The 105,235-nt window shown below is 51.8% G+C and overlaps 8 protein-coding genes and 1 long non-coding RNA gene across 18 annotated transcripts; 5 read left to right on the top strand and 4 right to left on the bottom strand.

Annotated features, from left to right (window-relative positions):
* Positions 1 to 2,806: 2,806 nt before the first annotated feature.
* Positions 2,807 to 12,733, bottom strand: LOC116573395. Its single transcript, XR_004278773.1, has 3 exons — positions 12,315 to 12,733; positions 11,920 to 11,958; positions 2,807 to 2,817 (listed from the first exon to the last, which is right to left on the bottom strand). It is a non-coding gene; the product is annotated as an uncharacterized LOC116573395 (long non-coding RNA).
* Positions 12,712 to 21,273, top strand: ASF1B (anti-silencing function 1B histone chaperone). The gene is made up of 4 exons (XM_032313474.1): positions 12,712 to 13,173; positions 17,811 to 17,926; positions 19,504 to 19,680; positions 20,063 to 21,273. The coding sequence occupies exons 1-4, from the start codon at positions 13,065 to 13,067 to the stop codon at positions 20,267 to 20,269; spliced, it is 609 nt and encodes a 202-aa protein (XP_032169365.1). The 5' UTR covers positions 12,712 to 13,064; the 3' UTR covers positions 20,270 to 21,273.
* A 2,291-nt stretch (positions 21,274 to 23,564) lies between these two features.
* Positions 23,565 to 41,135, top strand: PRKACA (protein kinase cAMP-activated catalytic subunit alpha). Of its 3 annotated transcripts, none has more exons than XM_032313397.1 (10): positions 23,565 to 23,610; positions 31,043 to 31,104; positions 31,563 to 31,691; positions 34,505 to 34,603; positions 35,573 to 35,655; positions 36,416 to 36,542; positions 36,644 to 36,739; positions 36,834 to 36,956; positions 39,059 to 39,223; positions 39,623 to 41,135. In XM_032313397.1, exons 1-10 carry the CDS (start codon positions 23,565 to 23,567, stop codon positions 39,746 to 39,748), a joined length of 1,056 nt encoding a protein of 351 aa, XP_032169288.1. In that variant the 3' UTR covers positions 39,749 to 41,135. The 3 variants fall into 3 exon arrangements, with proteins under 3 accessions (XP_032169288.1, XP_032169302.1, XP_032169293.1); XM_032313411.1 differs by lacking the exon at positions 23,565 to 23,610 and adding an exon at positions 27,002 to 27,038 and having other exon boundaries at positions 39,623 to 39,748; XM_032313402.1 differs by lacking the exon at positions 23,565 to 23,610 and adding an exon at positions 30,693 to 30,747 and having other exon boundaries at positions 39,623 to 39,748.
* A 665-nt stretch (positions 41,136 to 41,800) lies between these two features.
* On the top strand, positions 41,801 to 45,323 carry SAMD1 (sterile alpha motif domain containing 1). 2 transcript variants are annotated; one of them, XM_032313373.1, is made up of 6 exons: positions 41,801 to 41,896; positions 42,260 to 43,368; positions 43,793 to 44,087; positions 44,179 to 44,275; positions 44,374 to 44,485; positions 44,588 to 45,323. In XM_032313373.1, the coding sequence occupies exons 2-6, from the start codon at positions 42,415 to 42,417 to the stop codon at positions 44,744 to 44,746; spliced, it is 1,617 nt and encodes a 538-aa protein (XP_032169264.1). In that variant the 5' UTR covers positions 41,801 to 41,896; positions 42,260 to 42,414; the 3' UTR covers positions 44,747 to 45,323. The 2 variants fall into 2 exon arrangements, with proteins under 2 accessions (XP_032169264.1, XP_032169260.1); XM_032313369.1 differs by having other exon boundaries at positions 41,822 to 43,368.
* A 1,030-nt stretch (positions 45,324 to 46,353) lies between these two features.
* C1H19orf67 (chromosome 1 C19orf67 homolog) lies at positions 46,354 to 49,557 on the top strand. 2 transcript variants are annotated; one of them, XM_032313392.1, is made up of 6 exons: positions 46,354 to 46,862; positions 47,546 to 47,687; positions 47,809 to 47,909; positions 47,997 to 48,182; positions 48,531 to 48,665; positions 49,123 to 49,557. In XM_032313392.1, exons 1-6 carry the CDS (start codon positions 46,528 to 46,530, stop codon positions 49,295 to 49,297), a joined length of 1,074 nt encoding a protein of 357 aa, XP_032169283.1. In that variant the 5' UTR covers positions 46,354 to 46,527; the 3' UTR covers positions 49,298 to 49,557. The 2 variants fall into 2 exon arrangements, with proteins under 2 accessions (XP_032169283.1, XP_032169276.1); XM_032313385.1 differs by having other exon boundaries at positions 47,543 to 47,687; positions 49,123 to 49,555.
* A 4,796-nt stretch (positions 49,558 to 54,353) lies between these two features.
* Positions 54,354 to 57,052, bottom strand: MISP3 (MISP family member 3). 3 transcript variants are annotated; one of them, XM_032313350.1, is made up of 4 exons: positions 56,857 to 57,052; positions 55,520 to 56,105; positions 55,008 to 55,081; positions 54,354 to 54,735 (listed from the first exon to the last, which is right to left on the bottom strand). In XM_032313350.1, exons 2-4 carry the CDS (start codon positions 56,085 to 56,087, stop codon positions 54,718 to 54,720), a joined length of 660 nt encoding a protein of 219 aa, XP_032169241.1. In that variant the 5' UTR covers positions 56,088 to 56,105; positions 56,857 to 57,052; the 3' UTR covers positions 54,354 to 54,717. The 3 variants fall into 3 exon arrangements, 1 of the variants encoding a protein (XP_032169241.1); XR_004278691.1 differs by lacking the exon at positions 56,857 to 57,052 and having other exon boundaries at positions 54,710 to 54,735; positions 55,008 to 55,229; positions 55,520 to 56,848; XR_004278693.1 differs by lacking the exon at positions 56,857 to 57,052 and having other exon boundaries at positions 54,710 to 54,735; positions 55,008 to 55,165; positions 55,520 to 56,848.
* Positions 57,053 to 64,096: 7,044 nt separating this feature from the next.
* PALM3 (paralemmin 3) lies at positions 64,097 to 72,552 on the top strand. Of its 2 annotated transcripts, XM_032313296.1 has the most exons (7): positions 64,099 to 64,309; positions 66,743 to 66,791; positions 67,843 to 67,923; positions 68,488 to 68,630; positions 68,758 to 68,842; positions 70,439 to 70,484; positions 70,599 to 72,552. In XM_032313296.1, the coding sequence occupies exons 1-7, from the start codon at positions 64,269 to 64,271 to the stop codon at positions 72,314 to 72,316; spliced, it is 2,163 nt and encodes a 720-aa protein (XP_032169187.1). In that variant the 5' UTR covers positions 64,099 to 64,268; the 3' UTR covers positions 72,317 to 72,552. The 2 variants fall into 2 exon arrangements, with proteins under 2 accessions (XP_032169181.1, XP_032169187.1); XM_032313290.1 differs by having other exon boundaries at positions 64,097 to 64,309; positions 70,439 to 72,552.
* On the bottom strand, positions 72,551 to 88,865 carry IL27RA (interleukin 27 receptor subunit alpha). 3 transcript variants are annotated; one of them, XM_032313310.1, is made up of 14 exons: positions 88,616 to 88,864; positions 88,029 to 88,146; positions 84,687 to 84,844; positions 84,438 to 84,595; positions 82,860 to 83,019; positions 82,685 to 82,758; positions 79,580 to 79,763; positions 79,297 to 79,485; positions 77,270 to 77,371; positions 77,036 to 77,194; positions 74,289 to 74,414; positions 73,813 to 73,906; positions 73,537 to 73,630; positions 72,551 to 73,410 (listed from the first exon to the last, which is right to left on the bottom strand). In XM_032313310.1, exons 1-14 carry the CDS (start codon positions 88,707 to 88,709, stop codon positions 73,156 to 73,158), a joined length of 1,965 nt encoding a protein of 654 aa, XP_032169201.1. In that variant the 5' UTR covers positions 88,710 to 88,864; the 3' UTR covers positions 72,551 to 73,155. The 3 variants fall into 3 exon arrangements, with proteins under 3 accessions (XP_032169201.1, XP_032169216.1, XP_032169210.1); XM_032313325.1 differs by lacking the exon at positions 74,289 to 74,414 and having other exon boundaries at positions 88,616 to 88,865; XM_032313319.1 differs by lacking the exon at positions 77,270 to 77,371 and having other exon boundaries at positions 88,616 to 88,865.
* Positions 88,866 to 89,046: 181 nt separating this feature from the next.
* Positions 89,047 to 91,580, bottom strand: RLN3 (relaxin 3). The gene is made up of 2 exons (XM_032313339.1): positions 91,353 to 91,580; positions 89,047 to 89,803 (listed from the first exon to the last, which is right to left on the bottom strand). Exons 1-2 carry the CDS (start codon positions 91,543 to 91,545, stop codon positions 89,589 to 89,591), a joined length of 408 nt encoding a protein of 135 aa, XP_032169230.1. The 5' UTR covers positions 91,546 to 91,580; the 3' UTR covers positions 89,047 to 89,588.
* Between the last annotated feature and the right edge of the window lie 13,655 nt (positions 91,581 to 105,235).

The following is a 105,235-nucleotide window of genomic DNA, read 5'->3' as shown; positions in this document are numbered from 1 at the left end:
TCTCCCTGGGCCAGGCCATGGACATGTCAAGTCTCAGAGAAGCCCTTCAAGCTGTATTTAGAGCAGAGCACAGGAACTGTATGCTGTGCCTGTCTCCTTCCAACAGCCATTACTAGACTCCCACACGTGGCTGGAATGGTGCATTTTTCTTTCTTTTTTTTAAGATTTTATTTATTTGAAAGACAGCATGCAAACGAAGGGGTAGGGGCAGAGAGGGAGAAGCAAACTCCCCACAGGGAGCAGGGAGCCTGACGCAGGGCTGAGGACTCAATCCCAGGCCCCTGGGGATCGTGACCTGAGCTGGAGGCAGAAGCTTACCCACTTAACCAAGCCACCCAGGCGCCCCTGCAATATTGCATTTTCAAACACAAGCTGGAATTGCAGCCTGTGTATTTCACATTCTCAAATATAGCTGCCAGTGTTCAGAGGAATGACTACTCAAACAGTGCGAGCATCTCTCTGCACACCTTCTCTGCCTTCAACATCTACATCCTGGATGCCATATTCCCCTAATTATCTTCCCACCTCTCCAGCCACTCATCTCCCCACTTAACATCAGCAAGCCCAGCTACCTGCACCCATTCCCTGGGAGATCTCGGCCTTGCAGCATGGTTTTAAATAACTATAAACTGATGGCTCCCAAACAGAGCTCCAGCTGGAACTTTTACTCGAGTTCCAAATTCATACACATCTAACTACCCACTCCACATTTCCCCCCAGGTGTCTGGTAGGACTTCAAACTTAACCTGTCCAAATCTGTCCCCCCACCTCCTCCCATAAGTTCCCCCAACTCAATTAATAGCAAGTCTATCCAGAGACTCAAGAATAATGCCCTTACAGGTTCCCTCTTACTTTATGTCCTTGTTCAACCCCAATCCAATCTGACAGTAAATGCAATGGTAGTTCTAACTTCAAATATCCACAGCAAACTAGTTTTTACCACCTTCGTTCAAGCCACTATTATCTCACCACTGCAACAGTCCCCTAACTAGTTCCCTTGTCTGTCCTTCAGGCTTTTCTCAACACAGAAACCAGAATGATCTTGGTAAGCATCTCATCCCTCCTCTGCTCAAAATTCTCCAGTACACTCCTCTCTTGCCTAGACAAAAGGCCAAGGTCAGCCCAACATCTTGCGATGACCTGTAACACTCTACAACATCAGATCTCATCCCCATGGCTCTCCTCTTTCCCTCCACTAGCTCTATGGGTTCCTCACTGTACACAAACACACAGGCAGCACTGACCTCAGAGCCTTTGCACTGGCCATTCCATAGCATTCATTTATTCTCCTGCAGGGCTTATGAAACTCAGTTTCCCAAGCCACTCCATTTAAACTATAACTGGCTACTCCAGAATCTCCTACCCCACACATCTTGCTTTTTTTTTTTCCCCCATAGCACTCCTATCTAGCAAACCAAGAGATTTTTGGCTTTCTTCTAGATCCCCAACTAGAATGTAAAGTAGAATGGTCTTTTTTTTTTTCCCTGCTGTTCCCCAGTGTCTAACATAGCATCAGACATACAGTAAGTGATCAATAAATATTTGTTAAAGGATGGAAAGCTGAAATGAGCATAAGACCCAAGTGAACCTGAGACAAGAGTTACAAATGATGGGAACTATGAATCTGCCACTTCCTCCACTGCTCTCAGTTCCCATGTGCCCCTCACTGTGCAATGCTGAGGTTTAATTTAGCAGGGTCCTGAAACCCAAGTTCAATATTTTGGCTGGTCCCCAACCCAAGAAAAGGCAACCTGTTCCTATGCTGGAAGAGGAGCTGATTCTCTGGACTTACTGAGAGACACTCTGTGAGCAAGAGTGGGGACTTTAAAGGATAATTAAATGTAACTATATATGATTTTAACTTCACGTTCTGATTTTGAAATCAAATCCCAGCATGAGAGTCTACAACATGACCAGCTCTTTCACCTCTATGTCTTCTACTATCCACAGCACTGCACACATCCTTTCCTGCTAGCACAATCCAGATCTGCTGTGCTGGATGCCTGTGATGCTCAGGTGGTAGCTAGGGGCACCTGTACATACTTGGGGCAACCGTTTGCACATGCCACCAACAGTAACACTTATGCTGAGATTTAGCACTTTAAAGTTCTTTCCTACATTTCATCTCATTTAATTATCACAAGGCATGTATTATTTTCCCTATTTATCAAATGAGGAAACTGAAGGTAGAGTGACTAACTGGCTAACTCAAGATTACTAGGCAATTAAAAGGGTCTGCACCCTGTAGGGGCTTTCCATGTCCCAATTCAAACCTTTCAATGACAAGATGAGGCAGGTATTAACTCCATTTTACAGCTGCAGAAGCGGAAGCCCAGGAAGGTTAGAGAATGTCCATACATTCTCTAACCTGGACCAGGCCTCCACCTTGGTCTTCTGATCCCAGGGGCTGCTTTCTAGGGAGGTCCGTACTCAGCTGCAATTGCCCGCTCCCCGTCACTGTTCACCCATCCCACATGGCACACAATAAAGGAGGCTATCTGGCTTCCTACACCAGAGATGCCCACTAACCAGGCCACACTCCCAACAGTCCCCATGTAGCTAGTATTAAGGCTGTCCAGAGTGGGAAGGCCTTAATGCAGAGCAAAAGAAGATTCTCTTCAGACTCCCAAAAGACTAAAGGCACTGGGGGCCTCTGTCCTTGAGAAAACCTCCTCTCCCCTATAAACTCCTGGAAAGGTCTGAGGGATCCAGGCTGAGGCTAGTCCTCCAACCCTACAACATCCACTGACTTATTCTGCCCTTTTCTTACCTGTTCAAACATCAGTCATGGAAACCAGCAGTGAAGACAGGCCCCTGCTGGCTTCTCCTTCTCCCATTTACATCATGTTCACTTCATCAGGACTCTCCTACCAAAGCCTACTGCTACTCTTTTCTATCTGTCCTGTCCCACTGTCTCCCACAGTCTTCCACCTCCATCTAAGCTGATCACACCTTCTCACAACTGAAGCCCTCACTGTAACCCAACGAGTCCTCTCCTGGGAATCATTCCTAAGGAGTCACACGTGCACATGAAGATTAAGCAGCATGAAGGTTCACTGTAGTCAGGCTTCTGAGAGTGAAACACAGTGAATAAAATTTCAGCACAGAACATCATTACATAAATCATGCACACAAATGCATGTAGCCATTGAAAACAATGAAGCAGAACATTAAATGACACAGAAATACATTCACAGGACTGTGTAAAAAGTCAGACATAAAAGACAGGTAAAGAATGACCCCACCTTTTTAAATATATACATATGCAAAAAGTGTATGTGTAGTTACACAAAACCGTGTGCATATGCATGCATGTGAACACATGTGTGTGTATACTGCAATTCTCTTAATCCCAAATAAACCCATTTTTGCTGGTAAACTGATAGTTTTGAGGTTAACATTACATATGTATATATATACACAGATAGAATATAAAGCTATACATCAGAATATTAATGGGGTAATTTTTACTTCCTTGCAATTCTCTATTTAAAAAATTATTTCTTTGAACATACTACTTTATTTTTACTTATTTTTTAAGAGAGAGAGAGAATGGGGGGACAGAGGGAGAGAGAGAATCTTAAACGGACTTCGTACTGAGCATACCTAACACAGGGCTTGATTTCACAACCCTGAGATCATGATCTGAGCTGAAATCAGGAGTCTGATTCTTAACTGACTGAGTCACCCCGGTCCCCCTGCCCATATATTACTTTTATAATAGGAAGAAGTATTTGTGTATCCTACTTTCTGTGGAATAACAAAAACCAAGAACAACAGTACCTCTGAAAGGATAAAGAACAAAGTGTTACAACTAGCCTTACAAAGGTTGGTTCTAATGTGGTAATATTTAAGACAATGTGGTGTTGGCATAGGAAGAGATAAACAGGCCTATGGAAGAGACCTGTGACTGGATGGAAACTTGCTCTAAACAGAGGCTACAAATCACTAGGGAAAGGATGGAATCAAACAGAGGCTCTCAAGGGTTTGGTCTTGGGATCCCTTTTAGATTCTTAAAAATTAATGAGCGGAGTTTGGGGTGACTAGGTGGACCACAGAAGATTTGGGGGACAGGAAAAACACTCTGAGACAGTAATGATGGCCATGTGTCACACATTTGTCCAAACCCATAGAATGTACAACACTAAGTGAACCCTAATGTAAACTACAGACTTTGGGTAATAATGATTTGTCAATCAATGACAAATAATTTGTCAATGTAGGTTCATCAGATATAACAAATGTACCACTCTGGTGAGGGATCTTAATGGTGGGGAAGGCTATGCATGACAGAAGGTGGGAAGGGGGCATATGGAAAATTTTGCTATGAACTTTAACTGCTCTTACAAAAATTATTTTTTAATGAAAAAGGAAAAACATTAACTCTTAAAAAAAAAAAAAAAGAAGAAGAAAGAAAGAAAGAAAACAACTAATGAGGGGCACCAGGGTGGCTCAATCTCTTAAGCCTCTGACTTCGGCTCAGGTCATGATTCCACAGTTCTGGGATCACGTCCCACATTGGGCTCCCCAGTCAGTGAGTAGTCTGTTTCCTCTTCCTCTGTCCCTATCCCTGCTCTGCTCTCTCAAATAAATAAATAAAATCTCTTAAAAAAAATTAATGAGGGGCGCCTGGGTGGCTCAGTGGGTTAAAGCCTCTGCTTTTGGCTCAGGTCGTGATCTCAGGGTCCTGGGATCGAGCCCTGCATCAGGCTCTCTGCTCGGCAGGGAGCCTGCTTCCCTCTCTCTCTCTGCCTGTCTCTCTGTCTACTTGCGATCTCTCTCTCTCTCTCTGTCAAATAAATAAATAAATAAAATTAATGAGGACCCTAAAGAGCTGTGGTTTAAAGGAATAGGGATGGGGCTACTGGGTGGCTCAGATGGTTAAACGTTTGCCTTTGGCTCAGGTCATGATCCCAGGGTCCTGGGATTGAGCCCCACATCGGGCTCCCTTCTTGGTTGGGAGCCTGCTTCTCCCTCTCCTCCTACTGCTCCCCCTGCTTGTGCTCTCTTGCTCTATCAAATAAATAAAATATTTTTAAAAATAAAAAAATACATGAAGGGATAAGAATTATATCTATGTATATTTACTAAATTAGAAAATAAAACTGATGATTTTTTAAATATTTAATTCAGCTAATAAATCCATTAGATGTTAACATAAATCACTTATTTCGGGAGAATAACTATATGTTTTTAAAAACAAAGTAGTGGGGCGTCTGGGTGGCTCAGTGGGTTAAGCCGCTGCCTTCGGCTCAGGTCATGATCTCAGGGTCCTGGGATCGAGTCCCGCATCGGGCTCTCTGCTCAGCAGGGAGCCTGCTTCCTCCTCTCTCTCTCTCTGCCTGCCTCTCTGCCTACTTGTGATCTCTCTCTGTCAAATAAATAAATAAAATCATTTAAAAAAATTTTAAAAATTAAAAATAAATAAATAAATAAGTAAGTAAAAACGAAGTAGTGAGGGGTGCCTGGGTGGCTCAGTTGCTTTGACGCTTGATTTCGGCTCAGGTTGTGGTCTCAGGGTCATGGGATTGAGTTCTGTGACGGCTCACACTCCATGCACAGTTTACTTGCAATTATCTCCTCTCCCTCTGTCCCTTCCCCCACCCCTCACATGTGCACATGCTCTCTCTCTTAAAAGATTTTTTTTTTCAATTTAAAAAAATTAAAACAAAACAAAGCAGTGAAAAGAATGGCTTTGTTTTACATTTTGTAAAGTCCCAATTGTCTGACTTAATAGAAGAGACCCGGATTCTCACACAAGCTTCTGCAATTAATCTGTTACAATATGCTGTCTTGATGGAAGTACATGAAGAAAATCCAGCAGCACACAGACAGATACACAACTGGAAGAAGGAGGAATGCTGTATCCTTTTCAGCTAATTGGAGATATTCTACTTTTTTATTTATACCACAACTCAAAAACTAGTAGTATGTTCAAGTTAGTTATAATGAAGAATATGAAACTGTATCAGTGAACTTTTCACACTGTTACACTGAAACCCATTGGTCTATTGGAAAATACTGATCTACTGAATTACTACATTTCATGATACAGTATTTTTAACCCACTGAGCCACCCAGGCGCCCCATGATACAGTATTTTTAATACCTTCTTGGTATCACCACTGATCTCCTCAGAAAAATCTTTAAATATTGAGAAGTTGTCAGGCTTGTGGCGAATAAAAGTTTTCTCAAAGACTATTTTGCTTGAAAGCTCGAATTTTATCATTGGCAACAAACCATCAGTTGTCCTCCAAGTGACCACCTCATTTCATTCATTCTGAGAGAACACCTGTCAAATATCCTAACTAAATAACTGCAGTCTCATCCTTTCAAGTAAAAATGGTGCTCCATGAAAAAAGTCACCAGTTCCACTTCAACTCGAACAACTGTACAAGTGCCTTACCTCAACTACCACCACTCTTCAGCACCCAATCGAGTGCTCTATGCAAACTTCCCATTTCTCCACACAGAACACTAGAAAGACTGGTTCGGGGCTAAGTTTTAATACCGATTACTACTTTTCACTGCTTCTTCAAGGACACTCTTAAATGGAACTGTTTTAACATTGAATGTGTAGCAACAGTGAGGCATACAATGACAACTACAACTACTGCGACTACTGTTTGGGGACACCGCATGGACTCCTGCTAAAGCACAAGCAGTTTTACCCAACCGTTGCTTTTTAACAGTAGAGTACAGGACTACACAGTGCAGATGAGAAATGCAAGCAACACTTTAGAATTATTATGAAAAGAGTTTATCTCCTGGATCCACAGGCGATCACATTTTGAAAACCACTTAATGGCTCAGTAAAAGAAACTGGGAGAACTGGTTTCCGTCTGGGAAAAACTAAATCACAGTCCTACTTCACTTCATACACAAAAATGAATTCCAAGTAGATTTTTTAAAAGCTAAATATGAAAAGTAAAACTTCCAGAAGAAAACATAATAGGATGGGGCACCTGGGTGGCGCAGTTGGTTGAGTGCCCAACCTTTAGTTTCAGCTCAGGTCGTGAACTTAGAGTCATGGGATCCAGCCCTGTGTTGGACTCTGTGCTCCGTGAGGAGTCTGCTTAAGATTCTCTCTCTCCGGGACGCCTGGGTGGCTCAGTGGGTTAAGCCGCTGCCTTCGGCTCAGGTCATGATCTCGGGGTCCTGGGATCGAGTCCCGCATTGGGCTCTCTGCTCAGCGGGGAGCCTGCTTCCTCCTCTTTCTCTGCCTGCCTCTCTGCCTACTTGTGATCTCTCTCTGTCAAATAAATAAATAAAATCTTAAAAAAAAAAAAAAGATTCTCTCTCTCCCTCTCCTCTGCCTCTCCCGCTTGTACTCTCGCTCCTTCTTTCTTTCTAGAAGAAATCTTTAAAAAACAAAGAAAGAAAACACAGTAGGATATCTTATCAACCTCAGGGTAAAATTTCTTAAGCAAAGCACAAAAAACACCAACTCTAAGTAGATCGATTACTCTGATGACATTACCATAATAACAATAAATCCTGAACATCAAACAACACCAAACAAATGAAAAGGCAGGTATCAGATGTAAAAAGAACTTCTGCACTAATTAAGATGAAGACAATGCCGCAGGAAAATGAGTAAAGATATGAAGAGGCAATTCACAGAAGACAAATGGTCAATAAATAGATACAAATAGCTGAACCTCACTACTAATCAGAAAAATGCTAACTGAAACCCCTCATGTACACCCATCAGAAAAACAAAAATGTAAAAATCTGACAGCACCAAGGGGCACCTGGGTGGCTCAGTTGGTTCTGTTGGCTTCGGCTCAGGTCATGATCCCAGAGTCCTGGGATCGAGTCCCACATGGGGCTCCCAACTCAATGGGGAGTCGTCTTCTCCCTCTGCCTGCTGCTCTCCCTGCTTGTGCTCACTCGCTCTTAAAAAAAAAAAAAAAAAAAAAATTCTGACAGTACCAAGTGTTGATAAGGTCACCGAGCAATAGCAACACTACTGGTGGAATAAGAACAGCAACCATCACATTGAAGAGCAAACTGGCAGTATCTAGAAAGGTGGATATTTCCATAACCCAGCATTTCAACTCCTAGATATGTATGCTAGGGAAACTCCTACATGTGTGCACAAGGAGACATATACAACAGGGACCGCTGAAGCCCTGTTTGTAACAGTAGAAAATGAGAAACCACCTAAATAACAAACAAGATGTAAATGGATAAGTAAATACTGTCCAAGGAAACTTGGAGGTGTTGCCTACTCACACTGTTTAATGTGGTAGCCACCAGCCACAGGTGCCTATTAAATGCATAAGATGTGACTAAGAGTGACTAGGGAATTGAAATTTCTATTTAATTTTCATTAACTGAAATCTAAATAGCCATATGTCGCTAATGGCTACCACATCAGACAGCATGGCTACAGCAGTAAAAATAAATGAATCAGAGTTACATACATGTAAATGTAGATACACTGCAAAAGCATTACATTAGACAAAAAAAAAAAAAAAAGTTTCAGAAGGCAATGGCTGAGACTAGAGTGCAGCAAGCGGGGTATATAGAGTGAATACTTCAGGAGGCACTCACCCTCAGGGTTGCACAGGGACAAGCTGGGCACTTGGGTGACCCCGAGAGTGAAAACCTCCTTAAATTTTGGGCCATAGATGCCTGGTTCACGTCACCTTGTAAGTATATATCCAGTATGTCACCATGTCAGGGGTCCCCAAGATCATCCCAGGTTCAGGGATTCACTAGGAGGACTCACAGGATTTAGCATAGAGCCTACACACAGCTATAGCTTCTTATAGTGAAATGGTAAAAAGCACAGTAAGGCAAGGGAAAAAGCACAGGGTGTGAAGTTGAGAGGAAACCAGGCACAAGATTTCAAGAATCTTCACCTAGTGAAGTCACAAGGGATGCACTTAGTTCCTATAGGAAAGTTGTAACCACACGTGTGAACTGTGGCCCACCAGGGAAGCTCATTAGAGACTCTGCCCAGGGTATTTACTGGGGACTGGTCAAGCACCAAAATTCCAGACCCCAGAAGGAAAGGAGTATTCAACATAAATTACATTATACAGTTTAAGTATCATGAGGCACTCAAAATTTACAGTATGACAGGAAACTTCATGAAATCCAAGTTCCTAGAGACCAGTCAAGGGCCAACCTTGCAAACAGGCCTTTCTAAAGACAGCAGTCTTGGGGCGCCTGGGTGGCTCAGTGGGTTAAGCCACTGCCTTCGGCTCAGGTCATGATCTCAGGGTTCTGGGATCGAGTCCCGCATCGGGTCTCTGCTCAGCAGGGAGCCTGCTTCCTCCTCTCTCTCTCTTTGCCTGCCTCTCTGCCTACTTGTGATCTCTCTCTGTCAAATAAATAAATAAAATCTTTAAAAAAATAAAAATAAAAAAAAAATAAAGACAGCAGTCTCATGCCTAGAATGGTAACTTTTTTGCATAGATTTCATTTATATAAAATTGTAAAACATGAAAATACTATATATTGTATATAAAGATGTACAAACATGCACAGAAGACAAACACCAAATCTAGGGTTGTGGTTACATTGGAGGAAAAAGGGAAAGGACTAGATTTGAGACAGGAGTACACAAGACCTTTCAACTGCATCTCTAATGTTTGACTCCTTAAGCTGGGTAATAGGTAAAAATGTATTTTGTTGTAGTATTTCTTCTACCTTTCCAAATAGGTGCGCACCTGAAATATAGTAGGAAGAATAAAGACATCTCCTGCGGCGCCTGGGTGGCTCAGTCGGTTAAGCATCTGCCTATGGCTCAGGTCATAATTCCAGGGTCCTGGGATCCAGCCCTGCATCTGGCTCCCTGCTGAGCCGGGAATCTGCTTCTCCCTCTCCCTGCTACTCCCCCTGCTTGTGTGCCCACATGCTCTCTCTCTCAAATAAATAAATAATCTTAACAACAACAAAAAAAGACTTATCTCCTTATTACTATATACTACTAATGGTTCATGTTATAGAGTGCTTTTCACATTCCAGGCACTATATTAAGCCCTTTATATCAACTTATTTTTTTAAATACACTCAGGTCAATGTGAGGCAGCAGAGATCTCTACCCTCAATCAGCTGTCAATCTACTGACCGATGATGAGAGATGAGCAGTCTAAAACCAAGTTAAGTACTACTAGATCTGAATGCTACTAAAACAGGATGATATGATTAGGGAAGGGCTGCTTTAAACTAGAGTGGTCCAGGAAGGCTTCTTTGAGGGGATATTTGAGTTGAACCATAAATGATGACAATGAGACAGCTATGCAATTGGCTAAAGACAGCACATTCTAGGCAGAGGGAACAGCAAGTGCAAAGCCCTGCAGCAGGAATAAACTTGGTATGTTGAAATACACTAAATAAAGCCAGCAAGGCTGGAGAGTGGTGACAAGAGGAAGGCTTGTAGATGAGGCCCCAAGAGGTCGGCTGAGGTTACCATGCAGGGCCTCCTAAGCCGCAGTAAAGATCTTAGGTTTCATTCTAAGTATGATAAGCTTTTGAAGGTTTTAAGCAGGGTAATGACATGATCTGGTTTATAACGGAAGATTATTCAGCCCGCTATATAGAGTACTCATTATAGATAGAGAGCCATTTTCTTCATTAGCACCAAAGACATAATGCTTGTGGCTGATGAGCTTCTCAGCGGGTACGAAAAGGTGGGGGGTGGGGGAAAGTTCCACAATGCAAAAAGAAAACTACGAAGTTGGAATGAATAAGTGTTTAATTAAATGTCTAGAAAACATCATAGCAACTTCATCATTAAATTGAGTATTCATATAAACAACTGAATTACATTTGGAAATAATTTGAAAATTAGATTTTTTCAGTTACAAAAATTTGCAAGTATGCCCAACGACTGCCAAGAAATCATAGCTGATCATAAATGGGGATTTTATTGCAGCCAAATCATCTCCAAGAAAAAACTGTCAATATTTTTAACCACAAACATTTTTTTAACTTAATGTGAAATGTAGATATACAAAAAGGAAAAAAATGCCTAGCATCAAGGGGCCTTACAATTGTACCAACACTACCGAGGTGGCTGGGTAAGAAATGCTAGTGGCTTGAATAGGTGCTGTTCAGGCCTATAGTCCATGAGTCTGAACAGTGACCAGAGGACCCTTGCAAAGCCTTCTCTGAGAAAAGCATATCTGAACGAAAAGACCTGAATGCCAAGAAGGTGCCAGCCATGCCAAGAGCGGGAGAAGAGGTTCTGGGTAGAGGTTCTGCGCTGGAAATGCCAGGTCAGATTTGTAAGGAACCAAAAGAGAATTTGGCCAAACGAAGCTGGGGAAGGGAGTATAGTAGGAAACAAAGCATGTAGAGTCTCTAACACGACTTTCTTATCCGGACAACAGAAAACCACACATTGAACAGTGGCTGATCCAAACTGTTTCACACCTACACCGTCCAGGAATACAGCAACCACTTGTCACAGGGGCTCATGAACACGTGCACGCAGTTCGTGCCCCGGCGGCACAGCACTTTCGCCGTCAGGGAATTCTAACTGATCAACGTTTACACTGAAAACCCGACAGGAAGTCGAGCTCCTGGAAAACTTGCCAAGTTGGGGACAGACGGCGTGGGCATGTGAACCTACATTTTCAACTCTCCATTTTATGAAATCTAAAAGCCAGGCCGACTCCTTCCGATGAAAATGGAGGTGCACCCGTAAAACGCATGGGATTTCGAAGCCTTGGTACTTAGTAGAAGAATGCAAGGTACCTCATTTGTATTTTTTATACCCATCGCATGGGGAAATAAGATCTTGGCTACACTGGGTTAAAGATAACATTAAGATTCGTTTCATCGGTTTTGTTACTTTTTTTTCTTTTTTTAAACGGGCTTACTAGAAAAGTGTGAAGAGAGAAATGGGGCTCGCGTTCATTTTCCACTGGTCGTGGGCAGGAAGCAGAGGATGGGTCCAACGCGTCTCCCAGGCAGGGCGCGACGGCGGTCTGACCCTGGCTACCGGGTGCAGAAAAGTCTCTAATTGTATTATGCAGTCACGAGTCAAGTCCGTGAGTTTTCCACCGTCCCGTTCACGCGGCGCGGAGACGTGGCCCAGGCTGCTGAGTGGCAGAGGCCGGACTTCAAGTCCCCATTACGGCGCTGTCCACCTGAAACCTCCCAGCGGCCCTCAAGCAGGAGAGAGCGGGATTCGAACCAGGCCCGACTCCCCGGGCCCGGGCCCCGGCCCCAGGGCGCCGCGTGAGCGCTGCTCCGTCTCCCCTCAGGAGTGTGACCAACGTTCACAACGGACTCCTCCGCCGCTGGGCCTGAGGAGCCCGGAGCCCTATAAAGAAGGTGCCGGCAACGCTCACCTGCTGACAGAGGCCAAGGCGGCAAACGCTCCTCCTCTCCCTCCTCACAATTCAAGCGCGCCGGCGGCCGACTTCCGCTCCTCTGCGGCGAATCCCTAGCTAAGTATTCGTCTCCTCCCGCCCCGCGACCAACCCAGCCAATCACCTCTCAGAAAATCTGCATCTGCCAGGCCGCACGCCTGCCTGCCAATCACCGCGGGCGCCAGCACCGCCCCTCCCGCCCTATTAAGCGGGTGCCGCGCGCCACCACTAGGCGGTTGGCGGCGCTGCCCTCGGCCCGGACGCGGCTCCCGGAAGGGCGGAGCGAAGCGCCGGCCCCGCCGGTGCGGGAACCTTTGGGATTGGTCGAGAGGAGCCCCGCGCTCTGCCTCCGCCCACCCCTGCCCTAGACATCCGAGTCGGAGACGCTGGGGATTGGTTCCCGTTGGGTCCCAAGAAGCCAAGAAATGGTTCCGCCTCCTTCGCGCATCCCGGAGAGGGAGCTCCCTGGATTGGCCCGAGGAGTCCCGGCGCGCGCCGACCCGCGCCCCAGGATTGGCTGAGGGTCTGCTCGCGCCGGCTGAGAGCGTTGACGGTGATTGGCCGGAGGGTGGGGCCGGCTATTTGAAGGAGGCGCGCGGACCAAATACGCACTTCAGTCGGCGGACAGAAGAGGCGGGAGCGGCTGTGGTAACGCTACCGCGCTGACCACAGAGGACTCAGGCGCGGGCTCGGCCCCAGCTGTGGCCTCTGCCGCAGTCCGGCAAGGCGATGGCCAAGGTTTCTGTGCTGAACGTGGCGGTGCTGGAGAATCCGAGCCCTTTCCACAGCCCCTTCCGGTTCGAGATCAGCTTCGAGTGCAGTGAGGCCCTGGCGGACGGTGAGGCTGGGCCTGTGTGGAGATTCCCCCCTCCCCCCGGCCAACCCCGACCTCCCGCGTGAAACAAGCCCTTCCAGCCCTGATCTTTCTCCTTCCCTTCCGTTCAGCCCCAGCCTTTTTGTGAGATTACCCCGGACACCCTGCGGCCAACCCGATCCCCTCCCCACGGTTACTCCCGTTTCCTGCGTGGAGACCACCATCCCGCTATTTTTTTTCTGTGGAACCCCTCCTGGGCACCTATTTCCTATGTAGAGACCCCAGTCTCCACGCTTTAACGTGCAGAGACCTTCAGTCACCCCGTGTTCCCCAGGCTACCTTCCTTTTTCCCCAGCGGAGCCCCTCCATCACCCTTTATCTCTGAAATCCCATTCCCCCGTGGTAAGACCTTACTCGCCCCGATCTCCCCATTTGTCTCCCAGTAATCCCCTACCCAACCTGCTGATATTTAAAACAACCCCACCCCCACTCACTTCTGATTGTTTTCTACCCCCAAAGCACATACCCTAGAACCTGGCTTCCCACCTCCTTAGCCTGTCCCCAATTTTCCATTCTTGGGCTCCACCTGGGGAGGCATGACAGGTTTCCAGCTCCGGTCCTTCAGGATAACTTGGTCTTCCCAGCTCCCGTTCCTTCTTCCTGTCTGCGCGCTTGGATAAACACATTCATATCTGAAGGGTGGCCTAACCAGGCAAGCATCACCCGGTTCCCACTGTCTGCCCACCAGGTCCAGCTGGCCTACTGCAGAAATTCTTTCAACCTTTTTGATGGTCTGACCCAGTCTGGGGGGGGCGGTGGGTCAGGCTGAACCATGACAGTCTCTGGCTTCAAACAGTCGGCTGGGAGGTCAGAACTTTTAGTGCATCTTTTCCAAGGTGCTTTCACAGATGTACTTATTCATCTGTGTGTTATAAAGGCAGACATGGCTCTCATCTCACAGATGAGAAGACAGGAACCACAAAGAATGAAAGACCTTTCAAGTAAAGGTCTATAAAAATCGAAAATCTAAGGTTGCCCGGGGACTCTTGGCATCACTTTCAGGAGGAAGTACCCCATTAGATTCTCCATGTGGTGGTTAAAGAAGAGGCAGCCTCTGAGGAGCTGGAGATTTGTGAGGTCATGGTGTGCTAACTAGCGCCTCTCAGTGGTAGGTGGGTGGTTTGTGGGGAAAAGCCAGCCACTTGGATTAGTTTGGGGTTGCCAGAATTCGAGATGTGTGTGCTTTTGGGCTGGGCCAATAGATCAGTCTCTCTCAGTTTCTCTCCCTTTTAAATTAAGGAATCTACTTGTGACTAACTATAGAATAAGCCCAGTTAAATCCTTTCTGGAACAAGGCAGGGTGTAAATAAATAATTAAAGTGTAGAATGACACTGTGGAATAAGAATTTAATTTTAAAGCCAGGAGGAAATGTAAGGAGCTAATAGGTTAAGGGATTCACAGTTCCCAGAAGGCAGGAGATCAGGTTTCAAACAGCCTGTTTGTGCTCCTTGCATTTAAAAAGGGTTGCATAGTCATTATCTAGTACGTCTATTCCTAGGAAAACCTCTGCCTGTTACTTTACTAATCTGTTTATAGACTCAGAGCAGGAAAGTCAAAAGTCAGCCCGCTGGTCATTATTTTTTAATAGAGAGAAATGGAATGACTTCCCCAAGGTCGTAGAAGTAGAAGTCTTGATGCTGGGTCTATAGAAGCACTGACACTAGAGTTTGTCTCTAAGTTGAGTCCAGAGTTCTCTACCTTGGCTATGACCTGGGAAAGAAAGATTTCATCCCTTATTTTAGAAGTGGAGCATAAATAAGACTGCCCATAGAATTTATTCCCACATTGGGACACTCTCAAAAGAGAATGAAGGGGTGCTATTATTAATTACACCCAGATAATAAAGCTTTTGCTCAGAGAAATCCAAGTCAGAAAGCAAACTCTGGCCTGGAAATCCAGACTCTGGTTCTATCCCTAAGGGTTGTCCATGACTTTGACCTGCCCCCTTGCTTTCTGCCTCTTCCTAGCCTTCTTCCCATGGAGCAGAAAGAATAAATTTCCTGCCTCCCAAACATGGAGGGGGCCTGGTTTTAGGAGTCTCTCAGATTCTGGAGAAATCTCAGTCTTGTTACCTTGACACTGGCAACTGAAGGTGCAACAAAAGACCCAACCCCCAATTAGTGGCTGGCTCTGTTTCCCAAAGGCTCCAAGCCCCTTTGGTTCTTTTTTCTTCTCAGCAACTGGAAATAGATGGTTCCAAGACTTCGGTCCACATTTAATACAGTAGGTGTGTTTTTCCTCTTGTATTGAGAAATTCAGCAGCAACTGTTTGAATAAGTCATGGAACCAGATGTTCTTTCCCACAGCTAACACTGTGGTCAAGCCAAGATTCATCTATATGATTCTGAACAAGGGCAAATAACAAACAGAAAGAAAGCCTACTAGATAGTTTTTGTTTTGTTTTAAGGCAGGAAATATTCTCCAACTAGTTCAAAACGATGAAGTTTTACATGCCTTTTATCAGGTTAGTTTTGGTTTTGTTTTCGTACCTAGTGGAGGAGCATGTTGTCAACTGTTAGACTGTGAAGTTAGGACATAAAGACAAAATTGAGTACTGTCAAGTTACCCTTGAAATTGCCTAAAAAGTTAGGTACACCATGACGCATGTGCAGCCGCCTCCTTCTAAAGGATGGTTATATTAAAAAATGGAGGGGTGACTGGGTGGCTCAGTTCAGCTCGGGTCATGATCTCAGGGTCCTGGGATCGAGCCTCGCATCAGGCTTTCTGCTTGGCAGGGAGCCTGTGTGCCAACCACCGCACCCCCCCCCCCCAGCCTCTCTGCCTACTTGTGATCTCTCTCTATCTCTGCGAAACAGATAAATAAAATCTTAAATAAATAAAAGTAAAAATAAGAAATGGAGCAACTTAAGTATGCTTCTCCTTAAAACGCCTAACAAGTTTAAGATGATCCAGGTTATAGGGCCTTATTTTCAAGTATCTGCTGCCTTCTGCAGATGACTTTATCATCTCCTCTAACCCCTTGAGTCAGTATTTCTCTATGGTCCTCAGTCATTTCTCAGGTTTCTTTTTGGCCTCTCTTGAGGGAGTCATTGTGGCCCATTTGCCTGGCTGCTGGCCCAGTGCATTTTCTTGGGGCAGCACCCACACCAGTCTTTGTTTAGGTTTTGCCAGTGGTACTGAATACCCAGTGCCTGTGACCCTCACGGGACCTGCTCTCCTTCAGTCTCCCTTTTATCTCGCCCCAGCAGATTAGTTAAATGCACACATATAGGACTCCCCGGCGGGGGTGGGGTGGGTGGGGGTGGGCAAGGCTGGGAGGAAAGCTACCAAAATAGAGAGCTATGTTAGAAAGGTAAAGATAGAGTCATCTTGGGTTTTGTTCATCCAAAAAAGAAACATGTTCTGTTTAGTCGTGTCATTCCTTGTCACAAAGGTAAATCAGTAAACTTAACTGGTCCCTGCAAATATTAAGAGACTGGGGGGTTTGAATCCCGGTGAGCTTTATGGTCACTATGCCACAGACCCGCTAGGGACCTTGAGTAGAAGGCCTAGGTGATGCTGCAATGGGAAAGGAAATCAGTGTATCGAGGAAGAGCATGGGGCTCAGGTGACAAACCTCCATAGCTGTGGCCCAGCATAGCAGTGTTTCCCCAGTTGGATGCTGTTGTGGGACACTGAACCAAGAAACAGGGCAACTTCAACAACAGTTTGCTTCCTGTGAAACTCATAGCTTGTGAAATTTCCGCCGGCTGCTGGAGCTGTAGGTTGTGTAATTTCAAAGAACCTAAAATAAGTTGCAGGTCTCCTGCCAAGGTCCCCTGTACTAGCGTGACCTTGCCCCTGATACACTTGGACCTTCTGCAAGAGGCAGCGGTCACCGGGAATTTCCTGTGCTTGCTGGGCAGGATCCTTAAGCACTTTTCCTTTCACCTTGCTGGAACCTACTCAGGGATGAGATTCCCCCTACTGGATGGGATATAAGCAAGTTGGGGTTCATAGGATCACCTACAATGCCACATTTGTTGACCAAGTCACTGTCCCCCAAACATCTGAGAGTAGGCATGAGTTGGTGCCGGAACTGGAAGACCTGGGGGCTGGCTGGCTCCCTCAGTGGCCTCATCTTCCCCCTCCTGCCTGCTGGCTCTCCTACTGGATTGGAATCTGCTGCCCTGCCCCAGTTGTCGAGGGATCTATTCAGTTCGGTGGCACCGGTCCCTGTGTGTGAAAGAGGATGCTGCTTCCTATCCCAGGACCCAGTGGGCAGGGCCCTGAAATGGCCCAATTCCCTGCTCTTCCCTCCTTAGCACGCCTCTGTCACGTGGCTCCTAATTCTACCTCTGCCATACGGTTCACCCTCAGGCTCTGAGATCTCTGAGTTTCCCCAGAGATGCAGAGTCAAGGTCGTCTGGCAAAGCTAGGCTCACGGGGAAAATTTCCCCATTAGAAGCAGAGTTTCATGCCCACTCCAATGTTCAGGCTTGTGATGCCTGGCACTCCGTCTCCAGCAGATGTCAGGTATTCTTGAGAATAAAAATCTTTCACTATATTAAGGATCTGTCTACAACTCACATGAGAAGACCTTTCCCTGCCTTCATGCTGCCCAGCTATTTAAAATCCTTAATTCCCCATATCCTTACAGATCTAGAGTGGAAGATCATTTATGTTGGCTCAGCTGAGAGTGAGGAGTTTGACCAAATCCTAGACTCCGTGCTAGTTGGGCCCGTCCCAGCAGGGAGACACATGTTCATCTTTCAGGTAAGAAAGACAAGGCCTGAGGCCTTGGCACCTGGAGACATCCGATTCTACCTGAGAGCATGCAGTGTGGTTCCAGGGTCAAAAGTTGAGGTTCAAATTCTGGCTCTGCTTTCAAGAACTCTCTGACCTCTCAGAAATACTTCATACGTTTCCCTTTTCTCCACTTCTGTGTCATAGTTGTCACCAGGAGCCACTGATTCATAGTTGATGCTCATTAGTCGTGGCAGTTACGTTCTATAAGGTCACTGCAAATGCTGCATTAGCTAATTCGTGAACACCACACCATTGCCCGTGGAAGAATACAGGGTTAGGTTCTTGCAAGTCCTATTGTCGGTATAGTATGTCAGTACATAATCTTATTTCGCGTGTTTATATTGAAAGACACCTTGTTTAGTATTGTTGGCTCATTCATATTGAACTCCCTGCCAATAGCACTCTAACTCATGCCTAAACAAAGCTTATCTAACACATACCTTCTCCATAAGGCTCATCATCACCTTGCACTAAGCACTATGCTTGCTGGCCATTCTGAACAGCAAGGTCACCAGGGCGCCTGGGTGGCACAGTTGGTTGTGCATCTGACTCTTGGTTTTGGCTCAGGTTATGATCTCAAGATCATGGGATCAAGCCCTGCACTGGGCTTTGTGTGGTGTCTGCTTGGGATACTCTTCCCTCTGCTCCTCCTCCACTTCCCCGTCTCGCTGGTCCTCTCTTTCTCTAAGATAAATAAATAAATATTTAAAAATAAATGAATAATTAAAGATACTAAAAGCCAAGGCTCTGCTCAGTCCTCACCTGCCTCCCACTCTGCTGCTCCCACCCCAGTCCAAACAACCTCATCCCATCCCCTAACACCTCACCCACCTGTATGTAACCAGGCCACCAGCAAGGCAAGCCCATCTGTTCCATTCCACAAGCAGGGCTGGCTTCCTGAGCATTCAGCCCATGCAGCCATACAGGGCCCAGCTGCTGGTCTAATAAATTCTGCTGTCGCTGGCTAGAATTCAGTAATTTGTGAATAAGGGATCCCATGTTTCATTAGGTATTGGTTTCATTTTGTACCAGTTATGTAGCTGGTCCTATCCATAACAACACACCCCAAATCTGTCTGCCTCTGTTCCTCTCCTTCCTGGTCTAAGATGCTCCAGGGTGACTACTGTTACCTGCCCAATCTCCCTGCTCACACAATGGCCCTCCTCCCATTATAACCTCACACCCTGCCGGTCTTTACAGACCACAAGAGTGATGCAGCACTTACCTCCTGCCAAACATTCCTTCTCTTCCCCAAGCCCTTAACTGGCCCAAAAGGTCCTGGGTGGCCAAGTAGCTCCCTGCCTTATCCTATGCCACCCTCCCCTCACCCACTAGACTCCTCAGCACCATTTACTTCCTTGTGGCACTTGTCACACTGAGCATTTTACAGGCATTTGCAGGATTGATTCTGTCTTCCCCACTCGATTAGAAACTCCCATTGGCAGAGACCATACTTCTGGCTCAGTAAATATGTGTTGCTTGAAAATCATTGTTAACTGGGGGAGGTGTGATCAATGCTAAGGCATGGGTTGTGTTTCCTCTAGGCTGACGCCCCCAACCCATCCCTCATTCCCGAGACTGATGCTGTGGGTGTGACCGTGGTCCTCATCACCTGCACCTACCATGGACAGGAATTCATCCGTGTGGGCTACTACGTCAACAACGAATACCCCAATCCCGAGCTGCGGGAGAACCCACCCGTGAAGCCAGACTTCTCTCAGGTGGGGCCTGTGTCTGCACTTCCTGCTTCAGACAGGCTGGCTCCTTTGCACCTGGGGGAGTTGAGTCATTGGAACTGGGAGCCAAGGTCGCTTCTTAAGGTTTTCAAGTCATGCTCAGATCTTCCAGCTCCAGACTAGAACAAGAGAGAGAAAGGTCTTTGTTTCTCAGAAGCACGCCTTGCAGAATTGAGATTAGATAGGTCTCAGCCCTAAGTCGTGGTATATAGGCGCTCCTTGGAGTTCTACCCATAGTTGTTGATGGTGATGGAATGAGTAAGCTCTATTCTTCCTGGCCTTGGGGCAGGGGCTGGGGGTGCCCCAGCTCCGTGGGAGTAATGACAAGGCATGCTGACAAGGCTTGACGTTCCTCTTTCTGCCCCAGCTCCAGAGGAACATCTTGGCCTCGAACCCCCGAGTGACCCGATTCCACATCAACTGGGACAACAACATGGACAGACTAGAGGCTATAGAGAACCAGGACCCTGCCCTGGGCTGTGGCCTCCCCTTCAGCTGTGCTCCTATCAAGGGCTTGGGTCTCCCTGGCTGCATCCCCAGCCTCCTTCCCGAGAATTCCATGGACTGCATCTAACTGCGGGAATCCAGGCCCTACCTGGGCCCAGCCAGGACTGCGGCCAGTCTCCTAGCACATCTGGAGAGGTGAACTTGGCCTCCTGGACAGTCCCATGGAGGCCATCTGGAGGGCTTTGAGGCTATCAACTATACCCAGGCCAGTCAGATGTGGCTCTGAGGAAGGAAGCAGGCCTCAGGTCTCTCCCAACCCTGACCCAGAAGGATCATCTTACCTCTACTGCCCAGGCCTGTAAGAAGCAGGTACTTCAGTTTTTAATTCTTCACGACTTGTGTCTTTTCTCTCTTCCACACACACTTTATAAATTCCACCTGCAGGCCTTTGCGCCACCATGCTTCTTTGAGTACCATTGACCCAAAGCTCTTCCCACAGACCTCCCTGGCCTGCCTTGAGGCTTTCTTGGTCAATCCCTGGCAAGGCTCGAGCCCTGTTGAGCCAAAGGCTCTGTCATTCCTGTCCTTCCCCAACATCTGAGCAAATCCACCCCACTTTTTGGAGTCACAGGCAAGAAATCTTCGTTAAAAGGTATGCTTGTACTCAATTTCTGTCCTTCTCCCAGGACAGTTTCTAGGTCTTTCTAATCCAACAGCCTCTGGAAAACTGTTCCTGCAGGGGTGTGCTCAGCTCATGCTGAGGAGTGATGATTGACTCTCCTCAGTCACAACCACCTTCCCATCATCTCCTAACTGGATCTGTCCTGCCCTGGAGGCTGCCATGGTGGGGAGATGGCATGTTGGAGGAGTCTGCTTTGCTCAGTCTGCCTCAGTGTTGGCATCAGGGCCCCTCTGCCTGCCTTGATCTACCCGCTGCGAAGACCTCGTGCTCTTACAGGCAAAGGAAACTGTAGGGACCCTGAAAACCTCTCCCCCCCCCCAACACCATACTTCCCGTGACACCCTGTTCCCTTGCTGCTACGTGGATGCTATTGTGATTGCAGTTTGTATATTAAAGGGTTTTTATATTAAATATTTTGGTTGATCTAAAAATAAAAAGCACTTATTCTAGACTGATTCTGCTTTTGTCTTAAGTGGGCTGAGGCAGATTTCATTTCTCCTCATAATATGGTGAGGGGGCTCTTGCCCCAGCCACTGGGCTGACTGCCCTTTGTCCCCTTGCTCAGCTCCTTACCCTAGTCTTAATTGGTTACATAATTGTACTCCAGACTGAGGTTCAGGGAGGGGTTTTTCTTTGTCAAAAGTTAAGCAACGCAGCTGTTCTGGATAGAGCATAACCAGTGATTTTTTAGACTTTGACCTTGACCCACGGAAAGAAATTAACATCATGCCCCAAGGACACACAAAGCAACACTTTTATTAAATTTTACTTAACCTTACTTTGTAACCACACAGCCCAGAGTAGACTGCTTTGGCCGGTGAGCCATTTCTCCATAATTCAGAGAAGTGCCCTGACTCTTCCCTCCTAGAAACTGGGAGACCTAGGAACATGGGTGCAGACAGCTGCTGGAAAGTGTGCGGACTGTATAGGTCGACCTATCGACCTATTGGCTTATAGACCTGAGACCAACTAGCTCCTGAGTGAAGATAGCTGATTCATCCGGCCCCCTGCTCCCCTTGGCAAGTTCTGTTTTGGGTCTTCTACTTAAGTGGTTCTCAACTGGGGGTGCTTTGCCTCCGGGGCACATTTAACAATGTCTGAGATCTGTTTTGGTGGAGGTGAGGGAAGTCCTACCCTCATCCAGTGGGTAGAGATGGGATACTGATAAAACACAGGCCCCTCCCTCACCCCCAACAAAGAATTACCCTGCCCCAAATGTCAGTAGCGTGGCCTCAGGCTGTGTTTTAAAAGGGCACCCCGGGGCGCCTGGGTGGCTCAGTGGGTTAAAGCCTCTGCCTTCAGCTCAGGTCATGATCCCAGGGTCCTGGGATCGAACCCCACATTGGGCTCTCTGCTTAGCAGGGAGCCTGCTTCCTCCTCTCTCTGCCTGCCTCTCTGCCTACTTGTGATCTCTGTCAAATAAATAAATAAAATCTTTTAAATAAATAAAATAATCAAAGGGCACCCAGGGGCACCTGGCTGGCTCTGCGTGGAGCATGGGACTCGATCTCCGGTTTGTAAACTGGAGCAGAACATTAGATGTAGAGATTACGTAAATTCTTTAAAAATGAAAATAAAAGGACACCCAGAAAAAAGAGTCATCTTATTGCTCAGGGAGGGCAGCTTCCCTTCGTGTTGCCCGAAAGGCATCCTCAGCCTGGCTGTGCCCCAGATTCCTCATCTGTAAAATGGGAGTGATGATAATAGTACCTCCGTGATAGGAGTGTGGTGCAATGTATTTAACAAGTGCCAGCTCCTACTACTGACGCGCACAAACCCAGGATAGGTCCCCAGCAAAGGGATGGCATAGAGCCCCCTGCCAACCACCCTTTACTCCCTGGGCGCAGCATCCTCCTGAAACTCTGGCTGTGGCTGGAGGAGACCTAGAAGGCTCCTCGGCCTGGACTCTGCTGTCCTGCGTCAGGCCTGATGAATGACGACTGCCGGCGGCCTGGCGACCTCTGACCCGAGGCGCCCGCCGCGCCCCTCCCCCACTGGCAGGTGGACGGCGGCTGCGCCGGGAGGGTGGTGGGGAGGCCCTGGCGCCAACCTTGGCTGGCCGGCGGCCGCTGCCGCACTGAGCGGAGGCGGGGGACTGCGGCGCGTACGGGGCCAGGCGGGCGCCCGCCTGGACCGCCTCCTGGGCCTCGGAGCGCGGCGCGGCCACCCGCCAGCTTCTGCCGCCCCGCCCGGCCGGCCCGAGCAGTAGGCAGCATCTCCGCCCCGCCCTCTCACCCCGGGATTGACACTGAATGTTCTGCGGGGGGTTTGCCGGACAGCGCGCCTCCGCCAATTGGCGACCTCGCTGGGCGGGCCACGGGTCCTGTCGCGAATCTTAGCCAGTCAGGTGCGCCGGCCCGCCCAGCTGAGGCCTCGCGAGCTCGCGAGTGGCCGGGCGTCCGCGGCGCGCGTCACGGAGCCGAGGGCCTATCGCAGCTCGGGAGGATTGAGGAGGACCAATGGGCGGCGGCGTGGCGCCGTCACTCAGAACAGCTTAGGCCAATGAGCGGCGGGCTGCGGGGGCGTCACGGACAGCAGCAGCGGACTTGGGCTGAGGTTCCCGGGCGGGCGGGCGCGGAGAGACGCGGGAAGCAGGGGCTGGGCGGGGGTCGCGGCGCCGCAGCTAGCGCAGCCAACCCGAGGGGCCGCCGCCGCCGCCCAGCGCGCTCCTGGGCCGCCGGCCGCCGCCAGCACCCGCCGCGCCGCAGCTCCGGGACCGGCCCCGGCCGCCGTCGCCGCGATGGGCAACGCCGCAGCCGCCAAGAAGGGCAGCGAGCAGGAGAGCGGTGAGTGCCCGGGCCATGACCCCGATCCCGGCCCCGCGCTGCCAGCCCCCGGCCTGTCCATCACCGCCTGGCCCCTCCCCCTACGCGCCCCCCTCTATTTCTCTCTGCTCATCCCCTCCCAGCGCCCCTTACCCCTGCCTGTCCAAGGTTTGGTCCCAGGGCCCGCAGAAGACCCCCGTAGGGGCCCCCTTGCCAAAGGCCACCCCCCACTGCAAAGACTGTGCCCCCCCCACCCAGCTGTCACTGCCAACCAAGGCACGTATGACCGCTGGGGCCCCACATGGGGCCTTGTCACCACCCCACCCCCTCCTTTCCTGCCCCCTCTTCCTAGATTCTAATCCCTCCACTTCCTCACTCACCTCTCCCACTGATGGAACTCACTGCCAGACCCCAACCCAGCTTTATGCCAGCTTAGGAGTGCTATAGGGTCTGCCTCCACCCCGCAGGGACCTTGGCCACTTAGTGACCACACCCCTCCCCCCTCCAGCCCCCGCCATCTTTCTCCTGCCCTTCCCCTTTTCACCTTATCACAGCCCCCTCCAAACCCACGCTGCCCCCCTTAAGCATTTCCCAGAGCCACCCCCAGCATTGTTTTTCCCTTCTGTGTCACTTGGCATGGGGGACAGGATCTTTCTGGGTCCCTCTGCCCCTCTCTCATCCTGTCACTCAGTCACTCTGCTTCTCTGCCTGTGTTCCCTCCTCCAAGCAAGCGTCTGTCCCTGACTGAGGTAGCAGACTGTTTATGAACCTAGAGAACTGCTTCAGTGCTTCCAAAGCCAAGTTTGAGCCCGTCTTGCTGGGATTCGTTGCATCTTCTTTCTTGGGTTTGGGGAGGGGGGTGAGGGGGGCGGCAACAGAGCTCCTTCCCATCTCCTGATATGCAGTGAGCTCTAGGCTTCTTGAAGTGCCCCTAAATAAATGGTCGTTTCACAACTGAGGCTCCGTCATTCACGCAGTCCCCAGGGCTTCTTCACCCTCTCCTGGCCCAGGATGAAAAGTGGGGTATGAAGTGTCTGGGTTTAGCAGGGCTCATTCAACTTGAGCTGGGATGGTGACAGAGGGGACTTGATGCATGACAGTTGGAGAGAGTAGCGACTGACATCTAATGACTTGCTTTGCCAAGGGACAAATAGATTCTGATCATTCCCAGGGCTCAGCCAGAGAGAGGCCTGTTTCCCCCTCAGCCCCCAAATTATGTTGGTGTTGGCCTTTTCCAGCCAGAGAGACTCTGTATCTGGAAATGCCTTCAGAAATGGCCTCAGCGCCTTCCTTCCTCAGTTCTCCCAGCTCTTAAATTGTCATCACTCCAGACCTATAGCTGGACCTGAGCTAGGACCCCCTTCCAGTTACCCAGAAATAGAGCTGAAAGAGAGGCCATGTCCAAATACGCCCTTCCCAATTTCTGATCTCAGACCCCAGCATCTGAGTTCTTTGAATGCCCCGTCCCAGAAGGATGCAGGCACAAAACCCAGGGAACTTTATTTCCACACGGATTCAAATGACAGAACTCAGAATCACCAAGCAGCCATGGAAAGGCCTAACATGTCACTGATGGGCGGGGGACAGGGAGGCAAGTGCCTGTAGCTGAGCACTTGATGACAGAGGAGCAGGTGGGTAGTGACCAAAAAAGGTCTGGGCATGAGCGTGGAGGGTACTAGGCAGAGGGGGAGGGGCTGGAACCCCCAGCAGGTGAGGCTGGCCGGGAGGTAGAAGGTGGAGGCAAATTGCTATATACTGCGGAAGCTCAGTTGAAAGTTGGGGAGATGACATTGTCCTGGAAAACTTTCAAGGCATATCAAACACATGCATAGTGGGGCAGAGAGCCACACAGGGAAAAGGATTCCGGAGGATCAGAGAGGCTCTGGAAGGAACCGCTAATTCACTAGGAGAGCAGGCAGGCCAGACACCCAGAAGTGGACTCTCATGATGAAACAGAGCTACTGTTTACTAGGCATCTAGGATGTGCCAGGCTAAATGGTCTTCGTAGATCAATTCGCTGGAATGATTCTCATAACAGTTTTCTCTAAATTTTCCAAACATGCTGTCTTGAGATTGACATAGATGATGTCAGAGATGCAGGATTTGCATCCAGATCCGCTTATCAGCTAAGTTCCTAGACCCCAGAATTTCCAGACCCAGACATTCTCAAGCTGCCTCATTGATTTTTATTCTATTCACTTATATTTTCTTAATTTAAAATAATAAATTTTTGACCCACTTTGGTTCAGATGTAAAGTTTGATCTGTTCTAAGCAATAATATAAATGAAATCAGGAGATTGTTCTGCTAGTCATGTTCTCTCTGGTACACATTAAAATACAAACTGGAAAAGTGAAACTTCCTAAAATCATTCTGTGCCCTGCCAGGGGGACCCATGTCACACTTCAGGAAATGCCCCCAAGCTGTACGTCCTTCCAGAGGCTTATAGGGGCTCTTAGAAAAGGAAATAGGATGAGAAAGGAAGCCCCTTTTTGCTTTGAAGCCCTGAGTCCAAAAGAATGAAATTAGACAAAATATGCCCTCTTGTCACCAGGGTGCAGTGGGGGTGGGGGTGGGGGCAGTAGCCAGGCCAGCCTGTAGGGGGCACCTGAATTTCATCTGCCGGTTGCTAGCCTGACCTGGGTCAGGAAAATGCCCAAGCCATAGGAGGCACCAGTCAGACATCCCTCAGCCCCCCAGGCTCCTGTCTCCATGGCAGGAGACGGTGTCAGTTTCCTCCCAGAAGAGCAGGGATCTAGAACAAGCCCTGAGGTGGGGTGGGAGACATCGTAACCCAAAGATGCCAAAGCCATTGGTAGGGGTCCGGGGAAGATGCTAAGGAGCATATTAAAAAGACCAAGCCCTGGACTCTGAGGAAGCTGGAGAACTAAGAGAAGGCTTCCCAAGAGGCCCAGGGACAGGCGGCCAAGTGGAGCTCAGGCCTTGGCTGGCCCTGGCCAAAGGCACCCCTGGGAGCTGGCCCACAGAAGGGGTGGGGCTGGCAAGAGGGAACCCCCCGATTCCCTTCCAGGTCCCAGGGACAAGCAGATCCAGGCTCTGGGAGAAGTGCCCCCAAGAGGCCCCTGGATGGGAAGAATGGCGGTCCTCTGACATCCCACAGAAGCCTATCTCAGAGCAGCAAGCGCCTTCTGTGCACTGGCAGTTGTATGGGTGCCCAAGAGGGTCCTGCCGAGTCAGCTTTTCCCTTAGCCCAGGAAGGAAGGCCTCCAGAACCTTGAGGGTCCTGTCTATCCCTCCGCTGCACCCACTGGTCCCTAAGTTGGGTTTCCCTTCCTCCCACCACCCCACAACTCCCTACCTCCCCTTACAGACAGAGTATTGGGGATGGGGCAGCCAAGCTGGTACAGCAGGTCTCATGAGCCTTCCCAGCCACCGTAGTCCTGGTGCCCTGAGAGGAAGACTGAGTGATGGCTTCCAACCCCAACGATGGTGAGGATGAGCCCTGTTACTATAGCAACTTCCCAGGCACTCTATGCCCCTCAAGCCAGGGAAGGGCTACAGTGGAGTTTCAGGAATAGGTAGAGAGGAAGAGTCTGTAGACCCTTGGCTGGCCCTGGAAACCCCTCCCTGACTAACCACCCTGAGCCTGGGGGCCTGGGGAAAAGAAGATGTATGGGCGGCCCTGTTCAGCCAAGGGGGGACGGTCCACCCAGAGTGGGGCCCAGCTCAATTTTAGAATATGTGCTGCCAAAGTGAGCACAGGGGGTTCCAGCTCAGACAAAGGCAGTGGGGTGGTCCAGCCCAGTGTGTGTTAAGTGTGTTAAGACTGGGGGTTGATTCAGCTCAGTGATGGAGTCCAGGTCATAATGGGTGATGGTTCAGTACAGAATGGGGGTCCATCTGGCTGGGGAGTGATCCAGTCCAGAAGAGGGGTCCCATTCATCCATGTCCCAAACAGGTTTCAGAGGGCTGAGTGTTGCTGGACTTGTTGTCCACAGCGTCTGAGGCTGGGCTCCTGCCTCCTGCTGTGGCCCTGGCTTTTGGACGGGTGTCTGAGGTTCCTTCTGTTAGCCCAAATAGAATCCAGACCAGAGTGGAGGCTGGGAACCACCCCTCCATCCCCCGTAGGAGACATGGCAAGGGTGCGGGTTTCATAAGCCAGCAGCTGGCTGGGTTTCCCTTCTCTGCCACTTCCTGTTGTCAGGAGGGGCCACGGGTGCTGGGCACTTTCAGAGAAGCTTCCACTGACCCTCCACTTTATTTGGGATGTGGAAAGAAGGAGGAAGATGGTCAAGGCTGCCTCCCCCTCCCCCCACTCCTAGGTTTAGTCTTTCGTTTCCGGTTGGACTTTTGTGGCTGAAAGCAGAGCCAAGCACAGGACAAGGTTTGACAGGCCAAGGACATCCCGCGATGTCAGTCCCCCTCTCTGCCCCCACACAGAAGCAAGATAAATCCAGATATACCCATTTTTCTCCTGGGGCAGCAGGAATTGGGGGCTCCAGATTCAAAGAGGACTTAGGGGAGGAGATAGGGTGGCTCTTGTGTCTGCCCCGCCCCCCCAATCACGCCTTTCTCTCCCATCCGCTCTTTCAGCTAATTAACTGGGCTCTGGGGCTCCTTTGGCCCCCCCAGGGAGCCCCTTGCTGCTGCCTGGGCCTGAATCTTAACTCCTTCCCCTCTGCCCAGTGAACACTGCCCTGGGCACATCCGGTGCCATCCGTTGGGTAGTTCAGCACCCACTGAGGAAGGCAGGACCTGGTGTCTTGAGAGCAGTGAAGTCCCTGGAACAGGAAGTTAGCTTTAGCACTCCACCCCTGGGGCAGCCAGGCCAGCCAGAAGGGACACCCTCAGGAGAATCTTCCCACTGCCTTCTGCCAAGGAGGGCCTTTGCGAACCCTGGCCAGCTGGGAGCAGGCACCTTTAAATGCTTCCCTGGCAACCAGCTCCTCCTCCCTGGTCCCCTGAGGCCCTCCAGAGGAAGCCAGCTCAGAGGCTTTGCGTATTCCTGGTTTCCCCGCAAAGGGAAGGTTCCAGGGAGAGCTCAGGGCAGCCTGGGATGGATGTGGGGTCAGGCAGTACCCAGGGCAGTGACTCGGAGACCACCTTCCAGCTGTGGCTGCAGCTGCTCCTCTGGGCCCACCTGACTATCCGCTTCCTGGGCTACCTGCACCGCACCTTCTGGGTACCTAAGCCGTAGCCAGCACCCTGAGCCTCCCTGGCCAGGGCTTGATGGGTCTCAGGTCACCCTATCCCTCTGCATCCCCCCATTGCACCCTCTGCTGGAAGAGGTAGGAAGCAGAGGTGAGTATGGGGGCTCCTGGCTGGGGTTCCCCACTTATTATCCCTCTTTATCTGCGCACTCCTGGCACCATCCCCTCCCTTCCCCACTGTGCCCAAACCTGGCAAGCCAGTGGCACCAGAGGGGACATAGTCTGGGCCCTTTAGTTCTTTGAGAGTCTAGAGAAGAGCTGTACTAGGACCAAGGCTCCCGTGGAGCCTCTCAGTGGGGAACCAGCAGACAGCCAGAGGCAGGCCCACTGAGTCAGGAAAAAGCAGAATATGGTAATTCTCAGGGATGGCTGAGAGCAAACGGGGAAGTAGGACCAGGCATTTTCCTGGATTCTTCCCACATCCCTTTCTTCGCCCTCTTGGGCAGGCAAAGGTACCCAAAGGTGATGGGTACCCTCTCCCCCACCACCTTCATTCAGAATTCAGTGTGTATGTTTGGAGGTTTTCAAGGAAGGTGTTCTGCTTCAGAAGAGATTGTGCAGGCAAAAGCATTGGACTTGGTGCAGCCCTCAGGCTCAGAGAGATCTCGAGCAGCGGACGGCCCAGCCAGGCACCAGCCTACGACTCGTGGCCGTTCCTTGACTGCCCCCTGGCTGCCCAGTCCCCCATGTGAGGGTTTTCCTGACTGACAGTCTCACCTCCATCTGCCACTCCTGCAACCCCATGGAAGGTTCATCCCTCCAAACACTGAGGCGAGTCTTGGGGACGGTGGGAGTGGCAGCCACCCCTGAGGCTGTGTGGAATTTCTGGCGCTATGTCTGGGTAGTCCAGGCAGGTGACAGACAAGGCCTGAGTGCAAGCCTACACAACCCCTCAGGGTAGCAGGTGTCGCAGGAACATCAGGAGGTAGAAGACAGCTTGGTCTGTGGGCCGCCCTCGTGCACTGCTATCCGGCAGCAGCGAAACACTGAGTCTTGTGGGCAGTGAGGTCCGGCAGGCCACTTCGGGCCTGGTCAGTCTTCCCATCTGTACAAGGAGAGGAACAGCAGGTCTGACCCATCACGGTAGGAATCAAGCACAGAAAGCATTCAGCAAAGGACTAGCACACCGGAAGGGTCCCTGAAGAGCGTGCCTGGCCCCAGGGGTAGTTACAAGGATGGGTCTGTAATGTGAGAATCCACCAGGCTGTACATTTAAAGTTTGAGAGGCCAGTGTACCCCACCCCAGTATTTCATACCTCAGTTTTCTTAAGTACTTAAGAGCAAGATCAGTAATTGCCATTTATGTGGCATTAACCCCATACCAGCCACTGTCCAACCCTTTTTGCCAAGGTTAATTCATTCATTCCTCACAACCACCCTACTAGGTCGTTACTAGTATTATCCCCACTTTCCAGTTGAGGAAAACTGAGGTCAGGTCAGTAGCCTAAGGTTGCACAGCTCATCAGAGACCAGACCGGGATTTGAACTTGATCTTGTCCCAGTGTTCCAGCCCTTAGCTGCTTTACTGGGCTCCTTCTCGGCTTTGGCAAGAAGGCCTTTTTTCCAGCCTCAGTTTCCTAGGGCTTTAAATGGGAAGGATGAATAAAAGGAAAGTTGGTAGGCGAACCAAGTGAGCAGGCGCATACACCAGGAGGTCTTCACTGTTAGCTGGATGGTGATGTTCACCTTGGGGTGCTGAAGGGCCCATAGGGTATGGGCATCGGGCAAGGCTCCCCTTGAACCAGCTCAGAGGAAGTTCCCCTGGACTGGCAAAGTCAGGAACTGGGCCAGCTGGGGGCCAAGGCAACAGCTGAGCCCCCCAAGGGCGCTTGCTACCCGAGCCCCAGAGGCCTCCACCCAGGGCCCAGCCTCCCCAGAGAAGGGGCTGGAGGAGCAGCCAAATCCCCAGGCTATAAATATCTTGGCTGGCGTCGGCCCTGGCCGTGGAATGTCGGTCAGAACTGGAGCGAGTGGGGGTGGGCTGGCCTGGGCGTCACTCTCTGTACCCCTAAGAGTAACCCCTGAGTCACCTTGCACCCCATTTGGGACGGAGTTGAGTCTGTATCCCACTTCTCTGAGTAAAGGCAGGCCCCAGCCCGGATCAGGGTCCCCCAAAGCTGCCCTCCAGCTCAGCCGGGGCACCTGAAGCTGCTGGGATAAGGCCAGTCTCTGGGCTGAGACAGCTACACCCCACTTTGCACAAATGAGCGTCTCCCCAGGAATGGCCTCGGCCCACCCCGACCAGATGGGGTTTCTAACCAATGCTCTCTCTTTTCCTTTCAGTGAAAGAGTTCTTAGCCAAAGCCAAAGAAGATTTTCTTAAAAAATGGGAAAATCCTGCTCAGGTAAGCACCTGGGATGCAGAGCCTTAGAGGGGAGAGCTGACGGGCCCCTACCCTCCAGCTATGTCCCTCTCACATGGTGAGGATTTTTCGGGCCCTGTGGAGGACTCCAGACCTGACTCCATTTGCCCCCTAGGTGCCAGTGGGGGCTCCTGGGCGGAGGCACCCAATCACCCACTGCCACGCATCTCCACCCCACCACCCCTTCCACCTGGTGGCCCCTGCCCCCCATGCAGCTGCCAGCAGTTCCTGGGCCCTGGGCCAGGGCCGGATCTGGCCCCTGCCACCCGCCTTAAGGAATGTGTCCTTCGCCATCTTGTTTTTCCGCCCCCTGTCCTCCCCCCGCCATCACTCCACCTGCTCCCCAGGGCCCCCTCTGCTGGTGGCAGAGGGAGCCCCGGACCTTGGCCTTGTCCCCACTCGGAGAGGGTCCCTGACCCTCGCAACCCCTCCTCCCACAGAATACAGCCCATTTGGATCAGTTTGAACGAATCAAGACCCTCGGCACAGGCTCCTTTGGGCGGGTGATGCTGGTGAAGCACAAGGAGACCGGGAACCACTTTGCCATGAAGATCCTCGACAAACAGAAGGTAAGCACGGCCCATCCCGGGGGCCACCGTCCACCCACCAGGCCTTCCTTCAGCCTGTTCCCACTGCCTGAGCAGTCTTCCTGTCTGTCATTCACCGTTTCCTGAGCCTTCTAATGTGCCAGACCCAAGGGCCAGAAGCACCCATGCTGCCTTCATGAAGCTTCCCCTCCAGACCAGCCTTTCTTTTTTTTTTTTTTTAAAGATTTTATTTATTTATTTGACAGACAGAGATCACAAGTAGGCAGAGAGGCAGACAGAGAGAGAGGAGGAAGTAGGCTCTCTGCTGAGCAAAGAGCCCGATGCGGGGCTCGATCCCAGGACCCCGGGATCATGACCTGAGCCGAAGGCAGAGGCCTCAAACCACTGAGCCACCCAGGTTCCCCAGACCAGCCTTTCATGGGAGCCCAGGCTGTGAACATGGGTTCAAACACCTACACTGTACCAAGGAAGCCAGAAGTCTTCCTGGGGAAAGTATTGTGTTTACACAGACCTTACTTCCTTCTTTCTTTCTTTCTTTTTACTTTATTTATTAGTGAGATAGCAAGAGAGAGCACAAGCAGGGGTGAGGGAGTGGAAGGAGCAGACAGAGAGGGAGAAGCAGACTCCCCGCTGAGCAGGGAGCGCAAGGTGGGGCTCCGTGCAGGGCTCCATCCCAGCACTCTGGAATCATGACCAGAGTCATCATGGCTTAACCAACTGAGCCACCCAGGTGCCCCACACAGACTTTTTTTTTTTTTAAAGATGCTATTTATTTATTCAAGACAGGGGGAGGGGGTAAAAGTGGGTAGGAGGGCCAGAGGGAGAGGAAGAAACAGACTCCCCACCGAGCAGGGATCCTGGTGCAGGACTTCGTCCCAAGACCCTGGGATCATGACCCGAGCCGAAGGCAGACGCTCAACTGATGGAGCCACCCAGGCACCCCATAGACCTTATTTCTGTAAATATTTTTGAGACCCTACTCTATGCCAGGCACTACCGTTGGGTAGCACTGTTTAACAGAAATGTAACATGAGGTGTATATGGTTTGGCTTTTTTTTTTTTTAAGATTTTATTTATTTATTTGACAGAGATCACAATTAGGCAGAGAGGCAGGCAGAGAGAGAGGAGGAAGCAGGCTCCCTGCTGAGCAGCAGAGAGCCTGATGCGGGGCTCGATCCCAGGACCCTAGGATCATGACCTGAGCCGAAGGCAGAGGCTTTAACCCATTGAGCCACCTAGGCGCCCTGTATATGCTTTTAAATTTTGTAGAATCCCCCCCTTTAAAAAGTGAGAAGAAACAGATAGAATTAATTTCAGAAATGTGCTCTACTTAAGCCAGTATATTTATAATATTAAAATTTCAATATATGTAACCAGTGCAAAAATACCATTAATGAGACATCTCTTTTTTTTTTTTTTTTTTTTACTGTATTAAGTCTTCAGAATCCAGCATGTATTTTACACTTACATCTCTGGTCAGATGTTCAGTTTTCACTAGAAAACAAGAAAAAGCAGAGAAGTTGGAAAAGCAAATTCACATAGCCCGCATTGTTCCAGTCGGGCTTAAAAGTCACCGAGTAACTGGCCTCAAGTGTCCCTTTTTAAATTTTCATTTTAGGGGCTCCTGGCTGGCTCAGTCATTAAGCATCTGCCTTTGGCTCAGGTCATGATCCCAAGGTCCTGGGGTTGAGCCCCACATGGGGCTACCTGGTCGGCAGGAAGCCTGCTTCTCCCTCTGCCTACCTCTCCCTCTGCTTGTGTTCCCTCTCTCGCTATGTCTCTCTCTGTCAAATAAATAAATAAAATCTTTAGAAAAAAAAAAATTTCAGGGACACCTGGGTGGTTCAGTCAGTTAGGCCGCTGCCTTCTGCTCAGGTCATGATCTCTGGGTCCTGGGATCGAGTCCCGAATCGGGCTCCTTGCTCAGTGGGGAGCCTGCTTCTCTCTCTGCCTCTGCCTGCCACTCTGTCTGTTTGTGCACGCGCACTCTCTCTCTCTCTCTCTCTCTCTGACAAATTAAAAAAAAAAATTTTTTTTTTTTTTTCATTTTAGAAACTTAAAATTTTAAACTCAGCTCACCAGGCACCTAGCCACATCTCAGGTGCTCAGCATCCAAACGTGGTAGTACAGACTCACCAGACAGTGCCCGTGTGGACCTGTAGCTCACAGCTGTGAGCAAAGCAGGAGGAGCCCTGTGGCACAGCAGATCAGAGCTGACCAAGGGGCCAGCCTGCCTGCAGGCAACATGCAGGCCTGACCCGGATTAGCAGTGGTTGACCTTGGGCAAGTCACGTCCCTTCTCTGTATCTGCCAAAATCCCATGCTCAGAGCACATGCCCCTCAGGGCTCTTGTCATTATGTGTGAGGCGCCTGCTGGGGACAGCTGAGGTAGAATGAGCCTGGGGTTTGAATGGCTGTGGGGAGGGTGCTCTGGATGCAGGCGAAGTGTTTCCAAACATCTCTTAGGTATCACTCCCGCTTGTCTTTTCGGTTTCAGCTTAGCTGCCCTTTCCTCCAGGAAGCCTTCTCTGACTCCCCCATCCCCCTGACCTTACCAGGCCTCTTATCTGGGTATCCACAGGCCCCAAGCTTCCCACACCATGGCTCTGACCCCTCTGGACCATGAGGCTTGGTGACGCGTGTTCTTGCCCTGAACCTGCCATGCAGGGACAGGCAGCCTCTGCCTTCTCAGTATGTCCTCACTGTGCCTCCAAGCCCAGGCTCTACAGGCTGTGGGCACTCAAAGGACCCAGCCCAGGTACCCCTACTTCTGGGCATGGGGGAGGAAGAGGAACTTCTCAGACCCTCTCTGCCCTCCCTTCCCACCCCTGCAGGTAGTGAAGCTGAAACAGATCGAGCACACCCTGAATGAGAAGCGTATCCTGCAGGCGGTCAACTTTCCGTTCCTCGTCAAACTCGAGTTCTCCTTCAAGGTGGGGTCCCGGGGACCGGAGCCCCTGCTAAGTGGTACAGCCTTGGGGCTCCCAGAGCTAGGATGGGGGCCGAGGGCAAGGCAGGCCTTGAAGGAGAAAGAAGGAGAGTCCCAGAGGAGGGCTGCTGGGAGCAGGAGTCAGCCTTTGACTCTGCTAGCCCCACATTCAGCTCCTGGGCCCACCAGCTTCTAGCCTGCGACCCTGGCTGACGTCCCTCCAAAGCAGCTCCCCGACACCCACCTGCAGCCCAAACTCCCCACGCAGCCTGGATTCAAACCCCGGTTCTGTGCACCTCCAGGCTGTGTAATGCTGGCGTGGGACCTCCCTGCCCTGAGTCTCAGTTTCCTTGTCTATAAAATGGGGATCACAACACTCCCCACCTGATGGGGTGGGCATGACCATTCTGAGCACAAAGTGAGTGCCCTCCATGAGCTATTTTGGGTGTTGTCCTAAGCTGTGACAACAAGATCTGGGAAAAGCTATTCAAGGCCTGAGACCCAGACAGACCCCCACGTGTGGCTTCAACCTCTGCTGCTACCTTCTTAAAATCTGTCATAATTTTTTTTTAACAAGGGGCTTCACATTTTTATTGTGGGGCCCCACAAATTCTGTAGCCCATCCTGGGCCCGTTTTACAGGTGACAAAACTGTAACCTCAAGCTTTGGGCAAGACAGTTTCAGACGTGAGACACCATGGAGTCCTCTCCTCAGCCCAGGCACGCTGGCTGGGGCCCTTACACCCCACCTCCCGGCCCTCACCTTCACCCCCTGTAAGCAGGATACCTGCTGCCCCTTCTTCTTCATGGGGCAGAAGGAAATGAGAGGGAAAGCTCAGGGAGAACAGCGCCTGGAACTCCAAATGGGCTTCATATGGGAGCCAAGATTATTGTTGTCCCCCTGTTTTGGAACACCACCACGTAAGGGCACCAGGCTTTCGGATGGGGCCCTGATCAGCCGCTGTTTCCCGTAGGACAACTCGAATTTATACATGGTCATGGAGTATGTGCCTGGCGGGGAGATGTTCTCCCACCTGCGGCGGATTGGAAGGTTCAGGTGAGCTGGCCAGGTGGGGTCGGGTGGGCCCACAGGTGTTGTCACATGACCGAGTCATCTGGCGGTGGGAAGTGGGCTCTCCAGATCTGTCCAGGTTCTTGTTGCCCCTGAGCTGAGGTTTCTCAGCCCCCACAAAACAGAAGTAACACAGTGACTTGGGGCTCCCTGTTTAAGTGGGCAGTTATAAAATTCATGCTATCTTTTTCCTTAGTTACATAGATAAGCACTTTACATACAACAGAACGTATAGGTGTTCAGTGTTTTGACAGTCACGTACACTTGTGAAACCACCACCCAAAATACCATAGAAAACATTTCCTTCACCCCAGAAAATTCCCTCGAAGCCCTTTCTTGGCAAATTGCCGCCCTGAAGAAAGCAGTTGTCCTTTCTGGTTTCAAACACCATAAATGTGTTTGGTCTGGGTTTGGACCGGATATAAATGGAAATCACACCGTTCACATTCTTCTGTGCCTTTTTTCTCTTGCTCACATAATCATCTTGACATCTAGCCACGTTGTTAACTGTATTCATCGCTTGTCCCAGTGGTGGCGGTGGGTGCGATCCCAGTGTGCGAAGCTTCCGCACTCTGGTTGTGTTCCTCTGTTGCTGGACATGCAGCTCTTCCCGTGTGGGGCCCTGTTCGAAGAAGTCTGCTCTGCTTATGTATTTGGGGCAGCTCTAGATCATTTGGCGGTGGGCAGGTCATGCTGGGCATAACCACCCACGCTCACCTGTCCTCTCCCCAATTGTCCCCACAAGTGAACCGCATGCCCGCTTCTACGCGGCCCAGATCGTCCTGACCTTCGAGTACCTGCACTCACTTGACCTCATCTACCGGGACCTGAAGCCGGAGAACCTCCTCATTGACCAGCAGGGCTACATCCAGGTGCCCACCAGGACGGGCAAGGGGCGGACCCAGGTGGCCTTGGGCTGGATCTTCCCTGTCCCTCCCCACTTCCTGGCAACAGCTCGTTCTTGTGCCCGCAGGTGACAGACTTCGGTTTCGCCAAGCGTGTAAAAGGCCGCACCTGGACCTTATGCGGGACCCCTGAGTACCTGGCCCCAGAGATCATCTTGAGCAAAGTAGGCACCTCCCTGTCCATCCCCCTGCCTTGAGGCCTGCTCTGCCTGCACCCCCTCCTTGCCCTCCTCACACCGTACACCCCTCTCACTCTAGGGCTACAACAAGGCTGTGGACTGGTGGGCCCTAGGGGTTCTCATCTACGAGATGGCCGCTGGCTACCCGCCCTTCTTCGCTGACCAGCCCATCCAGATCTATGAGAAGATTGTCTCTGGGAAGGTGAGGCCTGGATACGGGGGCTAAGCGCCCAGACAGACCGTTCCCCACCAGTTCTGCTCACCATGGAGCCCTGCATATAGTGTCAGAATAATCTAGAAGTTCATTAAGTTAGGCCAAGCAGTGAAGCTGGGTGCACCAGCCACACTAACAGGCCAGCACCTCACACAGCCTCCCCACCTAATCCTGGACCCATGCTGCTGATATTTCCAGAGCTTCCAGAACCCCAAGCCCCACCCAAACGCCTCCCCTGCCTGACCGGAAGCTCTGCTTGCCTCCAGTCATCCCACTGAGCATGAGTTTTCACAAGTTTCACAGCAGAAAAGCAACCATGTGCAGCTCCTGGGTGCCACTCGGGGCCCTTTAGGGTCACTTAGGGGAAGCGGCCCACGTCTTCTCTCCCAGATGCAGATTTGCTGACTCTTCGGAGTGCAGGTCGGGGCAGCAGAGCTGTCACAGAGCACAGATGTGCTCCCTGTCGCACAACACACCCCCCTTCGCTATACCCCAGCACTTGGAAGGAGTGATGAAGCTCAGGTGTGGAGAGCATCATCACAGGCCCCAAGGGCTTGGGACAGGGTGGGAACCCGACCTCTGCCCTCAGCTCACCACCTTGCTGGGAGAACTCAGCCATCCTTCCACCTGGCCCAGGAATTAGTAGAAGCAGGTCCCAGCTCAGCCTGAGGGCGTCAACCTGGCTCCAAGTCCCAGCTCAGCCACCCATTGACTTTGAAACCTCGGGCAAGTGCCTGTGCCCCTCTGAGCTTCACCTTACCATACGAGAACTGGGGAACCAGACACTTGCCTCTCTGAGAAAGAAACCAGCTGCAATGTGGGGTCACTAAAAAGGGAAAGACGAGGTGTGTGCCACCAGGCAGAAAAGAAATTGCAGGGAAAATGGCCCAGAGTGGGGGAAAAGAAAAAAAAAAACATAGGCAGTTCTGAGGAGGAAAGAGAAAATAAGCATAACTCCCTTCTTTGTAGCATTTTACAGTTCCCACGCACCCTGCGCAGTATTCTCTCCCTTGTGCAACTGGAGGCAGGGACAGGCCCAGAGAGGTTAAGGGCCATGGCCAAGGTCATACAGTGTGTAAGATGTAGACCAGTGCTAGAACTTAGTTCTTACGGCTGTAAATCCAGTAACTACTTGTGAACAAGACTGGGGAAGTTTCTGGAAGAGTTAAAGTGAGCCTTAAAGAATAAAAGAGTCTTAGCTATGGGGAGAGAGGGGGAAACAAAAACAGTCATTCCTCTCATAACCATGAATATTTCAGAAGCCCCCTGACCCTGGCAGAGCTGCCTTAGGAAGCAGTAGCTAAGAATGCAAGTTCTGAAGTCCAGCAGACCCAAGGTGAAAGCCCCCTTGTCCCACTCCTCTGTGTGACCCTAAACAAGCTGTTCAACACATCCGAGCCTCTCTCCTTTTCTCTGAAATGGGAACCATCGGAGCGTTTACCTTAGAGCAGCAGTTCCCAAGTGGCCCCCAGTCCAACAGCATCAGCATGGCCGAGGAACAGGCTAGGCACAGGTTCTCAGACCTCCTGAATCAAACTCCCATGGCCCCAACAAGCTTATTTTTTTTTTAAGTCTTTATTTATTTATTTGACAGACAAGAGATCACAAGTAGGCAGAGAGGCAGGCAGAGAGAGAAGGGGAAGCAGACTCCCCGCTGAGCAGAGAGCCCAATGCGGGTCTCAATCCCAGGACCCTGGGATCATGACCTGAGCCAAAGGCAAAGGCTTTAACCCACTGAGCCATCCAGGTGCCCCAAGATTTTATTTATTTGACAGAGATTGAGAGCACAAGCAGAGGGAGCAGCAGGTAGAAGGAAAGGGAGAAGCAGACCTCCTGCTGTGAGCAAGGAGCCCAACCTGGAGCTCAGTCCCAGGAACTTGGGATCATGAAATGAGCTGAAGGCAGTTGCTTAACTGACTGAGCCACCCAGGCACCCCCCAACACACACAAGCTTTTTTAATGGGATCCTAAAGCACATTCAATTTAAAGGTTCTCCACCCAGTAGGACTGTTAGGTGGCAAAGGCAGCATTCTGGGATTTCTCGACTCCAGGCAAGTCCCCCACCCTGTCCTTGTTAACCCCCTCTCCAGGTGCGGTTCCCATCCCACTTCAGCTCTGACCTGAAGGATCTGCTGCGGAACCTGCTGCAGGTGGACCTCACCAAACGCTTTGGGAACCTCAAGAATGGGGTTAACGATATCAAGAACCACAAGTGGTTTGCCACAACTGACTGGATCGCCATCTACCAGAGGAAGGTGGGCCACCTCCTTCCCCATGCCACCCCTCTTCCCAGCAGGTGCAGAGGGTTTTGAGAGGAGGCCTTGAGCCAGGGAGGGCAACCGGTGGAGAGATGGAAAGGGAAGTGACATCTGAAAATAGGCCACAGGCTCTGAGCCAGTCCAGCTGAGGGGACTAGCACTGGGGTCTAGAAGTGGGATCATTTGGCCACTCTGTGACCTTGAGCATGAGACATCCCTCTGGCGAGCTACCTATAATGAGATTCTTAGGTCATTAAGGTGAGTTGGCATCCTAATGTTAAGCTGAGACCTGGGTCATAGTAAATTATCTCATGAATGTTAGTCCATTTACATTTATTGTTGTAAGGATAATTATGTTGACTACTGAGGTCTGAGTGGTTCTTGACCCCTCTCCAGGTGGAAGCTCCCTTCATACCAAAGTTTAAAGGCCCTGGGGACACGAGTAATTTTGACGACTATGAGGAGGAAGAGATCCGAGTCTCCATCAATGAGAAGTGTGGCAAGGAGTTTACTGAGTTTTAGGGGTGTGCCTGTGCCCCCATGGGTTTTCTTTCTTTCTCTCTCTCTTTTTTTTTTTTTTTTTTTTTGGTGGGGGGGGTGGGAGGGTTGGATTGAACAGCCAGAAGGCCCCAGAGTTCCTTGCATCTAATTTCACCCCCACCCCACCCTCCAGGGTAGGGGGAGCAAGAAGCCAGATATTCAGAGGAATGGAAACACCAGCTGCTCTCCCTCAATCCCTCACCCTCCTGCGCCTCCCCACCGCTTTTGCCTTCCTCCTCCCCAGAAGCCCCTGACCCAGCCCACTTCTGCCTGTTTTAAATGAGTATCTATGTTCCAGTCAGACCAAGTCTTGCTGGTGTATTCAGGGACAGGGTGTGGAAAGAGGGCCCCAAACTTAACTCCATCCCCACCTCCCCAAACCACAGGCATCACCCACTAAGGGCAAATGAAGGAAAGGCCAGCCTTCTCTTCAGAGCAGTCATGCCTGGAAAGGAGAGATTTTAGTAACCTGTTGGGTGGGCTGCTTGCTAGAATTAAAAAAAAAAAAAAAAAAGTATAATCTTATTTAAGTTCCACCAGTGCCTCCCCACTTTCTTCCCCTACCTTTCCCATACTTCCCCCTTCCCAAATCCATTTTAACAAGGCTGGGAAGCAGACTGAATTTATAAAGGAAGGAGCTGGGGTCCAGACCTCCGCCCCAAGCTGCTAATCTCCTCTGCTCCTCTGTCCACCTCCCCCCTACCCTGGGGGTTCCCCTGGCAAGCCTGGAAGTAAGCCCCTGTCCCCTTCTGTCCCAACAGACCTTTCTTCACCTTTGGGCTTCGGCCAAGACCTAGAAAGCAGCTGCCCCCTCCCTGCCAAAAAGGAGTTGTCCCCCAAAAAGATAGAAGGGGAGCCCCAAGCCCAGATCTTTCCTCCCACCAGCAGTACCCCCAAACTCTGATTTTACTCTCAGCTAGATTTTAATGCCCAGCCTCCTCTCTGCTCAGTTGGGAAGGCAACCCCCGCAAAAGAAGGCAAAGCCCTCCTCCCGCTCTTGGCCCCGGGTTCAAGGCCAGGGTTGCTGGGGAGGGGCTGCCTGTTTTATTCACCCAGCAGCCTCCGCCCCCCTCCTCCCATCCTGGGCGCTCCTCCTCTGCTTAGCTGTCAGCTGTCCATCACCCTTTCTCCCCTACCAATTTGTGCTTTTTTCTCTCTTAAAAGTGGGGAACCACCCCATTCATCCCCATATTTGTCCCTCTCTTAACTTCTCCCCATCCAGGAGGAGCTCTCAGGCCTGGGGTGGGGCCCCGGGTGGGCACGGGGCAATTCAACCTGTGTGCTGCGAAGGACGCGACTTCCTCTTGAACAGTGTGCTGTTGTAAACATATTTGAAAACTATTACCAATAAAGTTTTGTTTAAAAAAAAGTGTCGTTAGTGTTCCCGACTTCGGTCACCCGCCCACATACCCCCAGGGGTTTGGAAAGAGAATTTCGGACCCCAACGTCCAGGCTGATCAGGATCTGGCCTAGAGTCCTTGTAAAACCGGGTTTGGCCAGAATTCAGCCACTACCCCGCCCCGCAGGAGAAGGGGGCGCCAAACTGCCCTTTGACCCTGGACTCGGGGTCCCCACTCTGCGGCGCGCCCCCTCGGCGTCCAGCCCTCGGCCGAGAGGGCGCTCTAGGGAGACGCTGGGGCCGGCGCGCCGGGAGGCCGAGCGGCGGCGGGGGCGGCCCTGGCGGGGGGGCGGGCAAAGGGTGGGGGAGACCGTGCGCGCCCCCTCCCCGCATCCTCGGCGCGGAGCGCAGGGCCAAGCGCGCCGTTGGGGCGCGGGGGCGGCGACAGTCCGAGGGTCCCCGTGGCGCCTGGCGAGCGCAGCTGCCCGGCCCGCGGGCGGCGAGTTCCCGGTAAGTGCGGTCCCGAGAGCGGAGCGCGCCGGGGAGGCGTGGAGAGGGGGGCTGGGCGCCGGGGACGTCTGGGTCCCGCGCCCAATGGCTGGAGGGCGGCCGAGCGCCGCCCGCCCGCCCCGCCCGCCCCCTCTCCCCTCCCCCCGGCGCTCCCCTCCCCCTCCCCCGCCCGCCGCTTTCCCCCGCCCCCGCCCCGGCGCCAACTCCACGGCGCCTCCTTAAAAAGCGCGCGGGAGTTGTAAGGGGGGGCCGGAGCGAGCCAGAGTGAGCGAGAGCGCAGGGTAAAGGGGGCGGGCGGGGGGCCCGGGCTCCACCTTAAAAGCGGGCGCGTGGGGGTGGGAGGGAGGAAGGCGGGCGGCGGGGAGGAGGGAGGGAGGGAAGGAAGGGGGGCCGGAGTGTCCCGGGCGCAGGGCGCGCGTGCGGCGGCGGCGGCGGCGGGGAGGGGCCGGCCGCGCCGCGCTCCCCTCCTCCCTCCTCGCATCCCCGGCCCCGCGCGCGCCCAGCAGAAGCGGGTCTGTGTGTGCGTGCGTGCGAGTGAGTGAGTGTGTGCATATTTTTTTCTCTCTTTTCTTTCTCTCTCACTGTTTTTTCTCTCTCGCGCTCCCTCTCTCTCGCTTTTTTTTTTTTTTTTTTTTTTTTCAAAGAAACAGCAGCGCCGCCGCCGCTCCGCCGAGGCGCTGCGCCCCCCGGGGGGGGAGGCGGAGGAGGCGGGCAGCGGCGGAGGGAGGGGAGCCGGGGAGGGGGGCGCCGCGCTGGGAGGGAGGCAGCGCGCACGGTGCAGCCGGGCCGGGCGGGAGGCATGGCGGGGCCCCCGGCCCTACCCCCGCCGGAGACGGCGGCGGCCGCCACCACGGCGGCCGCTGCCTCGTCGTCCGCCGCTTCCCCGCACTACCAAGAGTGGATCCTGGACACCATCGACTCGCTGCGCTCGCGCAAGGCGCGGCCGGACCTGGAGCGCATCTGCCGGATGGTGCGGCGGCGGCACGGCCCGGAGCCGGAGCGCACGCGCGCCGAGCTCGAGAAACTGATCCAGCAGCGCGCCGTGCTCCGGGTCAGCTACAAGGGGAGCATCTCGTACCGCAACGCGGCGCGCGTCCAGCCGCCCCGGCGCGGAGCCACCCCGCCGGCCCCGCCGCGCGCCCCCCGCGGGGGCCCCGCCGCCGCCGCCGCCGCGCCGCCGCCCACGCCCGCCCCGCCGCCACCGCCCGCGCCCGTCGCCGCCACCGCCCCGGCCCGGGCGCCCCGCGCGGCCGCCGCTGCCGCCGCCACAGCGCCCCCCTCGCCCGGCCCCGCGCAGCCGGGCCCCCGCGCGCAGCGGGCCGCGCCCCTGGCCGCGCCGCCGCCCGCGCCCGCCGCTCCTCCGGCAGTGGCGCCCCCGGCCGGCCCGCGCCGCGCCCCCCCGCCCGCCGTCGCCGCCCGGGAGCCGCCGCTGCCGCCGCCGCCACAGCCGCCGGCGCCGCCACAGCAGCAGCAGCCGCCGCCGCCGCAGCCACAGCAGCCGCCGGAGGGGGGCGCGGCGCGGGCCGGCGGCCCGGCACGGCCCGTGAGCCTGCGGGAAGTCGTGCGCTACCTCGGGGGCAGCGGCGGCGCCGGCGGCCGCCTGACCCGCGGCCGCGTGCAGGGGCTGCTGGAGGAAGAGGCGGCAGCGCGAGGCCGCCTGGAGCGCACCCGCCTCGGAGCGCTCGCGCTGCCCCGCGGGGACAGGCCCGGACGGGCGCCGCCGGCCGCCAGCGCCCGCGCGTCGCGGAGCAAGGTGAGCGCGCCGGGGAAGGGGGGGGTTGCCGCGCGGTAGGCAGGTGCGGGCGAAGTTGGTGGCGGGGCGCGAGTCCCGGGAGGAATCGGGCGGCGGGCGGCCCTGGCTTTTCGCGTCTTAACTGCGGGTTCGGCGCATGGTGACCTTGGCAAGTGACTTAATCTTGCCGAGCCTCAGTTTCCTCCGCTTGTAAAACGCGATTTAATAGCAGTAGCGACCCCTTGAGGTTGTTGAGCGAGTTTAGTGAGATTTGGCTACTGAGGGCTTTATTAACACAGAGCCTGGCACGGACTGAATGCGTAAAAGTTAGTCCGTGTTGATATTAAAGGAGGGTGTTAAGCACACCACCCGGTCCTGGATCCCAGGGACTGGGCCCAGGGCCAGAACAGCTACTAACCTTTCCTGCCTCTCTCCCCGGCACCAGAGAGGTGGAGAAGAGCGAGTGCTTGAGAAGGAAGAGGAGGAAGAAGACGAGGAAGAGGAGGATGACGAGGATGATGTGTCTGAGGGCTCAGAGGTGCCTGAGGGTGACCGTCCAGCAGGTGCCCAGCACCACCAGCTTAATGGCGAGCGAGGCCCTCAGAGTGCCAAGGAGAGGGTCAAGGAGTGGACACCCTGTGGACCCCACCAGGGCCAGGATGAAAGTCGGGGGCCGGCACCAGGCAGTGGTACCCGCCAAGTGTTCTCCATGGCAGCCATGAATAAGGAAGGGGGATCAGGTAAGGATCTCTCTGAGTTGGGAGGTATTGCCTGGTGGGGAGGAACTGAGCCCCAAGACAAAGCCACAGGCATATGTGTTTTCTTTCCCAGCCTCTGCTGCCACTGGGCCGGACTCCCCGTCCCCTGTGCCTTTGCCCCCAGGAAAACCAGCCCTACCAGGGGCCGATGGGACCCCCTTTGGCTGTCCGTAAGTTGGGGTATTTGAGACACGGGGGTGTGGCCTTCATAGGTGTAACAGAACGGGGGGAGTATCGCTTCTCACTGGTTCCCTCTGTTCTGACACAGCTCCGGGCGCAAAGAGAAGCCAGCTGACCCCGTGGAGTGGACCGTGATGGACGTGGTTGAGTACTTCACCGAGGCCGGCTTCCCAGAGCAGGCAACAGCTTTCCAAGAGCAGGCGAGTTCCCAGCCCTCGGTGTGCCCCTCTATTCCAGGGCCTCAGTGGGGGTCAGCTCTCACCCTGCTCTCACCCTGCTCGCTCTCTCTCTGTCCCACCCAGGAAATCGATGGCAAGTCTTTGCTGCTCATGCAGCGCACGGATGTGCTGACTGGCCTGTCCATCCGCCTGGGCCCAGCCCTGAAAATCTACGAGCACCACATCAAGGTGCTGCAGCAAGGCCACTTTGAGGATGACGACCCTGATGGCTTTCTAGGCTGAGCGCCCAGCCTCGCCCCAGCCCCAGCCCATTCCAGCCCCCATCTCACCCAAGACCCCCAGAGTCCAGGAGCTGGATGGGGACACTCTCAGCCCTCATAACAGATTCCAGTGAGGGGGCATTCCTCCCTATTCATCTCTTCCCTGTGTTTCCCCAGCATACACACATCTGGCCCCCAGCACATCCTATACTCCATGATAGAGGAGTGTGGGGTGAGACCGGGCCTGCTCATGTCACCCCAGGAGGCTAGCCCTCCCCTCAAGTCTAGGACATTTTTGAAAAAAACAAAAAAAAGAAAAAAAGAAAAACGGGGGCTTCCTATCTCCCCTAGATCCTCTTCAGTTCAGCCAGATGTTTCCTATATAAATGTTCTGTTCTGCCTATTCATTTTGGTGGGTGGCCTTTCCTCTCTCCCCCACCGCCCATGCCCCATCCCAGTCTGCCCCTGGGAACAGCTGGGGTGGGGTCTCTGGGTCTTCCCTAACCCTCTCCTTTCTTTCTGTTGGTTGTCGCTCCAGCTGGCTGTATTGCTTTTTAATATTGCACCGAAGGTTTTTTAAATAAAGTTTTAAAAAAAAATGCTAGTTCAATTTTATGAATGGAATGGGGGGAGGAGCTTGAAGAGCTATGGGCCTCCTGGGAGAGTCTAGGGTTCAGACAAAATTGTTTGAGGAGGAAGACAGGTAGTGTGTGGGGCTGCCTGACAGCCAGCTAAGATAGGAAGTGCTGCAGGAGAGCAGGAATATTTGCCTAGTTAGGTCACCTCCCCATGCTCAGAACAGTGCCCAGACACACAGTAGGTGCTCAAATATTTGTTGAGTGACCGGCAGCTAACTAGGCTTTATGAGCATTTTCTCGATTGTTCTCTCTGCAGCCCCATAGGCAGAAAGCTCATAAAACACCACTTTCTGGAAGAGGCAACTGGCTCAGCACAGCAAAGATGCTTGCTCAGGGTCCCAGGGGGTGGGGTCAGACACCTGTCTGAGTTCTTTACCCAGAGTCTTTTTAAGTGTAATTGATGTATTTGGCTTCCTAGCTGTATGTCTGTCAGCTTTGGCACACCACCAAGAATCTAGTTTCTAAGTGTTGGGGGCAGGGGTCTGTTCTGGACCCATGGTAGGGTCTCTAGGCCTCCCTGTCTGGGCCAATTAAAAGGAACGGAAGGGATGAGATCATGGGACCCGCACCTTGTTCCAAGTGAAGATTTTTAGTATTGTTACCAGTTGGAACAGCTACTGACATCACAAGTCCCTGCTAAGTTCAAATGCAGTTTTCCAACTCCATTAGAGTTTCTTTAAAAAAATATACAGATTCGGGGGCCAGAGTCAGACTCTACGCAGCAGGGGCGTCCTCCCTTCATGTACCTGCATCCCCGGTTTGGAGGCTCGATAAAGACCCCTCTTCCCTAGGAAGCCGCCTAGAAGAAAAGTGCTGGCACCCCCGGGCGGCACCCCAGGACGGGACCGCGCCAGCACCGGCCCAGGACGCCTCTTTATCTGGGCGCGTCCCCCAAGCCAGGTTCCGGGAGCGCGCATGTGCGCGGGGCCCCGCGGGCGCGCAGCGCCTACCGGAGAGGCGCGCCCCTCCCGCGTGTTGAAATTCAAACGAGGCGAACTCCCTCCTTGCGGCGCCGCGCGGGCGAAGAGGTCGAGGCAGGGGCGAGTTGGAGGGGGGCCGCATTCCCAGTCCCGGCAAGTCCGAGGTTCCCGGGGCGGGGTCGAACCCGCGGCCAACGTGAGCGGCGGAGACTTAAAGAGCTGCGGTCCTCGCCTGCGACCCTACGATGGCTACCGAGCAGTGGTTCGTGGAGCCGCTCCCCCCGGGCCCTGGGGAAACACCGCCCCCGGGCGACTTGGAACCTGGGGCGCAGCCCTGCGGAGACCCCTCCTGGTCGGCGTCCCCTGGCAGGCCTGGGAACCCCCCGGAGGCAGAACCGGAGGATGTCCAGGGGCAGCTGCCGGAGGCCTCTACGGCTACTCCTTCCCCCGAGCCCCTGGCCCCCGGCCCAGGCCCCGCCCCTCCTCGCCTACCCTTGGACACCATGTTCAGCCCCATCACCGAACAGCTCCGCTACCTGCTCAAGAAGGCAGATGATTTCCAGAGCTACTTGCTTTACAGGTGATTCTGGATGGGGTCCTAGGTCCTGAGAATGAGACTGAGGAGAGGGTAGTAGGTGGGCAACACACGCTAGGTTCCCAAACTCAAAAGCACCAGGAGCCAGCAACCGTAAATGAAGCTAGTTGATTGCGGATCCCATCTCGAAGAGTGATAAGAACTGTGTAGAAATTTGGGGTTAGGGAGTGCCTGCTATTAGGTGGCCCCCAATTCATGAGGACTTTTCTCCCAGTTTTTAACTGTTGGCTTACACTTTGAACTCTGGGCAGGCTAAACAAAACCAATCTGTGCCAGATTTGGCCCTGCTGGCTACCAGTGTGAGAGCCCCACCACGACCACCACCAAAGTATATAGCGTGATGCCCAACCCAGAGGGAAAGGGACTGAAATTCTTACATTTCAGTATCCATTGGAATTCTTGGGGAGGCTGTTTAAACCCTAAATTTCTGGGCTCCACCCTACAGGAAATTTTGAGTTAAAGTCAGTGGTAGAACTCAGGTGTCAGCATCTTAACAAGTGTTCCCAATTGTTTTGATGGAAATGGTCCTGAAAGATACTCTGAGAAAGGCCTGGCGCAGGCGGAATTTTTAATAGGGGGTCCAGGCCAGGGGTACAAGTCAGCAGTGAGTAGAATGGGAAATGGGGAGTGAGGGACCCCAGGCAAAGGCCCTCTTTTCCCTTTAGCAGGGACCGAGTACAGAAGGAACAGCTGGCAAAGGCCATGCCCACCTTCTTACAGATGTGTGAGCCCTACTTTCTCTACCTGGAGGCAGCTGCACGGAGTGTGCCCCCCATCTATGGAGCCCTGCAGGAGCTGGTCCGAAAGGGGGTGTGTGGAGCAGATTTCCTAGACCCTGTGCCCCTTTCTTCATCCCTCAGGAGTGGGAGAGGGTGGGGGAGGGCGATCCTGGTAGGCCAGCTAATCTCATTACACCCCTTCTTCCATGCAGCTGTTGGAGATCTCCCAACAGCTGACCCTGCGCCTGGAACAGCTGGTCCTCATGTATGCCTCCTTTGGGTTCGTGGACCTGGAGGATACGGACCCCCTAAGGTAAAAGGGTAGGACACAGGAATGGGGGTGGGGGGAGGGTGGAGTCCAGAGCCCAGCCTCACTCCCGACTCTCCCATTTCTTGCCAGCATCTCTTGTTTCTTCTGCGGGAGGTTCTCCATCAGCCCTTCTCACGAGGTGTCCATCTTCAGATACTGTGCCCCAGCCGCCTACACCGCCAGCCGCTTCCCCAGATACCTCTACAAGAAGATGCGTTGGAACCTGGAAGCCACCCCAGAGCCCAGCAGCGGGGAACAAGATTCCCATGTGGATTAGTGAGTCCCCTAATAGAACCAAAGTTCTCCTCTCTCTCCGCAGCATGCCAGTGTAGGCCTCTGGTGGCCACCACCACCAGAGCATGGAAAGCCAAGCAGGAAACCAAAGATCTTTGAAAGGCCATCCCCACCTTAAAAAAAAAAAAAAAAAAAAAAACCTCACTCTCCCATTAACATAAAAGTCCTCCTCTTAAAAGTAAGCTGACAGGAAGAAAAGGCCTCAGTGTTGAGCCACCTGAGAATTTGAGGGCAAATTCTGAGGAGTTCCACCTCCCCCCCAGAATCAAAGCCCTCAACAGAAGAAGGTAGGAAACTGTTCATTCTTAACTGATGCCCCTCCCCTCCCAGCTACTTCTTGTGCTATCGGGATACATGGGAAGACACAGGCAAGAGTCCAGCCAATTCGTGCCCCCAGATCCAGAAGCTGTGGTCCATTGGCCGGTGGGTGCCGCTTGGACCTCCCGACGATGACCTTTATTCATGGTAGGAGTTAGGGTGATGGCAAAGTGGGTTTGGGGCTTGGAGGGAGGGGCAGAACCCCACCAAAGACCAACTTCCCTCAATATTGGTTCCCTTGGTAATAAGGACAGTATTTTATTGTGCCCTGAAAAGTGCTTTATGCAGACTTGTGTAACAACCCATTGAGGTCTACACGTTAAGCACCATTTTACAAAGAAAACAGGTGCTCAGAGAGGTTAAGTTACCTGCCCAAGGACACACAGCTAGCTGGGTGATAGGCGAGGTCAGGGCTAGAGCTGTTCAGTCTCCCAGAGCCCTTACCCTAGGTTTCTCATCAACAAGGAAACCACTTTACCCCCAGGGTTTTTCCCACCCCCAGCTGAAACAAAGCAGCTTTCAGCTACAGCCTTTCACTTGAGGGGAGGGGCTCCCGAGAAGCAGGGGGGCGCTCACGTCTTGGCCTGTCTGTCCTGGCCCCCAGGATTTTGTGCCCGCAGCCGCCTGGGGACTACCAGCAGCTGCTGACCATCGGCTTTGAGGAGCCCTCGCACATGCTGGCCACCGACCTGCTGGTGCAGATCCTCACGGGCCAGGCAGGCCCGGCCCGGCCCCCGAGTGCGGCCGGGCCCGCGGCGTGGGCCGCGCAGGGGTCTTGAGCCTGGAGAGAGGGTATAAGCTGGAGCTTGACAGTTCCAAACTCCAGGAGAGGGAGCAGGGGAGGGGCTCACTCGTTCTCCCAGGGCACCTCGGCCTCGCCTTCCAAGGGGCCAGGCCGAGCTGGCGAGTGGGCACCGGGTCCGGCTCGGCCGCGGAGCCCTTCGTGTGGACACACCAGTTTTGCGTTAAATAAAAGAAAGAAAGAGGTCACAGGCTCAGCCTCCGCTCGCAGTGCCGCGCCCCACCCCTTGGGGCGAGGAGCCCCGCCCACTCGCGCGGCCTTCTGGGAAATGTAGTCTTTGAAACAAAACCAAAGTCCCTCGACTGGCGGACAAGCGCTCAAGGCATGCGCAGAGGCGCACATGAAGCTAAAAGGGAAGTAGCGGTGCCTGTCAACAACCGGAACCCAAAAAACCGCAAGTTTTGGGTAGCCGGGAAATTCAACACCCAATGGGGGAAGGGACCCCGGAGCCACGCCCACTGCCGTGTTTTGACCCGGAAGTGGCTTCTTTTTACCGAAAAGACTATATTTCCCGACGTGCCCCAGGAAAGGGCTCCGGGTGAGTTTCCGAAAGGCCAGAGTTAAATTTCTTCTTCCAGCTTTTGGGTAACGGAGTGGGCAGGTCGTCTTACTCGGCGGGGTGTCCCGGGCGCGGGCTGGTGGGAAAGCCGTAAGGAACTCCAACTTGGGATCTCTAAGCTTAACTCCGACCTTGGACAGGAAAAGAGACTCGGGTTGAGGTAAACTCACATATTCAAAGCTATAGCGGGCAAGTGGCGGGGCTATTGCAGCTGGTCCCTTGCGAGAGGAAGGGTGTCCTTCCTCACCCTGCTGTCACTCATCTGCGAGTTACCCCCTCATTTAAGGCATGCCTTTTCGTTCTCTGTAGCATTTTTGGAGTCAGGGGAAACCTAACCTTTAAGTTTTTGAGCAAAGCACTCACCTAAAACTCCCTGGCACATAGTAGTGTAAACCCCTATTTAAGATGACAAAAGCGGACGTGAGAGGTAAAGTGAGTCGTCCGGATTGGACACCAGAACCCTTCATCTTTGGGGGGTCACAGGGGGTACAATTTGACTTCATTAAGATTGTTTAGTCTGAATGAGTTCAAGGGGATTCTGAAACTCCCTAATACTTCTTTTTTTTTTTTAATATTTTATTTATCCATTGAGAGAGGGAGAGAGAGTGAGTGAGAGAAGGCATGAGAGGGGAGAAGGTCACAGGGAGATGCAAACTCTCCGCGGAGCTGGGAGCCCTATGCGGGACTTGATCCCGGGACTCGATCCCGGCACTCCGGAGGATCATGACCTGAGCCGAAGGCAGTTGCTCAACTAACTGAGCCACCCAGGCACCCACTAATACGGTTTTAAGTTAGTTCCTGTGACTTACACACTCACACACACACACTGTAAGCTCTTTAGCTTAGTCCATAGAAGTTTAAATTGAGCCACAAATGCGAGTCATATATGTAATTTCAAACCGCCTAGTAGCTACATTTTTTTAAAGATGAAGTTTAAAAAAAAACAGATAAATATTAGTGATTTTTATTTAACCCAATATATCCAAAATATTATTTCAACATATACTTAATGCAAGAAATTGAGATAGTTCCCCCTTTCAGTTAATAAGTATGTCCCTTAAGGCAAATCACAGGCCACTTAAGACTAAAGATTTCTGGGGGCGCCTGGGTAGTTCAGTGGATCAAAGCCTCTGCCTTTAGCTCAGGTCATGATCCCAGAGCCCTGGGATCAAGCTCCACATTGGGCTCTCTGCTTAGTAGGGAGCCTGCTTCCCCATCTCTCTCTGCCTGCCTCTCTGCCTACTTGTGATCTCTGTCTGTCAAACAAATAAATAAAATCTTTAAAAAAAAAAAAAAAAGACTAATGATTTCTGGCGCATGGTGGCAGTACTTGGAGAAGAATGAAACAGGTTTGATGTCCTGAATCCTGTTGCTTTTGAACTATCTATAACGTGATTCTCCACCTTTAGCATGGAATTGTTTGGAGGGTCTAATTTTTAAGTCTGGGTTGGGGGCCCAGAATGTGAGAAGTTCCCAAGCCATCCAGAGACTACTGGTCCAAATGCTACAGTTTGAGAACTGCTAGCCTACCTACATCTACCTACCTGATCGTTCTCACACTTGGCTCCATGTGGGAAACACCTGTAGAGCTTTAAAAAATACTGAAGCCAAGGTGCCCCTCAGATTCTGATTTGCTTGGTGTAAGGGTGCCTCAGCGGAGTCAGGGCAGGGAAGGTGGGGAACCCAGGTCCACACTTAAGTAGTGCTGTCAACTCTACAGGCTTAGTTCTTAGCAACCCTGCTGGGAATTAAGAATCTGCTCTGGGGGCGCCTGGGTGGTCCCTGCGTCTGGGATCTAGCCCCATATTGGGCTCCCTGCTAAGGTGGGGAGCCTGCTTCTCACTCTCCAGCTCCCCTGTGCTTGTGTTTCCTCTCTCTCTCTTTCTGTCATAAATAAATAAAATCTTTTTTCAAAGATTTTATTTATTTGACAGAAAGATCACAAGTAGGCAGAAAGGCAGGCATAGAGAGAGGGGTAAGTGGGCTCCTCACAGAGCAGAGAGCCTGATGTGGGGCTCGATCCCAGAACCCTAAGATCATGACCCACTGAGCCACCCAGGAGCCCCAATAAATAAAATCTTAAAAAAAAAAATCTGCTCTGGCTGTTTCCATTTCCCCCCTTGGCAGTGCTGGATCTTTGCTCTCTCAGCAGAGTCACCATCAAGTATGTGCTCAGTGTGCTGATGCCGGAATCAGGTGGTTCCTTTTTGGACTGAGCTTCTCGTGGGGTCCAATGCTGTGTGAGCATTCTTTCATTCTTAATTAGCTACTTGTCCTCCCTATGGAGAATCAAGCCTGTTGCTAGACCCAGGGCATCCATAGTTGGACAAGTTCAAGAGTTGAAACAGTGATTCTAAAACATTCCTGGGTCTTTTCTTGGTCTCAGGCCCCCCCTAAGAAGCCGGTACCCTAAAACCAAAGAATAAAAGTGCACAGATACAGTTATTCAAGTTAGGGTGTTCACAGACTCTCTTGAATTCCATCAAAGGGGGACTTGAACCCCTCAGCTTAGGAGAGAAATTAAGAAGGGCTTGCCAATTGAGAGCTACAGGCTCTATGGCAAACAGCTGCTACTTATTGCATCTCCTGTCCCTCACCCCCAATTTAAAAAGTTTTCTAGTTACTTTTTAAATATTTTATTTATTTGAGAGAAAGAAAGCGCAAGCAGGGGGAGTTGCAGAGGGAGAAGCAGGCTGCCAGCTGAGCAGGGAGTACTATGTGGGACTCAATCCCAGGACCCTGGGATCATGACCTGAGCCACCCAAGTGCCCCAAAAGTCACATTTAAAGTTCAGTAGATTTCTTTTTTTTTTTTTTTAAGATTTTATTTATTTGACAGAGACAGCGAGAGAGGGCATACAAGCAGGGGGAGTGGGAGAGGGAGAAGCAGGCACCCCACCCAGCAGGGAGCTAGAGGCAGCCAGATCACAGGACCCTGGGATCATGACCCCAGCCGAAGCAGACGCTGCTTAATGACTGAGCCACGCAGATGGCCCTCTCTTTTATTTATTTAATTTTTTTAAAGATTTTTTTATTTGTTTATTTGACAGAGAGAGACAGAGAGGTCACAAGTAGGCAGAGAGGCAGGCAGAGAGGCAGGCAGAGAGAGAGGGAGAAGCAGGCTCCCCGCCAAGGAGAGAGCCTGATGTGGGGCTCGATCCCAAGACCCTGGGATCATGACCTGGGCCGAAGGCAAAGGCTTAACCCACTGAGCCACCCAGGCGCCCCTCTCTCTTTTATTTTTTATTATTTTTTTTAAGATTTTTATTTATTTATTTGAGAGACAGTGAGAGAGAGCATGAGAGGCGAGAAGGTCAGAGGGAGAAGCAGACTCCCCATGGAGCTGGGAGCCTGACGCGGGACTCGATCCCGGGACTCCGGGACCGTGACCTGAGCCAAAGGCGGTTGCTTAACCAACTGAGCCACCCAGGTGCCCTCTCTTTTATTTTTTTAAAGATTTTATTTATTTGAGAGAGAGTGAGTGAATGCACAAGCAGAGGGGGAGGGCCAGGGGCAGAAGCAGACTCCCCTGCCAAGGGGGGAGGCAGACATGGAGCCCCATCTCCAGATTGCAGATTATAACCTGAACCCAAATCACATGCTTAACTGTCTGAGCCACCCTGACTCCCCTAGATTTCTCTTTTAAAGGCTTGGTTCCAGCGGCACCTGGGTGGCTCAGTGAATTAAGCCACTGCCTTCGGCTCAGGTCATGATCTCAGAGTCCTGGGATCGAGCCCCGTGTCGGGCTCTCTGCTCAGGCAGGGAGCCTGCTTCCCTTCCTCTCTCTCTGCCTGCCTCTCTGCCTACTTGTGATCTCTCTCTGTCAAATAAATAAATAAAATCTTTAAAAAAAAAAAAAAAGGCTTGGTTCCCTCCTCACTGCCCCCCCACCTTTTGGAAATCAGAAGCTCTGGTGCTGCTGAGTTCACTCATTGGTAGTACTGTTGATATGGAGGAACACTCATCTTCCCGTCGAAACAAAGCATTTTACAACACACCCCATTTCTCTCCTTAATATCTGTCTGGGATCTATAAGTCATGTGAAGTTTGCCATAGCTGGACAGATTATATATGGCCTTCTATACCCTGTTGAGACGCTTGTACCTATACCACCACCCCATTTTTTTGGGTAGCTATTGTTTACGTCCTCAGGGCAGGAACAACTTCTTATCACCTCTGTCTAGCCAGCGCCCAGCTCCGGGCATTCCGTTGGCACCAATAAATGTTGACGCTGTCTGGAAAAAGCGAGGGCTTGAGTTCATTCGTCCGAACGCCGCAGTTTGCGCATCTGCCGCCAGGGGGCACCAGGACTCGGCCAGGGCCGGGGGAGACCAGCAGCCCCAGAACTCGGCACTAAGGGAGCACGTTCTGTATTCTGGCCCGCGCCTCCTGCAGCTTTCTCCGGACTTCCTCTGCCGGGCGCGCTCCCGCCCCGGCCCAGACGAAGAAGACCCAGAGGAAAACAGCCTCAACTGCCCAGAAAGAAAGGGCTTTATTGGGGAGTGAGGATAGCCGAGGTGGAGACCCTGGTCTCCTAATTGCAAAGGCCGGAGGCAGAGACCAGCTCCATTTGCAGTTAGGCGGCGAAGGGCTGAACAGTTCCACTGGCGGTTTGAGAGTGGTAGTGTTCCCCAGTGGGGACTAACAGTTTTATAGAAGAGACTGCTCAATTTCACAAAGTCAGGTTCAAGGAAGGGCTGGTCGATTTCATCTTGTCCTGTGCAGACCCGCTGGCCTTCTTCCAGGCCTTCAGTGGATTCTGAGAGCACCTGGGCAGCCCTACCATTTTCCTCTGATGTACATGTTACGTCTGGCAGGGGGTCCCAGCCTGCTGGAACATCAAGTCTTCTGCTCCTCCTGGGGAGAGGACGCCAGACGGAAGGCTGACTTTAAAGGACCCGCGCACCGCAGGAAGGACACCCAGTCACAAGGTTGAGGCGGTTTGGGCCCTGGGACTACCGCATCCTGGTCATTCCCGGGCCGTGCCCAGAACTTTGTGCCCTAGCCTAGAGTGAGTTTCCGAAGGACGCGGGGGTGCACTTTTCCCTGGCCCAGCACCCTGGCGCCCGGGGTGAGGGGAGGAAAGAGCGACTAGCGCTTGAGGCAAGAGGAGAAAAGGGGGTTCCCACCTGCTCCAAGCCGCTCTCAGATGCCTTTCTGCGGGGAGGCCAGATCACCGCCAGCTTTCCGTCGCCGCTGCTCGCTGCGGGGGAAGGGGCGCTCAGCCGGGGTTGCCCCTCCTGTCACCAGCTGGAGGCTGCCAGGACCAAGGAGGCCGGCCGCGCCCCTTAAACACACAGGCGTTTACCCTCCTTCCCATGGAAACCTCCATTCTGAAAGGAGGGAGCAACCTGAGGGAGGAGGGAGGCGAACCCAGAGTGCGGAAGTGGCTCCAGGAGTGCCTGAACCCAAGGGTTCCAGGGAACCCGATAAAGACACCTAGAACCCCCCCTCCCTTCCTCACCAAGAGCCTAGTGAGGTGGATTCGGGAGTCGACCATCCCGAGTACAGGGTGGAGCGCAGGGCGTCTGGGAGCCTGAGGGGGTACCTTGAGGGCCAGAAGAGGGGCCACTGGAGTTGGGCAGTCGGTGAGGGTGGCTGGAGCCCTGACAGACCCCAGCGTCGGAGCGCGCGTGCTTACCCGTGAGGCTCGGCGCGGGCTCCTTGAACTCGGCGGTGCCGTAGACGCTGAGCCGCTGGCGCTGCAGCTCCCGCTCGCGCTCAAGCACCTCGCGCACCTCCTGCTCCAGCAACGACGGCGCGACCCGCGGCGGGGCGCGGGCCAGCACCGGGCACCGACCCTGCACCGCCAAGCGCGGCCGGCCTCCGGGATCCGGCAGCCCCTGCAGGTCCGCGCCGCCTTCAGCCGCCGGCAAGGAGCCGCGTCCCCCAGCGGCCTCAAAGAATCGCCGGAGCTCACCCAACGGCTGCGGCTGCGGCCCGGCGCGCTGCTCTGGGGCTGCGGGGCTCGCTAGCGCCGCCTGACGGTGGGCCTCCCGCTCGATATCTCGCTGCATCTGCGCGCCCGCCCGCGCGCGCTCCAAGGCGCGCGGGAGCGCGGGGCCGGGGCCGGGCAGGCTGAGCACTGGCCGCACGCGCAGCTCGACGAGTTCTCGGCCTGCGCGGCGAGGGCTCAGGCCTCGGCTCCGGCGCAGGCTCTCCTCGCGTTCGCAGCTGCGTCGTATTTCTCGTTCAATGGGCGTCTCCATGAGCGGCTCCTCGGGGCCCTGGTCGGGGGGGGGGGCGGTCTTCGGGAGCGGTAGAAAATGCTGCAGGGGGCCTTCGGAGTCTGACTCCGGGGACGAGGTCTCGGGATCCTGAAGAGGACAGTGCTTCGGGACCACCGCGCTTCGAGCTTCAGACGACTCGGGGTCGTGGTTGCCGGACCAGAGACTCCCAAAACCCTCAGCTGCAGACGGCCCGGGGCGTTCTGCGTCCAGCCCCGCTGATGGACCCGGGACTTCGCTCTCTTGCTCAGAGATCTCCGCGCCCTGCTCTAAAGGGGGCACGGAGACCTTGCCTCCCGGCCTGTGGACTTCGGCGTCCTGCTCTGGGGCAGGCCCCGGACTTCGCTGTCTGACCCGGGGGCCTCGAGGCCCCGCTCTTCGGATGAACCCAGGGCTCCGATCTCTGGCCCGGGGACCTCGGTGTCCAGGGCTGGGAGCAGCTCGGAAGGCTTAGTTTCCAGCGCCGGAGTTTTGATGCCCAGAGCTCGGACACTGCCCTGCGCGGCACCTGTGGCAGTCACCGCCCGCGGGTTCCAAGGCGTTGCCTACAGCGGCCGTTTCTCTGACCTGCCCCTGGCCTCTAAGAACGGCCCCCCCGGGCAGGGTCGGGCACCGCCCTCTGCAACTGAAGGGAAGATTACGGCCCCGCCCTCGGGGTGGAAAGGGGCGGGGCTCAGCAGGGTACCGCCTTTCCTGCGCTGACGCGCCTCAGGTCAGTTCAGGGTACCAGACTTCTTGTAAAAGGGCTTACCTGGACTCGGCTGCAAGTCTAGGTGCCGTTCGACTCTCGGGGCGCCACCGTGGCACCTTGTCGCTCCCACGTCCCCGGCATTCCCAGGAGGTCTGACCCCAGCCGTGCTCCTGGCTGGGTCGTTGAGCCACTGGCCCTCTGGTGCTGGTGTCCTCCAAAGCCATCTTTCCGGGACCTTGCTAGCCCCGCCCAGGCCGGCGGGCAGCAACGCCCCTGGCCTCTGGGCTGTCCATCCACATTCTACCCCTGCAGCCTACGGCTCAGACTGGAGGGGGCGCCAGGAGCCCTCTCTTGGCGCGCCCCAGGTTCCCTCCCCGTTTCTGGGCTCAGCGAGGCCTCTTCAGAGAGGTGTGCCTTGGGCCGCGTCACGCCCAGAGGCTGCTTTCCCCTCACCCCTCCTGGAAAAGTCCGCGAGGCGTCTGCGGCCAAGTGCACTTCCAGATTGAGGAGGGACGGACGCAACGCGCCCAGGGCTCAGCGGAGCAGCTGCGGTTGAAAGGCGGTCACCTTGGGCCCAGGCAGTTAGAAAGGCCCTGGAGAGGTATCCAAGCTTGCGGTATGGAGCAGCTCCCCGCCGCAGGGGCCAGATCCGTGGCGTTCAAGGGCAAGACCGACGCCCCCAAAGACATTTTCCACTCTCTTCCCCCAGGCCCTCTCCAGATCTGTCCTCTGGCCCTACTTCACCATTCTGGGTTGACCAGGAAGAAAGAATAGTTACCTAGAGAAAGAGGGGGGTGGGTGCTAAACAGCTTTGGGAACCTCCAACAATCCATATCTGATCACTCCTTCCCCCAGGTCTCTGCCTACCTTGATGACTCCCCTCCTTCCCACCCTCTCCTACCCTCTCCTGGATCCTAGTCTCCAGTTCCTCCCTCTAACCCTGTTGGCCCAACTGGAATTGGGCCTACATGGGTTCCATCCTGCGCAAAACCTAAGTAAGGTACCAGCCTTCTCCAAGGCCCAGTTCTCTCGTCTGTAAAATGGGGAAAGCAGTACCTACTCCCTTGGGAGGTGGTGAGGATTAAAGCTATACTTCTGGAAAGAGCTGTCTGTAGTGTTCTCTCCTCTTCATCACTTCCTGTTCCTCTTTGGCAGTGCTAACAAGGCTCCTGGTCCCACCATCCCACTGAGCCTTTTCAGTCCAAGGACACTGATGGACTTCATTTGCTGAATCCAGTCACTGGTTCCTCCCTGACTTCCTTTCCACTAGCTCCTTGGTCTCCAAGGACACCATCTTCTCCTGGTTTCCCTCCTATCTCGCAGGCATTTCTCTCTCTCTCTATCTTTAAGGATTTGACTTATTTACTTGAGAGAGCGAGAGCACAAGCAGGGGAGCAGCAGCAGGCAGAGGGAGAAGCAGGCTCTCTGCTGATCTAGGAGGCCAATGCAGGACTAATTCAGGATCCTGGGATCATTACCTGAGACAAAGGCAGACTCTTAACTGACTGAACCACCCAGGTATCCCCTCCCTGGCCTTTCAGGCTTCTGTTGCACCTGCATTATAGGTTTTCTTTCCCTCTGGTTTCCATGGAGTTGGCTGATGAGACAGACGGAAGTGCCTGTGTCCTTCCCCTTCTGGTAGCCACTCCACACAGCTCTGACCCCAAAGCCAAGGTATGGAAACAGCCCCTGGCTGTTACTAACCCAGATTGTCTTCTTCTTTTCCTTTTCTTTTTTTCTTTTTTTAAGTTTATTTATTTATTTAAGTAATCTCCACACCCAGTGTGCGGCTCGAACTCAACCCCGAGATCAAGGGTCATGGGCTTCGCTGGCTGAGCCAGTCAGGGGGGCCTCCGGACACCTTTATAAGCCAACTCTTTATCAAGCTCTCATCAGTTACTCAGTGTGAGCACACGATCTCTTTCCTCCCAGCACTCAACCCCTGACCAATCCCTACCTCATACTTTAAACGCCATCTCTGTGCTGGTGTCTCTCAAATTTATATCTCCATCTCTGACTTCTCCTCTGGGTTTTGGACTCCTCTCCAGCACTCTTAGTGTAGTAGGTGTCAAACTGAACACTTTTAAAAAACTGAACTTTCGGATCCCCCCAGGTCTCCTCACTATGTGTGGCAACTTACACAGTTTGTTTTTCATGCCCCAAACCTGGGAATCTACCTCAACCTCTCTCAGCCCTGCTCCAATCCATCCATATGTTGGATTGCTGTTGGATCTTCAGGCTCTGCCCCCAAAACATATTCTGAATTTGTCCACTTCTCTCCACCCTCACTTATCCCAGCCACTCCAGCGTCCCTCCAATGGCTCCCCATCACACTCAGAAGAAAAATTCAAATTCTCTCTTCGGACCCAGAAGGCCCTGCCCACTTCTCAGATCTCATTTTCTGACATTCTCTCCCTCACTCCTCCATTCCAGCCTTTGTGCTTCCCTCAACCCCCCCCCCCCCACAAGTGCACTCCTACCTCAGGGCCTTTGCACTTACTTGCCCTTTTCTCTGCTTGGAATGGCTCATCATATGGCTGGCTTCTGCTATGTGGGTCTCGACTCAAATATCACTTCTTTAGACAAATAGTCCCTGATCACCCTGCATCATACACAGCCCTTCTCCATAACCCTAAACCTGCTATTCTTTTTTTTTTTTTTTTAACTATTTATTTGACAGACAGAGATCTCAAGTAGGGGGAGAGGCAGGTAGAGAGAGAGAGAGAGGAGGAAGCAGACTCCCAGCTGAGCAGAGAACCTGATGAGGGGCTTGGTCTCAGGACCCTGGGATCATGACCTGAGCTGAAGGCAGAGGCTTTAACCCACTGAGTCACCCAGGTGCCCCTAATCCTGCTATTCTATACTCACCTTATACAGCAATTATCATTAATTGCCTTTATTTGTATATTATCTCTCTCCTCCCTACCACCGAAAGTGAGTTGTCTTACAGCATTTTCTGTTTGGTCACCCCTAGACCCAACTAACCCATGCCTAGCACAGTGGCTGATAAAAAACAGTTGCTTAAGGGCGCTTGGGTGGCTCAGTGGGTTGGGCCGCTGCCTTCGGCTCAGGTCATGATCTCAGGGTCCTGGGATCGAGTCCCGCATCGGGTTCTCTGCTCCGCGGGGAGCCTGCTTCCTCCTCTCTCTCTCTCTGCCTGCCTCTCTGCCTACTGGTGATCTCTCTGTGTCAAATGAATAAATAAAATCTTAAAAAAAAAAAAAAGAATTATTTAATGAGGGACGCCTGGGCGGCTCAGTTGGTTGAGCGGCTGCCTTCGGCTCAGGTCATGGTCCCGGCGTCCTGGGATCGAGTCCCGCATCGGGCTCCTTGCTCGGCGGGGAGCCTGCTTCTCCCTCTGCCTCTGCCTGCCATTCTGTCTGCCTGTGCTTGCTCTCTCTCCCTCTCTCCCTCTGATAAATAAATAAAATCTTAAAAAAAAAAAAAGAATTATTTAATGATACACACGAGGTGTCTACCCCAGTGCTGGGAATAAAGAAACAAATCAGACTTGGAAGGTGCAGTTGAGTTTGGGAGACAGACACAATGGTAAATAGAACAATCTTGCTTCATTGTGGAATACGGGACATGAATACAAAGGGAAGTCCACATACCATACATCTCAATATTTAACAGTTATAACATTAAATTACAAACAAATGAAGTATATTCTCAGAGCACCTGAGTGGTGCGGTCAGTTGAGCCTCCAACTCTTGATTTTGGCTCAGGTCATGATTTCAGAGTTGTGAGATCAAGCCCTACGTCAGCCTCTGTGTTCAGTAAGGAGACCACTTGGGATTCTCTCTCCCTCTCCCTCTGCCCCTCCCGCTTGTGTGCATTCTCTCTCTCTCTCTCTCTCAAATAAATAAATAGATCTCTTTAAAAGATACATTCTCGGGGCACCTGGGTGGCTTAGTCGTTAAGCATCTACCTTTGGTTCAGGTCATGATCCCAGGGTCCTGGGATCGAGCCCCACATTGGGCTCCTTGCTCAGCGGGAAACCTGCTTCTCTCCCTCTCCCACTCCCCCTGCTTGTATTCCCTCTCTCACTGTCTCTCTCTCTCTCTGTCAAATAAATAAATAAAATCTTTTTTTTTTTTAAGATACATTCTATCCTCCAAAAGACAGAAACAACCCACATGTCCATCAACAAATGAATAGATAAACAAAATGGGGGGTAGCTCCCCAAAATGGAATATTATTTGGGGGTGCCTGACTGGCTCTGTTAGTAGAGCATGTGATTCTTTTTTTTTTTTAAGTTTTATCCTTCCCCCTTTTATTATTATTATTATTTTTAAAGATTTTATTTATTTATTTGAGAGAGAGAGACGGTGAGAGAGAGCATGAGCGAGGAGAAGGTCAGAGGGAGAAGCAGACTCCCCATGCAGCTGGGAGCCCGATGCGGGACTCGATCCCGAGACTCTGGGACCATGACCCGAGCCGAAGGCACTCGTCCAACCAACTGAGCCACCCACGCGTCCCTATTATTATTATTTTTTTAAAGATTTTATTTATTTATTTGACAGAGAGAAATCACAAGTAGACAGAGAGGCAGACAGAGAGAGAGGAAGGGAAGCAGGCTCCCTGCTGAGCAGAGAGCCCAATGTGGGACTCGATCCCAGGACCCCGAGATCATGACCCGAGCCGAAGGCAGCGGCTTAACCCACTGAGCCACCCAGGCGCCCCAATTCTTTTTTTTTTTTTTTAATTTAATTCTTTGTCAGAGAGAGGGAGAGCACAAGCAGGGGGAGAGGCAGACAGAGGGAGAAGCAGGCTCCTTGCCAAACAAGGAGCTGGATGTGAGACTCAATCCCAAGACCCTGGGATCTCAACCGGACCAAAGGCAGATGCCCAATGGACTGAGCCACCCAGGCATCCCAAGCTTGCGACTCTTGATCTCAGGATTGTGAGTTCAAGCCCCGTGTTGGGTGTAGAAATGACTTAAAAAAATAAAATATTAAAGAAAAAAAAGGAATATCATTCAGTGATAAAAAGAATGAAACACTGACACACACTACGTTGTGGATGGATCTTAAAAACATTATGCTGAGTTGGGGCCCCTTGGTGGCTCAGTCAGTTGAGCATCTGCCTACCGCTCAGGTCATGATCCTAACCCAGTGTCCTGGGATTGAGTCCCACATTGGGCTTCCTGCTCAGCAGGAAGTCTGCTTTTCCCTCTCCCTCAGCCCCTCCCCCTGCTCCTGCTCTCTCTCGCTCTCCCTCTCTCTCTCTCAAATAAATTTTTTTTTTAAAGATTTTATTTATTTATTTGACAGACAGGGATCACAGGTAGGCAGAGAGGCAGTCAGAGAGAGAGAGGGGGAAGCAGGCTCCCTGCTGAGCAGAGAGCCCGATGCGGGGCTCGATCCCAGAACCCTGAGATCATGACCTGAGCCGAAGGCAGAGGCTTTAACCCACTGAGCCACCCAGGCGCCCCTCTCTCAAATAAATCTTAAAAAAAAAAAAAAAAAAAAAAAAAAAAAAAGCATTGTGCCGAGTGAAAGAAATCAGACATACAAAATACCACACAGTATATGATTCCATTTATATGAAATATCCAGAATAGGAGAATAGGTAAATCTACAGGGACAGATTGGTGGTTACCAGAGCCTGAGGGAAGGGGAATCAGAAGAGACTGTGAATGGGCATGGGGTCTCCTTCCAGGATGATGGAGATGTTCTGGCCCCAGAAGGGATGACTGCACAACACCGTGAGGGTACTAAATACCACTAATGGTAAATTTCATATGTATTTTACCATAATTAAAAGCCAATTTAAAAAGTGTGTTCTCTCCTCCTATCATGGCAAATGTACTTTCAGAATGACTTAGAAGGCCAGGTTCAAATGAAAACATTTTGAATCCCTAGGAGTCTTGTACTAGATCGTGGGGTGCCAGGAAACCCCAGGTCTCAGTCTGGCCCCCTTGACTTCCTGCCTTCAACTCTCTTCCGCATAGCAAAGAGCCTTGTGCCTGCACCTAGGGACCCTGTGCAGCCTGTCTAAGCTTGACCTTCACCCCTCTGCCAATGGCTGCCCTTGATGACTTGTCAGGCTGGAGGTAGGGGTAAGGTGCACCCTGGCTGCATGGACAGCATTTGAGAGGCACAGAGGCCTTATCGATGAGCTCAGGACCATTTGGACAGGGAATTCTGGGGTCTGAGTACCCCAAGTAAGATCTAAAAGAGGGAGGGGAGAGTTAGGTAGACACATTCCCTTTGTCACGTGGGGAAGGTCCAAGCTGGGTCAAAGTCCTTTCTCACTGAGGCTCAGGTCAAATTGCACAGCAGAGGGGGCACCTGGGTGGCTCAGTCAGTTAAGCATCTGCCTTGGGCTCCTGGGATCTTAAAAACATTATGCTGAGTTGGGGCGCTTGGGTGGCTCAGTCAGTTGAGCATCTGCCTTTAGCTCAGGTCCTGATCCTAATCCTGTGTCCTGGGATTGAGTCTCACATTGGACTCCCTGCTCAGTGGGAAGCCTGCTTCTCCCTCTCCCAGGCCCCCCTGCTGATATTCCCTCTCTCACTGTGTCCGCTGTGTCTGTCTCTGTCAAATAAATTAATAAAATCTTTAAAGAAAATTATACCGCAGGACCAGGACTGTGATGGGGGAAGGACTGGGAAAAGAGTCTGGAAAGTAGGAGATGATTTCCCCAAATGGAAAAGGGTAAATGAGGCATGCTGTTTCCTGAGAAACGGGGTGCTGGACCTTTAAGAAGAGGATAGGTAGGACAGAACAGGAACCCTGAAGATTTGTGTAGGAAGTGTTCTGGACCTTTCTCACCACTGCTCTACCCCTAACTCTTAAAACCTCTAAAGGGTGTCAGGGTCCTGGAGGCCACTTGGTCTAATTCTCCCGTTTCACAAAGGGCAAACCACGTCCTAGAAACCTGGGGCAAGTCAACCACAGTTACCCAGGGGCCAGGCCTGCTGGTTCCCATAGTGCTCAGCCTCTGGTCTCCAGAAACCCTTAGCCTGATCAGACCCTCCCTTCCCACCCCAAAGCCAGGGTCCAAGAAGGGGCGATTAGTCATTTATAAGAGTATCCCACATGTGTGATGTGCCACGCTGGTGACCCTTGGTGGGCAGCTGGACTTAAGGCATCTGGGGTGCCAGGGACAGGTGTCGTCCTCTGGAGGGGGTAAGTGACTCCCCATTCTCACCCACACCCTGCACCATGCATGTGAGAGGGTGTTTGCTTCGAGCCAGCCAAGTGCAGCAAGGAGGCCAGTGGCTGGTAAATAATTTATCAGGACAGCTGATAGTACCTCCCCAGAACTGCCCGCCAGCCCCCAGCCCCCCTCGCGCCTCGTGCTTGCGTCTCCTGCCTCCTGGCCCAAACCAGCTGGACCAGCTCTCCCAGTGCCCTCCTGCAGCCCCCCCTTCCCACCAGCCAAGTCACAGCATCCAGGGACCTTCAGGCAAACGGGTGGTGGGTCCTGATCCTGGAGACCTGAAGGTGGGCTTCTGGGCAGAGATGGCCCTGCAGAGCCAGATGTGGTCTCCAGCCACACCCATGTAAGTGTCCGGGGTCGGGGGTGGGGGTGGCTGGTGGGCAGGGTCTGAGAGGGGTTCCTTGGAGGACACTGGCCTTTCCGGGGGCGGGGGGGAGGTGAGAGCTCCAGCCTGGCCTCTCTAAGGGCCCTAGGGGGAATGGAGAGAGGTGGCCGAACCCGCAGGCTCTTCATGTCCCCCTCCGCAGAGAATCAGGTGGGAAATGTGGACCCCCACCTCCTTTTTCCAGAGATTTTCTGCAGGCAGTCTTCAAGCTCAAAGTCCAGCCTGGGGGTGGGGCTATGACTGAGGGGGACAGTGGCGGGAAATACCAGGGTCCCTCACTCCCATGTTCTGCCTCGAGAAACATCCCTCAGTGTCCCAGGTGGGAAGAATTGCTTGAGATATAACAGAAAAAGTTAACAGCTCCTAAACTGGGAAAGATGATGGCAAAATCGAAACCTTAGTTCCTTAGTGAAATGGCCACCAGCTGTTCCTGGTGACAAAAGGCCACGGCCACGAACACTGTTCGTATAGAGTTGGAGATGAACACTATCAAACTGGGTGCGCAGAGGATTTTAATATTCAAGGTTTGAGGTCATTTTAAAGTAAGAGGGGGGAGGGGCTCCAGAGGTTTGTTAAGAGTTCTGGGTAAGCGTTTCCCCCAGGGACCCCAATTTGGTTGCTCACTCTTTTGGGTCCCCCGTTGCATTATTCACCAACTACAAACCTGGTTGCTTAGCAATGGGAACCCGATCTCCACACACCTCCCCCCCAGCAAGGAAGAGGCAGGGAGATTACATCTTGGGAATGGGACAGCAGAGGGGGGAAGTTTAGTCCTCCCCCAAGGGCAAACTTATTAGCAGGGGGCCTGGGCTCCCTTTGGGATACCCTATTAAGCATGACATTAGCCCCCTAGGTCAACTGAAGTCGGGAACCCTCAGGCTGATCTCTAGCCTCGTGGCTGCCAAGAAGAGGGTGCCTAGACCCCTCTTACCTGCAGTGTTTCTAGTGTTTTGGGCCTGAGACCCCTGAGTTCTGATCACCTGATTCAGTGATCTTAGATGAGTCTTTTCACCACTTCTTGGAGCCTCAGTTTCCCCATCCATAAAATAGGGACAATGGTACTATTGCCTCCCAGGATCACTGGGAAGATTAAATGAATTGCTAGAGGCAAAGCATTTAACAGCACCTGGCACACTGTACGTGCTGGCTAATCATGGTTGGCTGGTTTTATTCTCAGAATAGCAACTCAGCGAAGAGTGGACTAGTGTCTCAAGATCAGGGCAGGGAGGGAGAGGCAGAGGTGACTGTGGGAGTCTATCAGAAACCCTCTAGAGCCCTTAGAGCACTATAGGTAGTAAGCCCTGCATTATTATGTCTTCATGGTGTGGCCAGGGAGGATTTGGGGGGCCCCAGCAGAGTTTGGGCAATGTAGCTAATGCTCACCAATAGAGTTAGTGCTCAAATTAATAAATGTTTGAGGGCTTGTCCCGTGCCATCCCCCCAGGGCTACATATCAGGGACAACAGGTAAATAGATAGATCCTTCCAGATATTGTCCTGTGAAGCCCATTCACATAGTGGGCACTTAACGCACATCTGTGTATAGGTTCATGTGACAAGGACTGTCCCACAGAAGGGGTGGCTCTGTAGGCTGGGAAGCAGGAATCCTGGGGTCCTCCATGGAGGTCAGTGATAGGGTGAGCTCAGGTTAAACCTTAAACACCAAGACCCCTCTGCCTCCTCCCAGCTCAGAGTCCAGTGCTAGGCTACATGACCTGGTAACCTTTGCTCCCAGGGAGGGGAGTTGGCAGGTAGCTCCAGAGCAACCATGGCAATGGCATGTGGGATGCCACTTTTCTCCCCAGATTCCCTCATCCCCCAGGGCTGAAGGTATCTTAGGTAGGAGCCGAGAGGTCTGGAGAAGGTGTGGAATTGGAAAGAGACACACAGCATGTTAGGGGCCTGGCAGGATTTGAGAGTGTCTGTAGGACAGCCTTGGACTGGTTCTTATAATTAACCATAAACATTATTAATCACGGGAATTACTAACATTATTAATAATAAATGACACTACTGTTTTTGGAACACTATGTCCTGTTTTTTCCTGCATGGATATTTCCTTGCAAGGGCACCTCTCTGCAAGGTGAGAATCAAGCTATCCCAGCCTATTTTACAGATGAGGAAACTGAGGCTCAGAGAGAAGATATCAGGCCTAGGAAGAGCGTTAGTTTAACTTGTCTTGGTCTCTGCTCTCCCCCCCCACCCTCCAAAGAACCCCTGAGCTCTCCCCCAACTCCTTTCAGTTGCAAAGGGGAAATAGAGGAAAATGCGGGCTTCGGTTGGTTTCCAAGCAACTCACGGATCTTGGCTCAGAGAGGGGCATTCAGGAGGTGGCCAGATGCGGGCCTGGCCCTGGGAGACCCCCTCCGCAGTCTCTGCCTTTTCCCCACAGGCCCATGGCCGAGAGCTCCCTCTACCGGCAGCGGCTAGAGGTCATCGCTGTAAGTGAAGCCCTCCTACTGCACTCCACCCGGCGTCCTGGGCCCTCCTACTCTTGTCCCAGGTCTCTTCCTCAACTCTCTCTCAATCTGGGAAGCAGGCTTGACGCTGTGAAGTGTGTGTACGTGGTGGGGAGGGCGGGAAGGCACCCTCAGCTCCAGCCCTGCCCAGGGCACCCCACCTAAATCCTCAGGCCACTCCCTCTGCTCCCTAGTTCGTCTGTCTGGCCACCCCCACCCCCAGAATGGTGAGGCCGTGTACCCCACACTCCCAGAATCCACATCCGATGCTCCATTTTGAACCCCTGTCTCCCAAACACCCCATGTCTGAACCCCATCTCTTAGACCCTCATCTCTGGATCCTCATCTCTCTAGATCCCATCCCTGTGAACCCCCATCTTATTAATCCCTATGTCTCTGATCTCCCTCTTCTGCACCTCATCTTTCTGGACCCCATCTCTACACCCTGGTCTCTCTGAACCCCCATCCTCTGACACCCATATCTGTACCACATCCCTCTGAACCCCCATCCCACTAACTCCCATCTCTCAGCCCTTGATTTCTGCATTTCCATCTCTCCGGACCCCATCTCTACGCCCCTGTCTCTCTGGACACTCACGACGGCACCTCTCCGGAACCCCCATCGCACAGTCTCCTCCCTCTGATATCGACATCTGGACCCCCATTTCTCTGGGCCCCTTTCTCTGTAACTCCATATCTCGGACCCTCACAGCCTGGTCCCCCTTGTAGATCTCCATTCCAAGGCCCCGTCCCCATCCCCTTCCACAGACCCCCCATTCCGCGCGGGCTAGGCCTCCGCAGCATCCCGGGCGCGGCCGGCCCCGCCCCCGCCGCCCCGCCCCCACCCGCTGCTGAGTCAGCGCCTCCGCAGCCCCCTCCCAGCCCGGGGCCCCGACGTGCGCTCCGCGGCCCCGCCCGGCTCGCAGCCCCGGGAGCCCCGGGAACCCCCGCGAGCCCCGCGGAGGAGGGAAGGCGTTAAGGGAGGCGGCGGCCCCGCCCGGCCCGCGGGCAGCTCCCGGTCCTCTGTGCGCAGGAGAAGCGGCGGCTGCAGGAGGAGATCTGCGCCGCGCGCCGGGAGCTGGAAGAGGAGAAACTCCGCGTGGAGCGGCTCAAGGTTGGGGGCGGGCAGGGGCGCCTGCCCAGCCTGGGCAATAAAGTGGGGGTGCCTATGAGAGTCAGTTTGGGGGGGAATCATAGGAGCCTGTGTCCAATTTGGGGGAGCAATTGGGAGCATGGGTTCCAGCTTGGGGGGGGGGGGGAGGCATTCTTCCTCAGCCTGGGAGGGTAGGTGGCGGTGGTGGTGATGGGGACATTTGCACCACCTTTGGGGGCAGAGTATGGGAACAGTGAAGGTGTTTGCCCATCGTGGGTATAGGGAGGGGCCAAAAGTGATTTCACCTCTGGGGGCGCCTGTCCCATGCTGGAAGGGGTGGGGAAATGATGGGTGTTTTGTTTTAGGCTGGAAGAGCTATGGGCTGGTAGTGGGGGTGTCTGTCCCACCTGGCAATATTGGGGGTGCACAGTGAAGGCATGTATCATATTCCCACCCTGAAGGAGAAATATCTGCCCCATTCCGGGTGGTTTTGGGCAATAAGAACTCTTCTCTACCTCGGGGATTAGGAGGGTACGGGACATGGGGTGGGGTAGTCGTTATGCACAGCTACCTTCCCATGCCCAGAGGAAGTCTCTCCGGGAGCGCTGGCTAATGGATGGGGCGGCTGAGGGGACGGAGCGGCCCGAGGACTCCACCTCGAAAGACCCCCAGTCACCGGAGGGCCAGGCTCAGGCCCGAATCCGGAACTTGGAAGACAGCTTGTTCACGTGAGTCAAGCCCCTGCCAGCCAGGCTAGGCCAGGTCCCCAGGTCCACCCCAAGGAGGCGGCAAAGGGTGTGTGGGGGTAGCATTGAGCCTGGGGTCCTGGCTCCCAGCAGCTCCTCTCTTCCTCAGACTCCAGTCCCAGCTGCAGCTGTTGCAGAGTGCGTCCACAGGTGCCCAGCACAAGCCCTCAGGGAGGCCCACCTGGCGCAGACAGGTGAGGGGCTGGGGAGCCAATGGGTGGCGGGGAGGCAGCCAGCAGGGACAAAAGCACGATTTCTCCAACGGCAGTTTAACCACGGAGTCCTCTGCTATTGCTCAGCTCTGTGGTCTTGGACAAGTCGCATTTCTTGCTCCAGCCTCAGTTTCCCTATGTCCAAAATGAGAACAGCAGCAGCATAGGGCGGGAGGAGGTGAGGGGGAGGGTCAAGAAGATCATGGCTTTGTACTAGGAACAGGCCCGAGGAAGAATTCTGCCATAGGATTGCTCTTAAGGCCAGAACAAGGAATGGGGTGAGAAAAAGCGCGGGGGGGGGGGGCAGTGCTCATGGAATGTGGCCTCAGAGTGGGAAGTGGGTCACCATGAGATGCTCTTGTAATTGGAGGCATCCACACGGGCTTTCGTTTTAGCAGCACTTTTATTAAGATACGCTTTGCATGCATGCTACGCAACACACAGGCTTTTGACAACCTTACATTAAAATCTGGATCTCTGGGTTGTCCCCGAAGTCCAAAGATCTGCCAACATTTGTGCCTGGCCATAGGGAAGAGCAGGGGCCACAACCTCTGGCTCTTCCTGGTGCCTTAGCTTAGCTCCCAGATGCCTGTTTCAGAGCACAGAGGGAGAAGCAGACTTGTTTATGGATGTGGGAAGCAGCACTTGTTAGGTTTTAAACACTGGCTGGGAGTTCCTTGCCAGAGAGGCGCAAGAAAGGATTCCTGGCCCACGGGAGCTCACCATCCAAGAGTCTGTGATGGGGGGAGCCCTGGGCAGGGGAGGAGCACGGAGGAATCCCCTGAGTAAGGTTGGGGGTTCAGGGAAGGCCTCCTGGAGGCAGTGCCATATATATGGAATCTGAGTGGGACCACCAGGCAAGAGTGGAAAGGGAATTCCAGGCAGAGGAAACAGCCCACATAAAGGCCTGGAGGCCGGAAAGGGAATAAGATCAGAGAACTATGAGGAGATCCCTGGGGCTTGGCTGCCCCCCCACTCCCCTCCCTGAGCCCATTTTCATACTTTCTCACTGTCCCTCCCCACCCTGCCCCACTCCAGCTATGCTGAGCCTCTTTTGCAGTCCTTGAACTTGTGTAGCTCATTGCAGCCCCAGAGCTTTTGCACCTGCTTTCTCCTCTGCTTGGAATGCCCTTATGTACCTCTTGAGTTAAGGCTGTCTCCTCCTGCCCTTTGGGTCTCTCGCTGTTCAGTGTCACTTCCTTGAGAGCCCCTCCTCCTGCTTATTTTTTTTCTGCCATAGTCTTTCTCACTCCCTGGCATTACATATTTGTTTTTGTTTATACTTTACCCCCCTGGAATGTAAGTCCCCCAAGCAAAAGGCTTAAGTGTCCCTTGTCCACGGCAATCTCAGTAGGTGACAGAGTAGGTCCCTAATACACAGCTATTGGCTCACAGACACAGTATTGACAAGCACCTACTGCGTGTGAGGCCCTGGACCAGTGAGGAAGGCTGAGGGTTTGATCCTGAATGTGATGGCGGGGTAGGGGGGGTGCATTGAGGGTGTTTTGAGCAGGGGAGGGTACCCGCGTGCAGGTACAGACACGGGCTGGCCTGACCTTGTCTCTGCCATCCCTGCAGGGTCACCGACCTCTCTCCCAGCCTACGGTGGAGGCAGGTCCCACAGGTGGGTGTTTGTGCTCCAGGTCTGGGGGTCCCAAGAAGAGGGGTCTGAATCTAGGGGGCCACAATCTCACTCTGTCGCCCCGTTTCTTCTCCTTTCCTCCTGTCACTCCCCAAGACCACGCTGATCTGAACAAGAGAGCCTCCCTACCAGCTGGACCAGTGGACACGTCTTCAGAGTCCCCCTCAGAGGCCCGAGATGAGGCTGTCAGGGCTCCGTCAGCCCTGAGGCTGTTCCCTGGGGCAGCAGGGGCCTCCTCAGAAGCCAATGGCCCCTGCCCTGGACTCAGCCCCCCTCCAGAGCAGGAGCCTAGTCAGGCGCTGGCAGCCTCCAAGGGGGGCGTGGACGAGGCCAAAGCGGGTGTGGTGAAGGTGGTATGGGAGGGGCTGAGGGCCACGGAGGACTGTGCCACGGCGGCCACGGGCCCAGAGCTAGAGGCTAAGGTAGAGGAGATGGTGCTGGAGGCCATTGGGGACAGGCAGGAAGCTAGCTGCCCAGAGCTCCCCTCCTGGGTGAAGGAGGACAGGGGCATTGTGGAGGTGGTCTGGGAGGGGGTGGGAGGGCCAGACAGTGGGGACTCAGAGGCCACAGGGGAGCTGGGCGGGGGCCAGAAGGCTGCGCAGGCCAGCTCACCGAGGCTTCTTCAGGTGACACTAGAAGGAGCAGCTCCTGGAGAAGGTGTTCCCAGGGGCAGCCCTGATGGGCCAGGGGGCTCTGGAGGAGAGGAGGGGTCTTTCATTTGGGTGGAGAGGGTGACCCTCAGCGAGGACTGGGAGGAGCTGGGGGTGGAGCGATTGGAAGGGCCCAGGATGTGGGGACAGGGGGGAGGTCCTGAGAGTCCACTGGGGGCAGAGAGGGGGACAGGGGAGGAAGCTGGGGAGGCAGGGAGTGGCCAAGCAGAGGAACCAGTGGGCGGAGGAAAGGAGTGGAGTGAGGAGAAGGCAGGGACGGAGGAGGAAGGAGCAGACATGTCTGTGATGGCGGACAGGGAAGGAAGCAAGGACTCCTTGGAAGCAGAGAGGAGGGGGCGTGAGGACAAGCTGGGGACAGAAAGGGAAGCAGCTGAGGAACTGTTGTCAGTAGCAAGAGAGGCAGTTGAGGGACCTTTGAGGGCAGAGAGGGAAAGAGGCGAGGAGCCACTGCAAGTAGAGCTGAAAAATGCAGAAGAGCCAGAGGCAGAGAAGGAAGACGAGGAACCATTGGGAGTAGAGCAGAGAGGAGAGGAGGAAAAGCTAGAGGTGACTGAAGAACCAGGCGCGTTGGAAAGAAAGGAAGGCGAGGAGTCACCGAAGGTAGAGAGAACCGGAGGTGAGGCGCCACTGGAGGCCGAGAAAGAAGGCGAGGAGTCACCGGAGGCTGAGAGAGGGGGAGATGAGGCGCCACTGGAGGCTGAGAAGACCGAAGCAGTCAAGGAAGATCTGAGTCTGGAAGAGCAGAGAGAGTCTGAGGGTGGACAGGAATGTCAGGCAGAGGAGGTGAGTGAGGCAGGGGCTCCCGTGGGGGCCAAGGAAGAGTCAAGGCCAGAAGAGGAAGATCCACAGCCCCAGGAGAAGCAGGAAGGCTCCCTGGAGGAGGGATCTGTAAGGCCCCAAACCCCTGCTGAGGGTCAGGGCCCCTCGGGGGACACCACCCCCCTCCTGGCAGAGACCCCAGCCCCAGAGCAGCCTGCGGAGTGCCAGCCACTGCTTCGGGCGCAAGGGCCTCGGGCCAACCCCAGTGCCCGGCCTGTGCCCACCTATGCACCTGCCCGGCAGCCCGAGCCGTCTGCCCCTCCCGAGGGCGAAGAGGCAAGCGGGCCTAAGCAAAAGACGTGCCAGTGTTGTGCGGTCATGTGAGCCCACGCCCTCCACCCCATGTCCGGCTCCTCTCACAGCTACCTCGGCCTCTCGGCATCCAGCAGCGGGTCCCCGGCGCAGACAGGGCGCCACCGGGCTGGCTGGGCCACCTGGGAGCCAGCTGGCCCGCACGTCACCTCCTCCCGGGCTTCTGGACGCTTCCCACTGCCTGTGACCCTGGCCCCCTTCTACGACAAAGCCTTTATACTTGAAAATAAAACGTTCAAGCATCCGGACAGTCTGAGCGTGTGTGCTCTTGGCACGGATCCCCCTCACCACCTCCCGGGGGGAGAGAGCAAGGGCTTCACTCCCGCTGGCGTCAGGGAGTCGGTGTGAGCAGACATGGCTGCCGGACACAGTGCCCCAGCTACGGGAGCTACAAAAACATACAAGGGTGTTTCTCTGGGTGGCTTGGAGTCACACAGTCACACAGTCACTTGGAACGGAGGTTCCTTTCCTCTTCGTGGTCCACCTTCTCCCGTACAGTTAAGGCGGGATGGCGGGCACGCGCGTGTCCAGCTCATGGGCAAGGGTGAGTGTGGAAGAGCCCAGACCCCGTTGGGCCTCGTCTGGGCATCAGCCCGCGGCACTCCTGCCCGCAGTCCGTCGGCGGGAACTCCATCCGGGGCTGCGCATGGCTGCAGGTGGGACAGCGGGGACGCCCAGCTGCCGTTTCTGTTAACAGCAGCAGGACAGATCTGGGGAGGCAGCTGCCACTCGATTTCACACACGTTCCTTTGCTCCCTCCTCCATCCATATACTCCCCAGAGGGCCAGACCCTCCCTCTGTAGGGGTCCTTCAACCTGTTCTTCCTGGCTAGGTGTCCTCAGGCAAGTGACTCAGCCTCTCTGAGCCTCAGTGTCTTCGTCTGTCAAATGGGCACCCCTCTCCTGGCCTGGGCTGGGTTCAGGCCGGAATTTGGGAACTGGGGGTGGGCCCAGAAGGCCCAGCTCCTCGGGGGTGGGCAGGAAGTGTTTCTCATAGCCAGAGCCCAGCTGGGTGGAGGTCTGGGGGGGTTCCATAACCGGGAGCGGCTCCATCTCCTCCACTTTCAGGATGGGCAAGTCCCTGGGGGGCTGAGCCTGAGGCACCTCCTGGAAAGAAAAGAGACAGGGATTCTGTGTCCCCATTCTCCCCGGCCTGCTCCCACCCACTCCCCGCTGACCCCCTCATTCGCCAACCTCCCAGACGGCCCAGACAAGCCAGGCTTTTCCGCTCACCTCCACGTGGGGCTGGCCACAATTGCTATTGGCCGGATCAGGAATCTTCTCCCAGACCCAGCGGGGCAGTACCTTGTGCCGAAGGTGGAGGCACCTGGGAAGCAGGTAAGAGGGCAGAGAACCTAAGTGACCTGATACCCAGGCCCAGTCTGCAGCACCCAGGAATATCCGCAGAACCCTGAGGCGCTCCCTTACCGCTTGCCCCCCACCAAAGCTTAGCTAGTGTCCAACTGTCCTCCCCACCTGGGCAAAGACCCACATGTCTGACAGCCTCACCTTCTAGATGTGGCCAGGCTCACACCACAGCCGGTCAGGAGCAAGCCCCACAGGAGAAAGACACCCGGCAGAACTTTCCACTTCAGGCTGTTATCTGAGGCAGAGGGGCAGAACATTTGGATACCAGGGATGGGAGAGGGATCAGGAAAGGAGCACACATGGGGCCGGGTTTGGGTGCCGGAGGCAGGTAAAGGAGTGGGGCTTATGAGTGGGTAGGGGCTAAGGGTGGGGGAGATCTTGGGGTGGGAGTGGGGCTTGTGAATAAAACAGTCACGGGTGAAAGGTCAAGGTCAGGGATGGGTGAAAGGGTCAGAGACACACTGCTTGATAATCCAACGTATTTAGTAGGATCCGAATACCCCTGAGGCATCATCAGTAACAACCCCCAAGTCAAAAGGTTGCTCACTCACTGAAACCCCTATCTCCTTGAAACTGAGCAGGGCCCCTCCTATGGCAGTCCCACCCCTCCCCCCTACCTGGTAGGTGAAGCCGGAGGCTGGGACCTGGTGGCCCCTGTCCTGCGTTGGTGGATGCGGTCACCCACAGCTCACAAGGACCCCAGGGAAGGTCAGGCAGGGTGATGTTCCGGGTGCTGCGGCTCACTGAAGGACACACCCAGAGAGGTTGGGGAGGCAGTCAAATCCTACCTCAGGGCCTTTGCATGTGCTTCCTCTGTCTGCAACACTCTCCCCAGATATCCACATTGCTCCCACCTTCAGGTCTTTGCTCAAATTTCACCTCCTCAGTGAGGACTTCCCTGACCATTAGAAAGTTCACTCCACAAGGGCTGTATTCCCAGCACCTAGATCAGTGGCTGGCACACAGAAAGCCCTCAAAAATGATATATATTCAAATAAATAAAAGAAAGAATGAGCATCCTATTGCCCATATGCACATGGGCAATCTCCAGTGAATGGAGATTCTCTGTAGGTGGGGAGAAGCACACCTCGCAGAACTATATCTGTTTACTTATTTTTACTAAATGGTGCTTTTTTGCTTTTAAGCCAAAAGAGGGGTAGCTTTTCGGTTCGTTGTAGGATTATGGGAGACATGAACACTGATTGGGCTCTACTGCCATAGAAAGATGTCCAAAAAAAAAAAAAAAAACCAACAACAACAAAAAAGAAAGATGTTCAAGTTAAATCATCAGGGGAAAAAAAGAAAGTTGCAAAACATCACAGTCATAAGAGATTCCGAGGCCAAACTATAGTCTTTAACACTGTCATCTTTTTAAAATAATAATCCAGGGGCACCTGGGTGTGATTAAGCATCCAACTTTTGATTTTGGCCCAGGTCATGATCTCAGGGTCCTCAGACTGAGCCCTGCATTGGGCTCCACACTAGGCATGGAACCTGATTAAGAGTCTTTCTTCCTCTACCTCCTTTCTCCCTCTCTCCCTCCCAAAATGATAATGATAGGGGCACCTGGGTGGCTCAGTGGGTTAAAGCCTCTGCCTTTGGCTCAGGTCATGATCCCAGGGTCCTGGGATTGAGCCCCCGCATTGGGCTCTTTGCTCAGCGGGGACCCTGCCTCCCTCCCTCTGCCTATCTCTCTGCCTACTTGTGATCTCTCTCTGTCAAATAAATAAATAATATCTTTAAAAAAATGATAATGCTAATAATAATATTAAATGTATATATATTTAATAATCTAGATATGTATAAACATTTTAATCTAAAAAATTTTAAAATGGGGCAGCTGGGTGGCTCAGTCAGTTAAGCATCAGACTTTGGCTCAGGTCATGATCTCAGGATCCTAGGATTAGAGCCCCGAGGCAGGCAGCAGGGTGTCTGCTTCTCTCCCTCTGTTCCTTCCCCCAACTCATGGACACACACACACTCTCTCAAAAAAATAAATAAAATCCTAAAAAAAATAGAAAAACAAAAATTTTATTCTAATGATCCATACATACTTTTGTAATGTGCAATCATGGCAAAGTAATTATGTTAAAAAATAGGCTTTATCAGAGACAAATGCCAAAGCACTGATGTAATGAGGGGTAAAATGACACTGAAGACTCTAGAAAAAAAAGTGCAGGGGATAGAATGAAAGCAGGTTGGCAGGAAGTAGTTTGTTGACACCTGTGGGCACACCAGGGTTTATTATACTAGTCTCTCTACTTTGGTGTGTGCTAGAATTTTCTATAATACAAAGTTTAAAATCTTCAAAGATAGGGCGCCTGGGTGGTTCAGTGTGTTAAAGCCTCTGCCTTTGGCTCAGGTCATGATCTCAGGTTCCTGGGCTCAAGCCCCACATTGAGCCCCACATCAGTCTCTCTACTCAGCAGGGAGTCTGCTTCCCCCTCTCTCTCTGCCTGCTTCTCTGCCCACTTGTAATCTCTGTCCGTCAAATTAAAAAAAGAAAAGAAAAAAGAACACAACTCCTATCTCAGTGTTAATAGATACATGGAAAAATCTGGAAGCTGCATTATCAGTGTCAACAAAATTATGAGAATGCTGGTATTTTTTTTTTAAGATTTATATATTTATTTATTTGAGAGAGAGACAGACAGAGCATGGTGGGGGGGTGGGGGGGATCCCAAGTAGGCTTCCTCCCAAGTGGGGAGCCCAACGTGGGGCTTGATCCTGTGACTCTGAGATCATGACCTGAGCGAGATCAAGAGTTGGTTGTGCAACCGACTGAGCCACCCAGGTGCCCCGAGAATGCTGATATTCTCAATGACATATTCCTTTAATGTGTCAGCTATGGCAATAAGCACAGATAACTTTTATAATTAGGAACAAAAAAAGGGAATAACAATATTTCTAAAAAGGAATATGCGTTCGGAGTAAAAATGTAGCCTATACCCAAAGGTATGAAAAAGAAAAGTCATACATAATCCTGTGATCCTGTTGACATTGTGGGCAATTTGTTTTCACATTTGTGCCTCTGCTTTGCACAATGCCAGGTTTATTTTACAAAAATGGAACCATCTCATGGAGTTGTGTCATCTTTTTATCTTTTTCATTTAATGAACATGACAGGCATCTTTCAATATCAATAAATATAGATCAGAGACTTCATTTTTAATGGTCAAATGACAGTCCATTATGTTGATAGCCACAAGGGTTATTGTCCACTAGGGAACAGACGACATCACAAATTTTCCCAGGCGCTGAGAGGGAACCAAAGGGGCCAATCGGGGGATGAGGGCGGGGTAGACTGATGGGTGGGTCTTGGGGGCGGGGCTAGGAGCCGGGGGCAGGAGGCGGTGAAACTCACCATTCATGCAGACAGTAGGCTTGGTCCCGCTCTGTACATACACAGTGTAGTGCGTGAGATGGCCCCGGAGTTGATGTCTTGGGACCTCTCCCCAGGCTATGGCAGGGGTCCCTGGAGGGGCATCCTGGAGTCGCCAAAGCACCGGCCCAGCTAGGGGCACTGGGGAGAAAGCCAGTGGGTCAAGGCCAGCTAGAGTTCCAGGGGGTCACTCCATTCTCCAGCTCCACCACTTACCCAGTTCCTCTCTGAACCTCCAGACTGAGGGGGCAGGGGCCACGCCCCAAGGAGAGACTGCTGTCACTGTGATTCGGTAGGGGACCCCTCCTTCAAAATTCCCTGGTTGGTGGAGGAGAAAGACAGAGTTGGCTCTCCCTCCCCTACTCATTTTCTACTCGGTAGACGTCTTCATTTGGGTCTCCTGGAAAATTCGTTGAGATAAATATTTGGGTAACAGTAATTGTTCTGGGTGGTAACCCCACAGAATGCCAACAGGGCAGCTGGGAAGTGAAATAGGGAAAGAAAGGCCGCCAGTAAATGAGAACAAGTTCGCAATGCAGGCATTGGAAGCGCAATCCCGCTGGCGACCTCTGGGAGGCAGCAGAGAGCAGATTGCCGGAAAGTGAGGCGAACCAAGGAGGGAGGAAGCTGGGATATTTATCCACCAACACTTTGTAATTGGTGAAGGGCTGCCTCTGGGGCGACTTAATTCACCAGCACTTCCAGACTGCTTCTCAGATAGGCAAAATTCTTCAGTGACCAGAGAAAGCCTTCAAGCCAGGAAAGACGGGTACCAGAGGCTGGGAGATGCTCAAACACCAGGCTATGGGTGGGGCCTGCACACCACCCATCATGGTGGGTGAGGGTCCTGAGGTCCCTTCACAAAACCTACTGCTGCTGCCTGGCCTTCCCCAAATGGGAAATTTCCAGAATCAGAGCTCCTCCTTCCTAAATGTTTCACTCAATACCTTTCCATGCTCTCCCAAGTCCTTTACACCAAGGATGGGCTCCCCAATGCCACACCCCAGCCCAGAACTCACTGTAAGCCCCCAGACCCGAGTAGCCAACAGCCCCATGGACACCTCCATTTGGATGAACATCTCCAACACAATGTATCCAAACGGATCCCCAAAATTCTGCCCCAGGACCTCCAATCAGAACCTGCCTGCTTATTTCCCTTCCTCAATTCCTACCCGGTATGGCCCTCACCCCTTCCCTGATCCATTCCCCCTGAGAGCAGGCAGAGATCACCCGTAAGCAACAGAGTCAGGGCATATCCCTCCTCTGCTCAGAACTCTCCATGGTTCCTACCTCACACAGAGCAAAAGCCCAAGTCCCTCCTGTGGATGTACTTGTTTTGTTATTGTTTGTTTCACTGGGCTGCTCACTCCACAAGAAAGTCAGCTCCATGAGGATGGGGATGTTGCTTCGAGAGTGAGTGGTGTGACGGTTCAGGCCTTGCACAATTTGCACAATTTGTACAACTGCACCTCCCCACCCTCATCTCCTCCCGCTCTCCCCCTCACTCATTCCACTCCAGCCATGCAGGCCTCCCCACTGTTCTAACACATCAGGCACTTTCCTGTCTCTGGGCCTTTGCACTGCCTGTTCCCTCTTGCTTTTCCCTCAGACTTCCTCATAGCTCCCCCTCTCTCCTCCTTCAGGTCTTGGTTCAAATGCTGCTTTTCCAGGAAGGCCTTTTCTAAAAACCTTTCTTTCTAAAATAGCAACCTCCCTCCTTCCCTTTTCCCTGTTTTATTCTTTTTCCCCCCAATTACATTATGGATGTACTTGTTTTGTTATTGTTTGTTTCACTGGGCTGCTCACTCCACAAGAAAGTCAGCTCCATGAGGATGGGGATGTTGCTTCGAGAGTGAGTGGTGTGACGGTTCAGGGCCTGGCTTGAGGGGCCTGAGTATGTGGTTCAAATCCTGGTTCTACCATCTATTTGCTGTGTGGCCTCGGGTCAGTTGCTTCACCTCCCTTGGCCTTTTTCTTCATTTCTACCTTGAGCAGGATAATAACAGAAACTTACTTTATAAGGAAGTTTGAATACTTTAATGCTGCTGGTAATTGCCAATAGGCAGCAGCTGCTGTCACTGCACACCAGTGTCTAGAACATGGCCAGGCACACAGTGAGTGGTCAGTGAACACTGCTTGCAGAAATTAATGATATTTTAACCACAACACTCCCTCTTGTAGGTCCACGAATCAGTCTGCTGGACAGGAGCTGGGATGGAAGCCTAGGTGTCCCACAGCCTCACCTGGCAACAGAGCACTGAGGTTCTCAGGGGGGAGCCGGATCCAGCGGAGGTGCTCCAGGCGGTCCCCGTCTTGAACCCAGTCCACCACGTGCTCCTGCAACTCCCCAGACCCCCGCTGCCAAGTCACCAGCAGCCCTGTGCTGCCCGCAATGCTGCTGACCACCACGCCTCGGGGGGCGAGATCTGGACCTAGATGGGGGTTGGAGAAGTCTTGGCTGTTCTCTCAGGAAGTCCCCGCCTCCCTCTCCAGGGCACCGCTCTGAGGAAATTCACAGCCTCTTACCCAGGCAGGCCAAAGAAAGGTTGGTAAGAGGCTCCCAGCTCGTGGCATTGATGGCAGACACCCCAACCCACTCGGCCAGGGCGGGGACGAAGGAGCTACAGCAGGGAGCCGTCTTCTGGATCAGCTCCTGGCCTTCAGCCTGGAACCAAACTTTATAGCTCATCTGCACGCAGTGCCCCGGGTCCTGGGGGATGAGAGGAAGAAGGGGTTAGGATCTCCCATCTACCAGATCCACATCCTGTATATCTCAGTGAGGGCCACCTCACAAACCAGTCAGTGGAATATTTCTGTTGGCTCCACTTTACAGATGAAGAAACTAAGTCTCGGGGAGCTCAGTGGCAAGGGTGACATTAGAATACAGTTCCAGGACCCACACTAGGGCGAACTGAGTAAGACGCTCCCCTTGGATGCAAAAGTTAAAGGGGAGGTTACCAAAAACCCAGTAACCAAGAAAAATTATATTTTAATCAATCAAAATCAAGGGCAAAGAACCCACGACAAACTAAATTTCAAGATCTGAAGTACAGACAGGATCTGACCCTGCCCTTATATGAGTCTGCCTTGCTTGCCTCATCCTAGTCTGTGTCCTGTGCAATTCTTTGGGATTTCAAAATTCCTACTGTTGTATAGAGGAAAAACTTTCGTAGATGATTATCCTGTCTAATAATGTTAACTGATCCTAGAACCAAACTCCTTTTGATATACTAAGACAAAATCTTTGTGGGCGGGGGGGGGGACCCTGGTTTTAATGCTCACTGAATTTTTAAATATTCAGAATAGGGGCACCTGGGTGGCTCAGTGGGTTAAAGCCTCTGCCTTTGGCTCAGGTCATGAGGCCAGGGTCCTGGGATAGAGCCCTGAATCAGGGTCCTGGGATCGAGCCCCAGGGTCTCTGCTCAGTAGGGAGCCTGCTTCCCTTCCTCTCTCTCTGCCTGCCTCTCTGCCTACCTGTGATCTCTGTCTGTCAAATAAAAAAAATAAAACAAAATCAGGGGCGCCTGGGTGGCTCAGTGGGTTAAGCCTCTGCCTTCAGCTCAGGTCATGGTCTCAGGGCCCTAGGATCGAGCCCCACATCGGGCTCTCTGCTCAGCAGGGAGCCTGCTTCCCTTCCTCTCTGCCTGCTGCTCTGCCTACTTGTGATCTCTCTCTCTCAAAAAAAAAAAAAAAAAAAATCATTAAAAAAAAGATCTCCTGTCTCAATAAATATGATCTATAAAAAAAAAGTACTCAGAATACATGGGGACTTTCTAGGCAGTTTTTATGATCAATTCGCAGCACAATCTCTGTTCTTTTTTTTAAAGATTTTATTTATTTGACAGAGACACAGTGAGAGAGGGAACACTAGCGGGGGAGTGGAAGAAGGAGAAGCAGGCTTCCCGCCAAGCACGGAGCCCAGTGCGGGGTTCGATCCCAGGACCCCGGGACCATGAGCTGAGCCAGAGGCAGACGCTTAACGACTGAACCACCCGGGCATGCCACAATCTGGTGTTTTTTTTTTTTTTTTAAAGATTTTATTTATTTATTTGAGAGAGAGAGACAGTGAGAGAGAGCATGAGCGAGGAGAAGGTCAGAGGGAGAAGCAGACTCCCCATGGAGCTGGGAGCCCGATGCGGGACTCGATCCCGGGACTCCGGGATCATGACCTGAGCCGAAGGCAGTTGTCCAACCAACTGAGCCACCCAGGCATCCCCACAATCTGTTTTCTAATTAGAAAATTCTTTAATGTGCCCTGCATCACCTCACGCCTTTGAAATCCCTGGAAACTGGATCTATGGCCTGACATGTGCTCAACTTTGGTAAATATCCTAATTATATATGGAAGAAAGGCATATTCTGACGTTTCCTATGTAAGTCCATTAGGCTGTTTGTTAATCACCTGTTCAAGTATTCTAGATCTTCACTTGTTTTCCATCTATTATGAAATCCCTGATGGGGTATATTAAAATCTCCCACAACGGTTGTGGATTCATGTATTTCTCCTTGTAGTTCTGTCAATTTTTGCTAAATGTATTTTAAAGCCATATTATTAGGTACATACAGATTTAGTGTTCCTCTCACATTGCTGGGCTGCATAATTGCCATATGCAGTTACTTTATTTTCCCTTTCTCTTCCACAGAATATTACAATTAGAACACTTTATTACATATTCATTAAGACACGAGAAAAATGGGTTATCTATGTATTTCATTTCAGCATAGTGAAGGGGTGTTAACAAAGTATGTGTTATGACAAAGACACTGAGGCTGTGAATTGGTGTGAGTCTCAGCTCTGCCACTAACCAGTTGTGTCTGAAGCAACCTCTCTGTGTCTCTCTTTTTTTTTTTAAGATTTTATTTGACACAGAGAGAGAGATCACAAGTAGGCAGAGGAGCAGGCAGAGAGAGACGGGGAAGCAGGTTCCCCGCTGAGCAGGGAACCCAATGTGGGGCTCGATCCCAGGACCCCGAGATCATGACCTGAGCCTAAGGCAGAGGCTTAACCCACTGAGCCACTCAGGCGCCCCAGTGTGTCTCATTTTTCTTATCTGTAAAGTCAGTTAATATAAAGGAGCATGGAGGCTAGAACCTGGCACATAGTAAGAGGTCTGTGTTACATGTGGTTAAAATTAATATTAGAATGTGAGGCCCAAGAGGGTATGGGCTCTGTTGTTTTGTTCCTTGCCATTATTTACTGTGAGCCAGGGCCTAGCAATGCCTGGAACATAGCAGATGCTCAACGGATTTGGATCAGTGAGGACGGCTGCATCATTGTCTATCATCTCCTAATGTCATTCTGACACTAGCATTCAAGCCCTGGCACACTGTGTTGTATTTTATGGAGCTGAGCCTAGTCTGGCTTTCAAACCTCTGCACCTGCTGTTCCCCCCTGCTTGGAACATCTGTACACACCTTCATGTCTCAGCGCAGATCTCCCAGAAGCAGCTGACATGGGTGGAGGCTAGCTCTGTGCCCAGCACTATGCCAGGGCCTCTCTGAGCATCCCTTCCTTGGAGCCTTGGAGCAATCTCAAGAAGGCGGCACTGGAACCGCCGTCTTGTTTACACTGGTGTTATCTGGGGTTTCCTGATGCGTGCAGAAAGAATGGAACCCCTCTCCATAGCTCACCTTCCACAGAAGCAGGGGTTCCTGTCTGCCTGGTGTCCCACAGAGGTTCCCAGATATCCATACATCTTTTGGAGCTGTCAAGGATGAGGAAAGGGGGTACAAATCAGAGGGGCCTAGGGGTACATACTGCCAGGAGGGAAGACGAGGTTACAGGGGCAAGCCTGGAGATCCTCACCAGAGGGCAGTGTCTGGAAGAACAAAGCGGGGCTCCACTCGCTCCAAAGATTTTCTTCTTTTTCCATTCGGCAGCGGCCCCGCACCTCATAGCCAGTGGCCAGCTCCAGGTCCTGAATCTCAACAGGTGCCAGGGGAATGGACTTCAATTCCGGCTCCAGCTGGGGGATAGAGAGGAAAGAGCAATGAAGCCGAGGACTGAGTTGAGAGTACTTGACCCGATATGTCAGTCAGCAGACTCCAACTAGCCTGCTTTGTTCCAAACCCTGGGGTTCTCAGGACACAGAGCTTTTGTATTTGAAATTGGGACCATCCCAGGCAAGAAGAAGAGACAAACTAGCCACCCTATGGGTCATGTATAGCAGTAGGTAGTAAATTTTATCATTATCCCCATTTTACAGTTGAGGAAAACTGAGGCCCAGAGAGGGGAAGTGACTTGCCCAAGGCCACAAAGCAGATGAATGCTGGAGCTGAGAGTCATAATCGGGCAGTCAGATTCCAAAGCCTGTATCTCGGCATTTCTCTGAATTGCATGAATAATCACAGTGACAACTGTCTTCCACATGGCAAAGTTTTGCAGCTGAGACTATTAGTTATCCCTAATATTCATTCTCACCCTTTTTCCTTTGGAAATGGAAGCTCTGAATATCAGCTGGAAACGCAGCTGTCAAGAGTAAGGACTCCATTTCCCAGCCTCCCTTACAATCAGGTGAGACCATGTGACTGTGCTCTGGCCAATGAGATATGAGAGGAAATGATCCTGGTAACTTCTGGGTTGTACTAAGTACAGGGGCTGGTCCCCCAACTCCTTCTGGGGTCTCCTTGCTCTAAAGTTCTCTTCCATTTTTCTTGCTGTGTGAGCTTGCTAAGGTGCTTAACTTCTCTGAGGTTGGCTCCCCCAGCTATGAAATAAAAATCTTACAAGCATCTACTATAGGGGCGCCTGGCGGGCTCAGTCAGTGGAGTATGCGACTCTTGGTCTTGGCGTCCTGAGTTTGAGCCCCATGGGTGGGGCAGAGCTTACTTAAAATAAACAAAAATTAACATACAAATAAATAAATAAAAGCATCTACTATAAAGGGAGGTGGGGAGGGACTCATCAAGATAATCCATGCAATTAGCTTGGGACCTGATGTATACCAGGTGCTCAGAAATGTCAGCTGCCTTTATTCATTATTTTGAGGTGTTTAAACTAAACCTTGCTCCTTATCTGTAAAATGGGTAGGTATAAAATGCACCCACTTCAAAGAGTTCTTGGAAGGGTTTCATAATTTTAAGGTTAATGTAAGCTATTGGAGAACTTCTATTCATTCACAACAATGTTTGAGGACGTTTACGGAGTTTCTCAAAAATTCCAAGTGGAATTTGGGATCGGGACTGCATGGAATTTTAGATTATTTGGTGGTGGGGGTGATTTTTTTAGCTGAACAAGATGCACGTACAGGCCTTTTGTGTGAGATGTGGACAGATCCTAAGGGCAAGTAAGGAACAGGTCCTGGGCTGGGTTTCTGATTTGGGGATAATGTCCTGGGCCCTGCCTGGAAGACAGTGAGGAAAACGGGGGGCCCTTGACACTCACCAGGGTCCAGGCCGTCCCCTGGCATCTTCGATAGTAGAACTGGCAGGCCATGACATTATGGGGTGGCCACACAGGTGGGGCCCAATGGACAGTGGCCTCCAGGGGCTCATCCTCTGAAAAGTCCACGTCAGGGTACAGCCTGGGTGCATCTGGCTTCACTGAGGAAGGGGAGGCCAGGTGCATTAAGCCAGGACTTCAGGGACCACCCACCCCACATAGAGCACACCCCCCCCACATCCCGCCGATTACTTCGGGTTTCCAGATTCACGAAGACTGGGGGCCAGAGAGGCTGGCCTGCCTTGGTACCCCAGACAAGCAGTTCATCAGACATGGTCAGCTGTTCCCTCGGAATGGTCACCCAGCTCTGCCCGGCGGGCACTGGCACGGTCCACGTTCTTTTGGAATGGCTGTGAGGAGAGATGTGGGGATGACGGGGTGTGGGGTATATCGGTGTGGGGCCAGAGCCATAATGATAACTCCTCTCCCTGGGTTCAAATCCCAGCTCTGCCACTTCAGAACTGTGTGACCTTGAACAACTGACTTGACTTCTCTGTGCCTGTGTCCTCATCTACAAAACGAGGGTAATAGCAGGACCTGCTGAAGGGCTGGAGAGCGAGGGCAATCGATGAGACAATAAAAGGAATGTGTTTAAAACCGCACTGGCTGCCCAGTACATGTCATGCGAGCGTTGCTTACTGTCTTCATTGGCACCTGCTTATAAGTACGCCATTTGCCCTTACGCAACTATCCAGTCAGCAGATACATACTGACAGGCCCTCTCATAGAAGCTGGGAACAGAGCTACGACCAAGGCTGGAGCTGCTCTTCCTGTGTGGGAGGCAGAATCCCTAACGTATGTAACGGATGATAACATCATCAGGCCGGTGAGGAATGAGTGCTGTTTCAGGTCAGAGATCTCTCAGATGAGACTTTTGTACAAAGGCCTGAAGGTCATGAGGGCGGAGCCATGCAGTACCTGGGGGAAAGCATTTCAGGAAAAAGCAGCCTTCCGGAGTGCAAAGGCCTTGAGGTACACTCACGACTGTGTTTGAGGAACAGCAAGGAGGAGGCCCGCACGGCAGGAGTGGAATGAGTGAGGGGGAGAGTGGGAGGAGGCGAGGGCAGCGAGGCGAAAGGCAAACTGCAAGGCCTAGCAGGCCACAGGAAAGACTGGGGTTTTTACCCCAGTGAGGTGGGACCCCTGGAGGGCCGGAAGCAAAGCAGAGATGGGCTCTGAAGCGGATGTTCACGGGCGCCCCCTGGCGGCTGTGGCGAAGAACAGACTGTGGGCTGGAAGGTGCAGGCCAGGGGCCCCAGGAGAGGTGACTGACCACATGGCCCAGGTTAGCCATAGTGGATGGGGGCTGGACCAGGGTGGGTGGACCAGGGCCTGTCAGCGAGTCAGATTCTGGATGATGTAGAAGGTGGAACTAGCAAGGCTTGCTGACAGACCAGATGCGGGTGACAGTGAGCGGTGTTTAGGATATCCTGACGGATTAGATTTCAAAAGTTCAGAACAAGGCCTTCATAAAACAGCAGTAACAACAAAAACGCAGGTGCTGGTGCAGATGTGGAGAAACTGCAGCCATGGTACACTGCTGGAGGGAATACAAAATGTCACAGCTGCCGCAGAAAACAGTTTGGCAGTTCCTCAAAAAGTTAAACACAGAATTGCTATAGGACCCAGCAATTTCACTCCTAGGCACAGACCCCAAAGAATCGAAAAACAGGAACTCAAGAACTTGGCCATGCATGTTCATAACAGTGCGAGTCACAATCACCAAAAGATGAAAGCAAACCAAATATCTACCAACAGATGAGTGGATACCCGACATGTGATAGATCCATACAGTGGAGTCTCACTTAGCCATAAAAAAGGAAGGGTGTTCTGATTCCTGCTACTATGTGGCTGGACTTCAAAAACATACTAAGTGGAAGAAGCCACACATGAAAGGCCACATTTCTTATAATTCCATTTATAGGAAATGTTCAGAACAGGCAAATCCATAGAGACAGAAATCAGGGTGGTGCTTGTCAGGGGCTGGTAGGGGGCAGGGGGAGGAGGATGAGGAGTGGCTGCTAATGGGGATGGAACTTCCTTTTGGGGTGATGAGAATGTTCTGGAACTAGACAGAGGAGGTTGTTGCACAACACTGTGAATGTACCAAACGCCACTGAATTGTTCATTGTTTGTTTGGGTTTTTAATATTTTATTTATTTATCTGCCACAGAGAGAAAGGAAGAGAGCATGAGCAGGGGGAGGGGTAGAGGGAGAGGTAGAAGCAGACTCCCAGCTGAGCAGGGAGCCCGACATGGAGCTTGAGCCCAGGATGCCAGGATCATGACCTGAGCAGAAGGCAGACGCTTAACCAACTGAGCCACCCGGGCGCCCCCTGAACTGTTCATTTAAAAATGGGTTAGCTTTATGTGATGTGGATCTATCTCATTAAGAAAGGGGGAGGCCTTCTCCGACTCCTCTACCCTACACTATTTAAAACTAGGCCCCTCTGGAACGGAATGGCTGTGATGATTGCACAACAATGTGAATGTATTTGATGCCACTGAACTGAACACTAAAAATGGTTGAGAAAAAAGATGGTAAATTTTATGAGTATTTTACCATCATTAAAAACAAACAAACAAGGGGCACCTGGATGGCTTAGTCTGTTGAGTGTCTGCCTTAGGCTTGGGTCATGATCCCAGGGTCCTGCATTGGGCCCCTGCTTCTCCCTCTGCCTGCAGCTCCCCCTGCTTGGGCGCTCTCTCTCTCTCTCTGACAAATATATAGATAAAATCTATTTTTAAAACTCCCCAAAAACAAAAAACAAAAACCAGGTGCCTGGCTGGCTCAGTTGGTCAAGCGTCTGCCTTTGGCTCAGGTCATGATCCCAGGGTTCTGGAATTGAGCCCTGCATGGGGCTCCCTGCTCAGTGGGGAGCCTGCTTCTCTCTCTCCCTCTGTGTGCTTGCTCACCCTCTATTTCTCTCTCTCTCTCAAATAAATAAATAAATAAATAAAAACCACCCCACCCACCCCACTGTGGTTCCCACCTTTCAATGCCCCTTTTACTCCTCCCTCAAGTAGCCACATGTGAAATAAATTCGAGTTTGCAGCTGTGCTTCATCATGAGGGAACCTAGGTCTCCGCTTGACTCCATGAGGGCCAGGTTCCACGAGGGACAGGCTTTCTGACTGCCTCTTTCATTGCTGCATCCCTGGCACCAGACCAAATTACCTTTCTATACCCTCAGAGAAGTTAGGTTACTTGCCTAAGGTCACACAGCAATAAAAAAAAAAAAACACCTTCTAATTATTAAGCAATTTCTCTTTGCTGATGCCTAATTCATTGAACCCTCTGAACCAACGCTGGGAGGCAGGTTTCTTTATCATCATCTTTTGACGGGGGTGGGGGGGGGAGCGGTCGGTGACTGGTCTAGGGTCACACAAGGAAATGCTGAAACCTTGAATCAAGGGCTTGAGAGGGGGAGGACTACGGAGCAGAACTATTGGGGTCCTCTCAACCCGAGTATGCTAGGACCTGAGCGGCCACCCTCTAAAGCGTCAGTTTCCCCACGTCAGCCGGTTGTACTCACTACTTCTGGCTCTGGAGGTGCAGCGTGGAGGGTGCTCCGAGGTCCCCAAGAGCTTCCCACGAGCAGTTCAGATCGCCCAAGGGTCCAACTCCAAAGCACTGCAGTGGCCCAGGGCTGTCTGGAGAGGGAGGCGGGGGTGGGGGTGGGGGCGCGCAGGGAGTCCGAGGGAAAGGGCTCAATTCCCCCATCCTGCACATCCCAGAACCTGAATTTCCCCCGACTTCTGCCAATTGTGCAGGGCGATCCGGGGGTCCCTTCCCGGAGAGAGCAGCAGGAAGGGGGCGATGGATACCCCTCCCCAGTCTTTGGGCATAACTCCTCCCCTCCCTCTGCCAGCCACATCCTGTTACCACCCCTAGAGCCTCCACCCCACCCGTGGGCCTCGGGCTCCCAACTCGCGGCCGACCCCCCACCCTCGACCCCGTTCGCCAACTCGTCTCTCCGCCCGGTCCCTGCCCGGGGAGGTGCAGAGGGGCATCTGGCCCTCCGGGGTTCGTTCCGCAAACTTGCGGTGCACGCGGAGGCTCGGCGCTCTCGCGGCGATCGCGGCGGCAGGGCGCCTGACACGAGCTCGCTTCACAACTCACCCCGGGACCGAGTCCGGTGGGCCAGCAGCAACAGCAGGGGCAGCAGCACCAGCTTCGGCCGCGGCCCGAAGAGGGGGGCCAGGGGCCCCCGCATGGCGCCCCACCGCGCCCCCGAGTCCTGCCCGGCCCTGCCCGGCCCAGCGCGGCCGCGCCGCCCGCCTGGCTCTCCCGCCCCACGAGCGAGCGGCGAAGGGAAGCGTCGCTCAGCTCCCAGCCGCCTCCGCACCTTGCACTCCGGGACCCCGCCCCTTCCCTCCGAGGCGGAAAGTCCCCCGCCGCGCAGGCTGCGGCCGCGGAAGGGGAGGGGGGACGGCCCGGGGCTCGCTGCAGGGCGCCGCCGAGCACTGCCGAGACGAGCGCGGCATCCTCCCTCCCCGTGACACACACAGGCACGCCGCCGCAAAGTCCTTTGGAACTTTTATTTTGGGGGTTGAAGAAGGTTCTGATCCGTCCTCCCACCCAGACTCCCACCCCAGGATGTGAAGGAACCCAGGGCTCCCACCACCAGCTCTAGGGTCTCCAGCCTGAGAACCCCAGCCCGTGGACGGGAGGGGTAGGAAGGCAGGGTGAAAGGAGTGGGCATCGGCTGGGATCTGGAGCAGGAGCATAATTTGCTCTGGTCAGAAGACGGTGGCCACAGTTGGGGCAAGAGAATCAGTGTGGGCAAAGGTCTGGATGGGGGTAGGTCGGTTGGGGTAGAGTCGGGGCACCACAGCAGCAGAGAACAGTGCAGGCTAGGCAAAGAGGTGATATGGCCTGGGGAGAGGTCAGGGGTCAGGGTCAGAGGTTCCCATTTGGCCAGGTAGGTGCAGTTTGCTCAGGGTCAGGATAGGCTGGTCAAAGGTCAGGGTCATTTAGGGGTGACTGTGTCCAAGTGCAAGCACCTGACCTGACTTGCTGATGAATGAATGCATGAGAGGCCAGAGGTGGGTGCCCTGCTGGACCCAGGGCCCCTGGCCGCCCGGTCTCTGGTCTAGCAGAGGCTGCTGATGTCACTCTTACTGCACCCCCACTTGCAGCAGCTGCTGGAGAGACCTGCCACGACATCGCGGCCACCGCGCAGAGCCCCCGGAGCTCCCTGCCAGCCGGGTTCGCTCCCATAGAAAGCCAGGGGGTTCTTGGTCCGGGCCAACCACTCGCTGGAGGCTACTGCCTCATCCCCCTCACTGTCTGTGTCCGAGTCTGCATCTGGGAAGCGGGAAGATGAAAAGAGTTAGTGCTTGGGACTCAGCTTCTGTCAAACGCACAGTCTGGCTGGCCTAGCTACTTGGATTCTTGTGATGCAGCCTCACAGCCAAAAGTTTTATTCTATTCAGGCCTGGGTTCCAGGTTTGATGGGCAAATTATTCAACCTCACCGAGTTTGCCTTTCCTCTCTTGCCATTTCTCTTCTCCTACTCTTTATTTATTGAGAAACTGATGGTTAAGAACATATGTTTTGGGGGGCACCTGCATGGCTCCCATCGGTTAAGCATCCAGCTCTTGATTCTGGCTCAGGTCATGATCTCAGGGTCATGGGTCAAGCCTCACTCGGTGACGTGGGGAGTCTCCTTGAGGATTCTGTCTCTCCCTCCAGATCTGCCCCTCCCCCCAACTCAGGCTAGTTCTCTCTCTCTCTCTAAGATCAATAAATAAATCTAAATTTAAAAAATAATAAAATGGGGCGCTTAAAAAAAAAAAAAAGAACGTGTGTTTGGGAGCAGAGCTAAGCACCCATCCAGTCTCTCTGAGTTACAATCCTGAGCAAATGAATTTACTTCTCTGACTCTCGGTTCCCTCTGCAAAGTGGGGGTAGTAGTAACTCCTGTCTTCTAGAGTTTTATATGGAGTAGATGAGATCATTAGTACCCATGGAAAAGCCTCGAACAGTGTCTGGCATATGAGAAGCACTCAAAAATAGCACTGATCATTTATTGAGCACCTACTGTGTGCCAGACACAACTTTAAAGGATTTAGTGGATTAACTCCTTTATTCCTCACAACCCCATGAGGTGGGTGCAGCTGTTACCATCCCCAGTTTCCAGACGAGAACCCCGAGACACCATCTGGTGGACTATCTTAACACAAGAAAACCCAGCTATGAAGTTGTAGGGCTGTTACTTGAACCCAGGCAGTGTGTCTTCCAGCTCCTGCCCCTCATGAAACAAGGCCCCCCGCCCCCCGCTTGAGCTCTGACGGAGACCCCCCACCCGGTTTAGATGGTGTCCGAATCTGCTTTGGACTCAGTGTCGTCACTTAACCATCCTGGGAGATTTACAGACTGTGCCTCCTATTTTCAGATAAAAGGGGCTCCGAGAAGGTAATCAACTCGTTAGGAGAGTCACCTGCTAGGTGGCAAAATCTGGCCTTGAGTAGCCCCCTGCTATCTTCCTCAGAGGCTAGAAGGCACTTCTATGTGGGTTTCTAAATGGCGTCTCACCTCACACCCCCATCCCCCATCCTAGGAGTTGTGCAAGCAGCAGCCTTCTTCCTTAAGGTAGGCTCACACTGGGCAGGTGCTCCAGAAATAGCAGCGAGTTCTGTGATGACTAGAGGGTGTGGATGGCTTGCCTCCCCGATCCCAGCTCCACTAACTGGCTCCCCTCACCTCTGCCCAGCTTTGAGGCCTGGGCAAGTTTCCCCAGTTGCATGTAGTAGGACAGGACCCTTCTGCCCCGTCCCTGGCTCTTTGGACCATCCCGTGTTCCATCCACTGTCCACCCACCCGCTGCCCCCACACCCTCCCTTCGCAGCCTCACCTGTAGCTTCAGAGGCCAGGATGTCCGACCGTCTCCACCGGGAGCCCCCGCAGGTGAAGATGACTGCCCGGATGAATTCCCTGCCGCAGAGCTTCACCCCGTAGGGCGATGCTCGGGCCTCAGACGTCAGCCACAGCTCCCCAGCCAGCACCCACACAGTTAGCAGCAGCAGCAGCAGCGGGCGCTTGGCCATGCTGGACAGGACACCTGTGACTCTGGGGCACAGCGAGGCACTTCCCTGGGTGTCTGTGTCTTTGCTGCCTCCTGGCCCCCCAATTTATACATCCTGGCTCCCCCCACCCGTCATGGAGAAGGCAAGTGACCTCCTTTATCTCCTTCAGCAGAGGGGATGCGGGCATGGCCCCCCCCACCCCGACCTTTCCCGTTTCCAGGACCGAGCGATAACCTTTAACCATGGATGGAGTGACGTGGTCCAGCTCACTGTCATCTTCAACGGAGAGGGCGAGAAGGTCTCAGTTCAGCAGAGACCAGGAATTCAGACCCCACCACACTGGAAGACAGGACACAGCCAGACACCCCCCCCCCCCCATAGGGCAAGACCTCCTCTATGAATAATATCAACAATGATAATGAGCATTTCCAAAGTATGGGCTGTGCTGCAAGGCCAGGCACCTCTCAAAGTATTTTATATCTACTCGATTCTCCCAATAACCTCTGATATGGTTCTCAAATTTGAGCAAGCCTCATAATCTCCTGGAGGGCTTGTTAAAACCCTATTTTAAAAGAGGGCTTTAACCTCTTGGGCCCTATTTACAGAGCATCTGAGAATCTGCATTTGCAACACATATCCAGTCCTTGCTTGTGCTGTGGTGGTCCAGAAACCATGCTTTTGAGAGCCACTGGACTCGGAGATTAGGATTAAGATTATTCCCATATTACAGGCAAGGAAACCGAGGCACAGAGTGGTGCTAGAAGGTGCCCAGGCTCAGCTAGTAAAGAGGGCAGGCAGTGGAGATGCAGATTCCAAAAGAGCCATCTGGCTCCAGAATCCATGCCCTCTAATGGAAAGTTTTAAGGATTAAAAAATACTATTATGGAGACAGAGTTTCAATTTTGCAAGATGAAAAGAGTTCTAGAGATGGATGGTGAATGTGCTTGATGTCACTGGGTTTTAAAAATGGTTAAGATGGCAAATTTTATGTGTATTTCTACCACAATTAAAAAATAATAATTTTGGGGTGCCTGGGTGGCTCAATTGTTAAGCATCTGCCTTCGGCTCAGGTCATGATCCTAGGGTCTGGGATTAGAGCCCTGCATTGGGCTCCCTGCTCAGTGAAGCCTGCTTTTACCTCTCTCTATGCCCTTGCTTGTGTTCCCTCCCTTGCTGTGTCTCTCTTTGTCAAATAAATAAATAAAATCTTTTTAAAAAAAAATTTAAAAATGATAATAATAATTTTTAAATGCTTAATTAATATACATAGAGAAGCTGTGATGTGCTGGGAAACGTTTACAACTGGGTTCTCCAGACCAAAAAAAAAAAAAAGACCCTGATTTGTAGCAGTTGTTGATTTCTGGTCAGTTTCAAGCTATCAATGGGATGTCAGTGTGGTCACCAAAGTCCTGAAAAGTTAACCATCAGTTCTCACAGGTTGGAGTCAGCTGGCTCCAGGACACCACAAGAACGTAAAATTTAAGGAATCATAAACAGGACACCCACGATAGCATCACTCAGGTCCGGAAGTAGGAAGTGTCCAGGAGCATAGATACCCCCTGCTGTGTATCCTCTCTGCTCACAACCCCGCCCTCTCCCCAGAGGTAGCCACCATCCTGCCATCAGTCATCACTACTTTGCTTTTCGGTACAATTCTAACACTCACAGGGGGGTGTTACCTGAGACAGATAGTTCTTTGTTTCTTTTTCTTTCCTTTTTTGATTTCCTTTTGTAGTCTAACAATTTGAACTTTTTTTTTTTTTTTTTTTTTTTTTTTAATATTTTATTTATTTATTTGTCAGAGAGAGAGCAAGTGAGAGAGCAAGCACAGGCAGACAGAGTGGAAGGCAGAGTCAGAGGAAGAAGCAGGCTCCCTGCAGAGCAAGGAGCCCGATGTGGGACTCGATCCCAGGACGCTGGGATCATGACCTGAGCCGAAGGCAGCTGCTTAACCAACTGAGCCACCCAGGCATCCCACAATTTGAACTTTTGATCAAAGTGGGACTACACCTAAGGAAAAATGCACCCATCATAAGGGGACACCTGGAGGAATTTTCACAAACCAAACAGACTTTGAAACCATGACTCGGGGCCAGAAAACATTTCCAGCCTCCCACCAAGACAGAGGAATTAATCTTGACCTTTTGGAAAGGGAGCATTTTAGAAGAATTTGTGGACATAGGTTAAAAGTGTAGTAATTGAGAAATGTTTGGGATGAAACATTTTAAGGCTATGAGAAGATTCTGTTTCCTTTAATTTTATTATTTTTTAAAGATTTTTAAAAATTGATGTATTTGACACAGAGAGAGAGAGAGAAAAAGAGAGATCACAAGTAGGCAGAGAGGCTGGCAACGAGAGAGGGGGAGCAGGCTCCCCGCTGAGCAGAGAGCCTGATGCGGGGCTCCATCCCAGGACCCTGGGATCATGACCTGAGCCAAAGGCAGAGGCTTTAACCCACTGAGCCACCCAGGTGCCCCTATTTTATTATTTTTTAAAGAGTTAATTTTTTTTTTCTTTTAAGAGAGAGAGAGTTCACAGGCACAGTGGGGAGGGAGGAGGCACAGAGGTTGAGGGAGGGAGAGAGGACCCCAAGCAGATTCCCCGATGAGTGGGAACCTGACACATCTGGATCCCACAACCCTAAGATCATGAGCTGAGCTGAAATCAAGAAGCAGACCTTTAACGTACTTCCCCACCCAGGCATCCCAATCCCACTTCCATTTAAAGTCTACCCACTGATTTTAGCATTCTGAGGGGATCGTGTGTATAGAAATTATTCCCATGGTGTCCGTTTTGTTTATTAGTAATTTTCCATTGCCCCATTCCTTCTACATGTACCATTATTTATGATTTGGACTTCTGGAAGGAAGAGATGTTCTGTCTCCAGTTATTTGTTTATCCAGTTATTTATTTATGCCAGTATGGACTTGTAAACAGTTATTGTATCCTTTGGATTATAATGCAACACTATTGTTATTTATTTTGTTGCCCAAATTGTTCCAGCTGTGGCCACTGGGAGCTCTTTCAATTGTCCCTTGCTCTAAGCATTTCATTTCATGCAATGTCCTTTTGACATGACTCCACAGTATTTGTCTGATTTTGTTTTTTAGATTTTTAGTGCTTCTTATTGTCTGGCACAATGAGAAATATGGGGCTTGCCTTGTGTTTTCCCTGTCCCAGTCCTAGCTAGAATCAGCCACTTTCCCAAAGAGTCTGGATTCCCTTTATTGGAGAATGGCACTGAAAAGTCAAGATTGGGGTGCTGGCTGTGCTCATCAATACTGGGGATGGGGGATGGGGTGGGCAGGGCATTGTTTCTAGGTCCTCTGAGCTAATAGTGTTCTTTTTTTTTTTTAAATATTGGGGTGGGGAGCTCCTGGGTGGCTCAGTTAGTTAAGCATCTGCCTTCAGCTCAGGTCCTGATCATGGGATCTTGGGATCAAGTCCTGCATCAGGTTTCCTGTTCAGCGGGGAGTCTGCTCCTCTCTCTCTCTCTCTCTGCTCCTCCCTCCCCTGGCCTGTGCTCTCTCCTCTCTCAATCACTTGCTCTCTCAATTGAATAAACAAAATATATATTTTTAAAAATATTTTATTTATTTATTTGACAGAGATCAGAAGTAGGCAGAGAAGCAGGCAGAGAGAGAGAGGAGGAAGCAGGCTCCCTGCCTAGCAGAGAGCCCAACGTGGGGCTCAATCCCAGGACCCTAGGATCACGACCGGAGCCAAAGGCAGAGGCCCCAACCCACTGAGCCACCCAGGCACCCCAATAAATAAAATATTTTTTTAAAGATTTTATTTATTTATCAGAGAGAGAGAGGGGAAGAGAGCGAGCACAGGCAGACAAAATGGCAGGCAGAGGCAGAGGGAGAAGCAGGCTCCCTGCCGAGCAAGGAGCCCGATGTGGGACTCGATCCCAGGACGCTGGGATCATGACCTGAGCCGAAGGCAGCTGCTTAACCAACTGAGCCACCCAGGCGTCCCAATAAATAAAATATTTTAAAAAATAAAAATAAGGGACGTCTGGGTGGCTCAGTTGCCTTCTGCTCAGGTTGTAATCTCAGGGTCCTGGGACTGAGTCCCATGTCCCATTCCTTGGTCAGCAGGGATTCTGCTTCTCCCTCTACCTGCCACTCCCCCTGCTTGTGCTCACTCTCTCTGACAAATAAATAAATGAAACCTTTAAAAAAATAAAAATAATAAAAATACTGGGGTAAGGGCACCTGGGTGGCTCAGTGGATTAAGTGTCTAACTCTTGGTTTAAGTTCAGGTCATGATTTCAGGGTCATGAGATAGAGCCCCACTTTGGGGAGTTCAGCAAGGAGTCTGCTTGTCCCTCTCCCTCTGCTTCTCCCCCTGCTTGTGCATGCTCTTTCTCTCAAATAAATAAAATCTAAATAAAATAAAATATTGGGGTAAAATTCCTATACATAAAATTAACCACTTCAGTGCTATTTGTACGCATGTGTTTATTTTTTTATTTGACAGAGAGAGATCACAAGTAGGCAGAGAGGCAGGCAGAGAGAGAGAGGGAAGCAGGCCCCCTGCTGAGCAGAGAGCCCGATGCAGGACTTGATCCCGGGCCCCTGAGATCATGACCTGAGCTGAAGGCAGCAGCTTAACCCACTGAGCCACCCAGGTGCCCTGTATGCATGTGTTTATAGCAGCACTATTCACAACAGCCAGAAAGCAGAAATGACCCAAATTCCCATCAACAGATGAGTGGGTAAACCAGATGTGGTAGACCCACACAATGGAATATGTGTCAGTTATGACAAGGAGTGAAGTTCTTGTTTTTAAAAAATATTTTATTAATTTACTTGACAGAGAGAGCACAAGCCAAGAGAGAAGCAGGCTTCCCACTGAGGAGGGACCCCTATGTGGGGCTCAATGATTATGACCTGAACTGAAGGCAATCGCTTAACCAACTAAGCCATCCAGGTCCCCCTAAAAGGAATAACGTTCTGATAATGTTGTTTTTTAAAAAAGATTTTAAAAGATTTTATTTTAGTATTTGACAGACAGAGATCAGAAGTAGGCAGAGAGGCAGGCAGAGGGAGAGGAGGAAGCAGGCTCCCTGCTGAGCAGAGAGCCCAATGCGGGGCTCGATCCCAGGACCCTGAGATCATGACCTGAGGTGAAGGCAGAGGCTTTAACCCACTGAGCCACCCCGATGCCCCCTGATAATGTTGTAATGTGGATGAACCCTGAAAACAGTACATCTAGTGAAAGAAGCCAGAGCCAGAAGGTCCCATATTACATGATTCCGTTGATCTAAAATGACCCAAAACAGGCACATCCATAGAGACAGAAAGCCCACTGGTGGTTGCCGGTGGAGCTTGGGAGGAGGACAGAATGGGGAGTAATCACCACTGGGTATAACTTGGGGGGGTGAAGATGTTTTGGACAGAGGTAGTGTGGGTACAACATCGTGAATATACTCTACGTGACCGAATTGTTCGCTTTAACACAGTTAATTTTATGTTATCAATTTCAGCCCAACTTAAACAAACAACAGTAGGGGCTCTGGCGATGAGCTGCGCTGGGCTCTAACTCCATCTTTGCCTCTTTCCTGCTGGGTGACCACAGGCAAGTCACTTAACCTCTCTCTCCCTTGGTTTTCTCACTTGTTAAGGAGGAAAGAATCAATGAGACCATCTTAAAACCCTCTGTGACAGGCAGTAAGTGCTGTTTAAATGTCATTTCTACCTGACACGTACCCTTTGGATTCGAAGTTTATTCCATTGTCCTTTTCTTTATGACAAACTCCTGGCCTCGTCTGCCCTTTGTGGTGTCTTGGGCCAAGGCGATGCGCCAGAAGGCAGGAGTCATATCTGATCGTACTGCTTTGAAAGGGCTGATGAATAATAGACTCCCCTCCACCTCCTCTTCTCCTGGCGACCCTCCAGAGATGTACCCTCCTGCCCTTTTCTCCATATCCCCAGTGCCTAGCTCACAGGCTGGGAAAGGTCACGCCAGGAAGTAATGGCGGCTTGTCTGATTGTGACGGACTGGCCCAGAATGGGAAGGCTGTTTTGTGCCTCACACAGAGTCCGAGTTTTGAGCCCAATAGAGCTGCATTCAAATTCCAGCTCCCAGGGGGCCTGGGTGGCTCAGTGGGTTAAGCCTGTTGCCTTTGTCTCGGGTCACGATCTCAGGGTCCTGGGATCGAATCCCGCATCGGGCTCTCTGCTCAACAGGAAGCCTGCTTCCTCCTCTCTCTGCCTGCCTCTCTGCCTACTTGTGATCTCTGTCAAATAAATAAATAAAATCTTAAAAAGAAATTCCAGGGGCACCTAGGTGGCTCAGTGGGTTAAAGCCTCTGCTTTTGGCTCAGGTCATGATCCCAGGGTCCTGGGTTCAAGCCAGGCATCGGGCTCTCTGCTCAGCAGGGAGCCTGTTTCCCCTCCTCTCTCTCTGCCTGCCTCTCTGCCTACTTGTGATCTCTCTCTGTCAAATAAATAAATAAAATCTTTAAAAAAAAATTCCAGTTCCCCTGTGACCTTGAGCCAGGCATGACACCTCTCTGAGTTCATTGGGAAGATGGAGTTAATAAGCATATGTCCTTCATGGGCCTGTTCGGGGACTTCGGTGACATTTTGCAAAGCGCTCAGCTCCACGCATAGCACACACTGAAATGCAGTGGATTGCATGTGACCCGCAGAAAGATAGCTCTGTCTGCTCACCCTCGGGAACTTGAAACATGATATTATTTGGGAAAAGGGTCTTTGCATATGTAATTAAGGACTTAGAGATGAGATCCTCCCGGATTATCAGGTTGGACCCTAAATCCAAGGACAGGTGCTGAAGACAAACAGAAGAGACAAGGCCATGGGAAGACAGAGGCAGAGATTGGAATGATGTACATGAAGAAGCCAAGTCATGTCGGGAGCCACCAGAGGCTGGAAGAGACATGAAAGGATCTTGCCCTAGAGATGGAGGGAGCATGGCCTTGCTAACAGCTTGATTTCAGACTTCCAGGCTCTAGAACTGTAAGAGAATAAATTTCTGTTTTTGTAAGCCACCCAATACAGTGGCAAACTGTAACAGCAGCTGTAGGAAACTAATACATAAGAATCGGGGGGTGCCTGGGTGGCTCAGTCGGTGGAACATCTGCCTTTGGCTCAAGTTATGATGTCGGGGTCCTGGGATTGAGCCCTGCACTGGGCTCCCTGCCCAGTGGGGAGTCTGTTTCTCTCTCTCCCTCCGTACTCAGGCTCATGCTCTCTCTCTCATGCTCTCGCTATCCCAAATAAATGGATAAAATCTTAAAAAAAAAAAAGAAGAAGAATCCAGAAATGTTATATGCTCCCAATATTATTATTATTATTTTCATCATCATTGTTTTCAGTCAGCATAAAAATGCACCCAACTTTTACTAATCCCAAACAAAGCCACTCTCTCCAAAGTTCTTAACTAATCCTATTTCTGAATGGTCAGTATATTCTGGTGCATCAAGAAACAAAAAGTGTGGGGCTCCTGGGTGGCTTAGTCATTAATCGTCTGCCTTAGGCTCAGGTCATGATCCCAGAGTCCTGGGATCAAGCCCGGCACTAGGCTCCCTGCTTGGCGGGAAGCCTGCTTCTCCCTCTCCCAGTTCCTCTGCTCGTGTTCCTACTCTCGCTGTATCTCTCTCTGTCAGATAAACAAAATCTTAAAAAGAAAAAAAAAAGAAACAAAAAGTATAAGAATGTTTATGCTGCAGTATCTCCTTCCCAATCTCAGACCCTTCCTTTCCCCTCCAGGTAACCCACTGCTCTTGATTTCCTGAGTATCTTTCTTTCCTTCTTCTTCTTAAAAAAAAAAAAAATTATTTATTTATTTATATTAATAAATTATTTTTTTAAATATATTTATCTGACAGAGAAAAAGAACACAAGCAGGAGGAGAAGCAAAGGGAGAGGGACACACTGACTCCCCACTGAGCAGGGAGCCCCACACAGGACTTGATCCCAGGACCCTGAGATCATGACATGAGCTTAGGTCAGATGCTTAACTAACTGAGCCACCCAGGGGTTCCAGATTTATTTGTTTATTTATTTATTTTTTAAGATTTTATTTATTTATTTGAGAGAGAGAGATCACAAGTAGGCAGAGAGGCAGGCAGAGAGAGAGGGGGAAGCAGTCTCCCTGCTCAGCGGGGACTTGATCCCAGGACCCCGAGATCATGACCTGAGCCGAAGGCAGAGGCTTACCCCACTGAGCCACGCAGGGGTCCCTGATTTATTTATTTTAGAGAGACAGAGACAGAGTGCTCATGTGGAGGGAGAGGCAGAAGGAAAGGGAGAGAGAGAATTCTCAAGCAGACTCCTTGTTGAGCTCGAAGCCAGATGTGGGGCTCAGTCCCCAAACCCCGAGATCATTATCTGGGCTGAATTCAAGAGTCAGCTGCTTAACCAACTGGGCTATCCAGGCACCTCCTGAGTATCTTTTCAGAATTTCTGTGCACCTGTACAAACAAATATGAATATAGGTTCTTATCCGCCCCCTACACACACACCTGTCTTTACATAAAAGGGAGCATTTAAAATTGTTTATTGTTGTAAAATATGCATAACATAAAATATATCACTTTAACCCATTTTAAGAGTCTCATTCAGCAGCATTAAATACAACACATGTATAGTGTGCAGCCGTCACCACCATCCATCTTCAGAGCTCTTCATCTTCCCAAACTGAAACTCTGTCCCCACTAAATACTAACTCCCCATTTCCCCCACACTTCTGCTCAGCCCCTGATGCCCACCATCCACCCTTTCTGTCTCTGGATTTGCCTATTCTATTTCCCTTGTGTAAGTAGACTCATACGGTATTTGTCCTTTAGTGTCTGTCTTCTTGCAGTTAGGACAATGTTTTCGAGTTCATCCACGTGCAATTTCAATCCAAGGTAGCTTGCTTCACACACTCTGCTACACCTGGCTTCCCCCACCCCCTGGCCACTTAATAAATGCAGGAGATCTCCTCTTATCAAAATTCTCTTCAGGGGCACCTGGATGGCTCAGTCAGTTCAGCATCCAACCCTTGATTTTGGCTCAGGTCATGAGCTTAGGGTTGTACCTATGTCGGTACTCAGTACCTTTTGGCTCAGTACCTGAGCTTAGGGTTGTACCTGGTTGTACCCTGTATCTGGGTCCACGCTGGTCCTACTTAAGATTCTCTCTCTTCCTCTCCCTCTGCTCCTCCCAGACTTTAAAAAAAATAAATAAATAAAACTCTCTCTGTACACTTTGTTATTTTTCTACAGCTACATAGTATTCTGCTGTGTGGATGCCCCCTCGTTAATTTCACTCCCAGAGATGGACATTTTCCCATCCATTTGTTTTTAAGCTAACACTGCAGTGAAAAACTTTGTAGACACATCAGTGCACACATATGCGAGTGTATCAGTGGAAAAATTCCCCAGTGTGAGATTTCGGGCTTGAAGAATATATGTATTTGTGCTTTTTAAAAATCTCATTTATTTTTTATTTTTACTTATTAAAAAATTTTATCTATCTATTTCAGGGAGACAGAGAGAGAAAATGTGGCGGTGGGGGGGTCAGAGGGAGAAGCAGACTCCCCATTGAGCATGGAGCCAGATGCGGGGCTTGATCTGGAACCCCAGGACCACAGCCTGAGCCAAAGGCAGATGCTTAACCAACTGAGCCACTCAGGAGCACTGTGCTTTTTTTTTTTTTTTTTTTTTTTTAAGATTTATTTATTTATTTGAGAGAGTGAGAGCAAGGGGAGGGGTAGAGGCAGAGAGAGAATCTCAACCAGACCCCCTGCTGACCTTGGAGCCCAAAGTGGGGCTCGACCTCATGACCCTGAGAGCATGACCTGAGCTGAAATCAAGAGTCCAAGGCTTTACTGACTGAGCCATTCAGTCGCCCCTGTGCATTTGTACTTTTTATAGACATTTCAAATTTTCCCTTTGGGGGATAGATTAATTCACACTCCCTCTGGCAACTAATGAGACTTTTGTTTCTCTATAGCCTCCTTGACAGAATGTATCAACCTTTGGATTTTTGCCAGTATAAAGGATGGAAAATGGTATGTCAGAACGGAGAATATTTACATTTCTCTTCCACAAGTGGCGTGGAACATATTCCATATGTTCCAGAACTATTATAATGTTCTCTTTCCTCTCTGGCCACCTTCTTTATCCATTATTTTTTGGGTTGTTGATCTTTTTCTTCTTGATTTCGAGGGGTTCTTTATATATGAAGGAGATTTACTGTCTGGTTGTAAAATGCATTGTAAATATTTTTCCCAATTTGCCCTTTCTCCAAACTTTTATATTAATTAACACTAACATTTTTTAAGGATTTGATGGGTGCCTGGTTTTGTGCTAGGTGTTTTAAACACACTATCTCATTTCAACCTTATGACATCATTTTTCATCTCTAAATACCATAGCATGCCCTTCTGGAAAATAAGGACATTTACACAAAGACAAATGTACAATCATTATTCACTATCGTCTTACACCACACACATATTCAAGTTTTCCTGGGTCTCTGAAACATCTTTTCAGGATTGATTTAGAGCAGCCCAGGTCAATAGAACTTTCTACAATCATGGGAGTGTTCTATATCTGTGCTTTCCAACATGGTAGCCACAGGGAACATGTGGTTATTGGGTGCTTGAAATGAGTTCGGGAGGAATAAGGAACTAAATTGTTCATGGCGTTTTTACTTTAGTTACTTTTAGTTTTAATAACCACATGGAAAATCATAGGTCAATATCCCTGGTGAATACAGGTGCAAAGATCCTCACCAAAATATTAGTGAACCAAACTCAACAATACATTTAAAGGATCACACACCATGAATAAGAGGGATTTATTCCAGGGAAGCTAGAATGGCTCAGTATCTGCAAATCATGTGATACACCACATTAACAAAATGATAAAAGTCATATGATCATCTCTATAGATGCAGAAAAGCATTTGACAAAATTCAATATATTTTCATGATGAAAACTCTCAACAGACTGGGCATAGAGGGAAAATAGCTCAACATGATAAAGGCCATCTTTGACAAGCCCACAGCAGACATCATACTCACTGGTGGAAACACTGGAAGCTTTTCTTCTAACATAGGAACAAGAGAAGGGTACCTGTTGCCATCACTTTTATTCAACACAGTACTGGAAATGTTAGCCAGAGCAATTTGGCAAGAGAGGGAGGGTGCTTCTCATGGTGGCCAGGATACTGCCCAGTATCCCATGATGCAGAGGACAGTCCCTCGCCACAAAGAGCAGTTTAGCCCTGGAAAATCCCCACTCTTTTCCGGGACTGACTTATTGAAGAGACCCCCCCACCCTCTGCTCTGGATTTATCTGTTGCTTCCTGATGTTTTCTTTTGCTTTTTTTTTTTTTTGTTGTTGTTGTTGGTTTTGTCTTAAGATTTTATTTATCTTAGAGGAGCAGGGAGGGGCAGAGGGAGAGGGATGAATAGTCTCAAACTCCTTGCTGAGCTCAGAGCCAGACAAGGGGCTTGATCCCATGACCCCCAGATCACGACCAGAACCAAAACCAAGAGTCAGATGCCCTATAGACTGAGCCACCCAGGGACCCCTGATGTGGACATTTGTCTCTATTCTTTCCATTTTGTGCAAACTGGATGTTAGGTTGAGAGACTTAATCAGAGTCAGGTTTAACATTTTGGCAAGATGTGTCATAGGGGAAACTGTGAACTTACTTCTGAGGCCACAGGTCCCTTTCCTGTGGTGCAGAGCTTCATTGCAACTAACGCTGGTGACAGTCTGGCTTCCGTGATGAAGTCCACTCTTCTACATCCAGCAAGCCACCCGGCACCCGGTGCGTGTTTTGTTCCCTATCATTCCTTCACCTGACCCTTTATAATGCCCACTGATGATCACTGCCAAAATCAATTATTTCCTCAACTTTTGCAAAATGGTGATTTTTCTTTTAAAAAATTATTTATTTATTTATTGGGGCGCCTGGGTGGCTCAGTGGGTTAAAGCTTCTGCCTTCGGCTCAGGTCATGATCCCGGGGTCCTGGGATCGAGCCCTGCATCGGGCTCTCTGCTTGGCAGGGGGCCTGCTTCCCTTGCTCTCTCTCTGCCTACTTGTGATTTCTGTCTGTTGAATAAATAAAATCTTAAAAATATATATATTTTTATTTATGACAAAAATAGCGAGAGGGGGAACACAAGCACGAGAGAGCTGGAGAGAGAGAAGCAGACTCCCCACCAAGCAGGGAGCCCGATGTGGGGCTCAATCCCAGGACCCTGGAATCACGACTCCAGCCAAAGGCAGACACTTAACCAACTGAGTCACCCAGGTGCTCCAGAAAATGGGGATTTTTCTAATTCTCCCATTCCTCCTAAATTTTTAAGCTGGCATTCTTCTTGGGCTGTTAGTGACCACTACAGCTAACACCGGGGAGGCAAGACCATCCTTAATCCCTTACTTTTAAGTACCAGTGTGTCTGAGGGGCGTTGGTCAAACAGCACTTCCAATAGTATAATGTGTGTAGTACGTGTTTTTAACTTTCAAATTGGAGCATAACGTACATAAAGTGCACAGATTTTTTTATGATTTTATTTGTATTTACTTGAGAAAGAGTGCGAGCAAGGGGAGGAGCAGAGGGAGAGGGACAGGCACATTCCACACTGAGTGCAGAGTCCTTCACAGAGCCTGATTTCACGACCCTGAGATCATGACCTGAGCTGAAATCAAAAGTCGGATGCTTAACTCACTGAGCCACCCAGGTGCCCCAAGTACATGGTCTTTGAATGGAGAGCTCAGGGCATCTTTATATACCCATGCAAGTACTATCAGATTAAAAAAAAAAAATTAGAACATTTCTAGCCCACACTGTCTTCCCTGCCACAAAGGCTTATGAATATTTGTGATTGAAGAAATAATTTTCAGGCTTGGCTGTGCCCACTTTGGGGCTTAGGGATGCCAGAAAGGTGGGGAAATGGGGGGGAGGTGGAAATAGGGCTTCTAGTCCCCATTCCCCATAGGACTGGCCCTGCGACTTCCACCTGTCGCACAGCAGCTGCAGGGCTGAGTGACTCGCTCTGCCAGCTCGTTTTTATCCTGGACACCTTATGCCTGGAAGTTTCATGAATTCTTGGGGGAACTTGTCAGGGCTGGGGCTCAGCCAGTGTTTCCAGGCAGGTTGGGACTGCTGCTGCATCGCTTCTTCCTTCGAGGTTCATATCCAGGGGCATGAAAGCACATTGGAAAGTCCCAGAAAAGGAGACAGGCTGTCTGGGCTCTGCTGCCTCCAGTCCTGTGATCCCAAGGGAGCACCTTCCCCCTCTGAGATGCTGCTTGCTTACCCAGCTAGTTGGGGAGGGGGAGAATATTCCACTTTGCTGAGTTGTTGGGAGGATATCTGAGAAGTCATCTGGCTACCTGTATTTCTCTGACTTCACCTCTGACCACTTTTCTCTTTGCTCATTCTCCCCCAGCCAGATGTTTGTTCCTTTCCTGCCTGGCTTTTGCCTCAGCAGTTCCCTCCAACTGCCTTTTATGCGGCTTGCTTCTCACTACTAACGCTCAGTTTGCTTGACCCCTCCTCTGGGGACACAGGCTACAGCACGGACTCTCACTCCTCCCCACATCCTCTTATGGTGCTCTTACAGCCCGCAGAAACGTATCTCATGTATTAATTTCACTAATGATTGTGTCTCCCCTGGTAGAAGGCAAGGTCTAAGGATCTGTCTGCTTTCTTTACTTTTACAGCCCGGGCCT

The sequence above is a fragment of the Mustela erminea genome, chromosome 1 (genome assembly GCF_009829155.1).
Source record: "Mustela erminea isolate mMusErm1 chromosome 1, mMusErm1.Pri, whole genome shotgun sequence".
In the NCBI taxonomy this organism is placed as follows: Eukaryota; Metazoa; Chordata; class Mammalia; order Carnivora; family Mustelidae; genus Mustela; species Mustela erminea.
The sequence above is the reverse complement of the archived record's forward strand: the minus strand, read 5'-3'. Positions and strand labels throughout refer to the sequence as shown.

Coding starts and splice junctions, on each gene's coding strand:
- MISP3 (XM_032313350.1), bottom strand. CDS start 56,087: ATGGAGACGCCCATTGAACGAGAAATACGACGCAGCTGCGAACGCGAG. Junction 55,082..55,519: donor GCCCGCGCCGAGCCTCACGG/GTAAGCACGCGC, acceptor CTTCCCCCGCAG/CGAGCAGCGGCGACGGAAAG.
- PRKACA (XM_032313397.1), top strand. CDS start 23,565: ATGGGCAACGCCGCAGCCGCCAAGAAGGGCAGCGAGCAGGAGAGCG. Junction 23,611..31,042: donor GGGCAGCGAGCAGGAGAGCG/GTGAGTGCCCGG, acceptor TTTTCCTTTCAG/TGAAAGAGTTCTTAGCCAAA. Junction 39,224..39,622: donor TCGCCATCTACCAGAGGAAG/GTGGGCCACCTC, acceptor ACCCCTCTCCAG/GTGGAAGCTCCCTTCATACC.
- RLN3 (XM_032313339.1), bottom strand. CDS start 91,545: ATGGCCAAGCGCCCGCTGCTGCTGCTGCTGCTAACTGTGTGGGTGCTG. Junction 89,804..91,352: donor CCTGGCCTCTGAAGCTACAG/GTGAGGCTGCGA, acceptor CCCGCTTCCCAG/ATGCAGACTCGGACACAGAC.
- IL27RA (XM_032313310.1), bottom strand. CDS start 88,709: ATGCGGGGGCCCCTGGCCCCCCTCTTCGGGCCGCGGCCGAAGCTGGTG. Junction 77,372..79,296: donor CCTCAGTGCTCTGTTGCCAG/GTGAGGCTGTGG, acceptor TCCACCAACCAG/GGAATTTTGAAGGAGGGGTC. Junction 73,631..73,812: donor AGCCTGGCCACATCTAGAAG/GTGAGGCTGTCA, acceptor CCTGCTTCCCAG/GTGCCTCCACCTTCGGCACA.
- C1H19orf67 (XM_032313385.1), top strand. CDS start 46,528: ATGGCTACCGAGCAGTGGTTCGTGGAGCCGCTCCCCCCGGGCCCTGGG. Junction 47,910..47,996: donor GAGGATACGGACCCCCTAAG/GTAAAAGGGTAG, acceptor ATTTCTTGCCAG/CATCTCTTGTTTCTTCTGCG. Junction 48,183..48,530: donor CAAGATTCCCATGTGGATTA/GTGAGTCCCCTA, acceptor CTCCCCTCCCAG/CTACTTCTTGTGCTATCGGG.
- SAMD1 (XM_032313373.1), top strand. CDS start 42,415: ATGGCGGGGCCCCCGGCCCTACCCCCGCCGGAGACGGCGGCGGCCGCC. Junction 43,369..43,792: donor CCCGCGCGTCGCGGAGCAAG/GTGAGCGCGCCG, acceptor CCCCGGCACCAG/AGAGGTGGAGAAGAGCGAGT. Junction 44,276..44,373: donor GGGACCCCCTTTGGCTGTCC/GTAAGTTGGGGT, acceptor GTTCTGACACAG/CTCCGGGCGCAAAGAGAAGC.
- PALM3 (XM_032313290.1), top strand. CDS start 64,269: ATGGCCCTGCAGAGCCAGATGTGGTCTCCAGCCACACCCAT. Junction 64,310..66,742: donor TGGTCTCCAGCCACACCCAT/GTAAGTGTCCGG, acceptor TTTTCCCCACAG/GCCCATGGCCGAGAGCTCCC. Junction 67,924..68,487: donor TCCGCGTGGAGCGGCTCAAG/GTTGGGGGCGGG, acceptor TCCCATGCCCAG/AGGAAGTCTCTCCGGGAGCG.
- ASF1B (XM_032313474.1), top strand. CDS start 13,065: ATGGCCAAGGTTTCTGTGCTGAACGTGGCGGTGCTGGAGAATCCGAGC. Junction 17,927..19,503: donor GACACATGTTCATCTTTCAG/GTAAGAAAGACA, acceptor TGTTTCCTCTAG/GCTGACGCCCCCAACCCATC. Junction 19,681..20,062: donor TGAAGCCAGACTTCTCTCAG/GTGGGGCCTGTG, acceptor TTTCTGCCCCAG/CTCCAGAGGAACATCTTGGC.